This window comes from Pongo pygmaeus, chromosome 19, assembly GCF_028885625.2.
Source record: "Pongo pygmaeus isolate AG05252 chromosome 19, NHGRI_mPonPyg2-v2.0_pri, whole genome shotgun sequence".
NCBI lineage: Eukaryota > Metazoa > Chordata > Mammalia > Primates > Hominidae > Pongo > Pongo pygmaeus.
This window is the reverse complement of record NC_072392.2, coordinates 4,443,273-4,556,922: the sequence shown is the minus strand read 5'-3', so window position 1 is coordinate 4,556,922 and position 113,650 is coordinate 4,443,273. Positions and strand designations below refer to the sequence as shown.

General features: G+C 49.4%; 6 protein-coding genes across 13 annotated transcripts; 3 read left to right on the top strand and 3 right to left on the bottom strand.

Moving 5' to 3' along the window:
• Positions 1-10,045: 10,045 nt before the first annotated feature.
• Positions 10,046-16,649, bottom strand: ZMYND15 (zinc finger MYND-type containing 15). Of its 3 annotated transcripts, none has more exons than XM_054459342.2 (14): positions 16,554-16,649; positions 15,453-16,053; positions 14,773-15,007; positions 14,524-14,679; positions 14,100-14,260; positions 13,128-13,280; positions 12,737-12,817; positions 12,492-12,608; positions 12,321-12,409; positions 12,132-12,230; positions 11,823-11,976; positions 11,673-11,731; positions 11,226-11,386; positions 10,046-10,340 (listed from the first exon to the last, which is right to left on the bottom strand). In XM_054459342.2, the coding sequence occupies exons 2-14, from the start codon at positions 16,021-16,023 to the stop codon at positions 10,169-10,171; spliced, it is 2,208 nt and encodes a 735-aa protein (XP_054315317.2). In that variant the 5' UTR covers positions 16,024-16,053; positions 16,554-16,649; the 3' UTR covers positions 10,046-10,168. The 3 variants fall into 3 exon arrangements, with proteins under 3 accessions (XP_054315317.2, XP_054315316.2, XP_054315319.2); XM_054459341.2 differs by having other exon boundaries at positions 16,521-16,610; XM_054459344.2 differs by lacking the exon at positions 12,492-12,608 and having other exon boundaries at positions 16,521-16,604.
• CXCL16 (C-X-C motif chemokine ligand 16) lies at positions 16,631-23,008 on the top strand. The gene is made up of 5 exons (XM_054459345.2): positions 16,631-17,304; positions 17,645-17,783; positions 18,075-18,157; positions 21,047-21,463; positions 22,075-23,008. Exons 1-5 carry the CDS (start codon positions 17,232-17,234, stop codon positions 22,113-22,115), a joined length of 753 nt encoding a protein of 250 aa, XP_054315320.1. The 5' UTR covers positions 16,631-17,231; the 3' UTR covers positions 22,116-23,008.
• MED11 (mediator complex subunit 11) lies at positions 22,950-25,099 on the bottom strand. Of its 3 annotated transcripts, XM_054459346.2 has the most exons (4): positions 24,941-25,093; positions 24,609-24,739; positions 23,375-23,489; positions 22,950-23,153 (listed from the first exon to the last, which is right to left on the bottom strand). In XM_054459346.2, exons 1-4 carry the CDS (start codon positions 25,023-25,025, stop codon positions 23,029-23,031), a joined length of 456 nt encoding a protein of 151 aa, XP_054315321.1. In that variant the 5' UTR covers positions 25,026-25,093; the 3' UTR covers positions 22,950-23,028. The 3 variants fall into 3 exon arrangements, with proteins under 3 accessions (XP_054315321.1, XP_054315322.1, XP_054315323.1); XM_054459347.2 differs by having other exon boundaries at positions 22,950-23,489; positions 24,941-25,099; XM_054459348.2 differs by having other exon boundaries at positions 22,950-23,596; positions 24,941-25,092.
• A 9,917-nt stretch (positions 25,100-35,016) lies between these two features.
• Positions 35,017-45,796, bottom strand: ARRB2 (arrestin beta 2). Of its 4 annotated transcripts, none has more exons than XM_054459336.2 (15): positions 45,552-45,777; positions 41,492-41,522; positions 40,512-40,572; positions 40,354-40,398; positions 39,874-40,133; positions 39,253-39,312; positions 38,777-38,844; positions 38,505-38,640; positions 38,183-38,267; positions 37,844-37,916; positions 37,110-37,247; positions 36,215-36,298; positions 36,042-36,121; positions 35,874-35,928; positions 35,017-35,568 (listed from the first exon to the last, which is right to left on the bottom strand). In XM_054459336.2, exons 1-15 carry the CDS (start codon positions 45,572-45,574, stop codon positions 35,475-35,477), a joined length of 1,293 nt encoding a protein of 430 aa, XP_054315311.1. In that variant the 5' UTR covers positions 45,575-45,777; the 3' UTR covers positions 35,017-35,474. The 4 variants fall into 4 exon arrangements, with proteins under 4 accessions (XP_054315311.1, XP_054315312.1, XP_054315314.1 ...); XM_054459337.2 differs by having other exon boundaries at positions 39,937-40,133; positions 45,552-45,772; XM_054459340.2 differs by lacking the exon at positions 35,017-35,568 and having other exon boundaries at positions 35,886-35,928; positions 37,241-37,247; positions 39,937-40,133; positions 45,552-45,796.
• A 5,186-nt stretch (positions 45,797-50,982) lies between these two features.
• On the top strand, positions 50,983-51,453 carry LOC129018113 (small ribosomal subunit protein eS12-like). The gene has a single exon (XM_054459335.2). It carries the CDS (start codon positions 51,046-51,048, stop codon positions 51,442-51,444), a length of 399 nt encoding a protein of 132 aa, XP_054315310.1. The 5' UTR covers positions 50,983-51,045; the 3' UTR covers positions 51,445-51,453.
• A 513-nt stretch (positions 51,454-51,966) lies between these two features.
• On the top strand, positions 51,967-85,278 carry PELP1 (proline, glutamate and leucine rich protein 1). The gene is made up of 17 exons (XM_054459333.2): positions 51,967-52,431; positions 65,159-65,223; positions 65,612-65,717; positions 73,753-73,902; positions 74,132-74,203; positions 79,907-79,966; positions 80,211-80,361; positions 80,556-80,682; positions 80,836-80,923; positions 81,355-81,443; positions 81,521-81,637; positions 81,752-81,899; positions 82,039-82,198; positions 83,035-83,090; positions 83,252-83,458; positions 83,560-84,978; positions 85,139-85,278. The coding sequence occupies exons 1-17, from the start codon at positions 52,033-52,035 to the stop codon at positions 85,229-85,231; spliced, it is 3,507 nt and encodes a 1,168-aa protein (XP_054315308.2). The 5' UTR covers positions 51,967-52,032; the 3' UTR covers positions 85,232-85,278.
• Positions 85,279-113,650: the final 28,372 nt, after the last annotated feature.

The window sequence follows — 113,650 nt, the reverse complement described above, 5'->3', positions numbered from 1 at the left end:
GAGCTAATGATTTAAGATGGCTTTAACCAAAACCTTTTTTTTTTTTTTTTGAGACGGAGTTTCTCTCTTGTTGCCCAGGCTAGAGTGCAATGGTGCGAATTCGGTTCACTGCAGCCTCTGCCTCCCGGATTCAAGCGATTCTCCTGCCTCAGTCTCCTGAATAGCTAGGATTATAGGCACCACCATGCCTGGCTAATTTTGTATTTTTAGTGGAGACAGGGTTTCTCCATGTTGGTCAGGCTGGTCTCGAACTCCTGACCTCACGGGATCCTCCCGCCTCGGCCTCCCAAAGTGCTAGGATTACAGGCGTGAGCCACCTCATCTAGCCACCAAAACCATTTTTCTAAGGCTTTTTGCTTACTTACTTGTTACTTCTTTCTCTCTTCCCTGTCTTCTTTCTTTCACACCAGAAAGATGTATATGGAGTACTCACTTTATACCAGGCATTGTTCCACATGCTGGGGATTCAGGTGGGAGAGGTAGGTAATAAACAAGTAAACCAGCCGGGCACGGTGGCTCACGCCTGGAATCCCAGCACTTTGGGAGGCTGAGGTGGGTGGATCACCTTAGCTCAGGAGTTCAAGACCAGCTTGGACAACATGGTGAAACCTTGTCTCTACTAAAAATACAAAAATTAGCCAGGTGCAGTGGCGTGCGCCTGTAGTCTCAGCTGCTCGACCTTGTCTCAAAGAAACAAAACAAACAAAAAAACTGAGTAAGAGGAGATGTGACGACAAGAGGAAGGTGACAGACAGTGGAAATGTGGAATGGTACGTGGACTACAGAGCCTGAGGGGTGAAGGATTGTTGGTGTGAGGGTACCAGAGAAGGGGATGAAAACGTGGATAGTGGCGGGATGCCTGTCATCAGGAGGTTGAAATGGGGCAGTTACTGATCATCACAGGGTCTAGGGTTTGACTGTGGGAGTGCGTGGCTGAGGTGGGGTGGAGGAAAAAATTGTACCAAAGTGCAGAGGACAAGGAACTGAGGGGGGGTGGCAGTGTTGGTTGGATGGCCTCGGTGGATGTCTGAGTCCACACAAATGGAGACGTGATTAATGGTGGAGACGTAAATTTAAGGCAAATGCTTAAGCCTTTGATGAAGCTGGTGGATGTTGGAAGATGATTGCAACAAGGAGGGGTAATGGATGCTACAGTCTGTTGGCATGTGCTTTAAAGACGCTTTGGCACAGAAAGACAAATATCACACTGGTGTGGTGGCTCACGCCTGTAATCCCAGCACTTTGGCAGGTTGAGGCAGGCGGATCATTTGAGGTCAGGAGTTTGAGACCAGCCTGACCAGCATGGTGAAAGCCCATCTCTACTAAAATACAAAAATTAGCTGGGTGTGGTGGCAGGCACCTGTAATCTCAGCTATTCAAGAGGCTGAGGAAGGAGAATTGCTTGAACCCAGGAGGTGGAGGTTGCAGTGAGCCGAAGTCATGCCACTGCACTCCGGGCTGGGCAACAGAGTGAGACTCCCTCTGAAAAAATTAAATTAACAAAAATAGAAAGACAAGCATCACATGTTCTCACTTATTTGTGGGATCTAAAAATCAAAACAATTGAACCCACGGAGATAGGGAGTAGAAGGGTGGTTACCAGAGGCTGGGAAGGGTAGTGTGTGTGTGGGGTGGGGGCAGGGAGGAGAGGGGAGTTGTGGGGGCGGTAGGGATGGTTAATGGGTACAAAAAACAGTTTGAATAACGTCTAGTATTTGATAGCACAACAGTGACTATAGTCAATAATAATTTAATTGTATATTTAAAAATAACTAAAAGAGTATAATTGGATTGTTTGTAACACAAAGGATAAATGCTTAAGGGGGATAAATGCTTTTATGATGTGATTATTACACATTACATTCTTGTACCAAAACATCTCTTGTACCCCATAAATATATATGCCTACTATGAACCCAGAGAAATTAAAAAATAAAAAAATTTAAAACAACAGATGCCTTTGTTTTGTTTTAGAGAGAGGAGAAATGTTTTGGAAGGGACAGCTGCCTCACTGCAGGTATGTGGAGAGTGGGAGAAAAAGGCAATAGCTGCCTCCTTGGAGCGTTGCAAGGGAACGATGTCTTTGGGGGAAGAGACAGGTTCCTATGAGAGCAAGAAGGCAAACAAAACTGGGAGAAGAGCTTGATGATTTAGGGATTTTGTTTTGCGAACATACTTTAGGTTTCCAAGGGTGCAATGAAAGGATTTGGGGCGGGGTAGGGAGGAGAAAGGAGAGTGAACCCAAATGGAGGTGAACGGAGTCCTTTGGTGTAAGTCCAGGTGAAGATGCCTGCCCTGGCCGCTGTGGACTTCTGGGGTGCCTGCAACTAACAGGGAGGTAAAGCATGATGTTCTTTTTGCAGAAGGTGGGAAATAGTTGTAGTTGCAGTCCAGGGCTTAGGGTTGACCTCTTATTTTGCAATATAACAACACAACAACTTATACCATTTATTAAATACTTACCATGCTGAGAACTCTTCTAAGAATTTGCATTTATTAATTATTAATTATTTATTTGCATAATTAAAATGCAAATTATTTATCTGCATTTATTAATTTATTAATTGCCTTTGTCCTCACAAGTTCTGTGGAATAAGTACAATTAATACCCCATTTTACAGGTGAGGAGACAGACACGGAGAGGTTGAGTCACTTATCCAGTGTGTGAAGTTAACTTGGGAGCCTTGATTTAAACTCAGGTGATGTGGACCCCCAAGCCTCAAATTTTATCTTTTTTTTTTTTTTTGAGACGGAGTCTCACTCTGTCTCCCAGGCTGGAGTGCAGTGGCACGATCTCGGCTCACTGAAACCTCCGCCTCCCAGGTTCAAGTGATTCTCCTGCCTCATCAGCCTCATGAGTAGCTGGGATTACAGGTATGCACCACCATGTCCAGCTAATTTTTGTATTTTTAGTAGAGACAGGGTTTCACCATATTGGTCACGGTGGTCTCGAACTCCTGACCTCAGGCGATCCACCCACCTTGGCCTCCCAAAGTGCTGGGATTACAGGCGTAAGCCACCGTGCCCTGCAAACTTTATCATGTTCTATTCCATCTCCCATTATAGTGGTGAAGTGGGCAGTAGTGATCTTACCTGAAGCTCTTGGAGCCCTGTGGGTCTCCCTTAAGTTCCTTCATGTATTTCAAAGAAAGCTTGACAGAGTGTTTCTGATTCTTTGCATGGCCAGTCATCAATGCCTGGTATGAGAGACTGGCTCCAGCTGGGCGAGGCGGCTGGTGCCTATAATCCCGGCACATTGGGAGGCTGAGGCAGGAGGATTGCTTGAGGCCAGGAGTTTGAGACCAGCCTGAGCAACATAGCAAAACCCTGTCTCTACTAAAAATACAAAAAATTAGCTGGGTGTGGTGGTGTGCACCTGTAGTCCCAGCTACTCGAGAGGCTGAGGAGGAGAACTACCTGAGTCCGGGAGGTTGGGGTGGCAGTGAGCCAAGACCGCATCACTGCACTGCAGCCTGGGCAACAGAGTGAGACCCTGTCTCAAAGAGAGAGGGAGAGGCCGGGCGCAGTGGCTCACACCCGTAATCCTTCCACTTTGGGAGGCTGAAGCAGGCAGACCACGTGAGGTCAGGAGTTCGAGACCAGCCTGGACAACATGGTGAAGCCCCATCTCTACTAAAAATACAAAAATTAGCCTGGTGTGGTGGTGTGTGCCTGTAGTCCCAGTTACTTGGGAGGCTGAGGCACAAGAATCTCTTGAACCCGGGAGGTGGATGTGGCAATGAGCTGAGATCCCACCACTGCATTCCAGCCTGTGTGACAGAGCAAGAGTATGTCTCAAAAAAGAAAAAAAAAAAAAAAAAAAAGAGTGAGACAGAGACAGGCTTCTGGGAAGGAAGGGCTTCCATAGCAAACATTTCTTAACTATCCCAGGAAATTGCCTCATTTTCCCAGAAGCAGTATGGCGAAGGGGTTAAAAGTGCATATTCTGGAAACAGATTGCCTGTGTGTGTTCACAGCCTACTTGGTTACGTTGTTTTCACCTCCCTGTGCCTCAGTTTTCTCATCTGTAAAATGGGGGGTAATATAATAACACCTAACTTAAGTTTGTTGTGTGAGGAATACACTGATAAATGCCAAGTGATTAGAACACAGTCTGGCACAGAGTAAGCGCTATGTGAATGTTTGCTACTTGTAATTTCCATGTCAGACCAGTAAAGTTTGGATCTCAGAAGAGTTTCTCCAGAGTCTAATTCTAAATCTGCTTGTGACCACCTAGCTAGTAACCAGATGAGTCCAGGTTCAAACCAGGTTTGTAAATTCATAGTTCATGGTTCACCTGTCAGCAACTGATTGAACAACTAGACAAAAACCAGTAAGGAGACAGAAGAACTCAACAATGTCATAAACAAACAGGATGTAGTAAATACTTATAGATCATTCCACGAAATGACAGGAGAATACCTATTCAAGTACTCACGCAACAGATACCAAGATAGTGCATATATCCCGGGCCATCAAACCAACCCCAACACATTTAAAAAAATTGAAATTGGCCAGGCGCAGTGGCCCGCGCCTGTAATCTCAGCACTTTGGGAGGCCGCGGAGGGTGGATCCCTTGAGGACGGGAGTTCGAGACCAGCCTGGGCAACATGGTGAAACCCTATCTGTACTAAAAATACAAAGTTAGGCCGGGTGTGGTGGCTCAAGCCTGTAATCCCAGCACTTTGGGAGGCCGAGGCGGGCGGATCACGAGGTCAGGAGATCGAGACCATCCTGGCTAACACAGTGAAACCCTGTCTCTACTAAAAGTACAAAAAAAAAAAAATTAGCCAGGTGCGGTGGCGGGCGCTTGTAGTCTCAAAAAAGCAAAAACAAAAACAACAAACAAACAAACAAAAAACAAAACAAAACAAAAAAACCCCACAAAAACACAAAATTAGCCAGACGTGGTGATGCATGCCTGTAATCTCAACTACTAGGGAGGCTGAGGCAGAAGAATCGCTTGAACCCAGGAGGCGGAGGTTGCAGTGAGCCGAGATTGCACCATTGCACTCCAGCCTGGGTGACCAGAGCGAAACTCTCAAAAAAATAAAAGAAAAAAGAAAAGAGATTGAAGTCATACAGAGCCACACTTTTGGGTTCCTAGGGATTCCCAATGCCTCTCAAAACCACACTGTGTCCCCTGAGAAATGCAGGGACCCTCGCCCTCCGTGTGACACTGATTCGGGGGATTCAGGTGCTGTGCTGTGGTGTTTGTGCCCTGCTGACCTTCCAGAGGCTCTATACAGTGACTCTTCCTTCAGCCTCTGCCTGTGGTTCCTCTTGAAGGGCTCAGACACAGTCCATGAGGCTGGGTTGAGACTAGCATCCCAAACAGATCCGTGCTGCCCTTCCCATCTCACCACACTTCTTTTTTTTTTTTTTTTTTTCTCTTGAGATGGAGTCTTGTTCTATTGCCCAGGCTGGAGTACAGTGGTGCGATCTCGGCTCACTGCAACCTCTGCCTCCCGGGTTCAAGCAATTCTCTGCCTCAGCCTCCCAAGTAGCTGGGATTACAGGCGCCTGTTATCACGCCTGGCTAATTTTTGTATTTTTAGTAGAGACAGGGTTTCACCATCTTGGCCGAGCTGATCTTGAACTCCTGACCTTGAGATCCACCCACCTCAGCCTCCCAAAGTGCTGGGATTACAGGCGTGAGCCACCGCACCCAGCGGCTCTTCTCTTCTTTACCTAACTCTTATGTGTTCTTCAGGTCACTGTTTGGATGTCATTTCCTCCTGGTAGCCTTCACTGACAGCCCTGAGGCTGTCTTAAGTGCCTCTGATATACCCCTAAGGGTCTGTAACTCATCATTGCACCAATTACACTGTACTGTTATTTTCTGGTTACTTCTCTGTTTATTCCAGGATTCCCCCTAAGCCAGACACTTTCAGATTTTTTTTAAAAAAAAGTAGAGATGAAGTCTCAATATGTTGCCCAGGCTGGTCTTGAACTCCTGACCTCAAGTGGTCCTACAACGTCAGCCTCCCAAAGTGCTGGGTTTACAGGCCACTGCACCCAGCCTTTCAGATGTTTTGAACATGGTCCACAGTAAGAAATACATTTTACATCAGGATGCAGCACATACACATATAAGCATATATTGTATGTATAAGTAAAACAAATGTTTCACAAAATAGTTATTAATTGTACATGTGATACATATTTTTATCTATTCTATTTCATTAAAAAAGATGCTGCTTGAGGCTCACTAAATTGACTTCATGATCCACACAAAATTGTATAAACCTGCATTTTGGAAATCTTGTCCTGGATTAGGGGTTGGCAGACTTTCTGCAAAGGGCCTGTTCATAAATATTTCAGACTTTGTAGGTCATACAGTGTTTCTGCTGCAATTGAGGCACTCAAACCCTGCCATTTGCATCCTGAAAGTAACCACGGACAATACATAAAGAAATGGTTGTGGCTCTGCTTCAATATAAATTTATAGACACTGTAATTTGAATTTCGAATAATTTTCTTGTGAAACCTTCTTCTTCTTCTCCTTCTCCTTCTCCTTCTCCTTCTTCCTCTTCCTCTTCTTCTTCTCTTTTTTTTTTTTTTTGAGACTGAGTCTGGCTGGAGTCCAGTGGCACAATCTCACTCACCGCAAGTTCTGCCTCCCGGGTTCACACCATTCTCTCGCCTCAGCCTCCCAAGTAGCTGGGACTACAGGCGCCTGCCACCAAGCCTGGCTAATTTTTTGTTTTTGTATCTTTAGTAGAGACGGGGTTTCACCATGTTAGCCAGGATGGTCTCGATCTCCTGACCTCGTGATCCGCCTGCCTTGGCCACCCAAAGTGCTGGGATTACAGGCGTGATGGGATTACAGGCGTGAACCCGGCCATGAAATCTTCTTATTAGCTTACGAGCCATGCAAAAACAAAAAGTGGGCTACATTTGGCTGGAAGCCGTAGTTTACTGATCCCTGCCCTAAACTGTAAGCTTTATGGAGGCAGGGACCATTATGTGTCTTTTTCCCCCGTTGCATCGCTAAGGTTCGGCACAAAGCCTTGTGTATTCAATCAATAGTTGGTAAGTGAATTATTAAAGAGCAATTTGTATATTAAGCATTTTTACTACAAAAGTACTTGTGTTCATGGAAGAAAAATGAGCAGTTCAGTTAAACAAAATGAATAAACAAATCTTTAGTAACCCCACCACTGGGAGATAACCACATCCTTTCCTATTGTTATGTAATAGATGTCAGGAGTTAGGAAAAGCTTATTTTTTGGCCAAAGGAGTGGTGAAAAGTTCTATTTCTCCTCAGTCCACGAGAGACCCAGGCTTCCCCTTTCTGGCTACAGGAGGTGAAGCTGAGAGGAAAGATGAAGAGGGAGGGTTGAAAGCATCGGGGGAAAGCAATCTGATAAGCAGTTAACGAGCTCCTACTGTATGCTGCCATATGCCTGGCCAGGCTAGACCCTGGGGGATAGAGGTAGCACCCATCCCTTCTGGGTTGACCGTTGAAAGGGTGGACAAGAAATTGTGTGATAAAGGTCACCAAAGGGCATACGCAAGGTGCTATGAAGGCTTAATAGGGAGAGGGGTGTCTAACCTCATCTGGGGGTCAGGAAATGCTTTCTTTCCTAAGGAAGTGACATTTAGGCTGCCACCTAGGCTACGAATTAGTTGAGAAAGAACATGGGAAGTTCTGGCCAGGCGCCAGTGGCTCACGCCTGTAATCCCAGCACTTTGGGAGGCTGAGGCGGGTGGATCACCTGAGGTCAAGAGTTCAAGACCAGCCCGGCCAACATGGTGAAACCCCATCTCTACTAAAAATACAAAAATCAGCTGGGCATGGTGGCAGGCGCCTGTAGTCCTAGCTACTTGGGAGGCTGAGGCAGGAGAACCACTTGAACCCGGGAGGCGGAGGTTGCAGTGAGCCAAGATTGTACCACTGCACTCCACCCTGGGCAATAAGAGTGAAACTCCATCTCAAAAACAAAACAAAACAAAAAACACATGGGAAGTTCCACAGTGAGAGAGTGTGTCTTTATTTAGAAGCATCTGGCAGCAGAGTTGACAGGGGAAGGAAATGGCATGAGATCAGCCTGCAGAGGTTGGCAGGGACCACATCAGCAGAACCTTGTCATCTCGATCTAACTACTGGTTGACAGAAACTGAAGAAGATAAATGAACACATTAAAAACACCCTGAGGAAGTAATCAGCCAGCTCCTGAGTGAGGAACATTCTACGGGACAAATGATTCTCTGTCTTGTCAAATCAGTGTCATGAAATAAAAAATAAAAGCCAAGGAGGTATGTTACAAAATGAAAGAGACTTAAGAGTAACATCAACAGGGCCAGGTGCGGTGGCTCACGCCTATAATCCCAGCACTTTGGGATGCCGAGGCAGGCGGGTCACGAGGTCAAGAGATCGAGACCATCCTGGCCGACATGGTGAAACCCTGTCTCTACTAAAAACACAAAAATTAGCTGGGCGTGGTGGCGTGCGCCTGTAGTCTCAGCTACTCGGGAGGCTGAGGCAAGAGAATTGCGTGAACCCGGGAGGCGGAGGTTGCAGTGAGCTGTGATCGCACCACTGCACTCCAGCCTGGGCGACTGAGCAAGACTCCTTCTCAAAAAAAAGAAAAAGAGTAACATCAACAGGACTTAATTGTTCACCTTAATCCCTTGGTTAAGGTGGTATCTGCCAGGTTTCTCCTCTGTCTTTCCCTTTCTATACTCAGTGACTGAAGTCGTTAAGGGCAGCCCACACTGTTGAGAGCTAAGGGAAGTCACTGAAGGGACTGAAGCAAGGGAGAAATGAGGTCAGATGTCTTTTTTCTTTTGAGACAGAGTCTTACTCTGTCGCCCAGGCTGGAGTGCAGTGGCGCGATCTTGGCTGCCACCTCTGCCTCTCAGGTTCAAATGATTCTCCTGCCTCAACCACCTGAGTAGCTGGGATTACAGGCACATGCCACCACACCCAATTAAGTTCTTTTCTTTTCTTTTTTTTTTGAGACGGAGTTTCACTCTTGTTGCCCAGGCTGGAATGCAATGGCGCAATCTCGGCTCACTGCAACCTCCGCCTCCTAGGTTCAAACGATTCTCCTGCCTCAGCCTCCCAAGTAGCTGGGATTACAGGCATGTGCCACCCTGCCCGGCTAATTTTGTATTTTTAGTAGAGACAGTGTTTTCTCCATGTTGGCCAGGCTGGTCTCGAACTCCTGACTTCAGGTGATTCACTTGCCTCGGCCTCCCAAAGTGCTGGGATTCTAGGCGTGAGCCACCGTGCCCGGCCCTCAGATGTCTTTTTTTGAGGAGGAATACTCTGGGCTGCAATGTGGTGATGATAGATACGGTGGAGTTTGCAGCGGGAATGGACATACCTTGAGGGACTTGAGTGATTTCAGGAGAAGAGCTCAGCAGGAGTTGATTATTGGATATGAGGTGGTGAGAAAAGGTGGAGTTGGGTGGTTGGGGCCTTTCACTGAATCCAAACCAAGGGTCTATGTGATCCCCGGAGGTTGTTGATTGCTTCTCCTGCCCCCAGGAAGAAGCCACTTTCTGCTGCTCGGTCTTTCCTTGCCTGGGGGCCGGTCACTGAGGGTTACCGGGGCTGGAAAGCGACTGGCCAACACATAATTAGGAGAACCATGGGATAACCAAGGAGGGTCACAATCCCTGACTCTGAGTTAAAGAAATGACAGCTGTCGAGGGGACTAAAAGGGGCTGGGGGAAAGTAAGTCATCCCTAACTCCTTTTCCGATGCGGGAGGATCACCTGAGGTCAGGAGTTCGAGACCAGCCTGGCCAATATGGCGAAACCCTGTCTCTACTAAAAATACTAAAATAAGCCGGGTGTGGTTGTGCATGCCTGTCATCCCAGTTCCCGAGGCTGAGGCAGGAGAATCGCTTTAACCGGGGAGGCAGAGGTTGCAGTGAGCCGAGATCTTGTCCCCTGTACTCCAGCCTCGGTGACAAGAGGGAAACTCCGTCTCAAAAAACAAACAAACAAACAAACAAAAAAATCTTTCTCTTCCTTCCCAGTTTAATGGCCCAATTATGAGCGTGTAATCAAAAGGTCAATGACTCGGTGGTTTCAAACAAGTAATTTTATTTACCTTTTCGTGTTTTACCAACCTGTCCTCCCCCTAGGCCTTGAGTGTTTTCACGTTTTCCTTTCAGTGTTTGGGAGGGGGGGACTACTACGGTATCAGCATTCATTTCCGCCGGCGGGCCCCCCGCCCAGGTTTCTTTTCTCCTCGGCGCCTTCGGGTGAGGGCAGGAGGAGCAGAGGGAGTTGGGGACGGGGGTGGAGGGGCGGGCGCCGGGCGGGCCCCGCTCCCTTGCGCAGGCTTGTAAACCAGGTGGAAGATGAAGGCATTGCAGTACCTGCGGGGGCGAGGGTCGCAGTCAGGGACCAGGGGGCGGGACTCCCGGGGGCGGGACTCCCAGGGGACGGGACACCCAGGGGGCGGGACTCCCAGGGGACGGGACTCCCAGGGGCGCGGTCAGGGACCAGGGGGCAGGACACCCAGGGGGCGGGGCTCCAGGGGGCGCGGTCAGGGACCAGGGGGCGGGACTCCCAGGGGGCGGGACTCCCAGGGGCGCGGTCAGGGACCAGGGGGCAGGACACCCAGGGGGCGGGGCTCCAGGGGGCGCGGTCAGGGACCAGGGGGCGGGACTCCCAGGGGGCGGGACTCCCAGGGGCGCGGTCAGGGACCAGGGGGCAGGACACCCAGGGGGCGGGGCTCCAGGGGGCAAGGTCAGGGACCAGGGGGCGGGACTCCCAGGGGGCGGGACTCCCAGGGGCGCGGTCAGGGACCAGGGGGCAGGACACCCAGGGGGCGGGGCTCCAGGGGGCAAGGTCAGGGACCAGGGGGCGGGACTCCCAGGGGGCGTGACTCCCAGGAGGCGGGACTCCCAGGGGCGCGGTCAGGGACCAGGGGGCGGGACTCCCAGGGACCGGGGCTCCAGGGGGCGCGGTCAGGGACCAGGGGGCGGGGCTTGCCCCTCTGAGTTCCAGGGCGTGGGGTTAGACTTAGGGTTGGGTCTGTTGGAGGGTCGCGGGGTCTTTTGTGGGTTGGGGAGATTCCGTGAGCTAGATCTAAAGAGAGGTGTGCCAGGGGATGTCGAGACCTCCCATAGGGGCGACGAGTAGTGGGGGCAGAGAAGGCAGGTTGCTGGGCTGGGGGCAGGAGGGCCCCAGGACAGCAGGGACTAGGATAGAGGTGGGTCTCTGAGGATGTGGAGCCAGAGAGTAAGAGAAGTTATTACCAGGGCATGCAGTTGTCGGCCGCTCTGAGGCGAAAGGGGGAGCGGAAGGGGTTGGGCTGGGGAGGGCTGGTGCCCCCTCCAGTGGCCACCGCCATGGTCTGGTCGTCCATCACACAGCCGTACTCGCTGCTCTCGGTGAAGAAGGCTGGCACTCGGAGGGACTGGGGTGGAGTGAGAGTCGCTCTGAGAGGCCCTTCCCCAGGTCCATCCCAGCAGCCAGAATGACAGACAGGGCTGAAAGCCGAGGTCCCCGGACAGACCGGACGGAGGGGAGCAGGGGGAGGACGCAGACAGACACAGAGAGAGGCAGGGGGACCCGTGGGCACTCCCCAGGTTTGTGGAGCAGGTGATGGTGAAGAGGAGGAGAGCCCAGAGACTTTCAGAAAAGGAGATGGCAAGGGGCCAGGCAGGAGGGGAGAGAAGTTCCCTTTTGCTCCCATTGCCCACCTGTAACCGGGGCAGAGACCTCAGCCAGGTATCCTTGAGACCAAACCCGGAGTTAAATCCTGCAGACAGAGAGGAGGGAGAAGCTGGATCCCACGGTGGGCTTCTCTCCCACCTTCCCCACATGCCTAACCCTGAGACCCAGGCTTTTACCAATAACCAGGTCAGGCTTGGGCCCCTGGAGCAGGTGGTAGGGCTTTGCTGACACCTTGATCTGCAGGTCCCTGCGGCCCCCTTTCTCCTTAGTGCCAGAGCTGGGCCGTGCTGATATGCCGGAACCAGGCCGGACAGGCACCTCCAGGCTGTCCTGAGGGGCCAGGAGTGGGGTGGAAAAGCCACTGGAAGTCAGGGAACTGGAGGATGCACCAGGCAAGATGGGGAGTGGGGGGCAGAAGGGCAGGACCCAACCAGAAGGTCACTGGAGGGGTCAGAGCTGAAAAGCAGGGCCCCCTCAGCCCTCACCCTCTGTAGGGTAAAATGCTGCTGGTCGCTTTCGGGGGGCAGGCCATCACCTACAAACTGCAGCTCCAGGGCCACATGGGGGAGCAGGACCAAAAGCTCCTGAAGGACAGAAAGAAAGATAGATCTGGGTTCTACCCTGTGCCTACCCCCATACCAAAATGCCCAACCTTCAGGCCTGGGGTGACTTACCCAAAACACCATGACGAGCTCAAACTCCTTCTCGGCCTCCACCACGTGGATCTTCAGTGATCGTTTGTTTTGGATGTTGAGCTCAGGGACTGGGTGAAAAACCAGCGCTTTAAGTATGTGGTCTGCTGTCATTCCCCCATCCTGCTCCACCCCCCACTCCACTCTCCTTACAGGACTGGGGCACCAGGTGGGTGATGACGTAGTACACGGTCAGCGGGTAGGTGAGAAGCACCGCTGTGGGGGAGTCCAAGCTGAGGCCCCGCCATGTGTAGTAATCCTGCCATGAGCCTGGGAGGAGAGGGTTTCTAGAGGACCTGGCCCTGGACCCCCACCCCCTCTAGTCTAACAACCACCCAGGCTCTGGTTCTCCAGTCCCTGGCCCTACCCCTAGCTCCCACAGGGCCCCTCCAGCTCACCAAAAACACCCCGGGGTCGATCTGGGGGCACAGAAGGCATCAGGGCAGGCCCGTCCCCCTGGAGAAGCTGGTAGGGGTCTCCTGAGAGGAAGAAAGAAAGAGGGGCCTGGGGTCAGGGAGACCCCACCTGACCCATCTCCTTCTTCCTTCCAAAGGGACTGTATTCCCTGAGAGAGCTGCAGTAAGAGGAATGGGGGTTTGCATAGGGATGGGGTTTCTGGGTGGAGTTGGTAGCGGTGATTCCACTGAGGGCTGGGAAAGGCCGGAAATGGCCCTGGTGCTGTTGGTAAGGGTAAGTGTGTACATGGAGGGATTATCTGGGACTCAGACAACTTCTTCCCAGTCCTTCCCTCTAGGCCAAGGGGCCCATGCCTGGAGAGACCCCACGCACCACCGCGAAGAAGGCTGAGGGATGGCGTGTTGCCTCGGGGGTGTCTGGAAGAGCCCGGGCCTGGAATCAGCATGCTGAGCTGGGTCCAGTAGCCACGAGTGAGGCCCCGAGAGGCCAGGAAGGCCTCTTTGTTGAAGGTTTCACTGGTCACCTCTGGAGAAGGAGAAGGGGAGGAGTTGAGGTGCTGGGCTAGAACACCAGACATTTTTTTTTTTTTTTTTTTTTTGAGACAGAGTCTTGCTCTATTACCCAAGCTAGAGTGCAGTGGCATGATCACGGAACACTACAGCCTCGACCTCTTGGGCTCAAACGATTCTCCCACCTCAGTCTCCCGAGAACTGCGACCACAGCGAGTGCACCATGCCTGGCTAATTTTTTCTATTTTTTGTAGAGACAGAGTCTATGTTGCCCAGCCTGATCTCAAACTCCTGGGCTCAAGTTGGCCTCCCAAAGTGCTGGGATTACAGCTGTGAACCATTGCCCGGCCTAGAACCCCAGACTTGAACTCTCCCTAGCCTCCCGCGAGGACCCTAGTTCTAAGTCTGGTTCCAGTGAGGCCGGGAACCACCATTTCTGAGTGCCTCCAGTGTACCAGGCACCAAGCCAAGATAATCCTTGTAACAATTCCATGGGCCTTCTTCGTATCCCTCATGAGGACACGGAAGCTTCAAGAAGTAAAGTGGTTTGTTTAAGGTCACACTGCAGTTAGTGGTGGAGCTGGGAAGCAAGTAGGTGTTTGAATCCCTGTCCCCCAATCCCTGCACTCGCTCAGGGACCCAGACACTCAGGCCTCGGCTTCAGAGACCCTGTCTCCAGCCCCAAACACCCAGCCCCTGCCCTTGTTCCAGGGATCTAGGCTCTAGCCCCAGACACTTAGCCTTCAACTCCAGGACCCTGTTCCCAGACATCTAATTCCCAGTCTCAAAGACCTGGTCCCAGTTTCCCCCAACCATTTTGACCTCCTTATGGTACCTGCGGTGTAGGTAAAAGGCAGGGTTGCCAGTTCTCCTGCCCGCTCCATGAAGGCTGCAAGCCTTGGGCACCAAAATCGGTGGCTCACATCATCTGGGCACCGCCGCCAGTCAGCCCGGAGACAAGCCTCTCCACAGTACAAGACAGCACTACACTGGGGGCTGGGGACACAGAGGGTGGTGGGCACCTAGTGTTAACCTCTGTAGGTCCTGTCTGCTGTTCATCTGCCCAGCAGCTGCCCATATGTCACTCGGTCTGTTTGTCTTACACCCTCTAACTGCCTGTAACAGTCTGTATTGTTTCCTCTGCATCTTCTCATGTCCCTGCCTCTCCTTCTGTCTGCTAGGCCCCCCCACCACCCTGCTTTCTTTCTATTTGCCTGACTATTGGGGTCTTCCTCTCCCCCAGCTTTGGGGCTGCTCACCAAGGTGTCAGCTTCACTTCAAAGCTGTGCCTGTGACAAACATGGCAGGTTCGAGCACGAAGGGAAGCAAAGGTGAAGCCTGGCCGGGGACCCCATGTCCGCATTGGGGTCTTGGCTAACTTCACACCTAGCCTTGGGACCAAGCTCTCCAGCTCTCTAAATAGGGGGGGAGATGGCATCAGGCTGGAGGAGGTGCTTGGGAATCCAGGGCCCCAGCCCTCCCCAGCCTCAGATACCAGATTTCTATACCGATGCAGCCGGGCATCTCCCACAGTAAGCTGTTGTGGCTTTCGGGGATCCCCAGAGCCCATGGGACAGGCCATGCTGTGACAGAGGAGCGCATAGGCCCGAGCAGCCAGGTTCTCAGTCCCTGAGCCCCAGCTTGCGGTTCCCTGGGCTCCATCCACTAGCAGATCAATGCCCAAGATGGTGCCATGCTCATCCGTCACAAGTAAGAGACAGGAAAGGTGCAGGGGGGCAGCCTCTGGGGAAAGAGGGAAAAGTTGAGGTGGTAGGGGGCAGCGAGAGACAAATGTGGTCAGGGTCAGGAGTACCAAACTCAAATACCCACAGGGGCTAGGCAAGTAACCTCACTGAGTAAAGGGCTCTGGGTAGAGAGGGCAAGCTCCTTCTAAAGGGGACAGCTGCTACAGAGGACCAGGATGCGCTGCCATGCAGAAATGTAGGCCCACTGTCAGAGCTTGAGATTTTTCTTGGGAATGTGTAAATCCAGACTTCTGGATACTTTTTTTCTTGCAATGTTTAAACATTAAATTAAAAAAAAAAAAAAACCCACTGTGGGTCAATAAAAACACCTTTTCGGGCCAGACTGGCCTGAAGGCCAGCACTCAGAACTAGTGGCAGGGGAGGGCTTCCGAAGGGAGGATGGCTGGGCAAGGGGTAGGGCAGGGCCAGCCCTGGGTTCTTACCACTCCTCTGTCCCTTCCTCTTCTGGGGTCTTGTTTCCTTCTCCACCCTGTCCTCTCGGCAGCCATCCTTGCCACCTCCTGCCTCCCGGGCAGCCTCCTCTGACTTTCCTGGAGGGTTTGTTTCCTGGGGGGACTCCCTGCTGGTAGGGGCTAGCTCCCGGTCCTCCTCTGGTTCCACCTTCTCTGTGCTGCCTGCACCCCCGTCCTTTCTCTTCTCTTCTTCTTCATCTTCCTCCTCTTCCTCCTCCCCTTCCTCCCCATCCTCTAGACTGACAAAGCTGACGTAGGGGCTCAGGTCTCGCAGGTGGAGTGGAGGGTCATCTCCCAGGAGCCGGGCAGTCCCCAGGCCTGGTCCAGGACCTGGCTCTGCCCCTTGCCCCAGGCTGATGCCCACACTACGGTTGGGCAGGACATGGAGCACCCAAAGGGCAGGGTCCTGGGGCAGGCTTCTGATCTGGCCCTCAAGGCTAGTCCCTACAGCTCCACGCTCTGCCACAAACTTTCGGAACCAGCTGAAGAGAAGGGCAGCGAAATCAAGGAACTCATCCCGGTATCCAGACACAAACTCCATGTCTTCAGGGGCACAGGGCCCCGGCCCAGACTGAGCAAAAGAAGGGACATATGGTGAGGGACAGGAGAGCAATGATGGAGTTTGGGGCTGGGTCACAAATTGAGGGGGAGGGTAGGTTTGAGGGTCACTTAGGGTTGGATCCGCGGATATGCTAGGAGCCGAGAGGAGGATTTTCAGGGCTGAGGATGGGAGTTTAGGGAGGAAAATGGGGGCTGGACTTGAAAGTGGTTGACCAGGGTTGGAGAAGACTACTCAGGGATGAGATGGTATTTGGGGCTTAAAATTGGGGAGTTCAGACCCTCAAAAGCAGAGTTTAAATTAAGGCTAGAGAGGAGAGAGGGCTAATCCTATCGGGAACGGTCTGGTGGGGAGGGAAGCATTTTGGATGCGTCTGTGGGGTATGGGAGTGGGAGCGAGGGTGTTCCCTGGGCTCGGATCTGCGTGGCGGGCAGCCCCGGTAGACCTAGCCCCTCCCGGCCGCCCCACTCCTCCGGTACCTGCAGCCGCCACCACTTTTCGAAGGTAAATACCTCGGGGTGGAGGGTGCGCGGGTGCGGTCGTGACGTCAGGGCTGCCCGAGCCCTCGCCGGCTCAGCGGCGGCCACGCCCCCCGGGCTCGGTGCGTCCGCGGGTGGCTGCCCCGCAGGTGCGCGCGGCCGGGGCTGGCGGCGACTCCCTCCACCGGGCCGCCCGGGAGGCTCATGCAGCGCGGCTGGGTCCCGCGGCGCCCGGATCGGGGAAGTGAAAGTGCCTTGGAGGAGGAGGGCCGGTCCGGCAGTGCGGCCGCCTCACAGGTCCGCGGACGGGCCAGGCGGGCGGCCTCCTGAACCCAACCGAATCGGCTCCTCGGGCCGCGGTCCTCCCGCCCCTCCTCGCCCGCCGCCGGAGTTTTCTTTCGGTTTCTTCCAAGATTCCTGGCCTTCCCTCGACGGAGCTCGGGCCCAGTGCGGGGGCTCAGGGCGCGGGAGCTCCACCTCCTTGGCTTTCCCTGCGCGCAGAGGCTGGCACGGCGCGGGCCGAGTGCTGAGCGCACGGTCGGGGCACAGCAGGGCCAGGGGGTGCAGCCGGCTCGCGCCTCCTCTCCGGCCGCCGTCTCCTCCGGTCCCTGGCGAAAGCCATTGAGAAACCAGCTGGACGTCACGCGCCGGAGCCTGTCTGGGAGTCAGAGCGAGGTGGCTCCATCCCCGTAGAGTTCGCGGAGCCCCGAGATGGGACGGGACTTGCGGTTCGGGTCCCGCGTGCTCGTGTTCCTGCTCCTGCTGGTGTACCTGACTCAGCCAGGTTAGCCGGGGGCGGGGCAGGGGACCCAGATTCCCCAGTCATGGGAAGGGGGTGAGTTGGGGAGGGGACACGAGGCCCACGGAGTTGAGTTGATGAAGGCAGCGGGGACAAAAGGAAAGCCAGCCAGCCGCCTGGGGTTGGGGACAGAGGCCCGGGGACGCCTGGCTCCGGGCGGGATTATGGATGTTGTGGGGGGCGTGATGATGTGTGGGTTGAGCCTGGCGCTCTGACCCTGGGTCCACGGAGAGGCTGTCATGGGGCTGTGGATTGGAGGCCAGGGAACAGCGGAGTGGGGACCCCGGGCCTGGGAATGGGTGCTGACCACCTCCGTCCCGCTCAGGCAATGGCAACGAGGGCAGCGTCACTGGAAGTTGTTATTGTGGTAAAAGAATTTCTTCTGACTCCCCGCCATCGGTTCAGTTCATGAATCGTCTCCGGAAACACCTGAGAGCTTACCATCGCTGTCTATACTACACCAGGTAATTTCACCTGTCCCTGCGAGGGCAGCGCCTGCGCGGCCCCTCCTTGCAGGTGCCTCCAGGACCCTCTCTGGTCAAACCTGAACTCCTTCCCGGCGCACCTAGCCCCATCTCCGGGTTCTGTTTGCTCTCATTCCCCGAAACTTCATGACTCCGTCTCACCCACCGGGGAATTTCCCAGTCCCAGGAGAAAGGGCTCTTTCTTGGTGGCAACTTCACGCCTCTGGAATGAGGAAGGAGCCGGGGAAGGAAAGAAGGAGCCGCAGCTGAGCCCAGGTCTCTCCTCCGCAGGTTCCAGTTCCTTTCCTGGAGCGTGTGTGGGGGCAACAAGGACCCATGGGTTCAGGAACTGATGAGCTGTCTTGATCTCAAAGGTGAGACTTTCCCACTGCTCTTCAGGCTCTGCCTCCAGGGCTTAGCGGCTTCCACCTGACAGTTTTCTTTACCTGAGCCTTTTCCCCTGGGGCCGCACATTCCTAGCACCTTCTTCTGATCCTGTCCAAAGTACTTAGACTGTTTGCCAAACGGGGTGATCATTCACCATCACCTTCATGATTTTTGCCAATTCATTCTACCACGTGTGCTATTGTCTACTTATTAATATTTTTCTTGAAATCAAAGTACTATTTTATTTTATTTTTTTGAGATGGAGTCTCGCTCTGTCACCCAGGCTGGAGTGCAGTGGCACGATCTTGGCTCACTGCAACCTCTGCCTCCTGGGTTCAGGAGATTCTCCCGCCTCAGCCTCCTGAGTAGCTGGGATTACAGGTGCCCACCACCAAGCCTGGCTAATTATTGTATTTTTAGTAGAGACGGGGTTTCACCATGTTGGCCAGGCTGGTCTCGAACTCCTGGCCTTGTGATCCGCCTGCCTCGGCCTCCAAAAGTGCTAGGATTACAGGCGTGAGCCACCACACCTGGCCTATTTTTCTTTTCCAATATTTTATTGTGAAAATTTACACATATACAAAAGTTGAAAGAATGGCACACTGAATATCCAATGCCTCCACCTAGATTCTACAATTTTATTTATATATGTATATTTTACATATTTACATAAACATATTTTACACTATCAATTTTACAGCAATTACATGATATTTGCTTTAAGTATCCATCTATTCATCCTTCTATCCATCATCCATCACCTTATTTCTTGATGCATTTCCTTTTTTTTTTTTTTTTATGGAGTCTTGTTCTGTCGCCCAGGCTGGAGTGCAATGGTGCGCTCAGCTCACTGCAGCCTCTGCCTTCCAGGTTCAAGCCATTCTCCTGCCTCAGCGTCCCAAGTAGCTGGGATTACAGGTGCCTGCCACCACGCCCAACTAATTTTTGTATTTTTTTAGTAGAGATGGGGTTTCACCGTGTTGGTCAGGCTGGTCTCAAACTCCTGACCTCAGGTGATCCACCCGCCTCAGCCTCCCAAAGTGCTGGGATTACAGGCGTGAGCTGCCGCTCCCGGCCTCCTGATGCATTTCAAGGCAGGTTGCAGACATCATTGCACTTCATCCCAAGACATTTCAGCATGTATATTAAGTAGAGTTCAATATTTTAATGCTTTTTTTTCTTTTGAGTTCAAATTTACATACAATGAAATGAATTACTTTTAAGTGTGCACAAACTAGTTTTGAAAACTTAAATAGAGGCCAGGCACGGTGGCTCACCCCTGTAATCCCAGCACTTTGGGAAGTTGAGGCGGGTGGATCACTGGAGGTCAGGAGTTTGAGACCAGCCTGACCAACATGGTAAAACCCCATCTCTACTAAAAATACAAAATTAGCCAGGCATGGTGGCATGTGCCTGTAATTCCAGCTACTCAGGAGATTGAGGCAGGAGAATGGCTTGAACCTGGAGGCGGCGGTTGCAGTGAGCTGAGATCAGGCCATTGCACCCCAGCCTGGGCAACAAAAAGAAAGAAAGAAAACTTAAATAGTAAATTATCCTAAGCAATAATATCTGTGAAGTCACAAGTTTGATGCACTGGTTGTATTTTTCTCTTAAAATAAATATACAACCATTAAAATACAAAAGGTTCTTCCATGTCCTAGCTAAAGTTCTGTAGGATCTGTGTCATGCATACTGCCTTTAAGTCTGCCTAGACCTCTATGATTTCCTTTCATCCTCCCAGCTACCCTGGCCCTTGGTACTACAATTATCCTCATTCTACAGCTGGAAGATATCACTTCCGGAGAGGTTAGGGACAAGGGGCAAGGTTACACAGCTACTTTACAGCAGAGCTTGGATTCCAACCCTGCTCTTCTGATTTCCCAGTTCATGACACCCACTTGTCTCGTGGTTCGCTCACTTCCTTGTCCCCTACCTTTTCCGTCTGTCACTGCCTTCCTCTTCTGGCCTTCAGCGTGATATGCTCCCTGACTCACTCTTCCCTCTGTTGGAGCTCAGAACACGACACTCCAAAACATGGCACCTTGGTAATTAAGAAAACAGCAGAAGTAAGTAGCTCACTCTGCTCTTTCTGTTTTTCTGTGAGAGCTGGCCATAAAGGAATTCTCTAACTTCATGTGGAAGTAGGTCATAGGCCCTCATTTCAGAGGGGTCCTGCCCTATACTTGGAGGCCAAGAAGAATCTGGACAGGCCTTGCTGGTCCCCCACCCCCCATTTATTACCATTAGATCATACCCTTTTTGTCCAATCATACTTCTTTTTTTTTTTTTTTTTTTTTTTTTTTTTGAGATGGAGTTTCGCTCTTGTTGCCCAGGCTGGAGTGCAATTGTGCAATCTCCGCTCACTGCAACCTCCACCTCCTGGGTTCAAGCGATTCTGCTTCAGCCTCCCATGTAGCTGGGATTACAGGTGCATGCCACCATGCCTGGCTAATTTTGTATTTTTGGTAGAGACTGGGTTTCTCCATGTTGGTCAGGCTGGTCTCGAACTCCCGACCTCAGGTGATCCACCCACCTTGCCCTCCCAAAGTGCTGGGATTACAGGCATGAACCACCGCGCCCGGCCAATCCAATCATACTTCTATACAACTGTCCATTCTTCACAGCAAGCCTAAGCATAAAAATGTACTTTTCCTTGGGTCTTTGGGTCTTTGTTTCTGAAGGTTCCTATGTCATGTAAAACTGTGATTAAATAAATGTTAGGCTTTTCTCTTGTTAATGTTTTTTATTTATAGGGGTATCAGCCTTGACCCTTGCTATGGGTGAGGAAAAGATATTACTTTTTCTCCCCTACACCTCTATCTACTTTTTCACCTTGTCTCCTGATAGTCCTGATTCCTCATTTCTTTCCTTTCCAGAATGTGGACATGCTTACTCGGGGATTGTGGCCCACCAGAAGCATTTACTTCCTACCAGCCCCCCAATTTCTCAGGCCTCACAGGGGGCATCTTCAGGCATCCACACCCCTGCCCAGATGCTCCTGTCCACCTTGCAGTCCACCCAGCGCCCCACCCTCCCAGTAGGATCACTGTCCTTGGACAAAGAGTTCACTCGTCCCAATGAAACCACCATTCACACTGCGGGCCACAGTCTGGCAGTTGGGCCTGAGGCTGGGGAGAACCAGAAGCAGTCGGAAAAAAATGCTGGTCCCACAGCCAGGACATCAGCCACAGTGCCGGTCCTGTGCCTCCTGGCCATCGTCTTCATCCTCACTGCAGCCCTTTCCTATGTGCTGTGCAAGAGGAGGAGGGGGCAGTCACCGCAGTCCTCTCCAGGTAAACTGGACCTTTGAACCCTTTCCCCAGGGACCCAGAGCCTTCCTGACAGGCATCCTGACCCAGTGGCTCTCAGGTGGATGGAAACCTGGCCTTGGCACACAAGCATCAAGGTTGTCTGCACAGGGTTGACTTTGGGCCCTCTGAGGACAGTCAGCCGGGGACTGTAGAGAGGTGGAGAGGGAAGGAAGCCACCATGGGTACAAGGACTAGTGCTTGGAGCAACATCATGGAGAAGATGGCTAGAGCAAGCTAGTGGGGGATGAAGCTGTGGAGGGAGGTGAGGGCCAGTCATTCAATTCACAAATTTTCACTGAGCACCTACTATGGGCCAGGTCATAGTGTTGATGTCTTGATGTGATTCCCTAGTTCAAGCTATCATCCCCCCATCACTCTCCTTGATCTCAGAGCTCATCTCTCAATTTCTTTATCCTTTCCAGATTTGCAGGTTCATTATATACCTGTGGCACCTGACTCTAATACCTGAGCCAAGAATGGAAGCTTGTGAGGATAAACTGTGGTTTATTCTTACAAAAAGTGTAATAAAAGAGACTGACCCTGACATGGTAGGCACTGTATATATACTTGTTTTTTTTTTGTTTGTTTTTTAGAGACGGACTCTATGTTGCCCAGGCTGTTATGGAACTCCTGAGTCAAGTGATGCTCCCACCTTGGCCTCTGAAGGTGTGAGGATTATAGGCGTGACCCACCACATCCAGCCTACACGTATCTGTTAATATCTAACATAGGACTAACCAGCCACTGCCCTCTCTTAGGCCCCTCATTTAAAAATGGTTATATTTTAAAATCTGCTTTTCACACTGGGTGATAATAACTTGGACAAATTCTATGTGTATTTTGTTTTGTTTTGCTTTGCTTTGTTTTGAGACGGAGTCTCGCTCTGTCATCCAGGCTGGAGTGCAGTGGCATGATCTCGGCTCACTGCAACCCCCACCTCCCAGGTTCAAGCAATTCTCCTGCCTCCTCCTGAGTAGCTGGGATTACAGGTGCTCACCACCACACCCAGCTATTTTTTTGTATTTTTAGTAGAGACGGGGTTTCGCCATGTTGGCCAGGCTGGTCTCGAACCCCTGACCTGGTGATCTCCCCACCTAGGCCTCCCAAAGTGCTCGGATTAAATGTGTGAGCCACCATGCCTGGCCCTATGTGTGTTTTTTAACTACTAAAAATTATTTTTGTAATGATTGAGTCTTTTTTATGGAAACAACTGGCCTCAGCCCTTGCGCCCTTACCATGATTCCTGGCTTCAGCTTTTTTTGCTGATGGTTCCCCCTCGTCCCAAATCTCTCTCCCAGTACACCAGTTGTTCCTCCCCCACCTCAGCCCTCTCCTGCATCCTCCTGTCCCTGCAACGAAGGCCTGGGCTTTCCCACCCTCCCTCCTTAGCAGGCGCTGTGCTGGGACACCATATGGGCTGGTTTCACTTCCTCAGTCCCTTGCCTACCCCAGTGAGAGTCTGATCTTGTTTTTATTGTTATTGCTTTTATTATAATTAAAACTCTATTCTTGTTTTGTCTCTCTGAATGAAGAAGTATGTATCTTCGTTAGGCCGTCTGCGGGAAGCCTGGGGCAGCAGCATGAAGTGTTTGAGGAAGTGGGTTGGGTATGTCAGTTTCCATCTCCTCTCTGAGCCTGTCAGGGTGTTTCTGGAGTGCAGAGCAGGAGCACCCTGCAGGAGAGGCCAGGGCATAGCTGTGGGCAGGCTCGGGCTTCAGTTTTTCCATGCCCACCATTTGCCCATTTGTCCTAGGGTACTTTGACCAGCAGGGTATGTTGGTGCTCATACTCCCCACCCTACATGTTCCCAGGTTCTGTCCCATGGCACAGGCGATGGTCTCCCTCTGAGCTCTGGGTCCATCTCCCTGGCCTAGTTCTCCAGCATCTGCTCACAGGTTCGAGCCACATCACTGAGCTTGAGGCGGGCATAGTCCACTCGCTTCAGAGCCATCTGACAGTCCTTCCTCGAAGAGTAGCTGGAGCCCTCATGGGGCTGCCCTGTGGCCACCTACAAGACAATCAATGGAGCACCATCTCCTTTACCCTTACTCCAACCAGGCATCAGGTCTCGTCTCATTTCTTCCCTGAGTTTGAATTTGTTAGGCCACCTGGTAGCTGGATAAATAAATCATTTAACTTATGTTAATCTTGTCTGTAAAATGGGGGTGACAATAACTACTTCCTAGAGTTGTTGAGGATTAAATAAAGTAATGCAGAGTATCTGGCACACCGTAAAAATTAGTAATGGTAGTGGTCCCTGCGATGATTTCAGAACCTTCTCAATCCTGTCCCTCTTCTCAGGATATAAGGATCTGGGACCTCGTGGCCTTGAGGTCAGGCCAAGTTTCCAGTGACAAAGTTCTGTAGTTCTAGCATTATTTACACATCTTCTGCCAGACACATGTGATGTTACCCAGTGAAGTATGAAGGGCCACCTTTAATTCCTTCATTTTATTATTTATTATTTTTTGAGACAGAGTTTTTGCCTGTTACCCAGGCTGGAGTGCAATGGCATGATCTCGGCTAAGTACAACGTCCGCCGCCTCAGCCTTCCAAGTAGCTGGGATTACCGGTACTCACCACCAAGCCCGGCTTTTTTTTTTTTTTTTTTGAGACAGAGTCTTGCTTTGTCACCCAGGCTGGAGTACAGTGCTGCAATCTTGGTTCACTGCAACCTCCACCTCCTGGGTTCAAGTGATTCTCCTGCCTCACCCTTCCAAGTAGCTGGGATTACAGGTGCCCGCTACCAGCCCAGCTAATTTTTGTATTTTTAGTAGAGATGGAGTTTCACCATGTTGGCCAGGCTGGTCTCGAACTCCTGACCTCAGATGATCTACCCGCCTCAGCCTCCCAAAGTGCTGGGATTACAGGAGTGAGCCACCGCGCCTGGCCTAATTTTTATATTTTTAGTGGGGACGAGGTTTCACCGTGTTGGCCAGGCTGGTCTCCAACTCTGTGAGGCCACTGCGCCCGGCCCATTCTTTCCTTTTAGAGGAAGAAACCCGCTCTGGATAGCCGGCTGGGGAGGTCTGGTCCTGCCCAGTTAATGCTCCACCCGGGATCACCCAAGCCTGAGGCTTTGACCCAGAGCTGGGGTTCACTCGCAGAACCCCCCAGACACACCGACCTGGGTGAGGTAGCGGATCTGAGCTGACAGCTCCGCCTCCACGTGTTGCACTGAAGCGGTGAAGGCCGCCGCCTGCCGGTCTAGGAGCCGCTCGTTAGTTTTTTCCTTGGACAATTCTAGGATCACAGTACCTGCCAGGGCGGAGAGAGGGCGGGGACACACGGAGACTGCCAGTGTAGCCTCGCCCTAGGCCAGCCCCTCTCACTCCCGCCCTTTCGCTGCGCACGCACATAGGATTCCCTCCCCAACCCTGCTCCAAGTCCCAGGTCAGCCTGTCGGTGCAGCCCAGCCACGCTTTCGCTCCCCGCCGTCGGGGTTGTCGCATCCCGAACCTGCATTCTGAAGGATGGCGCCGATTTCCCGTTCAATGTCTTCCAGAGCGCGTAGTCTCTCGTTCGCCAGGCTGTAGGTAGCCATTATCACTCTGGGAATTCTCACCAGGAGTTTCTCCTGAGAAACGCGACGCTTGTTCCGGAAGTGGCTCTCGATATGCGCCTGCGCAGAGGACACCGTGTAGCGAGCACTACAATTCCCAGGATGCTCAGCGCAGTCTCGCCTGCTCGGTCCGCTTGATGAACTACAACTCCCAGGGCCCGCTGCGCCTTAGTCACAGGACCACCCGTAGTCAGAGACGACAGTGGAATATCCCCTCGCCCGAGGCCATTCAGACCTGTCCGTTTTCTTGACACTGTCTGTGGCCTCTAGTTTATTCTACACAAGTTTATTTATTTATGAGACAGTCTTACTCTGTCGCCCAGGTTGGAGTGCAGTCTCAAGATCTCCCTCCCTGCAACCTCCACCTCCCAGGTTCAAGCGATTCTCCTGCTTCAGCTTTCCGAGTGCCTGGGATTATAGGCGCCCGCCACCACGCCCGGCTAATTTTTGTATTTTTAGTAGAGACGGGGTTTCACCATGTTGGCCAGGCTGGTCTCGAACTCCTGACCTCAAGCGATCCACCCGCTTCGGCCTCCCAGAGTGCTGGGATTACAGGCGGGAGCTGAGTCTTAAAGGTGAACTACGTGGATGAGAGCTTGTAGTGGAAAAGGGAGACGGCATAGGCAAGAGCATGGTGCTGTGCCGGGCCCAGCGCATGTGGAGTCCAGCAACGGATTCTGTGTGCCTGGAGTGAACGGAGGGTGGTGGGGGTTAGGTATGCCAATGGTGAGGCCGGAGAGAGGAGCGGAATCAGGAAAAGGCTTGCAAGCTAAGTACTTTGGACTTGAGTCTGAAGACATTTGAGCCTTTAAAGGGTTTTTAAGAAGTGTGTTATGACCAGAATTACCTTTTTTGGAAAGATCGCTTGTAACAGTTTATAGTAGATTATCAAGAATGAAACTAGTTTGCCCAAGGTTAGCAAATGAAGGTTAGACTCAGTTAAACTGAATGGTCTAGCCTGGGGAACATAGTGAGGTACTGTCTTTATAAAAAAATTTGGGGGCTGGGCATGGTGGCTCACTCCTGTAATTTCAGCTCTTTGGGAGGCTGAGGTGGGAGGATCAGTTGAAGTAAGGACTTTGAGACCAGCCTGAGCAATATAGTGAGACCCCGTCTACTATATTTAAAAAATAAAGGCTGGGTGTGGTGGCTCACACCTGTAATCCCAGCACTTTGGGAGACTGAGGCGGGTGGATCACCTGAGGTCAGGGGTTCGAGACCAGCCTGACCAACATGGAGAAACCCCGTCTCTACTAAAAATACAGAATTAGCTGGGCATGGTGGCGCATGCCTGTAATCCCAGCTACCCAGGAGACTAAGGCCGGAGAATCACTTGAACCTGGGAGGCGGAGGTTGCAGTGAGCTGAGATTGCGCCATTGCACTCCATCCTGGGCTACAAGAGTGAAACTCCGTCTCAAATAAATAAATAAATACAAATAATAACAAAAGTATAAAGATATTTAAAAATTAAAAAAAAAATAGCCAGTCTTGGTGGCTGATGCCTGTATTCCCAGCTTCTTGGGAGGCTGAGATAGGAGGATTTCTTGAGCCTGAGAGGTCGAGCCTGCAGTGAGCCACGGATTGTGCCACTGCACTCCAGCCTGGGTGACAGAACGAGACCCTGTCTCAAAAAACAAAAAACTTGATGGGTCTGGCATTTGACTTAATCCTTCCCTAAATGCTAATAAAATAACAGTAAAGTTGCTTTTTAAAAAAAATTTTATTTTTTGAGACAAGGTCTCTCTCTGCTGCCCAGGCTGGAATGCAGTGGCTCAATCGTGGCTCGCTGCAGCCTTAAACTCCCATGCTCAAGTGATCCTCTCACTTCAGCCTTCTGAAGAGTTAGGACCATAGATGTGTGCTACCACATCTGGCTAATTTTTAATTTATTTTGTAGAGACAGGGTCTCATTGTGTTGCCTATGCTGGTCTTGAACTCCTGGACTCAAAGGATTCTCCTGCCTTGGCCTCCCAAAGTGCCAGGATTTCAGGTGTGAGCGTACTGTGCCTGGCCTAAAGTTGTTTTAAAAAGGAGTCAAAGGGAGAGGAGTTAATAGCAAAACTTTAGACAGATGCTGGAAAACAGACTCATTTTGCAGTGAGGTGGTAACTAAGCCAGCAGCAAAGAAAGCTTACAAGCAACCTGATTTACCACGAAATTAGTAGCTTCGTTTACAGCTGGGGTGAAAGTGTACTAAAATTAGGATTATTTGAAGTTAGACCTCCAGATCTCTTTATTGACTCTATGTATCTTGGCAACTGATCTCCCCCAACCCATCAGAATACTGGAGGTTTCTTTGTTGGAAATAGAAAACAGATTTTTAGCTTAGAGAGCACCTGAGTACAGTTGAGGGCAAGGGCACTGCATTGAAAACAGAGATTAAGCCGGGCGCGGTGGCTCACGCTTTTAATCCCAGCACTTTGGGAGGCCGAGGAGGGTGGATCACCTGAGGTCAGAAGTTTGAGACCAGCCTGGGCAACATGGTGAAACCCCGTCTCTACTGAAAATACAAAAAATGAGCCAGGCGTGGTAGTGGGTGCCTGTAATCCCAGCTACTTGGGAGGCTGAGGAGGTTGCAGTGAGCCGAGGTTGTGCCACTGTACTCCAGCCTGGGCGACAGAGCGAGACTCAGTCTCCAAAAAAGAAAAACAGAGATTAAGTGAAAGTTTAGGGCCAGGTGAGTTGGCTCACGCCTGTAATTCTAGCACTTTTGGAGGCCAAGGCAAGAGGATCACTTGAGCCCATGAGTTTGAGACCAGCCTGGGCAACATAGTGGGACCCTAACTCCACAAAAAATATAAAAATAGTCCCAGCTACTTGGAGGGGTCCGAGGTGGGAGGATTGCTTGAGCCTGGGAGTTCAGACTGTAGGGAGTCCTGATCGTGCCACTGCTCTCCAGCCTGGGTGACAGAGTGAGACCCTGTATCAAAAAACGAAAAACAAAAAACAAAAAAAAACCAAGTTTATTAGTCAGTGGTACTTTCCAGAACTCCAGCAACAAGGCTTATACTTTCCAGGTAAGAGACTGGAAGACTTTTCTCTGGGGAATTTGGTAAGTGAGAAAAGACCTCAGGATATGAATGTCAGGGGTTCTCCAACCAGTCAGTTGGCCAGATCACCTCATAGTGAAACTCACAGTTGGCAAGTCCCAACTGTGTACATGGAAATTCTAGTCAACTTCTTAGCACCTCACTCTTTTTTTTTTTTTTTTTTTTTTTAATTTCTTGAGATAGGGCCTCTCTGTGTCACCCAGGCTAGAGTGCAGTGGCGCAATCATAGTTCATTGTAGTCCTGAACTCCTGGGCTCAAGTGATCTTCCTGTCTCAGCCTCCTGAGTAGCTGGGACTACCGATGTGAACCACCGTGTCACGCTAAGCACCTGCTCTTAAATGTGAGCAGAAAGCAAAAATTTCTAGGTATGTAAAGAAACTTTCTAACATGAAAGACAGAAACCAAATAAAAAGGGGGAGATGGGGACAACTGTTGAAGCTCTTAGGTAAGAGATAGTATAAAACATGATTGAATCTGAAAAAGCATCCTTGGCTGGGCGTGGTGGCTTATGCCTGTAATCCCAGCACTTTTGGAGGCTGAGGCGGGAGGATCACTTGAGGTCAGGAGTTCGAGGCCAGGGTTGGTATAGAGCTTTTCATTCCTGAGTCAGGCTCTCAAGGTAATTGGCAGAGAGCAATACCAACATTTTATTGAAAGTAGATGTTGTTGCTATTGTTTATGTGTCCAGTAGAGTTGGTCCTGAGGGAATTTAAATGATGGTGCTACATTTCTTGATCCCTTCCTCCACAAACATTATTTTCAGAAGAGTAGAAGGTATCAGTAACACTGCAATTTGGAGCAAGACTCCTTCTCGAAAACAAAACAAACAAACAAACAAACAAAACACCCTTGAAAAATCAAACCTTGAGGGAAGTAATGAAAAAAATCTATCACATGAGCCAGGTGTGGTGGCTCATGCCTGTAATCCCAGCACTTTGGGAGGCCGGGGCTGGCGGATCACCTGAGGTTGGGAATTGGAAAACATCCTGGCCAACATGATGAAACCCCATCTCTACTAAAAATACAAAAATTAGCTGGGCATGGTGGCACGCGTCTGTAGTCCCAGCTACTCAGGAGGCTGAGACAGGAGAATCGCTTGAACCTGGGAGGCGGAGGTTGCAGTGAGCCGAGATTGCGCCATTGCACTCCAGCCTGGGCGACAGAGCGTGACCCTCTCTCAAAACAAAAAACAAACAAAAACAAAAATCATGAAGTTGCCAAATAAGCATGTTTAGAGATAGGGAGGTAAATGCCAAAATAAACATCTAAAGGTGGTGAAAGTAGGCCGGGCGTAGCCTGAGCAACATGAGGAGACCCCATCTCTACAAAAAATAAAAAAACTGTCTGGGTGCGGTGACTCACGCCTATAATCCCAGCACTTTGGGAGGCCAAGGTGGGCGGATCACCTGAGGTCAGGAGTTCAAGACCAACCTGGCCAACATGGTAAAACCCCGTCTCTACTAAAAATATAAAAACTAGCTGAGCGTGGTAGTGGACACCTGTAATCCCAGCTACTTGGGAGGCTGAGGCAGGAGAATTGCTTGAACCTAGGAGACGGAGGTTGCAGTGAGCCGACACAGTGCCACTGCCCTCCAGCCTTGGTGATAGAGTGAGACTCTGTCTCAAATAAATAAATAAATAAATAAAATTAAAATAATAAAAAAATTAAAAAAACTAGCTGGGCATGGTGGCTTGCACCTGTAGTCCCAGTTACTTGGGAGGCTGAGGTGGGAGGATCTCTTCAGCCTGGGGCATTGAGGAGGCTGCAGTAAGCCGTGATCATGCCAAGGGTAACAGAGCAAGACCCTGTCTCAAAAAAAAGGTGGTGAAAGTAGTTGCCTCTGAGGAGGAGGAAATTAGAGTGGGAAGGGTCTGCTTTTTATTGTAATAGGTCTTGTAGTACTATCTGATTCTTTATGTGTATATATAACTTTGAAAACAAAAAGTAAAGAAAGAATGAAGCGTAAGAGAGGGCTGGGTGTGGTAGCTCATGCCTGTAATCCCAGCACTTTGGGAGGCCAAGGCGGGCGGATCATGAGGTCAGTTGTTCGAGACCAGCCTGGCCAACATGGTGAAACCCCATCTCTACTAAAAATACAAAAATTAGCTGGGTATGGTGGTGGGTGCCTGTAATCCAAGCTACTCAGGAGGCTGAAGCTGGAGAATCACTTGAACCCGGGAGGCGGAGGTTATAGTGAGCCAAGGTCTCACCATTGCACTCCAGCCTGGGTGACAAGAGCGAAACTCTGTCTCAAAAAACAAAACAAAACCAAAGAAGAGAAGAAATAAGAGACACAAGTGTAGAGGAGAGTGTTTTGTTTGGTTTCTCCTTTCCTTCTTCCTCTTTTTTTCTTCCTCCCTCCTCGTTCCTTAAATGGAATAGACTTATGTGGGCTTATTTATCACGGAGGAAGAACCACAGACACAGGTAGGAGAGGGGTGTGGTTTGGTGAATCAAGGTCTCAGTGGAAGTGGGAGGACAGCGATCTGAGCACAGGTGGAGGGATTAGCTTTGAACTGGAGAAGGCATCTTAACCTTGGTTGTGTAGGAGAATTGGTGTAGATGTCACTGTTTGTCAGTAGGAGGTGGGAAATTGAAATTATTCATCCTTCATTGCCTAATCTCTGTGAAAAACAGAAGTCACTTTGAGCATGAGGAAGGTAGAAAATTAGTGCGTAGGTAGCCGGGCGCGGTGGCTCACGCCTGTAATCCTACCACTTTGGGAGGCTGAGGCGGGCAGATCACCCGAGGTCAGGAGTTCGAGACCAGCCTGGCCAACATGGTGAAACCTCGTCTCTACTAAAAATACAAAAATTAGCCAGGCATGGTGGCGGGCGCCTGTAATCCCAGCTACTTGGGAGGCCGAGGAGGGAGAATCGCTTGAACCGGGGAGGCAGAGATTGCAGTGAGCCGAGATCGTGCCATTGCACTCCAGCCTGGACAACAAAAGTGAAACTCCACCTTAAAAAAAAAAAAAAAGAATTAGTGCATAGGATGGGAGCAGGAGAGGGAGGTAACCAGGGACATGGAGAGAGACAAAAGCTTATCGGGTGTTGGGGGCCCACCTTGGGTTAGAGACCATATATTTTTAGCAGCCCCAGATTCATACCTAGTGTCCAGTACCTAGAATGTGTTCAAAAAAGTTTGTTGGCCAGGCGCAGTGGCTGACGCCTGTAATCCCAGCACTTTGGGAGGCTGAAGCAGGTGGATCACATGAGGCCAGGAGTTCGAGACCAGCCTGGCAAGCGTGGTGAAACCCCATCTCTACTAAAAAATACAAAAATTAGCCAGGCAGGGTGGCGGGCACCTGTAATCCCAGCTACTCGGGAGGCTGAGGCAGGAGAATCGCTTGAACCCGGGAGGCGGGGGTTGTGGTGAGTCGAGATTGGGCCACTGCATTCTAGCGTGGGTGACACAGCGAGAACTCTGTCTCAAAAAAAAAAAAATTGTTGAATGAACAAGCAAGTGGTTGTATGAGCACCAACCCCTGTGCTCAGAGCAGAGAAGGGAGATAGCTGGATGGATCCAGGCTGTGGATTGAGAACACGATTGTGAATGGAGGGTGGAGTGTGCTGATGAGATAGGGGTTGATATGACGACCTTGAAGTATAGGCTGGAAAGAAAAGGAAGTGTCAAGTAGTGAGAAACAGAAGGGCCAAAAGCTTTGTGACAAAAAACCCAATAAGCTGTTTTGTTTTTTTTGAGACAGAGTCTCGCTCTGTCGCCCAGGCTGGAGTGCAGTGGCACGATCTTGGCTCACTGCAAGCTCCGCCTCCCAGGTTCATGCCATTCTCCTGCCTCAGCCTCCTGAGTAGCTGGGACTACAGGCGCCCACCACCACGCCCGGCTAATTTTTTTTTTGTATTTTTAGTAGATACGAGGTTTCTACTAAACGTGTTAGCAGGATGGCCTCGATCTCCTGACCTCCTGATCCGCCCACTTCGGCCTCCCAAAGTGCTGAGATTACAGGCGTGAGCCACCGCGCCTGGCCATAAGCTGTCTTTTTTTTGTGGCTATTATAACTGACTACATGAAAATAAATAAAAAATTTTCCTAGTGTATGAACCTAAGAAGCAAAAATAATTTTATTTTATTTTTTTTGAGTTGGAGTTTTGTTCTTGTTGTCCAGGCTGGAGTGCAGTGGCACAATCTCAGCTCACTGCAACCTCCACCTCCAGGGTTCAAGTGATTCTCCTGCCTCAGCCTCCTGAGTAGCTGGGATTACTGGCGCCCGCCACCATGCTCAGCTAATTTTTTGTATTTTTAGTAGAGATGGGGTTTCACTATGTTGGCCAGGCTGTTCTCGAACTCCTGACCTCAGGCGATCTACCCGCCTCGGCCTCCCAAAGTGCTGGGATTACAAATTACATGTGCGAGCCACTGCACCCGGCCTTAAGAAACACAATTTTAAAAAATTTATGTGTTATTAAAAATACAGGAAGCCAAATGTTTGGAAGTAGACAGAGGTGATTGTTGTACAACATTGTGAATATACTAAATGCCATTGAATTAGGCTATTTATTTATTTATTGAGACAGAATTTTTGCTCTTGTCGCCCAGGCTGGAGTGCAATGGCAAGATCTTGGCTCTATAAAAATACAAAAATTAGCTGGGCATGGTGGCACGCGCCTGTAATCCCAGCTACTCGGGAGGCTGAGGCAGGAGAATGGCTTGAACCCGGGAGGCGGAGGTTGCAGTGAGCTGAGATTGAGCCATTGCACTCCAGCCTGGGTGACAAAATGAGACTCCATCTCAAAAAAAGATAATAATAAATAAATTAATTAATAAAAAGGGCAGTTACTCAAAGTGTGTACTAATTAAAAATCCGGATTTTTGGATACTTCTTGGGACCTTGTGACTCAGAATCTGGAAAGGTGGAGCCCGACTCTGGATTTTTACCATGGCACCCGGAGGGTTCTGATTCTCCTGAAAAAAATTTGAGATCGGCCAGGCACGGTGGCTCACGTCTGTAATCCCAGCACTTTAGGGGGCCAAGGTGGGCGGATCAGGAGGTCAGGAGTTCGAGACCAGCCTGGCCAATATGGTGAAACCTTGTCTTTACTAAAAATACAAAAATTAGCCGGGCGTGGTGGTGTGTGCCTGTAGTCCCAGTTACTCAGGAAGCTGAGGCAGAATTGCTTAATCCTGGGAGGCAGAGGTTGCAGGGAACCAAGATAGCACCATTGCATTCCAGCCTGGGTGAGAAAGCAAGACTCCATCTCAAAAAAAAAAAAAAAAAAAAAAAAAAAAAATTGAGATCCCTGGGCTTAGAGGTCAAGGAGCAGGTGCACGGGAGTCAGAGGGATGCTGGAGATGGTATTAGGGGGGATGGTTCTTCCACATGAGAAAGTCCAGGGTCTGCAGGGGAGGCTGCCGCCATGGCGGGGTAAGCAAGGTCACGGGCCTTTTGGCAGCACTTAAAGCTTGTGGGTAAATGGCGATTTAACTAGAAGTCACGAGTCATAACATAGACTAAAGGCCTGTGCGAGCCGTCCCCATCTGGCTCAGCAGCCAGAAGGAACTACTTTGCCTCTGGCTGTCTCTGTCCCAGTCTCTCTGGCCTCTTTAGGTCCCAGATGTGCTGTTTCCTCTTGCCTTCACACGACAGTGCCATTGCCCAGAATGCTCATCCCTGCATGGTCCCCGAACTCCCCTCATCTTTCACTTCTCTGCTTAAAGGTCACTGTCTCAGGGAAATCTTCCCCAAACCCAACCTAGCTCAGAACTCCCTGTCACGCATTCTCCTAGCTCCAGTACTTCTCCTCTGAAGCATAGATATTGTAGTTAAATAACCAGGGAGGCCTGGCGCGGTGTCTCACACCTGTAATCCCAGCACTTCGGGAGGCCAAGGTGGGTGGACCACTTGAGGTGAGGAGTTTGAGAACAGCCTGACCAACATGGAGAAACCCTGTCTCCACTAAAAATACAAAAATTAGCCGGGAGTTGTGGCAGGCGCCTGTAATCCCAGCTACTCGGAAGGCTGAGGCAGGAGAATCACTTGTACCTGGGAGGTGGAGGTTACAGTGAGCCGAGATGGCGCCATTGCACTCCAGCCTGGACGACGGAGCGAGACTCTGTCTCAAAAAAAAAAAGAAGAAAAAAAAGGGAATGAATTAATGTTTTTTTTTGTTGTTGTTGTTGTTGTTCTACTGCTATACTATGCCTGGTACCTTGCAGGGACTCAAATCCAGATTGTGGAATGAATGAAGGAGCTTTAGGAGAAAGGTTGGGCTTCAGGAGTGGAAGCAGATGATGGAGGTGAGAAATGTTCGTGGAGTGATGCTAACTCCCTCCAGCCCAGCCTGGGGCTTTGGTCAAGCCTCAGGGAGTCCCTGATGAACATCCCATAAGCAGCACTAGGATGTGGTTCCTAGGACAGGGGCCCATGGCAGCATGACGTTCTTGCTGCCCAAGCCTCAGCTTCTGTGTTAAGAGTGTAGGTACCAGGCTCCAGAGACGTCATGTGGCTTGTCTGGTGAGGCCTGTGGTTGTGGCCCCACCGAGCCACAGGGGCAGATTGCTTGAGCAACCTTAAGGAGCAGTGGAAATGAACACGACTCGGTCACAACAGGTCACAGGTGGTCATGTGCGTCAGCCGCAACAGGGAAGAGCCTGTCCTGGCTAGCTCCTGTGAGCGTCTGTCTGCAGGCAGTTAGTTTAGTTATTATGACCTCCATAAATGACTAAGTTTACTTTGTGGCCTTATCAAGCCTCACCCTTGAGTTTGGACTAAGTCAAGTTTTGATGTTTACCTTGGAACACAGCCACAGCACAGTCATCCAATAAACATTTACTGATAGCCTTCGTGTCAGGTGCTTTTTGGGTGCAGAAGAGAGACTGGGTCCTCCCCCACAAGCTAACAGAATCATGGATAAGCACACTATACACTCTCTAAACACTACAGAGAAAACACACACTCATGCTTAGTAAAAGATTTATTTTCTTCTTTATGCTCAGAAACAAAGAAATGGCCTTGTCCCCAAAGGGTCTCCTCTTGAAGGAACGGGGGCAGAGACAGTGATAATGGGAGGTGTTGGTGTGAGGTTGAGAGTGGGAGTTTTGTCTCCCCCTTTCCCTCCTGTCACTCCTCTTTTCACTGTCCCCTTCCAGAAAATTTAGGTATGAACACAGCTTGCCACCCACTGCGGGGTTGGAGAAGCAGAGCTGCAATCAAAAAATTAATGCCCACATTCAGCAAGAGAGGGTCCAGTGCGTATCTTGGGGGGACGGGGGAGAGAGTGTGAAGGGATTGGTTGAAGAAGCTTCCAGGTGAGGGGAAGGGAAGAGGGGCTGGGACAATCCCCCACTGACAGTGGGGATCTTGATCCTGCCCTCACCTCTCCCAACCCCATCCCCTCCCTTCTTCCCGCCCCGCTTCCTAGCAGAGTTGATCATCATAGTCGTCATCCTTCATCCCCTTCAGCCGAAGCCGGGCAAAGTCCTCAAACACAATGTCATCATCTGTGGCATAGCTTGGTGGTGGGAAAGAGGGTTGTGAGGTGAGGGCTTCTGACTCTTGTCCCAGCCTCACACTCCCTGCCCTCCCGAAAGCTAGGCCTCTGGGACAGAGGCGTTCGAACAGCAGTGGGACCAGAGGTATTTACAGGAAGGGACAAAGAAAAGGCAGCAAGAGGCAGCCTCACAAGGCTAAGGCATCTTGATTTGATGCTACAATCCCCTTCTCCCCCCAGAAAGCAAGGAAGAGGTATGAGGGCAGATTTGAATGTTACAGGAATCTTTGTCCCGAGAGGGTCAAGTAGGGGAATGAGTTTCTTACTTGGTATCAAATTCAATGAGGTTGGTGTCTACAGGGACGTCTGTCTCCGGAGCGGCTGGGGGGACGGGAAGAGGGGGTGTGGGGGTGAGTGCTGGAAGGGCCGGTTTTCCTCCACTGGCCCTGCTTCAGGCCCTCCCTCTGAGGGCTTGGGGTGGGTAGTGTGCTCACCTGACTGGGGTCTGGGGAGGGGGATGTGGTCGTGGGGCTTGGGGTGCATAAGAACAAAAGGCAGCTCCACAGAGACATCCCTGGGGAAGGGGAGAGGCATCGTGAAGAGGACGATGACACGGGACTAGGGAGAGCCAGTGTGACCCCCACCCAGGCTCCCCCGTGACACTCACCCGCCTCGAGACACCACCAGCTTCACCTTGACCCTGTAGGACACCAGGATTCCCAGCACCTCCTTGTTGGCGCCCTCCTTCACACTGCAATTGAGGGTGGTGGAGTCAGACCAGGGCCTATCACCCTGTCACCTGGCCCACCGTGGGGTTCCCATGGGGACTCTGGGAAGGACCACAAACTCGCACAGGCCCCCAGGGCCCCAGCAGCCCAGGCCGTGCGGTTATGGTACAGTGCGCACTGCACTCCCTGCTCAGGGCCTCCTGTAGCTCCTCTCCAGTAAAAGCTGACGGTCCTTCTCCGCTAACAGCCCTGCACCGTCTGGCTCTCCATTAGCCCGTGACCTCACCTCCTCCTCCTCTCCTGATACTTAGTTCTTCTCGCTAAGTTGCCCTCTGGGCCTGCTGTGTGCGCTGTGCAGTGGGAACCCTGAACAAAGGCACCGGGAGAGGTGAAATCCAGCCCTTTGTGAAGCTGGGGACCTCCAGGGCTGCTCCTGCCTGAGGGCACGATGGCACCTCCCCATTCCTCCAACACCCCAGGTTGCCCCACCTCTGAGTCTTTGTTTTCTCTCTGCCCAGAACCCTCCTTTCCTGCTCACCCACCTTGCTTACTTCCGCTGGGTCCTTACTCCGAATTCACCTTCGCACCTCACTGCCCCCCATCCCTCCCTTCTCTGCCTGGCTTTTTCTCCTTCATACTTGTCACTAAACCTGCCGTACAGTGACCACTGATCGGATTTGTCTATCCTCCCTCCCCTAGGATGTAAGAGTTCTTTTTGTCTCTTCTGTTCACTGATACATCCCTGGCACCTAGGATAGAGCCTGGCACACAGTTAGCACTGAACCGACGTCTGGCCCCTGGCCTGCAGGGGACCCACCCCAGCCCCACCCTCACATGGTGCTGGAAGCCAGGTTGGTGTCCTCGTGCTTGAGTTTCCCATCCAGGGCGAGACCCCGCTTCTCCCGGTTGTCGCTGAGCAGCGGGGTTATGGTGTACACCTTACAGAACGTGGAGCTGGGAGATACCTGGTCACTGGGGGTGGGGACAAGAGAATAAGACGCTTAGGGGCGCTGGGCTGGGCAAGGGGCGGCCTATCACCTCCAAGCAGCATCTCCCCCTCACTAGTCCCTTGTTTCTTTGGGCACAGGTCACAAGGGAGTAGGTTTTGGCTCAACGTGCTCAAGAAAATTAACAGCCCGGAGCCTGGCTGTGGAGGGAATACCCTTTTAAGTGAAGATGGTGGCCGGTCGCGGTGGCTCACGCCTGTAATCCCAGCACTTTGAGAGGCTGCGATGGGTGGGTCACTTGAGGTCAGGGGTTCGCGACTAGCCTGGCCAACATGGTGAAACCTCGTCTCTATTAAAAATAAGCCGGGTATGGTGGCGCATGCCTGTAGTCCCAGCTACTTGGGAGGCTGAGGCAGGAGAATCGCTTGAACCCGGGAGGTGGAGGTTGCAGTGAGCAGAGGTTGCCCCATTGCACTCCAGGCTGGGCAACAAGAGCAAAACTCCATCTCAAAAAAAAAAAAAGAGGTGGAGATGGCTCAGGAAGAATTCTTTCTCCACCTCACATTCTCCTGATCCTGCTCTTCTCCCTAGATTGGAACATGGGTCTCTCCCGATACTCACTCTTGTTCGAGTTGAGCCACAGGACACTTGTACTGGGCGGTGCTGAAGAGGCAGATGTCGGCGTACTGTCTCACTGTGGGGTGGGATGGGGTCAGGCAGCTCTGGATGGAGCACAAGCCGCCACCACACCACAACTCCAGACCCCGTGGCGCGGCCCCCCCACGCTCCCCACTGAAGCGGTAAACACCGAGGCTCCCCGTATCATTCTGGAACAACCTAAATTCTTTGAGCCCTGGTGGGTCTCCCGCACTGGGAAGTGGCCTGGGCTGAGATCACACCAGGAGCCACCTGTGCAGTAACGCCCTCCCCGAAGACCCCCTTCCAAACCCCACCTCCTACCAGAGACTTTGATCTTCTTGACGGTCTTGGTGGAGTTGTTGGTGACGTGGACATTTACATTGAGGGGCTCCCCATGGTAGTACAGCTTTTGGGGGGAGGGGGTCATATGAATTGGATCTGGTTTTCACTGTTCCCATCATCAGTGTGTCCCCAAACACAGACACATTGTTCTGGCCCCCTCCCCTCAAACCCAAGCCCAGGGCAACTCTCCACACCCAGCCAAGGCAACCTCCTTTACAAATGTCATCTTGACGTGTGGCTTCGCCCCTCCCCCAGGGTCTAAACTGCACCGTGGCATCCGTGTCACCCTCTCACACCCCACCTCCTTGTCCAGGGAAGCCTCGAGGTGCAGGGACCGGTCAGACATGAGGAAGTGGCGTGTGGTTTCGGCTGAAGGCTGGGGGCCGGGTTTCTCTGGGGCAAACTGTACCTTTCGGATCACCAGCCGCACAGAGTTCCTGGGATGGGGGTATGGGCAGGAGGGGTCATTCCTCAGACACCCCAACCCCTACTCCTCCCCCGCATGGGGCCTGGGCTCCTGGAAGCGGGGAGGAAAGCCTCCTCTTACACCACAGAGGAGGTCGCTTCCCTTACCTTTTGTGGCTTTTCTCTTCTAGGGATTTAGCACAGAAGGCTCGAATCTCAAAGTCTACGCCGCAGGCCTCGGGAAGGGGAGAAAAGGCCACATCTTACCGGAGGCTCCCGCCACCATCACTCCCCTTTCTTCCTCCCCCTTCCCTCCTCTCGGGCAGGGACTCTTGCCTCATTGTGGTCTCACGACCCTGGGGACTAAGTCTTCTTCCTCTCCAAAGCCCAGAACCTGGCAGAGGCTTGGTCATGGTAGTGCAAGGGGAGCCCCCATCCCCAGATCCATGCGGGTCCAGAGAGCAGGAGGCAGTGTCACACGTGCACAATGACCACCATATACACCCCACTTCCACGAGGGACACTGGCCTACCCTCGGCCCCACCCTGGCATCTTGACAGTTCACCCTCTGGCTCAGCTGTGCCTCCAGGCTCCTGCTGGTCCCTGTCCTGCCCTAGGAGCCCTCAGAGCTGTTCCTCCCATACCTTCCCTGTGTCCTCTGGGCCTGGCTGCAGTGTGACGGAGCATGGAAGATTCTGGGGTATCTGTGGCGGAGGAAAGAGAAGACTTCAGTTCTTCCAGAAAGCCCCCAGATCTTCCTCCAAATCTCAACCTAAGAGGCTGGAGAGGCTGGGTGTGGTGGCTCACGCCTGTAATCCCAACACTCTGGAAGGCCGAGGTGAGCGGATCACCTGAGGTCAGGGGTTCCAGACCAGCCTGACCAATGTGGCAAAACCCCATCACTACTAAAAATACAAAATTAGTTGTGTGTGGTGGTGCATGCTTGTAATCCTAGCTACTCAGGAGGCTGAGGCATGAGAATCACTTGAACCTGGGAGGCGGAGGTTGCAGTGAACCAAGATTGTGCCACTGCACTCCAGCCTGGGTGACAGAGCGAGACTTTGTCTCAACAACAACAACAACAACAACAACAAAAAAGAGGCTGGAGAAAGGACTCCTGGGGATGAGAAAGGAAGAAGGAAGGGGCCCCAGAGAGGAGGCAGATAATCAAGGGCTTCCTGAATGCGCTGGGACCCTGAAGGGAAGTGGATCTAGGGTCCCCGCGTCACTGTTTCTTCCAGATCTGCCCATAGCAGGTGCCTTACCCCCACCCCAGACGCAGTCCCAGCCCCAGCCCCCTGGCCCTCAGAGGGCAGGGGCATCCTCACTGTGAAGAAGAAGGGGTGGGCATGCTGGCCCAGCTTCCTCAGCAGCCGGTCCTGCAGGCGGGTGGGGGGCCGGGGCGGGTTGGGCACTGGGGGGAAGGCCTGGTAGGTGGCGATGAACAGGTCTTTACGGAAGGACAAGCCCAGCACATCCAGGTCTTCACGGCCATAGCGGAAGGCGCAGGTGAGGGTCACAAACACTGGCAAGGGAGGGTAAGATGAGTGGTCAGGCGCCCCACTTCCCCAGTCCCCCAGCACCTAGCAGCCGCTGCTCCTCCCTCAGCAGCATAAGACTTGCCTGAACCCTACTCCTGGCTTCCACCTCCAGCCTCCATCTCTCTGGGGCGCCCTTCCAAGGCCAGCCCATTTCACTTCCCTAGCCCCCACTTTCCCTGGGCCCCCTGGACTTGGGGCCAGTACCTTTGCGATCCTTCAGGTAGTCAGGGTCCACAAGCACCACGCCATCTAGGAGGGGGACACACCAGCTCACTTCCTGCAAGGGCCGCTCCCCCCTTTCCTGGGCCCGGGAACTTCTTCCCCTCTTGGGGAACGAGCTGTCCCTTTCTGGGAAAACTTACCTACAGGGTCCACTTTGTCCAGGTGATCTACGAAGTCCCTTTTGCCCAAGTACACGGTGAGCTGAGGATGTCAAGGGGTCATAGGGGAGATTGGGGAGGATGGTGACAGGGCATTGGAGCCCTCAAAACTGGCTGCCCTGCCCAGGGATCTCCAGGCTGGGCTATCAGGAAGGAGTTTTTCCAGGCTTCCTCCCAATAGTGTTGGAAAGTGAGGGTGGTGGCGTTTCTCAGACTAGTGGACCTTTAGGCTTTTGAACTGCTCCCTTATCTCTGCACACCTCTGCCCACCAGCCTGGTGTGTGTGTGTGTGTGTGTGTCCTCAGCCAACCAGTCAGGTGTGTGTGTGAACATGTATGTGCATGTGTGTCCGTGTGTGTGTGTCCTCGGGGAGGACTCAGCCCAACCAGCGAGGTGTGTTTGTGTGTGTCCGTGTGTGTGTTTGCATCCTCAGGGAGGACTCAGCCCAACCAGCCAGGGGTGTGTGTGTGTGTGTGTGTGTGTGTGTGTGTGTGTGTGTGTGTGTGTGTGTGTGTGTGTGTGTGTGTGTGTGTGTTTGGATCCTCGGGGAGAACTCAGCCCAACCAGCCAGCTAGAGAGCAGCTGCCACCCTCACTAGGTCCCCTCAAGGGGCTCTAGGATAAATAGGCCATAGCCCGGGGGCTGTTAACCTTTCCCAGCCCCACGCACCTTGGGTTGGCTCCTAGGAGGGCTACAGGCACATGGCTTGCTTTTGGCCTCCTCCTCTGTGGTCTTGCTTGGGGACCCAAGCCTGCCCCACCCAGCCCTGTGGCTGGCTCAGGCTGAGCAGCCTCTGCGGCAAGGGGCTTCAGGAGGGAAGGAAGTCGGCGCTTAGCTGTCACAGGAAGTGGGGAGCTAGGGGTTGGGGATCATCTTTGGGTAGGTTGGGGATCGTCTAGGGGAAGGCTGGGCTTTGTTGGGGCCCAGGGAGGGTCAAAAGGGTAAGTGCTGTGGAGACTCACCTTGCAGTTAGGGCTCGACTTCTTGAAGACCCTAACAAAACAGAAAGGGAAACCCCACTGCCTCCCTCAGACTCAGCAGGGACCCCACACCAGGACCCTCTCCCTCCCAGGCCTGAGAAGCAGTGCTCACCCAGGCCTCCTGCCTGAGGCTTCGGGGCTTTGCCCAGCTCTGCCCCTTTCCCCTTCTTCCTGGAAGGTCCTTCCTATTTCTAATGTGGTAGCAAGGGGAAATGCCCCTCATCTTGTCCACCGTCCTTCGTCCCCTTCCGTCCCTAGTAATGGCCACTGGTTGGCCTAGGAACCACCCAGGCTCTTCCCAGAGGACCCGAATGGGCAGGTAGCCGCAGTGTCTGGATAAGACCTAACCATCTTTCCATCTGGTCTCCAGCTCTGACAGCTGGAGCATATAGGAGAGCAATGACCCCGGCCTTTGGCCCTCAGATAGTTTCTACCACAGGCCCTACCCAAGTTCGACTCTACTCACCTCCAACCGTCCCCAACTCCGACCTCAACAGCTTAAAAGCCTATTGGTTTTTAAGGCCCAGCCTTTAGGAAGCTGACCCAGCCCAGACCCTGGTCACTCCTTGTTTTGGGTTCCTGTCACACCTTGTTTATGTTTTACTTGTGGTGTGGTAGCACACAAGGACAGTTAGCTCCCTCCCTCCTCAGACTGTGAGCCTCAGAGGCCTTATTAATTCAGGCATCTCCAGCACGATGCCAGCCATGTCGTGAAGATGATAATGCTGCTAACATTTCAGAGTGACTCCTCCATGCCCAGCACTGCTCCAAGTGTTTCAAATGTGTCATCTCTTGTAATACTCTGTTTTTTGAGATGGAGTCTCACTCTGTTGCCCAGGCTGGAATGCAGTGGTGCAATCTCAGCTCACTGCAACCTCCGCCTCCCGGGTTTAAGCGATTCTCCTGCTTCAGCCTCCCGAGTAGCTGGGGAATTACAGGCGTGAGCCACCACGCCCGGCTATGTTTTGTATTTTTTTTTTTTGGAGATGGAGTCTCACTCTATCACCAAGGCTGGAGTAGAGTGGCACGCTGTCAGCTCACTGCAACCTCCACCTCCTGGGTTCAAGCGATTCTCATGCCTCAGCCTCCTGAGTAGCTGGGATTAGAGGTGCCCGCCATCATGCCTGGCTAATTTTTTTTTTTTGAGACGGAGTCTCACTCTGTCGCCCAGGCTAGAGTGCAGTGGTACGATCTCGGCTCACTGCGAACTCTGCCTGCCGGGTTCACGCCATTCTCCTGCCTCAGCCTCCCGAGTAGCTGGGACTACAGGCATCTGCCACCATGCCTGGCTAATTTTTTGTATTTTTAGTAGAGACGGGGTTTCACCGTGTTAGTCAGGATGGTCTCAATCTCCTGACCTTGTGATCCACCTGTCTCAGCCTCCCAAAGTGCTGGGATTACAGGCGTGAGCCACTGCGCCCGGCTGCTAATTTTTATATTTTTTAGTACAGATGGGGTTTCCCCATATTGGCCAAGCTGATCTCAAACTCCTGACCTCAAGTGATCTGCCCGCCTCAGCCTCCCAAAGGGCTGGGATTACAGGCTTGAGCCACTGTGTCTGGCCTGTATTTTGTATTTTTTTAGTAGAGACAAGGTTTCCCCATGTTAGCCAGGCTGATCTCCAACTCCTGACCTCAGGTGATCCACCCGCCTCAGCCTCCCAAAGTGCTGGGATTACAGGCGTGAGCCACCGTGCCCGGCCTTAGGTTGCAGTGAGCTGAGATTGAGCCACTGCACTCCAGCCTGGGTGACAGAGCAAGACTCTGTCTCAAAAAAAAAATAAAAATAAAAATAAATAAATAAATAAAATAAAAAAATAAAATAAAACCACCCAGTGCTGGAGGTCCTAATATCTCTATTTTACAGGTGAGGAAACTGAGGCAGAGAGCGGTCAAGTGTTTTAAGGTCACAGAGAGAGTAAATGGTGGGAATTAATAGAAACCAAGGCAGTCTGGCTCTGAGTCCATCCTCTCAATCAATATTACATTATCGGTCTCTGCAGTCGGCATAAATAGTTTGTTGAATTGAAGGTTATTTGCTTTCCAGTTGCTGAAACAATTTAAGCCTGGACTCCACCCATTGCTGGGAGGGTAAGGAAGTGTTTGGCAACCCCAGTGATCTGGCCAATTGTGGGCCTGTTCTTTGAAGCACCACCTTACTCCTTCCAATCCACTCTGCCTCAGCAGTGATCCCTGGAAAGGATCCTCAGATAGATAGCAGAATGTGAAATCCTGCCAACTAGCCCATCCCTCCTCCAACTCCACCACCCCATTCCCAGAGGACCCCAATGGGCAGGTTACCACAGTGTCTGGGTAAGACCTAACCATCTTTCCATCTGGTCTCCAGCTCTGACAGCTGGAGCACACAGGAGAGCAATGACCCTGGCCTTTGGCCCTACATGGTTTCTACCATAGGCCCAGTTTCCGCTACAACTTCACTTGCTCCTTCTTCCCAGAAAGCCAAGCTGTCCAAAGGTTGTAAGGCAAAGGGTATGGAGGCCCCCAGGTATTCCTAACCAATAAGAGCATACGCATCGATATGGTGCCGCTAGAATAAACACCCTATCTTTCATCCCAACTTGGGGGCTGAGTGCCGTGGCATCATCCAGGCTCTCCCTCCCCTTTGCTTCTGGTTTTCCTCTTTGTCCCAGGGTGTCCTCCCATTAGGAGCCCTGGCACAGGGCTGTGACAGCCACAATCAGTGGGCCAACTGGAGTGTGGTTCTGGGGCAATTGCCCTGGAGCAGCTGCAAGGCACCTGCCCTTTGGATCCTAACCCAGCCACCTCCTGCCAGGCTGGGGAGGAGCAGCGTGCATATACTAGGCTGGCCAAGGAGGCAGAGTGTGGGGATGACCAGGGAGGTGCCCAGTGTGAGCAGGGGTAGCTGAAGCAGATGTCCTTTCATACTTCCTGCTATTCGCTCCATTTCCTGTGGCCCAGAATTTGATGGGGGTGAGGGAAATTGTGCCAAGTTAGCAGTCCCCTTTGGTCCATCTGTCCCACTCCCTGAACCACATGACGGAAATCAGGGGCCTCCCACAAGTCAGCAACTTCCCCTTTCTCTGGGATGTTTAAACCCTGATCCAGGACACCGATCACCTCTCTGATGATCTCTTTCTGATGCTCATCTACTTGATGCTCAGAAACCCGGGTTCTCATACTCTATAGGTTGGAAGTGGGGTTGATATGATGTTTTGCAGAGCAAGCCAGAGCTCAGGACCAATTCCCTATTCCTGATACCCTCTGGGTTGAGGCCTACAGCCCCAACCTTTTCGTCTTTTGCTCCTGCTCCCCTGGGACTCAGGCATTCACCCCTTGCCCCTTGGGGGTGTTGAGTCACAACAGGAAGTGGATTTTGCTAGAGACCAAAAAAGAGAACTCGGGGTATCAGTGGAAGGAAAGAGCCTCGATTGCACAGAAAACATCCGGGGAGTGGACGCGCGCCCAGGGTGAATACTGCCTCCCCCACCCCCAGGGAGAGGGATACGATCTAGTTTCAGGGAGGGTCGCCACACACTCGGCTCCCCCAAGATGAAGCTGTTGCTCCTGGCAACCCAAAGGAAGGTAGAAGTTTGGGTGAGGAACCACCCGGCCCTCGGGACAGGTGTGGGCAGCGCGACTACCTGGGGGATATTGGACAGGAGGCTTTCCATTGGCTTGGCGCGAGTCTGGAGTGGATCCCCCCCTCCCTCCATCCAGCCTCCCCGTATACGACCCCTCGGGGCCAGCCACCTGCTCCTCCTTCCTCCGTCCCCGCATCGCAGGCTGCACGGGAGAGCCCAGTAGTCTGGCCCCACATCCCTGCGAGAACCCCGACACTGGTTTTTCTGATCCCCCTCAGGCCTCGCTTTCTGCAGGGGCCCGGGCATTCCCCCCCACCCTCATTATCCTCGAGGACCTGCGCGTGCGGCCCCGGATGGCTGTCCCTAGGGACCCAGGCGTCCGGCCCCCAGATTCTCTCCGCTGCGCCCTCGTCTGGGACCGTCCCAGCCCCCGCCCCGAGCCGCCGCCCATGCCCCGCCGCGTGGCCCCACCTCCCTTACCTGGTCCCGGGTTTCTCCCCCATGGTGCGCGCGCCCGCCGCCCGCTCGGTTCGCGGCTCGCTCGCAGCCTCCTCGCCCGCTGCCAAGATCCCTGCTCCTCCCCGCGCCAATGCGCACGCGCGCCCTCCGCGCTCTCGCCTCTTCCCCCTCCCTCCCGGCCCCGCTCTGGTCTGGGGGAACCGGGGCCCGATGCGTCAGCCAGATCGCGCGCGCCGCGGCGCTGCCCGCCCTCTCCTAGCAGACACGCGGGGCCATTGGCTCCGCCCCCATCCCTTCGCGCTCCGTCCCAGCCTGGTAGCCCTCCCCCGCGCGCGGGACCCGCTCCCGCTCCTCCCGCCCGTCTCCCCGCCCCGCCGCAACCCCTTGAAACCGATTGGACCCCCCTAAAGCAAGGCGCCCGCCTTCCAGGGGATCTAAGTCTTTCGATTGGCCCTCGGCATCCAGAACCTGCAGAGGTCTCCTCCCTTTTGTTTGCTTTCTCAGTGGCGGTGGGGGCGACCGGGCTGTTGGGGGCGATGGAATGAGCTGAAGCGCCGTCTGGGAAGGAGGATGGTGGGGGAGAACACGTGGGTGAGCGGTTCAATTGCGTGATGCTTGCTTCAGTGCGCGCCGCTCACCTGCTCCACTCGGAGCGTGCCGCCTTCTGTGGCCAGCCCTCCCGCTTCTTCACTGCAGCGTGTCAGCTCCTCCTGGTGTCTGCATTTGATCTTCGCAGGGTTCCCTTTTCCAATGTCTCTGACTATCCATCTCCTTCACCCACCCATCCCAGCTAATATCCACTCACTCACCCGCTCCCATCCATCGGTCCATCTGTCGACCCATCCATCCGTGCCTATGTTATGCTATTCACTATGCCAATCGATGGGGACACATATGAATTACCATGGCCCCTGCCTTCCCAGAATAGTTGAGGAGACACATACACAGGTATTACCCAGGAATGCTATTACAGAGGTCTGAGTCAGAAGACACAGCCGCTAACAGCGCTTGGCCCGGGCGGGGGTGGAGGGAGTGCAGGCCGTCCACCTGCACTGGGAACAGATGAGGACAGTCTTTCTGAAGGATGTGCAGAAGTTTTTTTTCTTTTCTTGTTTTTTTTTTTTTTTTTGAGACAGAGTCTCACTCTGTCGCCGAGGCTGGAGTGCAGTGGTGAGAGGTGACAGTGTGCTGGCAGCCCTCACAGCCCTCGCTCGTTCTGGCGCCTCCTCGGCCTTGGCTCCCACTCTGGCCGCGTTTGAGGAGCCCTTCAGCCCACCGCTGCACTGTGGGAGCTCCTTTCTGGGCTGGCCAAGGCCTGAGCCAGTTCCCTCAGCTTGCAGGGAGGTGTGGAGGGAGAGGCACAGGTGGGAACCGGAGCTGCGCGCGGTGCTTGCGGGCCAGCGCGAGTTCCGGGTGGGCGTGGGCTCGGCGGGCCCCGCCTACCCCGGGCAGTGAGGGGCTTAGCACCCGGGCCAGCAGCTGCTGTGTTCAATTTCTCGCCGGGCCTTAGCTGCCTTCCTGCCAGGCAGGGCTCGAGACCTGCAGCCCACCATGCCTGAGCCTCCTCCGCTCTCCGTGGGCTCCTGTGTGGCCCAAGCCTCCTCGAGGAGCGCTGCCCCCTGCTCCACCGCACCCAGTCCCATCGACCACCCAAGGGCTGAGGAGTGCGGGTGCACAGAGCAGGACTGGCAGGCAGCTCCACCTGCGGCCCCCGTGCGGGATCCACTGGGTGAAGCCAGATGGCCTCCTGAGTCTGGTGGGTACTTGGAGAACCTTTCTGTCTAGCTAAGGGATTGTAAAAACACCAATCGGCCGTCTGTATCTAGGTCAAGGTTTGTAAACACACCAATCAGCACCCTGTGTCTAGCTCAGGGTTTGTGAATGCACCCATTGACACTCTGTATCTAGCTACTCTGGTGGGGACTCCGAGAACCTTTGTGTCTATACTCTTGTATCTAGCTAATCTAGTGGGGACTGGAGAACTTTTGTGTCTAGCTCAGGGATTGTAAATGCACCAATCAGCACCCTGCCAAAATAGACCAATCAGCAGGATGTGGGTGTGGCCAGATAAGCAAATAAAAGCAGGCTGCCTGAACCAACAGCGGCAACCTGCTCATATCCCCTTCCACAATGTGGAAACTTTGTACTTTTGCTTTTTGCAATAAATCTTGCTGCTGCTCACTCTTTGGGTCCACACTGCCTTTAAGAGCTGTAACACTCACTGTGAAGGTCTGTAGGTTCACTCCTGAAGCCACCGAGACCACAAACCCACCAGGAGGAACAAACAACTCCAGACCTTGAGGCCTTAAGAGCTATAACACTGTGAAGGTCTGCAGCTTCACTCCTGACCCAGCGAGACCACGAACCCACCAGATGGAAGAAACTCCGAACACATCTGAACATCAGAAGGAAAAAACTCCGGACACGCCGCTTTTAAGAGCTGTAACACTCGCTGCAAGGGTCCACGGCTTCAGTCTTAAAGTCAGTGAGACCAAAAACCCCACCAATTCCGGACACAGTGATGCTGTGTCGGCTCACTGCAACTTCCATCTCCTGGGTTCAAGCAGTTCTCCTGCCTCAGCCTCCTGGGTAGCTGGGATTAACAGGCGTCCACTACCATGCCTGGCTAGTTTATATATATATATTTTTAGTAGAGATGGGGTTTCACTATGTTGGCCATGCTGGTCTTGAACTCCTGACCTCAGATGATCTGCCTGCTTGGGCCTCCCAAAGTGCTGGGATTACAGGCGTGAGCCACTGCGCCCGGCCTCTTTTTTTTCTTTTTTTTGAGATGGAGTCTCACTCTGTCACCTTGGCTGGAGTGCAGTGGCGTGATCTCGGCTCACTGCAACCTCCGCCTCCTGGGTTCAAGCAATTCTCTGCCTCAGCCTCGCGAGTAGCTGGGATTACAGGAGCCTGCAATGCCTGGCTACTTTTTGTATTTTTAATGGAGACCGGGTTTCACCATGTTGGCCAAGCTGGTCTCGAACGCCTGACCTTGTGTTCCACCTGCCTCAGCCTCCCAAAGTGCTGGGATTACAGGCGTGAGCCACTGCGCCCAGCCGGGCAGAAGTTGAGAAAGGGCATTTCAAAGAGAAAGACAAGGCACACCCTGTTGCGTAGTGTTGGTGGGGAAGCCTGGAACAGGCTGTGGAGGATTTTGTATAGCAGATGGAGTGAGATTGAGGGCCCCACAGAAGGACACGTGGAACCAGTAGTGGTTTTTAAAGCAGAGGGGGTTGGGTGCAGTGGCTCACGCCTGTAATCCCAGTACTTTGGGAGGCCGAGGTGGGGGCGGATCACCTGAGGACAGGAGTTCGAGACCAGTCTGGCCGACATGGTGAAATTTAGCCTATAATCCCAGCTACTCGTGAGGTTGAGGCAGGAGAATCGCTTGAACCTGGGAGACGGAGGTTGCAGTGAGCTGAGATCGCACCGTTACACTCCAGCCTGAGTGACAATAGTGAAACTTCGTCTCAAAAACAAACGGGCCAGGCGTGGTGGCTCATGCCTGTAATCTCAGCACTTTGGGAGGCTGAGGCGGGCAGATCATGAGGTCAGGAGATCGAGACCATCCTGGCTAACATGATGAAACCGTCTCTACTAAAAAAATACTAAATTAGCCGGGCATGGTGGCAGGCGCCTGTAGTCCCAGCTACTTGGGAGGCTGAGGCAGGAGAATGGCCTGAACCCAGGAGGCAGAGCTTGCAGTGAGCCATGATCGTGCCACTGCACTCCAGCCTGGGTGACAGTGCGAAACTCCGTCTTGAGGGGGAAAAAAAAGAAAAAAACAAAAAACCTCCAAAAAACCAAAAATGAGCCAAGTATAGTGGCTAGTGCCTAGAGTCCCACATGCTAGGGAGGCTGAGGTGGGAGGATCGCTTGAACTGGGAGGTCAAGGCTGCAGTGAGCTGTGATCATGCCACTGCACTCCAGCCTGGGGAAATATTTTTTCAGCACCTTTTATGTGCCAGGCACCATTCTAGGTGATGAGAATAGCATAGTGTAGGAGACAAGAGCCCTTTCATGGAGTTTGTATTTTAGACAAGAGATAGTTAATAAATAAGAAAGCAAATAAATTCCTGGTAATGACATGAATTATAAGCAGGCAAATGTGATGGAGGCTGATGGGGGTTGGAATGGGAGCTACCAAAAAAGAAGTCCTCTCAGGATGGCAAGATGGTGTCAGTTACACAGAATCAAATGAGAGTTTCTCCAGCAGAATCAGCAACATGCGCAAAGGTTCGGATGTGAGAATGGGCTTTGCTGGAGAATAGAAAGAAGGCTAGTGTGGCTCAAGAATAGGAAGAGAGAAGGAAAGTGGTACTTGTGGTATGTGTTGAGGTCAGGGAGGTGGGTATGAGTCAGATTGGATGGATTCTTGTAGGCCTCTGAATGGGATTTCATTCTCATCACATTTGGAAGCCACAGAGGGGTTGAAGCTAGGAGTGACAAGAACTAGTTTACATTTGAAAAGACCACTTTGGTTGCTGCGTGAAGGGACTACAGGGTGCCAAGACGGAAGCAGAGAGCAATGAAGGCTTTGTAAGAGACTAGGTGAGAGTGAATGGTAATTTGGACCGGAGCGGCAGTGGAGATGGAGAAAAATTAACGCTATTGGGTTAATGTATTTTGGAGGCAGAATGCCAGGACTTGAAGGATGAGATAGGAGGCAATAAGAGGAAAAATGGGCCAGGCAGGGTGGCTCACACCTGTAATCCCAGGACTTTGGGAGGCTGAGGCCGGCAGATCACTTGAGGTCAGGAGTTTGAGACCAGCCTGGCCAACATGGTGAAGCCCCGTCTCTACTAAAAATACAAAAATTAGCTGGGCATGGTGGCAGGTGCCTGTACTTCCAGCTACCTGGGAGGCTGAGGCAGGAGAATCACTTGAACTTGGGAGGCGGAGGTTGCTGTGAGCCGAGATCGTGCCATTGCACTCTAGCCTGGGAGACAGAGAGAGACTCCTCAAAAAAAAAAAAAGGAAAAATGATGACTCTTGGATTTGAAGCTAACAATCACAAAAGTACACAAACGTAGAGGTATTAGCGTGTTCACTACAGTGTATGCATTAGCAAAAAGCTGGAGCAGCCTTTAGGTATTAATTCAGCAATAGAATTATTAACTCATGGTGCACCCATTTCATTCATACCACAGTTTAAAAAACAGCATAAAGAAGGCCATGAGTGAAGAAAGCCCCACGCAGACCCCAATCTTGTAAAATATTCATTTATGTGCTTGTGCATAGACTAATATTAGGAAAGTATACCCGTTACTGGGGCAGGGCTTTGCGGGGAGGGGCAGTTTTTACTTTATGCCCTTCTATACTGTTTGAATTGGCTTTTGCAAGGCGCACATCTTGTATCATTTCTGAAGTTGCAAATGTAGTTAAAAATGTCTGTGATTTCAAGTCACCTAGAGTTCTTGATTCCTTCTCTTTCCCTGCCGCCGCCGAGTTGCGCAGAGGCGGAGACTTGGGTACGTTCAAGATTCAGCTTCACCCGTAACCCACCGCCATGGCCGAGGAAGGCATTGCTGCTGGAGGTGTAATGGACGTTAATACTGCTTTACAAGAGGTGCTGAAGACCGCCATCATCCACCATGACCTAGCACGTGGAATTCACGAAGCTGCCAAAGCCTTAGACAAACGCCAAGCCCATCTTTGTGTGCTTGCATCCAACTGTGATGAGCCTACTATGTATGTCAAGTTGGTGGAGGCCCTTTGTGCTGAACACCAAATCAACCCAATTAAGGTTGATGACGAGAAACTAGGAGAATGGGTAGGGCTCTGTAAAATTGACAGAGAGGGGAAACCCCGTAAAGTGGTTGGTTGCAGTTGTGTAGTAGTTAAGGACTATGGCAAGGAGTCTCAGGCCAAGGATGTCTTCGAAGAGTACTTCAAATGCAAGAAATGAAGAAATAAATCTTTGGCGCGCGCGCACACACACACACACACACACACACACACACACACACACACACACAAGTTATTGATTCCTGGGCCGGGCGCGGTGGTTCATGCCTGTAATCCCAGCACTTTGGGAGGCCGAGGCGGGCGGATCACCTGAGGTCAGGAGTTCAAGACCAGCCTGGCCAACATGGTGAAACCCCATCTCTACAAAAATACAAAAAAATTAGCCGGGCGTGGTGGCGCGCGACAGTAATCCCAGCTACTCGGGAGGCTGAGGCAGGGAAATCGCTTGAACCCGGGAGGTGGAGGTTGCGGTGAGCCGAGATCGCGCCACTGCACTCCAGCCTGGGCCACAGAGCGAGACTCCGTCTCAAAAAAAAAATAAAAATAAAAAAGATACTGATTCCTACAGCGAAGATGTACCGAGACTCCGTCCGCTAAATGGAAATCGTTCCGACTTTGGCGCCTTTTGTCCGGACCACGTGTACCTTAAACATTACAGGACCGCCTCGGACACGCTCACAGGAAGCCTCATCCGCCATCACTCCGGGAACCGAGCACTGCCTCGGCGCCCAGGCTGCTCTCCCCGCGCATGCTCCTTCCCAGCCTGAGCCCGCGAGTCCAGCCTGCCTTCATCCAGTGCGCAGGACCGCAGCCCCCTCCCCACGCCCCCTCCCCAGTAGGCGGCCGTCGCGGTGTGTTTGCGTCATCGCGCCACGCCACCACTGAAGCCCAGAGGAAGATGGCGGCAGCCGTTCTGAGTGGGCCCTCTGCGGGCTCCGCGGCTGGGGTTCCTGGCGGGACCGGGGGTCTCTCGGCAGTGAGCTCGGGCCCGCGGCTCCGCCTGCTGCTGCTGGAGAGTGTTTCTGGTTTGCTGCAACCTCGAACGGGGTCTGCCGTTGCTCCGGTGCATCCCCCAAACCGCTCGGCCCCACATTTGCCCGGGCTCATGTGCCTATTGCGGCTGCATGGGTCGGTGGGCGGGGCCCAGGTGAGTCCGTGGCCCGCGTGCCCGCGGCCCTGTGGGAGGTTGGCGCGGCACCTGTGCGCCGGGATTACGGTGCAGTGCAAGTGCGATAGGGAGGTTGAGGGAAGGAGAGCTGCGGGCAGAAAGGGGATCCAAGTATCAGTCCGGACGGGATGCACGTATTTCTCCTTTATCGGCCATGGGAGTTTCTCCAGGGGAAAAATGGGCCTTATTTTTCTGTTGTTAGGCTATTGGTCGGCACACAGGAATCGATTAGGTTCCAGGCCCGGTCACTCACTCGTTGTATAATCTAAAAGCCTCTTTTTCCTCTGGCAGTATCTGTTTCGAGGATTGTTTCGACTGACTTAATGACGCATTCAACAATAAACATTTACTGAGCTCTTATTGAGGGTCAGCTACTGTACTAGGCGCTCCGGTTACAGACGTGGTGGCGGTACACAAAATGCTGCAAAACAAGATGAGAATTGAATATCGGGGTCTCTAACCTTATCTGAAGACTGGCAGAGATTTTCCAAAGAAACTGGCGTTTAAGCTGAGACCCTAAAGATGAATAGGGGTTAGGTAGGGAAAAAATATGGGAGGGGCTGTTCAGTCAGAGGAGAGCTCATGTGGGAAGGCCCTGTGGTAGGAAGGAACTGGAAAGAAGGGCATCGTTCCTGGGGCTCAGATGTGGAGGGGAAGAGAGTGGGTACAGATGAGACTGGTGAGATGGGTAGGCAGTGGTGGGGTCATGCAGAGCGTTTTAGGCCGGGTTAGGAGCCTTTGGACTTCTATGAGAATGGAATCTAATAACCATTCAGTTCTGCAAGCTAGACACTCAAGTAATTCTAAACTCTTTTTCATACACCTCCATAAGCAATCTATCAAGTCCTGTTGATTTTATCCTTTGAGTAGTTTTCAGATCTGTCCACTCTTTTCCATCTTTCTCATTGCCCCCATTCTAGCTTGAACCCCCACCATCTTGTCCAGGTGAAGGCACTGATTCTAAGAAGGCGTATTTCTAGCCCGTAATAGCTGCTCCTTTAACAATCTCCTATCCTCCCTCCTCTCCCACTAAACCTCCCCCAAATTCTACCCATCCTTTAAGACCCATGTACACGAGATCTTCTGTGTCCACCCTTCATTCCCGGGACCTTCCCAGCTCTATGCTACCTTCCAGGAAGATGGTTGTCACAATCTGCTGGGTGGTTCAATAACCTTAGCCCCAGATTTATCGCAGATAACCCTATCTGTTTGTCTTTAACATTACTCTGCATAATTGAGGGTGACAAAACTATATCTGCTATCTTAGCCCAGTATCAGAGGCTGGAGCTGATTATGTATTTTCTCTTCTCTCTAAATTCCCCTCTTCTAATTTATGTGGTTTTCATCAGTCAGTTATATTACAGTGGGGTTTTTTTCTGTTTTCTTTATCTCACAATAGTCCGAGAATTATTATTATTATTATTTTTGAGACAAGGTCTTACTCTGGAGTGCAGTGGCGTGATCTTGGCTCAGTGCAACCTCCATTTCCCAGCCTCAAGGGATCCTCCCTCCTCAGCCTCCAGAGTAGCTGGGACCACAGGCACGCACCACCATGCCCGGCTAATTTTTGTATTTTTGGTAGAGACGGGGTTTTGCCATGTTGCCCAGGCTGGTCTCAAACTCCTGAGCTCAGGCGATTCACTTGCCTTGGCTTCCCAAAGTGCTGGGATTACAGGCACGCGCCACGGTGCCTAGCCCACCAGAAATTTTTTTTTATAAGTATTTGTGAAATGTTCCCTATCCTGCCTATAAATGTGTGATTTATTTCATCATCTCTTTCAGGACTTCCTCTCCTCCCTCAAAGTCAACTACATGAACTTAACGTCCTGCTTATTTTTCTTAAGTGTCTGAAGTCTAGTAGAATTTTGAGTAAAGAAGCTAAAAGCGATGTGGGAAACTAGGGCCGCCCTTTAATATTTCCTGTGCTACATTTTTAGATACATCCTACCTTGAATTTTTTTTCTACTTGTGTCCTTTGAATTGGATCCTCAATACATGGGATTATGTGGAGGGTTTCCTTTCCTTCCCCCAAAGGTTTCATTCAACAAACATTTATTGAGTATCTGTTATGTTTTAGGTACTGTCCCTCGTCTCTAGGTAGATAAATAAGACATGGTCCTTTCCCTCAGAGAATTTCTAGTCTAGTTAAGATGAGAAATGAAAGTCAGCGATAGACCTGGAGCTTGCAAGCAAGGGGGATCCACTGTTTGATCACCTACCTACCAACATGGCCTTTCTGCAGGTACTGCAAGCTCAGTAGTTCCAAAATGGAACGATCCTACCATAGTGCTCCATATCTAGCTTGGAGTATATTATAGCAACAATCTTCTAACGGGTCTCCTTGCCTTCAGTCTTGCCCTCTTTAATCCGTTCCCCACACAGTAGCTGGAGTGAGCTTTCTAAGGTAAAATTCTGATCCTGTTTGCAGCTTTTAAAAATCCTTCAGCCTCTGGGTGTTCTTTCCTCAGAGCCTTTGTACTTACTGTTCTCTTGGAATCCCTCCCTGTGCAGCGCCCCCACCCCGCCCCCAACTCTCATCCTCCTTCCCAGTCTTCTCAATTCTTTGCTTATTTGTCACTGCCTTTGGGATATATTTCTTGGCCACTTATGATTGACTGCTCTTTATCCTACTGTCTGTTTATTTATTTCACATATACTTACAACCTCTCTCCCCTACGCCCAACAAGTCTTTGATTTGTTCTTGTATGTAATTAATAAAACTTATGTAAAATTTCAGACATAAATAATATTTTCACCACCCCACCCTATGCTGCCCCCATCACTCAAATTTAACAGTGAACGTTTGCCAGTGTTATTTCATTCCTCCCATAGCCTGGCTTTTTTTTTTTTTTTAAGTGGAACTTTGCTTTTTCTTTCTTTCTTTTTCTTTTTCTTTTTTTTTTTTTGAGATAGGGTCTTACTCTAACTCAGGCTGGAGTCCAGTGGCCAGATTATGGCTCACTGCAGCCTTGGCCTCAACCTCCCAGGTTCAAGTAATCCTCCCACCTCAGCCTCCCGGGTAGCTGGGACTACAGGTGTGCCACCACCCCTGGCTAATTTAAAAAATTTTTTTGTAGACATGAGGGCTCTATATGTTGTCCAGGCTGGTCTTGAACTCCTGAACTCAAGTGATCCTCCTGCCTTGGCCCCCCAAAATCCTGGGATTACAGAGGTAAACCACCGTGCTCAGCTTGATGGACCATTTTAAAGCAAATCCCAAATGTCATTTATCCTGTATATTCTTTTGAAGGACGGAGACAGCATCTTGTTCTGTTTTCTACGTACGCCTCAGCCTCCTGAGTAACTGGGATTACAGGCGCCTGCCACCATACCCCGCTAATTTTGTATTTTTAGTAGAGACGGAGTTTCACCATGTTGGTCAGGCTGGTCTCGAACTTCCGACCTCAAGTGATCCTCCCCCCTCGACCTCCCAAAGTGCTGAGAATATAGGCGTGAGCCACCACACCCGGCCACTTTTTGTCATATTTTAGAGTGTACTCCTACTTAAATAAAAAAATCTTCTTGCCTCAGCCTCCCAAAATGTTGGGATTACAAGGATGAGCCACTGCACCTGGCCTCTCTTTTTGTTGGATCATTTTCATCAGCATACAGCTCAAAACTTCACCCTCGGCCAGGTGTGGTGGCTCACGCCTGTAATCCCAGCACTTTGGGAGGCCAAGGCGGGTGGATCACAAGGTCAGGAGTTCAAGACCAGCCTGGCCAAGATGGTGAAACCCCGTCTCTATTAAAAAATACAAAAATTAGCCGGGCGCAGTGGCAGGCATCTGTAATCCTGTAATCCCAGCTATTCAGGAGGCTGAGGCAGGAGAATCGCTTGAACTCAGGGGGCAGAGGTTGCAGTGAGCCGAGATTGCGCCTCTGCACTCTAGCCTGGGCGACAGAGTGAAACTCCTTCTCAAAAAAAAAAAAAAAAAAAAAAAAAAAAATCACCCTCTGAGGGCTGGGTGCAGTGACTCACATCTGTAATCCCAGCACTTTGGGAGGCTGAGATGGGTAGATCATTTGAGGCCAGGAGTTCGAGGCCAGCCTGACCAACATGGCAAAACTTCATCTTTACTAAAAATGCAAAAATTAGCTGGGCGTGGTGGTGCATGCCTGTAATCCCAGCTAATCAGGAGGCTGAGGCAGGAGAATTGCTTGAGCCTGGGAGGCAGACATTGCAGTGAGCCGAGATTGCGCCTGTGAACTCTGGCCTGGGCAACAGAGGGAGACTTTGTCTCAAAAAACAAACAAATCACCCTCTAGCTACTGCCTCATTTGCCATTTGTGTACTTCCTTTTATGGCAAAAACTCCTTAAAAGTGTTATCTGTACTTTTTGTCTCTCAATCTTCTTCTTTTAGCATTACTTTGAAATAACTGAAAATTTACAGAAAAGTTGGGACAATATTTGAAAGAATTTCAATATATACCCTTCTCCTAGATTCTCCATTTTTTTTTTTTTTCTTTTTGAGACGGAGTCTCGCTTTGTCACCCAGGCTGGAGTGCAGTGGTGTGATTTTGGCTTACTGCAAGCTCTGCCTCCCGGGTTCACGTCATTCTCCTGCCTCAGCCTCCCAAAGTAGCTGGGACTACAGGTGCCCACCACCATGCCCGGCTATTTTTTTTGTATTTTTGGTGGAGATGGGGTTTCACCGTGTTAGCCAGGACGGTCTCGATCTCCTGACCTCGTGATCTGCCCGCCTCGGCCTCCCAAAGTGCTGGGATTACAGGCGTGAGCCACCGCGCCCAGCCTTTTTTTTTTTTTTTTTTTTTTGAGAAGGAGTCTCAGCTCACTGCAACTTCTGCCTCCCGGATTCAAACGATTCTCCTGCCTCAGCCTCCCAAGTAGCTGGGATTACAGGCCTGCACCACACACCCGGCTAATTTTTATATTTTTAGTAGAGGCGGGATTATGCCATGTTGGCCAGGCTGGTCTTGAACTCTTGACCTCAAGTGATCCACCTGCCTCGGCCTCTCAAAGTGCTGGGATTACAGGCCTGAGCCACCGCACCTGGCTGGATTCTTCAGTTTTTAAATGCATATTTATGTTATTCTGATAATGACAGATCTCCTAAACGATCATTCTGAGAATAACATAAATGCACATTGAAAATTGGAGAATTCTGGGTGAAGAGGATACAGGAATTCTTTCAGATATTTTTTCTGGGTCCATTTAGGAGTAAGTTGCAGATATGATGTCCTTTTACTTTGACATATTTTAGTGTGTATTTTCTTAAAAACAAGGACATTCTCTTACATAACCATACTCTATCATCATGATCAGAGAATTAATATTGGTACAATAAATTATTTAACCTACAGATCTTTTTTAAGTTTTGCCATCAGTTCACCTAAAGGCATCCGTTATAACAACAACAACAACAACAAAATTTCTAGTCCGGGATTTAATGCAGGATCACACGTTGTATTTAGTTGTTTTTGTTGTTTGTTTTGCTTTTTTTTTTTTTTTTTTTTGAGAAAGAATCTCACTCTGTCGCCTAGGCTGGAGTGCAGTGGCCTCATCTTGGCTCGCTGGAACCTCCGCCCCCTGGGTTTAAGTGATTCTCCTGCCTCAGCCTCCCAAGTTGCTGGGATTACAAGCGCCTGCTACCACGCCTGGCTAATTTTTTTTTTTTTTTTAGTAGCGATGGGGTTTCGCCATGTTGGCCAGGCTGGTCTCGAACTCCTGACCTCAGATGATCCACCCGCATTGTCCTCCCGAAGTGCTGGCGTGAGCCACCGCGCCCAGCTTGCTTTTAGTTATAATGTCTCTTTAGTCTTCTTTAATCTGAAATAGTTCTTCAGCCTTTGTCTTATGATCTTGATATTTTTAAAGAGTACAGGATAGTTATTTTGTAGGATGCCCCTCAGATTAGAATCTAATCGTGAGGAAACAGCAGACAAATTAAACTGGAGATTTGTGCGTTTTCAGCAAGAATACTGCAGAAGTCGTCCAGGTGCAGTGGCTCATGCCTGTTATCCCAGCATGAGATTCACAGGCTTAGTGGGAGGCCGAAGTGGGAGGATCACTGAGCGCAGGAGTTCAAGACTAGCTTGGGCAACATGGCAAGACCCCGTCTCTACAAAAAAAAAAAAAAATCCCTGCAGAAATGATGTGTCATTCTTGGTGCATCATATCAGGAGCAAGTATTCTAGGTTAAGCAGGTCTCTGCCAGGTTTCTTCACTGTTATAAAGGTATGATTTTTTTTTTCATTTGTAATTAAATGTCTTGGGGGGAGATAATGTGAATGTCTTAGGTCTTGTCAACCTTTCACCCACTCATTTTAACATCTATGAAAGGTTCTTCCCTGAATGAATTATTACTATGATGTGTGTTCCATTGAACTCATTACATTCAGGCTTTTAGCCTAAATGCTGCCGAAACAACCCTTTGCTGGGTGAAATGGTAACTCTTGAAGATCACTGGTGTCCATCAAGACATTAAGTTCAAAGGTCAATTTGGGTCATCATATTTGACTTATCGGTACCATTTGATACAGTTAATTATACCTTCCTTTTAAAAAACTGTCTTCACTTGACTTCTGGGATATCTCTCCCCTGTCTTTTTGTTTTTGTTTGTTTATTTCACTGAGACAGGGTCTTGCTGTGTTGCCCAGGCTGGAGTGCAGTGGCGCGATCATAGCTCACTGCAGCCTTGATCTTCCAGGCTGAGGCAGTCCTCCCTCCTCAGCCTTCTGGGTAGCTGGGACCACAGGTGTGTGCCCCCACACCCAGCTAATTTGTTTGATTTTTAGTAGAAACAAGGTCTTGCTATATTGCTCAGGCTGGTCTTGAACTCTTGAGCTCAAGCAGTCTTCCCACTTTAGCCTCCTAAAGTACTGGGATTATAGGCGTGAGTCACCCTCCCAGCCCCTCTCCTCTCCTCTCCTCTCCTCTCGATTCTCCTGTTACCACACTGGTTACTCCTTTCCAGTAAAGACTGATCCCTCCTCACCTCTGTGACCTCTGAAGGTTTGAGTGCCTACAACCCAGGCCTTGCACTGTTTCTCTTCTCTCTTTACTCTTATTCCCTTGGTGAACTGATCCAGTCTCAAGGCCAACAACTCCTGAGTTTACATCTCCAGCCAGAAGTTCTCATCACACTTGTCTATCCAGTGCCTATTTGGCATCTCCATTTTCATGTTAAATACACATCACAGATTGAACAGATCTGAAACTGAACTCCCGATTGTCACCCCAAAACCTGCTCCTCCTGCATTAGTTCCCTTCTCGGTGAGTGGCAGCTTCATCTTTCCAGTTGTTCAGCAAAAAACCTTGGCGTTATCTTGGACCCTTCTTTTTATTTTCCACCCATATCCAATTTGATGGCACATCCCGTTGGCTCTACCTTCACAATACTTCCTGATTTTGACTGGTTTGTATCTCCACAGTTACCACATTCTTCAAGCTGCATCATCATTTGTCTGGAATGTTACAGTAACCTTCTACCTCATCTGCTTGCTTCTGCCTTCTCAACAAGACAACACAAATGCTGTTGATTAAAAAAAAACAAAAAACAAAAAGCAAACCAGAAGTCAGATATTGTCACTCCTCTGTGCAATTTCTCTCTCCCCCTAGTGGCTTTTATCTTATTCGGGGTGAAAGTCGGTAATCACCTATATGGCTCTGCACAGTCTGGCCCCACTCCCTTAACCTTCATCATTGATTACTCCTCTCCACCTTGCTCACTTTTCTCCATCAACAGTTGTCTCCTTGTTGTTCTTTGGAAATACGAAGTATTCTCTCATCTCACAGTCTTCGCTCTTTTTATTTTTCTTTTTTGGGACAGGATCTTGCTTTGCCGTTCAGGCTGGAGTGTAGTGGTGGCGATCGTGGCTCACTGCAGTCTTGACTTCCCAGGGTCAAGCAGCCCTCCCACCTTAGCCTCCCAAGTAGCTGTGACCACAGGTGCCCTCCACCATGTTCAGCTAATTTTTAAAAATTCTTTGTGGAGATGGGGGTCTCCCTCGGTTGCACAGGCTGATCTTGACCTCCTGGGCTCAAGCAATCCTCCTGCCTTGGCCTCCCAGTGTTAGGATTACAGTCATGAGCCCCTTGCCCAGCCTCTTTTTTTTTCTTTTCCTGGAACACTCTTTTTTTATGGTTATCAGTATGCCTTTTTATAAAAACAGCTTCATGGGGGGCGGTCACGGTGGTTCACTCCTGTAATCCCAGCGCTTTCGGAGGCCAAGGCAGGCAGATCACCTGAGGTCAGGAGTTGGAGACCAGCCTGACCAATATGGCAAAACCACACCACCACGTCTGGCTAATTTTTGTATTTTTAGTAGATTTTTAGATTTTTAGTTTCACCGCATTGGCCAGGCTGTTCTCAAACTCCTAACCTCAAGTGATCCGCCCACCTTGGCCTCCCCAAGTGCTGGGATTACAGGTGTGAATCACTGCCCCCAGCCAGATTTTTTTTTTTTTTTTTTTTTTTTAAGAGAGAGAGTCTCACTCTTTTGCCCAGGCTGGAGTATAGTAGTGTGTTCATAGCTCACTGCAGCCTTGAACGCCTGGATTCAAGCGATCCTTCTGCCTCAGCCTCCCAAGTAGCTGGGACTGCAGGTGCATGCCATTGCACCTGCCTAATTTTTAAAAAATTTTTGTAGAGGTGGGGTCTCTCTGTTGCCCAGGCTGGTCTGGAACTCCTGGCCTCAAGTGATTTGCCTGCCTTGGTTTCCCAGAATTTTGGGGTTACAGGCCACCATGCCTGGCCAAAACAGCTTTATTGAGATATAATTCACAACCCATACAATTTAGCCATTTTATTTATTTATTTATTTATTTTTTCCAGACAGAGTCTCACTCTGTTGCCCAGGCTGGAGTGCGGTAGTGTGATCTTGGCTCACCGCAACCTCTGCCTCCCGGGTTCAAGCGATACTCCTGCCTCAGCCTCCCTAGTAGTTGGGATTATGGGCGCCTGCCACCATGTCCGGCTAATTTTTGTATTTTTTAGTAGAGACGGGTTTTCATCATGTTGGCCAGGCTGGTCTCAAACTCCTGACCTCGTGATCCACCTGCCTCGGCTCCCCAAAGTGCTGGGATTACAAGCGTGAGCCACGGTGCCTGGCCTTTTATTTTTTTCGAAATGGAGTCTCGCATTATCGCCCAGGCTGGAGTACAGTGGCGCAATCTTGGCAAACTGCAATTTCTGCATCCTGGGTTCAAGCGATTCTCCCGGGTTCAAGTGATTCTCCTGGGTTCAAGCGATTCTCCCGAGTTCAAGCGATTCTCCTGCCTTAGCCTTCTGAGTAGCTGGGATTACAGGCACCCACCACCAAACAAAATTAGGCCTGGCTAATTTTGTATTTTTAGTAGAGCCGGGGTTTCACCATGTTGGCCAGGCTGGTCTTGAACTCCTGACCTCATGAGTCATGAGTCATGTAATGCCCGCAAAGTGCTGGCATTACAGGCGTAAGCCACCGTGCCCGGCCCATTTTATTTTTATTTTATTTTATTTTATTTTTTTGAGGTGGAGTCTCATTCTGTCACCCAGGCTGGAGTGCAGTGGCACGATCTTGGCTCACTGCGACCTCTGCCTCCCGTTCTCAAGTGGTTCTCCTGCCTCAACCTTTGGAGTAGCTGGGATTACAGGCACCTGCCACCACGCCTGGCTGATTTTTTTTTTTTTTTTTTTTTTGTATTTTTGATAGAGATGGCATTTCACCATGTTGGCCAGGCTGGTCTCAAACCCCTGACCTCAGGTGGTCTGCCCACCTTGGCCTCCCAAAGTACTGGGATTATAGATATGAGCCACTGTTCCTGGCCACAGTTCACTCACTTAGAGTATGCAATTCCGTGGATTTAGTATATTTGCAGAGTTGTGCAGTCATTGCTGTGCTCAGTTTTGGAACATTTTCATCACTCCATAAAGGAATTCTGTACCCACTTACAGTCATTCCCATTGCCCACCAAGCCCTCCCTGGCTGCCTCCAGCTTTAGGCAAACACTAATCTACTTTTTTTCTTTAGAGATTTCCCTATTCTGGCCATTTGATAGAAATGAATTGTATAATATGTAGCATTTGGGTTTGGCTTCTTTCACTTAGCAGTCAGTTTTCAAGGTTCATCCACGTATCAAGACTTTATTACTCTTTTCTGTTTTGCTATGTTGGGTCTGGCTGTGTTGCCTAGGCTGGATTCAAACTCTTAGGATTAGTCAAGTGATTCTTATGCCTCAGCCTCCCAAGTAGCTGGGACTACAGGCGGGTGCCATTGTGCCCGGCTAAAACTTCATTCCTATTTATGGCCTTTTATCCAATAGTCCCCTCTTATCTGTGCTTTCCCTTTCCATGGTTTTACTTACCTGTGGTCAACCATGGTCTGAAAGTATTAGCTGGAAAATTCCAGAAATAAGTAATTCGTAAGTTTTAAATTACCTGCCATTCTGAGCAGCGTGATGGACTCTCGAGCAGTTCTGCTTCATCTTACCTGGGATGTGAATCGGACATGAATCATCCTTTTGTCCAGTGTATCCATGTTGCACACGCTCCCTGCCTGAGGGTCACTTCGTAACCATCTCGGTGATCAGATCCACTGTGGCGGTATTTGCAGTGCTCGTGTTCAAGTCACCTTTATTTTACTTCATAGTGGCCCAAAGCATAAGAGTAGAGATGCTGGTATGTTATTACAGTTGCTGTACTTTATTATTAGTGGTGGTTAATCTCTTACTGTGCCTAACTGATGAAATCTTTCATAGGCTCATATGTATAGGAAAAAAAATAGTTTATGTAGGGTTTGGTAGTATCCGAAGTTTCTGAGGTTTCAGGCACCTGCCTGGGGTTTTGGAAGCACCCCCTGCAGATAAGGGGGAGCTGCTGCACTACATTTGATCTGTTCACCAATGGGTGGACGTTTGGGTTGTTTTCCCTTTTTGGTTATTATGAATGATGCTGCTGTGAATGTCCATGTACAAGTTATTGTGAGGATGTAGGTTTTCATTTCTGTTGGGTATATACGTTAGGGTGGAAGGGCTGGGTCATGTGTTCACTCTATGTATAACTTTTTGAGGAACTGCCAGATTGCTTTCCAAAGTGGCTGCACCATTTTATATTTGTGGTAAATGTATGAGAGTGTCAATACATCTTATTCTCACTTTCCTTTAGGTCTCTGCTAAATGGCTTTTTTTTTTTTTTTTGAGGTGGAGTTTTGCTCTTGTTGCCCAGGCTGGAGTGCAATGGTGTGATCTCAGCTCACTGCAACCTCTGCCTCCCGGGTTCAAGCGAGTCTCCTGCTTCAGCCTCCCGAGTAGCTGGGATGACAGGCGCGTGTCACCATAACTAGCTAATTTTTGTATTTTTAGTAGAGACGGGGTTTCACCATGTTGGCCAGGCTGGTCTCGAACTCCTGACCTCAGGTGACCCACCTGCCTTGGCATCCCAAAGTGCTGGGATTACAGGCGTGAGCTACCACGCCTGGTCTAAATGGCTTTTTGGAGATGCTTTTTGTACCTACTCTCCTACATAAAATCCTGTCTCCTTTGCCTACTCTGGGCACTTCTTTGCTTCCTTACTCTGCTTTATTTTTCCTTGGAGTTCTTAGCACCCTCTGATATACTATGTATTTACTTTGTCAGTTGTTTATTTTCTGTCTTCTCTAACTAGAAAATAAGCACCTGGCACCTAAAACAAGGTCTCACATGAAGTATATATCAAGTAAATATTTTCTTTTTTTTTTTTTTGAGACAGAGTCTCTCTGTTGCCCAGGCTGGAGTGCAGTGGTGCGATCTCGGCTCACTGCAAACTCCGTCTCCTGGGTTCACGTCATTCTCCTGCCTCAGCCTCCCAAGTAGCTGGGACTACAGGCGCCCGTCACCACGCCCAGCTAATTTTTTGTATTTTAGTAGAGAAGAGGTTTCACCATGTTAGCCAGGATGGTCTCGATCTCCTGACCTCGTGATCCGCCCGCCTTGGCCTCCCAAAGTGCTGGGATTCCAGGCGTGAGCCACCGCTCCCGGCCATGTCAAGTAAATATTTATTGAACAAATGAATAAACATTTCCCTCCACAAAAGGGAGAGACCTTATTAATTTTATTCAGCTCTGTATTCCTTCATCTAACCTCATGCATAGTGTGTGTGTTGGAAGAAGGAGTGATGCACGCCGTTAGGGAGACGCGGGTGCTGTGAGAGGAGGCTGGCCATTTGGGGCATGGAGAGGTTACCTGGGGGGCTGATGAGGAAACATCTTTCGTGGGCTTCCAGAATGTGAGAGAAGGGGAGAACTGGAAGGAGGATTCTGGTTGACTCGGTCTATGTTGGCATTTTTACAGCTGTAAGGAAGCCAGGAATAGGAGAAGGAGGATTTGTTTGAGGGTGAAGGAAGGATAATGGATGAGTTCAGTGTCCATTCAGCAAGCATTTATGGATGTCTCCTATTAGGTGCTGTCCAGACATATAGAGGTGAAGCAGACCCATCTTTGAAGTCTGGTAGTGGGATTGGTTGGGCTGTCCTCTGTTTGGCACTACTTGGGTGGGGCATGGGGGGAAGGATCAGGCAAAATATAATTCGAGGAAAGGCCGGGAAACAGCCTTTCCCACTGGAAAAAAGGGGAAAAGCTCAAGGCTTCTAGTGGGATGGCCTTTTGTCCTCAGAGGAGGTGCGACTTCAGAAAGGCTTCATAGGTGCTGGGACAGAGAAGGGCTTGAAGAATCTTCTGCATTTTTAACATCCCGTTTGTGACTCGTTTCCCTGTTTTCTTTCTTCTAGAACCTTTCAGCTCTTGGGGCATTGGTGAGTCTCAGTAATGCACGTCTCAGTTCCATCAAAACTCGGTAAGTCTTTGGCCCTTTTTTTTCTCCAGGGGCATGTTCCCTTAGGAAGTGGGCATATGTACATCTTGCCTTTCATTGTTACCATCCCCAGGATTCAAGACCTCTCTCTATTCCCAAGAGTGTGGAGAGTTACATTCCTTTTGTGAGCTCACTTGATTTCAACCCTACCTTTTCCAGCTCCCAGTTGTCCTATTCCCCCCTGGGATTACCTCTGCTCCCTTCTTTCTTTGCTTCTTCCACCTTATTCCAAGTATTTCAGGAGCTGGAAACCACAGGGGATCTGGGGGTGAAGTCTTGCTATAGCCTAGTGAGAATAAAAGAGCAGTCAGTCACTTTCTCTGAAGTCTAGCCTCCGCCCACTTATCATGACTCTCTTCTTTCTTTGAAGGTTCGAGGGCCTGTGTCTGCTGTCCCTGCTGGTAGGGGAGAGCCCCACAGAGCTATTCCAGCAGCACTGTGTGTCTTGGCTTCGGAGCATTCAGCAGGTGTTACAGGTGAGGATTCAGCTGCTGCCCTACTTCCTCCTCCTCCCCCACCTTATTCCCCATCTTGGATGTGGCATGTTCTTTTCAACTTGGACATGTAGTTCTGAGGACAGAATAATTGGAAACAATTCCCTGATAGTGGGAGGATAAGCTTCAAATAGAAACTTTTTTTTTTTGAGATGGAGTCTCGCTTTGTCACCCAGGCTGGAGGGCAGTGGCATGATCTTGGCTCACTGCAACCTCTGCCTCCTGGGTTCAAATGATTCTCCTGCCTCAACCTCCTGAGTAGCTGGGATTACAGGCCTCTGCCACCACGCCTGGCTAATTTTTGTATTTTTAGTAGAGACGAGGTTTTAACATGTTGGCCAGGCTGGTCTCAAATGCCTGACTTCAAGTGATCCGCCTGCCTCAGCCTCCCAAAGTGCTGGGATTACAGGTGTGAGCCACTGCGCCCAGCCTATATATATATTTTTATTTTAGTAGTTTTGGGGAATAGGTGGTGTTTGGTTACATGGATAATTTCTTTAGTGGTGATTTCTGAGATTTTGGTGCACCCATCAACCGAGCAGTGTACATTGTACTCAATATGTAGTTTTTTATCCCTCACCCATCTGTCACCCTTCCGCCCAAGTCCTCAGAGTTCATTATATCATTTTTATGCCTTTGCGTCCTCATAGCTTAACTCCCAGTTGTAAGTGAGAACATACGATGTTTGGTTTTTCATTCTCGAGTTACTTCACTTAGATTAATGGTCACCAACGCCATCCAGGTTGCTGCGAATGCCATTATTTTGTTCCTTTTTATGGCTGAGTAGTATTCCATGGTATATATACACCACATTTTCTGTCTATCTATTTATCTATCTATCTATCTACCCACCTACCTACCTACCTACCTACCTACCTACCTACCTACCTCTGAGACCGAATTTTGCTCTGTTGCCCAGGCTAGAGTGCAGTGGCACGATCTCAGCTCACTGCAACCTCTGCCTCCCGGGTTCAAACAATTCTCTTGCCTCAGCCTCCTGAGTAGCTAGGATTACAAGCGTGCGCCACCACGCCTGGCTAATTTTTTAAATTTTAGTAGAGACGGGGTTTCACCATGTTGGCTAGGCTGGTCTCGAACTCCTGACCTTGTGATCTGCCTGCCTTGGCCTCCCAAAGTGCTGGGATTACAGGCATGAGCTGCCACTCCTGGCCTACACCACATTTTCTTTATCCACTTGTTGGTTGATAGGTGTTTAGGCTGGTTCCCTATTTTTGCAGTTGTGAATTGTGCTGCTATAAAATATTGTGCGCAAGGGTCTTTTTCATATAATGGCATCTTTTCCTCTGTGTAGATGTCCAGTAGTGGGATTGCTGGATCAAATGGTAGTGATGTTTCATGTTTGCTGGCCATTTGTGTATCTTCTTTTGAGAATTGACTATTCATGTCCTTAGCTTACTTTTTGATGTGATTATTTGTTTTTTTCTGGCTGATTTGTTTGAATTCTTTGTAAATTCTGGTTGTTAGTTCTTTGTCAGATGCATAGTTTGTGAAGATTTTCTCCCGCTTTGTGGGTTGTTTACTGATTATTTGTTTTGCTGTGCAGAGGCTTTTTAGTTAAGTCCCATCTATTTATCTTTGTTTTTGTTGCTTTTGGGTTCTTGGTCATGAACTCTTTGCCTGAGCCAGTGTCTAGAAGGATTTTTCTGATGTTATCTTCTAGAATTGTTATGGTTTCAGGTCTTAGATTTAAATCCTTGATCCGTCTTGAGCTGATTTTTGTGTAAGGTGAGAGAAGAGGATCCAGTTTCATTCTTCTACATGTGGCTTGCCAATTATCCCAGAACCATTTGTTGAAAAGGGTGTCCTTTCCCCACTTGTTTTTGTTTGCTTTGTTGAAGATCAGTTGGGTGTAAGTATTTGGCTTTATATCTGGGTTCTCGCTTCTGTTCCATTGGTCTATGTGCCTATTTTTATATCAGTATCATGCTGTTTTGGTAACTGTAGCCTTGTAGTATATTTTGAAGTCAGGTAATGTGATGCGTCCAGATTTGTTCTTTTTGCTTAGCCTTGCTTTGGCTTTGTGGGATCTTTTTTGGTTCCATATGAATTTTTGCATTGTTTTTTCTAGTTCTATGAAGAATGATGGTGGTATTTTGGTGGGAATTGCATTGAATTTGTAGATTGCTTTTGGCAGTATGGCCATTTTCACAATATTGATTCTACCTATCCATGAGCATGGATGTGTTTCCATTTGTTTGTGTCGTCTGTGATTTCTTTCAGCAGTGTTTTGTAGTTTTTCCTTATAGAGGTCTTTCATCTTTCATCTCCTTGGTTAGGTGTATTCCTAAGTATTTTATTTTATTTTTTGCTACTGTTGTAAAAGTGGCTGAGTTCTTGATTTTATTCTCAGCTTGGTTGCTGATGGTGTATAGCAGTGCTGCTGATGTGTATACATTGATTTTGTATCCTGCAACTTTACTGGCTTCATTTATTAGATCTAGGAGCTTTCTGGATGAGTCTTTAGGGTTTTCTACGTATATGATCATATCACTGGTGAATAGCGACAGTTTGACTTCCCCTTACCGATTTAGATGTCCTTTATTTCTTCCTTTCTTCCTTTTTTTTTTTTTTTTTTCTTTTAGATGGAGCCTCTCATTCTGTTGCCCAGGCTGTAGTGCAGTGGCGCAGTCTTGGCTCACTGCAACCTCTGCCTCCTGGGTTCAAGCAATTCTTCTGCCTCAGCCTCCCAGGTAGCCGGGATTACAGGTGCCTGCCACCCCGCCCGGCTAATTTTTGTATTTTTAGTAAAGATAGGGTTTCGCCATGTTGGCCAGGCTGGTCTCGAACTCCTGACCTCAAGTGATCTGACTGCCTCGGCCTCCCTGAGTGCTAGGGTTACAGGTGTGAGCCACTGTGCCTGGCCTAGATGCCCTTTATTTCTTTCTCTTGTCTGATTGCTCTGGCTAGGACTTCCAGTGCTATGTTGAATAGAAGTGGTGAAAGTGGGCATCCTTGTCTTGTTCCAGTTCTCAAGGGGAATGCTTTCAACTTTTTCCTGTTCAGTATAAGGTTGGTTGTGCGTTTGTCATACTTTGTTGCTCTTTTAACGTTTTAATTTTTTCCCCTACTTTTACATCCTTTGATAACATCTCCACTTAGTTATTTAACAAGCATTTTCTGAGCACATATAGCAGGCAGTGTACCAAGCTCTTGGGAGACAGTGAGATGTACATGGGCCCTGCTTTCTTGGTGCTCAGAGTCTAGCACTTTTTCTATGAAGTAAATGTTTACAAATAGGAAATGTTTATGCTTTGTGAAGCACATATAGTTTCTATTGTATATTGTTTATTTTCCAATCCTTTAAAATGTAAAAGCCATTCTTAGTTTGTGGGCCATGCAAAAACAGGCACCCATAGACCATCATTTACTGATTCCTGTTCTAGTTGAAGATACTTTTTTTTTTGAGATGGAGTCTTGTGTCGCCTAGGCTGGAGTGCAGTGGCATGATCTTGGCTCACTGCAACCTCCGCCTCCCAGGTTCCAGTGATTCTCCTGCCTCAGCCTCCCAAGTAGCTAGGACTACAGGCTCCCACCACCACACTTGGCTAATTTTTTGTAGTTTTAGTAGAGATGGGGTTTCACTGTGTTAGTCAGGATGATCTCGATCTCCTGACCTCGTGATCCGCCCGCCTCGGCCTCCCAAAGTGCTTGGATTACAGGCGTGAGCCACCACGCCCAGCGAAGATACTTCAATTGAATAATTATATAAATGAATGTGAAGTGATAAACCGAGGTAGGTGCTGTGGAGGTAAAGACTATAGTTCTCAGAAAACATGTAACAGGAGAATCTGACTTCAGCTGGGGTGGTATGGGTAGTTGTGATCAGGGCCAGCAGTCCAGGGAGAGCTTTTCTGAACTGATCAATAGGAGTTAATTGGGTTAAGAGAGTGTTCTAATGTGCCAAAGCTGTGAGAGAAGAGGAGCGTGGCCTGCTTGAAGAATTCCAGCATGTGGCTAGAATTGATGAGATGTGGCTGGGGAGATAGGGAGACTGGGGACCAAGTTGTGTATGGCCTTATAGACCATGCTAAGGATTTTGGCTTTTATTCTTGGAGTAGTGGCAACTCATGGAAGGTTTTAAGCAGCGATGAGGAGGTGGTGGTGGTGATTGAAAGTATCTCTCTGAGGCCAGGCGTGGTGGCTCACGCTTGTAATCCCAGCACTTTGGGAGGCTGAGGTGGGCGGATCACCTGAGGTCAGGAGTTCGAGACCAGCCTGGGCAACATGGTGAAACCCTGTTTCTACTAAAAATACAAAAATTAGCCAGGCATGGTGGCGGGCGCCTGTAATCCCTGCTACTTGCGAGGCCGAGGAGGGAGAATTGCTTTAACCCGGGAGGTGGAGGTTGCAGTGAGCCGAGATCGCGCCACTGCACTCCAGCCTGGGTGACAGAGCAAGACTCCATCTCAAAAAAGAAAGAAAAAGAAAGAAAATATATCTCCGGCTGCCTGTGGAAAATGGATTAGAAAGGAACAGATTGGAAGCAGAAAGACTAGGTAGATGGCTGCTAAAGTAATCTAGGAGAACATTCATAGTAGCTTGGACTAGGGTTGTGGCAGTAGAACTGATGAGAACGATATAGATTTGAGAGAGATTTAGTGTCAGAGTGGCAGATGCTGAGGACAGATTAGCATCAAGTAGAACACATGTCCAGGGTGACTTCTGGATTCCTGAACATTGGAAGACAGGTTTGGATGTGTGGGAAGAAAATACCATGACTGCGGCCTTGAGCATTCAGTAGAAGCACCGTTAGTAACTATCCCCCTGATCTGGCATCAGTGGAAGTGGCCAGGCATCTCAGTGTAGCTCTGATGGTTCAGTGGGTGGAGGCTTTAGCTGGCTTTTTTTTTTTTTTTTGAGGTGGAGTCTCGCTCTGTGGCCCAGGCTGGAGTGCAGTGGCGCGGTCTCGGCTCACTGCAACCTCCGCCTCCCGGGTTCAAACGATTTTTCTGCCTCAGCCTCCTGAGTAGCTGGGATTACAGGTGCCCATCACCACACCTGGCTAATTTTTGTATTTTTAGTAGAGACAGGGTTTCACCATGTTGGCCAGCAGGCTGGTCTTGAACTCCTGACCTCAAGTGATCCACCCACCTTAGCCTTCCAAAGTGCTGGGATTACAGGTGTGAGCCACCAAGCCCAGCCCTTTTTATGTTCTTTTTTTTTTTAAAGACATGGTTTCATTTTGTCACCTGGGCTAGAATATAGTGGTGTGATCATGGCTCACTGCAGCCTTGACCTCTGGTGCTCACATCAGTACCCCCCACCGCCCCCAGCAATAGCTGGGACTACAGGCGTGTACCACCACCCCCCGCTAATTAAAAAAAATTTTTTGTACAGATGGGTTCTTGCTATATTGTCCAGGCTGGTCTCGAACTTCTGGGCTCAAGCAGTCCTCCCACCTTGGCCTCCCAAAGTGTTGGGATTACAGGCATGTGCTACCGTGCCCGGCCTGGCATCTTACTAGGGGGAAGAGTCTTCAGTGTTTAGATGGCAGTTGAAGCTGAGGATGAGATTATCAAAATGAGCCCTTTTATAGACTGGATTTTAAAGCACACCACACTTAATGGTCAGGCAGAGGAAGACGAACTGACCAAGGAGACTGAGACAGGCCAACAGAAAGAAGAAGATAACCAGGATTGCGGGCTGGAGGGGGCCAAGCGAAGACTACTTGAAGGATGAGGGAGGAGTTATTTCTGTGTGTGCCTCCTGAGGTGGGACAGACGCAGACTGAGAATTGTTGATCAGATTAGCAGCATGGGTGGTAAGACCATAGTGAGAGTGGTTTTGCTGGAGCAGTGGACGCTGAAGCCAGACTGGCATGGAATAAGAAGCAAATGGGAGAAGGGAAATGGAAGGAGGGAAGATGGGAAATCTTTTGGAGATGCTGGGCTCTAACAATGATGGAGAGAAATTGGGTGATTACTGGGATTTGGCAAGTGAAGTATGGGCTAAAGAAAAGACTTTTTCGGTGGCTCACACCTGTAATCCCAGCACTTTGGGAGGCTGAGGCAGGCAGATAACGAGGTCAGGAGTTCAAGACCAGTCTGGCCAACATGGTGAAACCCCGTCTCTACTAAAAATACAAAAATTAACTGGGCATGGTGGCATGTGCCTGTAATCCCAGCTATGAGGGAGGCTGAGGCAGGAGAATCAATTGAACCAGGACCCAGGAGGCGGAGGTTGCAGTGAGCCAAGATCACACCACTGCACTCCAGCCTGGGCTACAGAAGGAAACTCCGTCTCAAAATAAATAAGTAAAATAAAAAAGACAAGATTTTTTTAAGATGGGAGAGACTTGAGCTGTATAAATGTCAGTGGGAAGAGTCCATGTGATGGGGACTGGTTAGAAATTCAAGAGAGATAAAGCGAGTGACAGTGTAAGGTTCTGAGAGGAAGGGAGGGGATAGTATTGAGAGGAAGATGGTATTGAAAGCACAGCGGAGGCACTGTCTTTGGGTAGGAAGAGGGCAGGAGAGGGTGGGTAGGATGAAGATGAAATTTCGAGGTTTGGGAGTGGGAAGCGAAGGCTGTTTTATTAGGTTGGTGCAAAACTAATTGCTGTTTTTATAGTTACTTGTAATTATCTCTGGGCTTCAGTTTTTTCTGTGAAGTTATGGGCAAGGTCAAACAGAGGTGCCAGTGGTGGGAGAAGCAGCGATTTGGAAGTTGGAGGAGGAAACTTAATTAGGAGAGTTAACCAGAGAGATGTGGTAGGGTGACTGGACAGTGATGAGGGCCTGTGTGTCGTTGGTAGGCCTGCCTGTTTTTGCTTCATAACTATTCTCTTTTTTTGACGCATGGCCTCCTCTCTTCTAGCAGGAGATATATGCTGGATGTTTTTTCCTTAGATACATATTAATTTTCTAAGGAAGTCCTTTTAAATTCAAATTGTTTTTTCTCCATGGGTTCCAGGGTGGGTTTGAGCCAGCTAGCAGCAACCTCGAAGAGATGGCGCAGTTTTGTTATGGCTGAGGCTTATTTTTCAGTCTGAAAAGTGCTCTTCTCCCTTTCTAGCAGGGAACATTAGTATGAGATCATCGGAAAATCTTTCCAGGGCTGCGGTGAGCCGAGATTGCTGCACCAGTGCACTCCAGCCTGGATGACAGAGTGAGACCCTGTCTCAAAAAAAAGAAAGGCTGGGCACCGTGGCTCACGCCTGTAATCCTAGCACTTTGGGAGTCTGAGGTGGGTGGATCACTTGACTCCCAGGGTTCAAGACCAGCCTGGCCAATGTGGCAAAACCCCATCTCTACTAAAAATACAAAAATTAGCCAGGCGTGATGGTCCATGCCTATAATCCCAGCTACTCAGGAGGCTAAGGTATGAGAATTGCTTGAACCCAGGAGTCAGAGGTTGCAGTGAGCTGAGATTGCCCCAGTGCATTCCACCCTGGGGGACAGAGCAAGACTCTGTCTCAAAAAAAAAAAGAAAACTCGGCCGGGCACAGTGGCTCACACCTGTAATCCCAGCACTTTGGGAGGCCAAGGCGGGCAAATCACGAGGTCAGGAGATCGAGACCATCCTGGCTAACGTGGTGAAACCCCGTCTCTACTAAAAATACAAAAAATTAGCCGGGCGTGGTGGCAGGCACTTGTAGTCTTAGCTACTCGGGAGGCTGAAGCAGGAGAATGGCGTGAACCTGGGAGGCGGAGCTTGGAGTGAGCCGAGATCGCGCCACTGCGCTCCAGCCTGGGCGACAGAGCAAGACTCCGTCTCAAAAAAAAAAAAAAAGAAAACTCTTCAGTTAATCAGGTCTTTAAGGTATAGCTTTGTTACTCTTTTTTTCACCCACACAAATTCCTAGGACCCCAGATACCCTTAATAGTAAAATGTAAACACAGTATCCATGTCTCCATACCCTCTTTTCTGCCAGGTAGTGGCTTGGATGGTCATACTGACATTAACCGTGGCATTTCTCAGAATGCTTGTATTTTCTCCTGCTGCTCTTTGGTGATTAAGGTGAGGCTGGAAGCATGAGAGATTATTTTTTCTTTAGACCCAGGACCCGCCTGCCACAATGGAGCTGGCCGTGGCTGTCCTGAGGGACCTCCTCCGATATGCAGCCCAACTGCCTGCACTGTTCCGGGACATCTCCATGAACCACCTCCCTGGCCTTCTCACCTCCCTGCTGGGCCTCAGGCCAGAGGTGAGATGTCTCCCTGGGCCCTTCCCCATGGCACCTCGCAGTCCTCACCTTCACACACTGTTTAATTGTTTGATGGAAGTGACTGGGGAATAGGATTGAAGAAGCGAGAAGAGGGAGGGGCCAAGAAAAAGTGATTTCTGGAGAAGGGCCCTTGTGGGGTGCTGGGGGAGATGGAATATGGTGACATGGTGCTCTCAGCCTCTCGTTTCTCCCTTTGTTTTTCCTACAGTGTGAGCAGTCAGCATTGGAAGGAATGAAGGCTTGTATGACCTATTTCCCTCGGGCTTGTGGTTCTCTCAAAGTAAGTATTTATGCACTCTTCTCCCCACCAGTGTAAGCCTTGAGAGCTCTTACCTCAGATTCCTGTCCTGAGATTCCTAAGCACCTATCTTCTGATTATCCTTTAAAGTTACCTATCTCCACAAGTACACTTCTACCACTTTGTAGCACTTACCTCATTTAATCCTCGTTTTTCCAAAGAAATTGGAATCGAGAACTTGCTAAGATCAGCAGGCACTGGAACCTGTATCTGTTTGACGCCTAAGCCAGACTCTGAACCATGGGCTCCTTCCTTTTTCTGCCTTGCCTTTTCTGTATCTCTTAAAATGCCCTGCCCACTTTTCTACCACTTTGTCTTTTTTTTGAGACAGGGTCTTACTCTGTTGTCCAGGCTGGGGTGCAGTGGCACACACTTGGCTCACTGTAGCCTTGACCTCCTGGGCTCAAGCAATTCTCCCACCTCAGCTTCCCAAGTAGCTGGGACTAAGGCATGTACCACCACGCCCAGCTGATTATTAAATTTTTTGTAGGGGGTCTTGCCATGTTACCCAGGCTGGTCTTGAACTCCTGACCTCAAGTGATCCTCCTGCCTCAGCTTCTCAAAGTGCTGGGATTACAGGTGTGAGCCACTGTGCCTGGCCCCCTTTCTATCTTACTTTATTCTTTTATTTTATTTTTTTTAATTTTTAATGTTCAACCAATTCACATCATATCTTATTTTATTAATTTTTTTTGAGATGGAGTCTCACTCTGTTGCCAGGCTGGAGTGCAGTGGCGTGATCTTGGCTCATTGCAACCTCCGCCTCCTGGGTTCAAGCAATTGTCCTGCCTCAGCCTCCTGAGTAGCTGGGACTGCGGGTGCATACTACCACGCCCAGCTAATTTTTGTATTTTTAGTAGAGATGGGGTTTCACCATGTTGGCCAGGATGGTCTCGATCTCTTGACCTCGTGATCGCCCGCCTTGACCTCCCAAAGTTCTGGGATTACAGGCATTAGCTACTGCGCTTGGCCATTTTATTTTTTTTGAGAGAGTCTCTGTCGCCCAGACTGGAGTGCAGTGGCGTGATATCGGCTCACTGCAAGCTCCACCTCCCAGGTTCCAAGTGATTCTCAAGCCTTAGCCTCCGAGTAGCTGAGATTACCGACATATGCCACCACGCCCAGCTAACTTTTATATTTTTAGTAGAGACAAGGTATCACCATGTTGGCCAGGCTGGTCTTGAACTCCTGGCCCCATGTGATCCTCCCGTCTCAGCCTCCCAAAGTGTTGGGATTACAGGCATGAGCCACCTGCGCACCCAGCCCTTACTTTATTCTTGAAGGTCTTGTAATTTTCTCTGGGAATGCTTCCTGACACATCACTTCCCTAGGACAATTGCCCCAACACTTCTTTCTGCGTATATTCCTGTTTAAACTCCCTCTGTCGCTTCCTGACCCCTTCCTACCAGTTGTCATGGCACATACAAGGTGACTACAAAAGAGCTTTAGTAGGTCAGACAGGCGGGTCAGGGTGTGTGTGGGTCAGATGATGGAGGAGGTCAGGAGAAGAATTACAGTTTTGTTTTTAAGGAGATACAATAGCAAACATGAATGGTTTACAAATTCTACCTAAGCAGTCACAGTTAAAGGGCCATTTGTAATTGGCACATTTGTTGTTTGCAGTTTAATTGGATGCCAACTATATCTAAGAACAAGTAGGTGTTCCCCTGTAGATTAAATGTTCTCTTATTTTGTTATATTCACCATTGGTTTGACAAACGATTGGACACCTGCTTACTCAGATGGAAACACAAATCTCTAGAGAGCTGGAATTTGTGGCAAATTAGTAATTTTTTTTGTTTAACTGGTGGAGTTAACTGTATTTGCCATTAGTATTGTTAGTCAGGGGGGAGTTTGCTATTCAGGTTGTCTTGAAAGTGAGATTATGAGGCCAGGCGTGGTGGCTCATGCCTGTAATCCCAGCACTTTGGGAGGCCAAGGTGGGCGGATTGCATTAGCTCAGGAGTTTGAGACCAGCCTGGGTAACACAGTGAAAGCTCGCCTCTACTAAAATACAAAAGATTAGCCGGGCGTGGCGGTGTGTGCCTGTAGTCCCAGCTACTTGGGAGGCTGAGGCAGGAGAATTGCTTGGACCCAGGAGGTGGAGGTTGCGGTGAGCCAAGATCGCGCCACTGTACTCCAGCCTGGGTGACAGAGTGAGACTCCGTCTCCAAAAAAAAAAAAGAGAAAGTGAGATTAATGTGGTTCTGTGACCAAAGCAAGAAAGTAAAACCTCTTGGGGGGAAAGGGAACTGGTCTTTAGTGGGTGCCCACTGTGCCATTCACTCTCCTGAGTGTCTAAGATGTGTTGTCTCATTTTATCATTGTAATTATTCTGTGGAATTTGTATCATTGCATTTTACAGAGGAGAAAACCAGCTGAGAGGGACTTAAGTGACGTAACCAAAGGTTATATTATCTGGTAATTGTAAAACCAGGGCAGATAGCAGCTCTAGTCAATTGTTAGTGGCTGTGTAGCTCACTGGCCTGGGAAGGACTGTGAGTCAGAGTTCCATCGGCCTGAGCGCAGTGATCAGGGAGTGGTGCCTGCAGTGATCGGGGAGTGGTGCCTGCAGTCATCGGGGAGTGGTGCCTGCAGTGTCGTTAGTAACTGGTTACTCGCAGTATCTGAAAAATGCCTGAGCAGATGCTCGTTCTGAGTGAGCGTGGGGTTGTGTCCTTGCTGGTTCCTTCTTTTCATGCGAATGCCTCTAATCACAGCTAATAGAATCTTTGGGTAGGCAGGGCAGGACTTTTTGTCAAGAAGGTATTTGGAGTGATTCATCGATTTTATTAAAGATTAGCAGAGGTTATTTACTGAGGTTTTACTAAGTTTAGTAAAAACTGGTTATCTTGTCAAATGTTCTGTAAGTTAACTTCTCAAATGACACAGGCCAGCAGTTTGTCCCCGAGCAAAGGTTTGGTTTTACTGCAAAAGTGTATTTTGATTCAGCTCTGTTAGGTATTTTTATCTACCTGCATCCCCCATGAAAGTGGAGGGGAAATTGAGTGTTAATTAACAGGGTAGAAGTGTGAATAGTAAGAGTTAAGGAGACTAGAATGCTAAGCGTTCTTCTGCTGTTGCTTTTTTATTTTCAGTGTGAGTAGTCAGGAGAATTTATCTATAATTCACAACCTTTTGTCAGACAGTTGAACTTAAGCCCTGCATTTCGAGTACCCTTTCCAAACTAACAAATGTTCCTGTGTCCTTCCAGGGAGTGTCTTACCTTTATTTCCCTAAGAATCAAGTGTCATCTGCCAGGAGTTTGAGATCAGCCTGGCCAACATGGTGAAACCCTACCTCTACCAAAAATACAAAAAAATTAGCTGGGTGTGGTGGTGTGTGCCTGTGGTTCCAGCTGCTTGGAACATTGAGGCAGGAGATCCCCTGAAGCTGTGAGGCAGAGGTTGCAGTGAGCTGAGATCGTGTCACTGCACTCTAGCCTGGGTAACAGAGTGAGACCCTGTCTCAAAAAAAAAAAAAAAAGGTCGTCTGGAGAACTTCCCTCTGTTGAGAGTATTGAGGGTTTTGGCTTTGTCGGCTGCCAGCACTTCAGATAAGAATCTGTTATGCAGAGGCTCCAGGGGCAATTTGCACTTGGAAAGTCTCGCAGACTAGTACTTAGGAAAACTGGTAACTGCCGTTTTGAAGTGTCTGTGTTTTCTGTTACATTCCCCGGATACTCTCAGGGTAATTGTAGACTCCAAGCTCAGGATCCCTGCTCCCAAGTGATGTGAATCAAGCATTCTGAGTCCATGGGGTCAATTCCTGCAGAGACTTGAACTCACTTCCTCTTTGCCACATTGATGAGCAGTTCCTCGGAATGGGTGGGAAGACTGACGCACTCTTGAAAGAGCCCCAGGACATGCTGTATGTGTGCGCGTTTTGAGTGAACTGTTCCAAGGGATTCATTGCTTTGGTTTGCTTTATGGGTCAGCCAGGGTAACCTGTGGTTAGAGCCGTGTCGCTTCAACATACACTGCTTTATTGCAGTCACATAAGCAGGCTTCTGTTGGCCTCAGTCCAGCTTTTTGAGCCGTTTTTGGAGATAGGGTCTCGCCTAGTGACCCAGGAGTGCAGTGTTAAGATTGTAGTTCACTGTAACCTTGAACTCCTGGGCTCGAGTGATCCTCCCACATCAGTCTCCCAAGTAGCTAGGACTACAGGTGTGCACCACTAGGATGTCTCAGGGAAAACAGGAGCCTGCTCTTTCCCCTTCTCTGTATGTTGCCAGTGTTGGCTCCAGATTATTGTTTTTCCATATGCTTGTCTTGTTGTCCTTACTAATTCTTTTTTTTTTCTGAGACGGAGTCTTGCTCTGTCACCCAGGCTAGAGTGCAGTGGCATGATCTCGGCTCACTGCAACCTCCGCCTCCTGGGTTCAAGCAATTCTCCTGCCTCAGCCTCCCAAGTAGCTGGGATTACAGGTGCCCACCACTGTGCCCAGCTAATTTTTGTATTTTTAGTAGAGACGAGGTTTCACCATGTTGGCCAGGCTGGTCTTGAACTTCTGACCTCGTGATCTGCTCACCTCAGCCTCCCAAAGTGCTGGGATTACAGGTATGAGCCACCGTGCCTGGCCTTTTTTTTTTTCTTTCTGAGACAGGGTCTCACTCTCGTCACCCAAGCTGGAGTACACTGACTGGCGTGATCTCGGTTCTGGGCTCGGGTGGTCCTCCCACCTCAGCCTCCCAAGTAGCTGGGACTACAGGCATGTGCCGCCACACCCGGCTAAGTTTTTGTATTTTTAGTAGAGATAGGGTTTCTCCATGTTGCCCAGACTGGTCTCAAACTCCTTGGCTCAAGTGATCCGCCTGGCTTGACCTCCCAAAGTGCCCGGATTACAGGCGTGAGCTACTGCACCCAGCTTGTGCTTTTTTATTGACATGTTAAGTAATAAGATCTAGAAGCAGGTCTTACAACGACTATGATTGCAAATTAGTGATGCATGTGAATGGTATTTCAGGATGTGTTACAGTTATAATGTGACATGAAAATGATTCTATTAGTGACAGTCACAGGTACTGCTGATACTATTGTGGCTATTTGTCTGCATTTATAAGTGAAGGAAACACTACATTTTACAAATAGGCTAGTGGGAGTAATTTTTTCTCCCATCCATGTTCACAGGCCCCCTATGATTATATATCCAACTAAATTGTGGTTCTCAGGTTAAACACTCCTGCCCTAGCACCTTCACACAGCAGGCAGAGAAAGTGCTGAATGACAGATTGCTACTCCGAGACTTGCTGCCTTACTTCTGCTCTAGCAGCCTTCTTTTTTGACCTTGTCCTGCCCTCATACCTCTGGTTAGTGTCTTAACTTCCAGCTTGGACCCTCGTTTTTGTGTGTGAGCTGGTAGAAAGTTGGAGTGTGGAGATTGTTTTTTAGTACTATGTCCTTTTGGCTTGAGGGAAAAATTTTGCAAAAACTGTCAAGGAGGAAGCCCAGCTTTCTGTGGGACAGGGCCAGGCCCTTTTTGCCCCCAAGCAGGAAGCCGAGGACCAGAGCTGGTGTTGAGGAGTCTTTTACCATGAAAGCGTGCCCCTTAGAGGACTTTGCTTCTTGTGTCTACAGGAAAAAAAAGACCTGGGCTTAGAGTTTGCTGCTGGGAATGGATGGGGTGTACATCTCTGGCTCTCAGAGCTGGCTCACCAGCCTCTTCCTTTTTTCCTCCACATCCAGGGCAAGCTGGCCTCATTTTTTCTGTCTAGGGTGGATGCCTTGAGCCCTCAGCTCCAACAGGTAAAGGGCAGGGAGGGAGAGGGAGAGCCTGGGGATCTGAGCCTGGAGTGTCTCTTGCTGCTCCTCCTCAGCTTTTCTGTCCTGCCTTCATATGCCCATCTGGGTCCTTCGGCCTCATTGTCCCATCTCAGGTTTCCCTCAGAGCTCTCTCTGATCTCCATCTCTTTTGGGCGTTAGTGGGGCTGGGGGTTCTGTGGCTGGGCTGGATTCCCATCTGACCAGGTTTCTGTCCTTTCTCCTGCAGTTGGCCTGTGAGTGTTATTCCCGGCTGCCCTCTTTAGGGGCTGGCTTTTCCCAAGGCCTGAAGCACACCGAGAGCTGGGAGCAGGAGCTACACAGTCTGCTGGCCTCACTGCACACCCTGCTGGGGGCCCTGTACGAGGGAGCAGAGACCGGTAGGGACCAGGGCTGCTAGTTAGTGGAACAATGGTGAGGAAGCGTGGCAGAAAGGAACAGGAGGGGAGCCCAGAGACATGGGGCAGTTGGTTTTTGGGGAAAATGGGTTAGAATACAGGCAGGTCGTCCACCAGAAATGACAGAGGAGGGGATGGAAGAAAGACAGTGTACAGGGTAGTTGTGCTTCTGCTAGCTCCTGTGCAGAATGAAGGCCCTGGGGTGGAGATGCTGCTGTCCTCAGAAGATGGTGATGCCCATGTCCTTCTCCAGCTTCGGCAGAGGTTTTCGGGACTGGCCCGCTGCCTAGGGCTCATGCTCAGGTGTGTGTGTGGGTATTGGAGGGAGCGGAGGCGTGGAGCAGGAGGGATTGATGAGGGAGTGTCGCCTTCATCAGGAGAAAGGAGATGAAGGTGGGTGTGGGAGTTATGCCAGGGAGCCTGCTCTGAGGGTCTCCCTGCTCTGATTCTCTTTAGCTCTGAGTTTGGAGCTCCCGTGTCCGTCCCTGTGCAGGAAATCCTGGATTTCATCTGCCGGACCCTCAGCGTCAGTAGCAAGAATATTGTAAGTGGGATTTGTCATCTCTTCATAGCCCTTGCTCAGGATACCAGGCAACCAGGAAAGTACTGGGGACCTGAGTCTCCCCAAACAGTGTCATCCTGGAGTCGTCCCAGACAGCTTCCTACTTTTGTCCAAATACCATTACTTTCTGTGTGTCCCGACACAGGAGCACACTGTCAGAGTGTAGCAAGTGCTTCCTTGGGGGAGGGTGAATTTGGGGATCAGCTGAGTCATTGCTGAGAGGCCCAGCCATCCTTCTTACCTTCCATCCAGGGTCTATTTTAGAGGATAGGGATTTGATTTTGTTGGGAGAGCTGAGATCAGGGGTTGGGTTTCTTACCTATGTGTACATATGTAAATAGTCTGTCCCTGTCTCTGTCTCTCTGACTCTCACTCTCTTCCCCCACTCTTTATCTCTGCCACTTTTTTTCCAGAGCTTGCATGGAGATGGTCCCCTGCGGCTGCTGCTGCTGCCCTCTATCCACCTTGAGGCCTTGGACCTGCTGTCTGCACTCATCCTTGCGTGAGTGGGATTGGGCTGGCTGTGGTGAAGGGATAGGGCGTGCCAGAAACGAGGGTCACATTCCTTCTCTGCCTCAGGTGTGGAAGCCGGCTCTTGCGCTTTGGGATCCTGATCAGCCGCCTGCTTCCCCAGGTCCTCAATTCCTGGAGCATCGGTAGAGATTCCCTCTCTCCAGGCCAGGAGAGGCCTTACAGGTGACCATCCAGGAAGGGAATAAAGAGGAGAGGGGGGTGAGGGGGTGCAGGTGGGCTGGGGCTTCTGGCATGTTGACCCCCCATTCATAACTGCCATCTTTGCTCATGACACAGCACGGTTCGGACCAAGGTGTATGCGATATTAGAGCTGTGGGTGCAGGTTTGTGGGGCCTCGGCGGGAATGCTTCAGGGAGGAGCCTCTGGAGAGGCCCTGCTCACCCACCTGCTCAGTGACATCTCCCCGCCAGCTGATGCCCTTAAGGTGAGGAAGCCTCGGCTCCATCTTAGGACTCATCCTGTGCCCTTTGACCAAGTGTGCCTGCTCAGGAAACACTGTCTGCTGTGGCTGTCCTGCCTTCTTGTTTGCCTGTGGATGTGATTTATGTTTCCTCTGCCACCAGCTGCGTAGCCCACGGGGGAGCCCTGATGGGAGTTTGCAAACTGGGAAGCCCAGCGCCCCCAAGAAGCTAAAGCTGGATGTGGGGGAAGCTATGGCCCCGCCAAGCCACCGGAAAGGAGATAGCAATGCCAACAGCGACGTGTGTGCGGCTGCACTCAGAGGTGGGTGAGGCCTGTGCCCTGGACCACTGGAGCTCAAATGGGACCCCATTCTTTCCCCTAGTGGGACTCCCCTACCTACTGTACCCTTAGATGAAACTTTTGTGGGGAGAGTGCCCAGACCAGCCTTTGTCCACTGTGATAAGTGGTCCCCCAAACAGCGGGTGAAGGGGAAGGTGCCTGTGAAATGCAGAGCCAGGCGGAAGCCCGCAGAGAGGCCAGGAGGAGGCGCCCAAGCAGCCACCCTGTTGCCAGGGCTGCAGGCGGCCTCGGGTCCTGTGGTTAGACCGGGAACTCTGGTAGCTGACACTGCCCCTCCAAGGCCTCCGCTTCCTCCTGCGTTCAGCACATCCTTGGCATATCTGCTTTCTATCAGGCAGAGTTCTAGCACGCGGGGAAGGCTTCTCCCTGTAAAGTTGACATTCTCCCCAGGGCAGGCTGCCTGGGGGAGCTCCCTGCTCTCATCATAACCACTGACGTGTCCACAGGTTGCTAGTGGGATGCTGTGCAGTTAATGGATGCCTTTCCTCTGGGTCCCATATATTTCACTGTCTGCCACCCCATCCCATGGGAAGGGGAGAGCCGATTGTCCCCAAATATATAAATGCAAAATTATAAAATTTATAATTTTTTACTTACATTGTCTCAATTAAATACTGTCGGTGGCCCTATACAGTAGAGGTACTTTTATGATCCCCATTTTCTAGTTGAGAAGTTAAATGACTTGGCCAAGATAGGCAGTGGCAGAGTTGATGCCCGTTTTGGGCTGTGTGCTTCAGAAGCCCTTGCTGTCAGTCCTGTTGGGAGCCTACCCTTTACACACCATTCTTCTTCCCCAGGCCTCAGCCGGACCATCCTCATGTGTGGGCCTCTCATCAAGGAGGAGACTCACAGGGTTAGTGGAGCCTCGTCTCCGTGGAGATAGGGGAAGAGGCCCCTGCTCTGTACACATTGGGGGGTGTGGTCCAGAGGTGGGTCCATTCAGACCTGGGAGTAGGCTCTGGAGAAGGGTTGGGTGGTCTTGGGATGTTTCCAGGTGTGCTCTATCCTTTTCAGAGACTGCATGACCTGGTCCTCCCCCTGGTCATGGGTGTACAGCAGGGTGAGGTCCTAGGCAGCTCCCCGTACACGAGCTCCCGCTGCCGCCGTGAACTCTACTGCCTGCTGCTGGCACTGCTGCTGGCCCCTTCTCCTCGCTGCCCACCTCCTCTTGCCTGTGCCCTGCAAGCCTTCTCCCTCGGCCAGCGAGAAGATAGCCTTGAGGTAACTGTGACGGGCCAAGCCCCTCTTTGGTTCCTGGAGTCTCTTGTTTCCAAGACCTAGTATTTCTGGTGCTCACACTTGCCGTTTCTTCTTTCCCTCAGGTCTCCTCTTTCTGCTCAGAAGCACTGGTGACCTGTGCTGCTCTGACCCACCCCCGGGTTCCTCCCCTGCAGCCCATGGGCCCCACCGGCCCCACACCTGCCCCAGCTCCCCCTCCTGAGGCCCCATCGCCCTTCAGGGCCCCACCCTTCCATCCTCCGGGCCCCATGCCCTCAGCAGGCCCCATGCCCTCAGCAGGCCCTGTGCCCTCGGCACGCCCTGGACCTCCCACCACAGCCAACCACCTAGGCCTTTCTGTCCCAGGCCTAGTGTCTGTCCCTCCCCGGCTTCTTCCTGGCCCTGAGAACCACCGGGCAGGCTCAAATGAGGACCCCATCCTTGCACCTAGTGGGACTCCCCCACCTACTATACCCCCAGATGAAACTTTTGGGGGGAGAGTGCCCAGACCAGCCTTTGTCCACTATGACAAGGAGGAGGCATCTGATGTGGAGATCTCCTTGGAAAGTGACTCTGATGACAGCGTGGTGATCGTGCCCGAGGGGCTTCCCCCCCTGCCACCCCCACCACCCTCAGGTGCCACACCACCCCCTATAGCCCCCACTGGGCCACCGACAGCCTCCCCTCCTGTGCCAGCCAAGGAGGAGCCTGAAGAACTTCCTGCAGCCCCAGGGCCTCTCCCGCCACCCCCACCTCCGCCCCCGCCTGTTCCTGGTCCTGTGACGCTCCCTCCACCCCAGTTGGTCCCTGAAGGGACTCCTGGTGGGGGAGGACCCCCAGCCCTGGAAGAGGATTTGACAGTTATTAATATCAACAGCAGTGATGAAGAGGAGGAGGAAGAGGAAGAAGAAGAAGAAGAAGAAGAGGAAGAAGAGGAAGAGGAAGAAGACTTTGAGGAAGAGGAAGAGGATGAAGAGGAGTATTTTGAAGAGGAAGAAGAGGAGGAAGAAGAGTTTGAGGAAGAATTTGAGGAAGAAGAAGGTGAGTTAGAGGAAGAAGAAGAAGAGGAGGATGAGGAGGAGGAAGAAGAATTGGAAGAGGTGGAAGACCTGGAGTTTGGCACAGCAGGAGGGGAGGTAGAAGAAGGTGGACCTCCACCCCCAACCCTGCCTCCAACTCTGCCTCCCCCTGAGTCTCCCCCAAAGGTGCAGTCTGAGCCAGAACCAGAACCCGGGCTGCTTTTGGAAGTGGAGGAGCCAGGGACAGAGGAGGAGCATGGGGCTGACACAGCTCCCACCCTGGCCCCTGAAGTGCTCCCCTCCCAGGGAGAGGTGGAGAGGGAAGGGGAAAGCCCTGCGGCAGGGCCCCCTCCCCAGGAGCTTGTTGAAGAAGAGCCCTCTGCTCCCCCAACCCTGTTGGAAGAGGAGACTGAGGATGGGAGTGACAAGGTACAGCCCCCACCAGAGACACCTGCAGAAGAAGAGATGGAGACAGAGACAGAGGCCGAAGCTCACCAGGAAAAGGTGAGAGGGCCAGGCAGGGAAGGCTCCTTGGGTGAGAAAGTGGGGCTGGCGGGAGAAGGGGTGGCAGCTGCTTATCTTAGGAGAGGTTTGCCCAGTCTGAACCATTCTTCTGTGTATGTGTGTGTGACTATTCTGAATCTTGTATCTTTGTGCCTAAAAGGAGCAGGATGACACAGCTGCCATGCTGGCCGACTTCATCGATTGTCCCCCTGATGATGAGAAGCCACTGCCTCCCACAGAGCCTGACTCCTAGCCATCTTCTGCACCCCACTCTTTGTTTCCAATAAAGTTATGTCCTTAGATAGCGACTGCTGCTTCTGCCTTTTGCCACACCTGGGTCCCCAGCCAGAAGCTCAAGTGTCTGCTGGGCTTTTCAGGGTGTCCATAGTATTCCCCAGATGTCTCCATAGCTGTCCTCTTGTTGACGATCCAGAGAGGAACCATTGACCTACGGGGGTAATGGACTGTCCCATCACTCAGCACGATGGTGTCAGAATTGTAGGATTCTGGCTGGATGCTAAACGTGCAGAATTGTGTGTAGGGTTAAGAACGAGGAGTTACAGAGACACAGCCCTGCTTTCATGTTTGTATTCGGGGTGGGAAATGTGTGGAGAATGTATCCTAGTGAGTGGACCTGTGTCAACATGCACATGCCCACACGCATGCGTGCTCAAACATACGCCCCCTTGGTCTGAAAGGGCAGGCTGAGTGATTGCTCAGTCTATGGAAGTTTAGAAAATTAGGAAAAGGTGTGGAGCAGTTTAGTCATTGAATTCTGGGAAATTTGAACCTTACCCCAAGATAAAAGGGCATCCGTAGTGGGTACGTTGGGAATAAGCTCTGTTTTGGGGCTGGTCCTCCTAATGAGGGTTCCCCTCACAGCTCCCTGGCAGGAGTTTAATAAGCTCACCTCAGGCCTTCCTGCTCACTCTTGAGGTGTGGACATTTCCCACCCAGTGTGTTTTCTTTTCTTTTTTTTTTTTTTGAGATAGACTCCTGCTCTGTCGCCCAGGCTGGAGTGCAGTGGCACAGTCTCGGCTCAGTGCAACCTCTGCCTCCCGGGTTCAAGCAATTCTCTGCCTCAGCCTCCTGAGTAGCTGGGATTACAGGCGTCCGCCACTACCTGGCTAATTTTTGTATTTTTAGTAGAGATGGGGTTTCACCATGTTGGCCAGGCTGGTCTTGAACTCCTGAGCTCATGATCCACCTGCCTCGGACTCCCAAAGTGCTGGGATTACAGGCATGAGCCACTGCACCTGGCCGTCCCAGTGTCTGTTTTCTTTAAGTACTAATCCTATTCTAGGCCTTGCTGGGAGGGACGTGTGAGGATGAACCGAGAGATGTGTCTGTGAGAGGGTACCAAGATTTGTGGGCTTGAACTCGGGGCCCCATGGTTTTTTTTGCTCAGTCAATTGAATCATGAACCTAAGTAAAGTGCCTTCGCAATGCAGAAGAGGGAGTCATTTCTCCCAACATGTATCCTGAAGAGCCCTTTGAGGAGGTGGCATTTGAGCTAATTTTTGGAAACTTCAGTAGGATTTTAAAAAGTTACCCCTCAACTTGTTTTCGAAATAAACAGAAAAGTGAGAACAGTACAATAGATAACCTTTGCCTAGATTTGCCAATTAACATTTAGTCATGTTAACTCTTATCCCTATAAACTGCATATCTACATGTAGACATGTATCTATATTACACCCATATATCTGTCTAATCTATACATCTGTATTTATACACATTTCTTTTTTCATGGGACCATGTGAATGTAAGTTGTAGACATCGTGGCCCTTCCCATCCCAGATTCTTTAACATCAATTATCTTCTAAGATTAAGAATGTTTTTCTGCACAATCATGATACCATTATCAAACCTAAGAAAAATAACAGTAATCCAGTGATAATTGTGATATTAAAATTTTCCTATTCTTAAAATGTCTTAATAGCTTTTTTTTTTTTTTTTGGCTCCTCTGAGTTCAAGAGGAATTTCTTCTAGGTGGAGAAGGCCCTGGAAGGTTTAAGGATCACTGCAAGGACAAGGGTGTAGAGTGTGAAAAGTGCAATAGTGGTTTTTCAGAAAGGGAAAGAACCTGATTTCTGGAAACTGTAGAGAGGCGAAGTTGACATTGATTCTGGGGAAGAGGCTAGAACAGAATTTTTTCTAATTTGAATTGTATTCTGGATAGGTAAAACATCCACATGGTTCAAAATTCAAGAGGTACAAAAGATCTGTTGAAAAGTCCTCTTTAGCCATGAGATTTTCTGCCAGAGCAGCCAGTATGATCAGTTTTTACATGTTCATCCAGAGATATTGTATGCACGTACAAATATATATATAATTTTTAAATGCAAATGGTAGTATATTGTCACGTAATATAAATCAGAGGCTGTCTCTACTAAAAAATACAAAAAATTAGCTGGGCGTGGTGGCAGGCACCTGTAGTCCCAGCTGCTCAGGAGGCTGAGGCGAGAGAATGGCATGAACCTGGGAGGTGGAACTTGCAGTGAGCCATCGCGCCACTGCACTCCAGCCTGGGCGACACAGTGAGACTCCATCTCAAAAAAACAACAAAAATTAGCTGGATGTGGTGGAGTGCACCTGTAATCTCAGCTGCTCGGGAGGCTGAGAGGAGAATCGCTTGAACCCAGGAGGTGGAAATTGCAGTGAGCCGAGATTGTGCTGCTGCACTCCAGCCTGGGCAACAGAGTGAGATTTCATCTCAAAAAAAAAGAAAAATACACACACATGTATATATATATATACACACACACACACATATATACGTATATATGTATATATACGTATATATATAAGTATATGTATATATACTATATACTATATATACATATATAGTATATATATATGTGTGTATATATATAATGTATGTAACTATAGGTCCACAGGAGGTTGCAGAGATGCTACTGAGAGGGTAGGGATGACAAGCTGTCTTTCAGCCAGTTTCCTCCAGTGGTTGTATCTTACATTATTACAGTAAAACCAGAAATTTGATGTTGGTAGTGATTGATAGGCACATTTTTACAAAGCTGGAGATACAGCAGTGAACAAAATGCAGAAATCTCTGCCCTGCCCTTGTGGGATCTATATTCTAGATATTTTGGGGGTGGGGGGTAGACAAATAAGTAAGATGTATATTTGATGGTGAGCACAGTGGGAAAATAAAGCAACGAAAGGGATAGGTTCGTGTGGGTGTATTGTTTTCAGTATTTTGAATTTTTAAATTTTAATTTATTTATTTTTCAAGATGGAGTCTTGCCCCAGGCTGGAGTGCAGTGGCATGATCTCGGCTCACTGCACCTCTGCCTCCCGGGTTCAAGCACTTCTCCTGCCTCAGCCTCCTGAGTAGCTGAGTAGCCGGGCGTGCACCACCATGCCCTGCTAATGTTTGTATTTTTAGTAGAAATGAGGTTTCATCATGTTGGCCAGGCTGGTCTTGAACTCCTGACCTTGCGATCCGCCCACCTCAGCCTCCCAAAGTGCTGGGATTATAGGCATGAGCCACCGCGCCCAGCCTGTTTTCAATATTTTATAATGAAAAATTTTGAACATTCAGAGAAGTTGAAAGGATTACACCTAGAACACCCATGTCCACCATGTTACTACATTTATGTGTGTGTGTGTTTGTGCAATTTTAATTACAATGGTCAAGGAAGCTCTTGCTGAGAAGGTGATGTTGAATAAAGAAAGACTCTAAAGACCCTAAAGAGTTGAGAGAGAGCTATGTGGAGTTCTGGGGCCCAGGCACAGCAAGTACAAAGATCCTGAAGCAGGAGCATTCTTGGTGTGTTCAAGGAAAGCAAGGAGGCCAGTGAGGTTGGAAAAGGGAATGAGGTCAGAGTAATAATAGGGTGAAAGAGGATGGCTGGGGGATGGGGGGGCAGTGAGGTAGGGCCTATGGTTTCTACTCGGTGAGGTGGGAAGCCACTGGAGGGGTTTAAGCTGATAATTGATGTCACATAATTTATGTTTTAATAGTACCCATGTGACTGCTCCTGGGGAATAGACAAAAGAAAGGGTAGTAGAGGCACCAGCTAGGAAGCAGATTCAGCTAGAAGAGATGATAGCTTCCACTAAGGTGTTGGAGAAGTGGTTGGATTCTAGATAATTTTTGAAGGTGGAGTTGGCAGAATTTGAAGATCATTCCATATCTGTTCATACAGAGCTTCCCCATTCTCTTTTGACAGCTGCCTAGAATCTCATTATATCATAATGTTTTAAACTAGTCCCTGATGATGAATATTTAGGTTGATGCTCTATCTCTTGCTGCCACGAAACAGACATATATTTGTATCACATGCCACGTGGACATGTCATTCTTCACATAAGTATTTGTAGAATAAATTCCAAGAAACAGAAATGCTGAGTTCTTTCGTGGATGTTGTATCAATTTTTGCTCCCACCAGGAGTACGGGTGTTTCCCTGAACCTTTGCCAAAGTGTGTTCACAGTTAACTTTGTGATCTTTGCCAATATGTTGAATGGAAATTGGCACATCAATGTGTTTTAATTTACATTTTTCTCGTGAGAGAGTTTGAGCCTCTTTTTATATGTTTAAGATCTCTTTGCCAGCCTGGCCAACATGGTGAAACCTTGTCTCTACAAAAATTAGCCAGGCATGATGGTGGGTGACTGTAATCCTAGCTACTGGGGAGGCTGAGGCAGGAGAATTGCTTGAACCCGGGAGGCAGATGTTGCAGTGAGCTGAGATCGCGCCACTGCACTCCAGCCTGGGTGACAGAGCAAGACTCTGTAAAAAACAAAAAAACAAAAAACAACTCTTTGAATTTCCTTTTTTTGTGAAATGTTCATATCCTTTGCCTATTAAGTTGATTTTGTTTTCTCAGTTCATAGCTCTGTATATTAGGAACATTAGCCCTTTGTAATAAGAGTTGCATTTTTAAGGAGTTTGTTTTTCTCTCTTGACTTTTAGTGGGTTTGTTTTTTTGCCATGCTGAAAATTTAATTTTCATTAGTTGAATTTATTCTGTAAAAGCTCCTGGATTTTGGACAATATTTTTTTAAAGGGCTTTGAAGATTATTGGAATATTCTCACATTTTTTCCTGACGTCTTATTGATGCTAATAAGCATTTACAATGCATGAATGCTTTCACAATCCTAATACTTTTATGGTTTTAGTATTCCCATGCAAAGCTTTCATCCATTTGGGATTTGTTTATCTTAGCGTAAGGCATGAGGTACAAATCTAACTTTACAGTTTTGTGCTAATGTCATTTAGTAAACAAAACACCCTTTCATGATTTGAAACACCTCTCATTATATTCTAAATTCCTATGTGTATTTGGATTTATTTTCGGCCTTGTGTTTTATTCCATCGATCTGCCTGTGCGCACATATTTATTGTGGTTTCATGATATGTTCCAATATCTGGGAGGAAGAGCAGGTTATTAAGATGTGTTTTGGCTTGATCTAGGGAAGAAAACAATTGGTAGGGGCCAGAATGGGTCTGCAGTTCCAAACAGGGGCTGTCAGACTAGTCCTGGGTTTTGGAATTGCTAGTTGGGGAAATATGGGCAGGATATTGACTTCCACAGGCTCTTCAAGAGTCTATCACAAGCACAGCCCTGTGCTTGAGGACAGGGCTGGCTGAATGTTAGGACAGTTAACTAAATTCTTCAAACAGTTAATAATCACACTCAAAGGATAATAGATCAGGGTTATCCTGGAGAAGGTTTCTTGGGTGCAGCGGTGCACGCCTGAAGTCCCAGATCCTTGGAAGGCTGAGCCAAGAGGATCGCTTGAGCCCAGGAATTTGAGACCAACATGGGCAACACCGGGAGACCCATTCTCAAAACCAAAAACCACTGCAACCACTGTAAGTAGCTTGGGTGTAGATCTGTTTATTAAATTTGCATGGGTGCATGGGACACAATTGGATGGCTAGCGTCTATTTGGAATTGTCTGACAAGGATTTTCAAAAAGTTGCATGGTGAAATTTCACAGGGTTTAGACTACGGCTCTGTCTTTGAGCCCCTCAGTTGTGTAAGTGCAGGAGAAAGATAATGGCTTAGCAGAAATAGGGAGGTTCAGACATGGGCGGAGACCTTCAGGGCACCGTGCTGCTTTAGTTCGCTGGAGCAGGTGATGAAGGAAAGGAGGCATGAGGATGTGGCTGGACAGGTTTATGGGGGTCAGGTGGTGAGGGCCTCGAAAGCTGTGCTCAGGAACTTGGGCTGTGTTCTAAGTAGCAGGCATTCCCTTACAGTTCATCCTTGAGGGAAGTGACTCCTATTTTTGACCAGCTTTGGCAGGCTGTGGAGGAGAGTTGGACCTGGGAGAGCAGAGAGGTGTACACGGGTCCACGTGGAGGCTGGTGAAGTCTGGCTTTGGTTAGGACCCAGGGGCAGGGATGGGGAAGTGGCGCTGCCCTGTCAGAGCGCCCTTTGGCCTGTCATCCTGGGCTTGGCTGCCACATAGGAGTGCTTCGGTTTCTGGTACTCTTGCCAAAGGCTGGCAGGACTGAACAGTCTCTCAGTCTTCATGCTTTTCCCCTGAAAGAACCGGCTGCCTAGCCCCAGCCTTTAGCCTTCTCTCGTCACACTCAGTATCCTTGTTGCTTCTGCTTCCCTAGAGACGGGGCTTTGGGAGAGTAGGTAGCTGGAAACTAAAGATCATCCCCCAAATGAAGGGCCTGTAGCCAAGATAGTAGTTTGGGGTTGGGAAAGGGAAAGGAAGAAAGATTTAAACAAGCATTTATTGAATACTTATGGTGCACAAGCCAGGGCACCAGGCATTGGGGAAATGTATATTATCCAAGATGCCGCTCCAAAGGAATTCACAGTCTGACCATAATGTAGAACATTTGAATGAGCAGTACCTCTGGGGTAAGAAGCAGCTGGATATGTGAGGTGTGTAGTTGAGGAGAGGGTTCAGGGCTGGAGAAGATTTGGGAGGGGGCAGGTCACCCAGGGAGGATGATTGGAGTGGAAACAGACTTGGGCTTAAATGGAACCACATCACACCACATTTTAGGGGCAAGAGGAGCCCCTTTAAGGAGCGTGAAGAGGAGTTGGAGAGGGCCATGTCCCAGAAAAGAACTTCAAACAGGAGGCAGAAAACATAGAAAACATCGTGCTGTTGAGAAATGTCCACTGGATCTGGGGAAGAGTAAGACCGCGTGAAGGAAGGAGAGAAGATGGTGCGGTGAGGTGCTGGCCCTGCTCCGCTGCCACTCGCACCTCAGCACAGGGACTGTGGCGACCCAGGTGCCTGCCCTACTTGGTTCCTGAATGGTATATTCTTTGAATGGTTTCTGTCTGCCAGGGAGCAGCCGCTCCTCAGCCTCTCTATGGTTTCTTCTCAGTCTGCAGGGACAGAGAGGCAGAGCTCCAAGATCTCAGGCTTCTGGGTCCTGGCCACCCCAACAGAGGCAGAGGTTTGATGCTTTCTCTTCAGAAGCCTTAACTGGCCATCCTGTCTAAAACACCCCTCTTGCCTCCATCTCCCCTCATTAGCTCCTGCTTCCCCCACCTCCCACCTGATATATATGATATATATTTTTGAATATTTAGTTTGTCTCCTCACAATAGAATGTAAGCGCCATTAGAGCAGAGACATTCTTGGTTTGTCTGTTGCTGCATCCCCAGTTCCAAATTCCTGTTATGTAGTAGGGGCTCAGTAACTAATGAATGAATGAACCAATGAACAAACGAATGTCTAATTGTGGTTCCTCCTCAGTTCCTTGAGCTGAACGTGGGAGATAAGCAAACCATCACCTGCAGTAGGATAAGCTCTGCAAGAACCCTGGGAGGCTCCCTCTCCATCGGGGTGGATGTGCATTGCTGGAGCAGATTGAGAAACTGAGTTCTGATGGGAGCTTAGCTGCTAAGGTTCCTCTCACACAGTCTGTTGCAGCCTGCTCCCTCTTGACTGAATGCAATGACACAAAAGAATGGGCTGGGGTGGTAGGGCACCCCTAGCATGGCACACCCTCCCCCCACCTCACCCCTTGCAAGCCAAGGAGACTTTGAGGGGCAGCTGTCAGGGCACAGATCCTAGGGAGCCCACAGGGTGCCATTCTTAGGCCTTTGTCGCTGTGGGGTCTCATGGATCCGCAGTCCCGGGGCCTGGGTCACTTCTACTTCTAGTCTTGACCTGTCTGGATCCAGTGCAAATCTGTTTTCAAATACTGGATGAGTGACCTCCCTACAAACTGCCCCGTGGATTTCCCTAAATAGCAACTCATGTGTAGACCCTCTGGACAAGGGTTGTGTGTTAGGCCTTCTTTTCTCCATGTGGTTCCTGGAAAAAGACTTGGCATAAAGACATATTTGTGCACATGAAGTCAGTGAAATGCTCCCGCATGAGATCCAGAGCTCAAGAGGTTTCTTCTCGTTTTCAGTCCTTTGCAAAGACGCTTCGTCTGCCTTATCTCATGCTGTTCTAATGTTTCCCAACACTTGAACTCAGTGTTGCCCCAGATTTCTTCACCTTTCAGACCCCTAACTCCCTGAAGTCTCCCATGTCTTCTGTTTCTCAGCCTCTCCTGTGAAATATGGTGCTGAAGGCACACTTTTGGGTCTCAAACACTAAGAACCTGCACTCATTTACACTCTGACCAGTTCAGTTCTTGCCAACAAGCCCTGCTTTCATTTGTTTGTTTGTTTGTTTGTTTGTTTTAGACAGAGTTTCGCTCTTGTTGCCCAGGGTAGAGTACAGTGGTGCGATCTCAGCTCACCGCAACCTCCGCCTCCCGGGTTCAAATGATTCTCCTGCCTCAGCCTCCCGAGTAGCTGGAATAACAGGCGTGAGCCACCATGCCCAGCTAATTTTGTATTTTTAGTAGAGATGGGGTTTCTTCATGTTGGTCAGGCTGGTCTCAAACTCTTGACCTCAGTTGATCCACCCTCCTTGGCCTCCCAAAGTGTGGGGATTACAGACGTGAGCCACCGCACCCGGCCTCATTTGTCATACTGCAACTACACTCTCTGCTTTTCCACCCAGCAAGCCTTTCATTCACTTGTTCCTTCCGCAACATGCATATAATACTTCCTGTAGGCCACATGTTGTGCTAGATGTTGGAGATAAAAATGAAAACTACACAGTCACTGTCTCCAGGGGTCTCTCAGTCTCCCGAGAAAGAGAAAGGTAAATGGATAAATACAATGAAGGGAAATTGTTAGGTAATAGAGTACTAATGGGAGCCCCAGGAGAGAGCTGCCAGGTCCATAAAGGGGTTGAGGGTGATGGGAAGATATAAAGATATCAGAAGGGCTTTGGAGAGTAGTGCCTGTGTTTTGGACAGTCTGAGGGGCAGGTATTCTGGCTAGAAGAAGGTTGGGGAGCTCTACCAATCCTACGTGGCTGGAGCCAAAAAGCAGGACATTTTGAACTTTATGCTATAGCAAACTGATATTTCAGCTGACAAACACCTAGAACTTCATTTATTCCCCATTTTCAGATCTGTAGAAAAGATAACAATAGCAGTTCAACAGCTACCCTGAACTCAGACTTAACCAAATATTAAAGTTTGCCACATTCACTTTATTGATATCTGAGTTTTCTTTTTCTTTTTTTTTTTTTTTGAGACGGAGTCTCGCTCTGTCACCCAGGCTGGAGTGCAGTGGCGCGATCTCGGCTCACTGCAAGCTCTGCCTCCCAGGTTCACACCATTCTCCTGCCTCAGCCTCCTGAGCAGCTGGGACCACAGGCGCCCGCCACCACTCCCGGCTAATTTTTTTTTTTGTATTTCTAGTAGAGACGGGGTTTCACTGTGTTAGCCAGGATGGTCTCAATCTCCTGACCTTGTGATCCACCCGCCTCGGCCTCCCAAAATGCTGGGATTACAGGCGTGAGCCACCGCGCCTGGCCTTGCATCTTATTATAATTTATATTTAGTCAAACTAAGATTCATTCGTTCATTTGGTCATTTATTCTTGGAGATATACTTCCTGCTGCACTCTGGACTGACTGTTCCTGCTGTTTTATTCTGAACTTCTCTTCCTCATCTTTTGGGAATTCTCTTTTGCCTTTTTCTGTTTCCTGGATCCCATACCTTCCGCTTTCTTGGCTTATTTCTTTATTTCAGTGGACCACATCCTCCAACAGCTTCTTAAGAACGGGTGTGTAGGAGGTAAAATGGTTTACTTCTTGCATTTCTGAAAATAACTTTATCATCACGTTTATTTGACAATTTGGCCAGGTACAGGGATCAGAAATTCTTTTCCCTCAAAATCCTGTAGACATTTTGTCATTTCTTCTGTTTTCCAATGTTGCCATTAAGAAGTTTGATGGGCCCGGTGGCTCACACCTATAATCCCAGCGCCTTGGGAGGCAGAGGCCTGAGGATTGCCTGAGCACAGGAGTTCAAGACCAGTCTGGGCAACATGGCAAGATTCTATCTCTACAAAAATTAAAAAAATTATCTGACCATGGTGGGGCACGTCTGTGGTCCCAGTTACTCGGGAGGCTGAGGCAGGAGGATTGCTTGAGCCCAGGAGGTTGAGGTTGCAGTGAGCCGTGTGTGTGCCACTGCACTGAAGCCTGGGTGACAGAGTGAGACTTTCTCTCTCTCTCAAAAAAAAAAAAAAAAAAAAAGTTTGATGTCGTTTTGGCTTGTTTTGTCATTTTGTTTGTAAGCTATGCTTTTTTTTGTTTTTTGTTTTCCCTCTCTGGGAGCTTTTAGGATTTTGCTCTTTGTCCCCAGCTTTCTGAAACTGCGCAGTGCTATGCCTGGGTCTAGGTCTGTTTATGTTCATTTTGTTGGCACTTGGTGGGTTGTATCAACCTGGAACTAATAATACGTCCTCAGGTCTAGAAAATTTTCTTGTTTATGTTAAATGTTTTCCTCACATTTTTTTCTTATTCAGGAAATTCTATTGTTTGGATGTTGAATTTTGGACTTACTTACTAATTTTACTTACTTTTTCTTTCTTGATTTCTATGTCTTTGTCTTTTTTTCTGGGATGTTTCATTAACTTTTCCTCTAATCCTTCTTTTGAAATTTTAATTTCTGCTATCAAGTTTTGATTTCCAAGTGTTTAGTATTTAGATTCCTTATAATCTGAATGTTCTTTTTGTTGCTGTAGTAAATAGGTTCCTGTTCTTGCTTCATGGTTGCAATATCTTCTCTTATCTCTCTTTGTATGTTACGATAATATTTTAAAAAAGGTTTCCTCTGCACGCTCTTATCTGTCTTTTCTCCAAGTTGCCTTTCTGTTTGGTCTCTTTATTTCACAGTGGGAGCTTTCTTTAAATATCTGGTGGTGCTTGGCTGTCATAGTTAAAGTAAGGCCCTGTGAGCTCACTGGAAACTGTGTGCATTAGTGGAACTTTTCAACTAGAGGACTTTGCTGGGGGTGATGGCGATGCCATGCCAGCATCTCTAGGCCATGTCTCTTGGTTATGCTCAGTCTCCCCAGATCTCTTATCTCTGACTTATAGGGTGTAAGCCAGGCTGCTGGTGTCCAGGAAGCTTGGGTGTGTTGGGGCGGGGAATCCCCCTGTCCAGTATGTTGTTTTCAGCATAGAACTGCAACCTGACACTCAGCTGTGCCTGGTTTCCCCAGAAAATAATCTTTATTTCATTTTATTTTTTTTGAGACGGAGTCTGGCTCTGTCGCCCAGGCTGGAGTGCAGTGGCGCGATCTTGGCTCACTGCAACCTCTGCCTCCCAGGTTCAAGTGATTCTCCTGCCTCAGCCTCCCGAGTTGCTGGGACTATAGGCGCCTGCCACCACGCCTGGCTAATTTTTGTATTTTTAGTAGAGACAGGGTTTCACCATATTGGCCAGGCTGGTCTTGAACTCCTGACCTTGCGATCAGCCCACCTGTACCTCCCAAAGTGCTGGGATTACAGGTGTGAGCCACCGTGCCCAGCCAAAAATAATCTTATATTTCCCCTAGGATTAGGCAGAGGTAATTTCCTGGCTGTGCAGATTGGGGAAAGAGATCTGGGGGTCTAACTGCTGCCTTTAGCTATTTTCAGCTGATTTTCTGTGTCCAATCTTACTCTATGTCTGTGCCTTCAGAGGTAATTGGTGCCTTCAATTTTTGAGCTTTTTCAGGACTCTGTTGAAACTATGCCCCAAAGAGAAAGAAACCAATGACTAACAGAAATTCTTAAGTTTGCAAGATGGCAGATAAGAAACCTCTTGCTGAAATGCTGAAACTTCCTCTGCTTATGAGATTAAAAAAACTGGCTGAAATCAGTTGGAATCCATATGGCCAGCTGGAATCTATGCAGAATGAGCCCGCTGACCTCACAGCCTTTCCACTGCACCTTTCACACTAGCGCCCCCCAAATTTGCACCTATGACCCATGAGGAGGCATGAAGATACCACTGTGGAGGCCCGAGGACTTTCCAGACCTTTCCTTCCCTTCCACCAATCACCTACTCATCTCAGAATCCACCCGCTAAACATTTTCTTTTTTTTTTTTTTTTGAGACGGAGTCTTGCTCTGTCGCCCAGGCTGGAGTGCAGTGGTGCGATCTCGGTTCACTGCAAGCTCCGCCTCCCGGGTTCACGCCATTCTCCTGCGTCACCCTCCCGAGTAGCTGGGAATACAGGCGCCTGCCGCCACTAATTTTTTTTGTATTTTTTAGTAGAGATGGGGTTTCACCGTGTTAGGCAGGATGGTCTCGATCTCCTGACCTCGTGATCCGCCCGCCTTGGCGTCCCAAATTGCTGGGATTACAGGCGTGAGCCACCGCGCCCGGCCTAAACATTTTCTAATGAAGACACTGCCTTAAAGCTGGCACAGAAAGATTTGAGCTGGACTTCTGTCTCCTTGTTGGTCGACCTGTGATAAAAAGCTTTCGTTTTCTCAAAAACCTGGTGCCATAGTATCGGCTTCTAGTGCACGGGGCAGCGAGCCCTTTCACTCGGTAACACTGTGTCAGGAACTGGCATGCACTTTGGTGGTCTCACAACCCCAGCTCTGCCCCCCAACACATCTCGTTGAGAGGTGACAGCGTGCTGGCAGCTCTCGGCGCCTCCTCGGCCTTGGCGCCCACTCTGGCAGCGCTTGAGGAGCCCTTCCGCCCGCCGCTGCACTGCGGGAGCTCCTTTCTGGGCTGGCCAAGGCCGGAGCCGGCTCCCTCAGCTTGCGGGGAGGTGTGGAGGGAGAGGCGCGAGCGGGAACCGGGGCTGCGCGCGGTGTTTGCCGGCCAGCGCGAGTTCCGGGTGGGCGTGGGCTCGGCGGGCCCCGCACTCGGAGCGGCTGGCCGGCCGGGCCCCGCCCCGGCCCGGGCAGTGAGGGGCTTAGCACCTGGGCCAGCAGCTGCTGTGCTCAATTTCTCGCCAGGCCTCAGCTGCCTTCCCGTGGGGCAGGGCTTGGGACCTGCAGCCCGCCGTGCCTGAGCCTCCCCACCCCCGCTCTGTGGGCTCCTGTGCGGCCCGAGCCTCCCCGACGAGCGCGGCTCCCTGCTCCACGGCGCCCACTCCTGTCGACCACCCAAGGGCTGAGGAGTGTGGGCGCATGGCGCGGGACTGGCAGGCAGCTCCACCTGCGGCCCGGTGCGGGATCCACCTACCGGGTGGGTGAAGCCAGCTAGGCTCCTGAGTCTGGTGGGGACTTGGAGAAACTTTATGTCTAGCTAAGGGATTGTAAATACACCAATCGGCACTCTGTATCTAGCTCAAGGGTTGTAAACACACCAATCAGCACCCTGTGTCTAGCTCAGGGTTTGTGAATGCACCAATCGACACTGTATCTAGCTACTCTGGTGGGGACGTGGAGAATCTTTGTGTCTATACTCTGTATCTAGCTAATCTAGTGGGGACGTGGAGAACTTGTGTGTCTAGCTCAGGGATTGTAAATGCACCAATCAGCACCCTGTGAAAACGGACCAATTAGCTCTCTGTAAGATGGACCAATCAGCAGGATGTGGGTGGGGCCAGATAAGAGAATAAAAGCAGGCTGCCGCGCTCGCAGACGCAGCCTGCTGGAATCCTGATTTATACCGTGTTTGGTTGCTGTTTGTAATAAGTCTGTTCACTGTTTGAGTCCACATTGCCATCATGAGCTGTAACACTCACTGCGAAGGTCTGCGGGTTCACTCCTGAAGCCAGCGAAACCAGGAACCCACCAGGAGGAACAAACAACTCCAGACACGCCGCCTTGAAAGCTGTAACACCCACCGCGAAGGTCTGCAGCTTCACTCCTGAGCCAGCCAGACCATGAACCTACCAGAAGGAAAAAACTCTGAACACATCCAAACATTAGTAAGGCACGAACTCCGGACACGCCGCCTTTAATTGCTACACTCACCGTGAGGGCCCGCGGCTTCGTGCTTGAAGTCAGTGAGCCCAAGAACCCACCAATTCCGGACACAATGTTTTCATCATTTTCTAATTTGTTAAGTCAGTTATCACCTGGCTGCTTCCAGGTGACAAAATCTGTTAAATCTCTCACCTGCAGTTGTAATCTCTCCTGCTGTCTTTTTTCTTATGAGTTTATATATTTAAAACAATCTTTTTTTTTTGAGGTGAAGTTATTCTGTTGCCCAGGCTGGAGTGCAGTGGCGCAATCTCGGCTCACTGCAACCTCCACCTCCCAGGTTCAAGCAATTCTCCTGCCTCAGCCTTTCCAGTAGCTGGGATTACAGGTGCGTGGCAGTACGCCCAGCCAATTTTTGTATTTTTAGTAGAGACGGGGTTTCACCACGTTGAGCAGGCTGGTCTGGAACTTCTGACCTCGGGTGATCCGCCCGCCTTGGCCTCCTAAAGTGCTGGGGTTACAGGCATAAGCTACCGCGTCTGGCTTTTTTTTTTTTTTTTTTTTGGAGACGGAGTTTTGCTCTTGTTGCCTAGGCTGGAGTGCAATGTTGTGATCTCGGCTCACCACAACCTCCGCCTCCCAGCTTCAAGCGATTCTCCTGCCTCAGCCTCCTGAGTAGCTGGGATTACAGGCATGCACCACCATGCCCAGCTAATTTTGTACTTTTAGTAGATATGGGGTTTCTCCATGTTGGTGAGGCTGGTCTCGAACCCTCGACTTCAGGTGATCCTCTTGCCTCGGCCTCCCAGGGTGCTGAGATTACAGGTGTGAGCCACTGTGCCCCCTCCCCTCCCCCCCCTTTTTTTTTTAAATCAGGACCATCTGCAGTATCTCTTTGGACTGAGAGGTAGTGTTCTCACCCTGGTTACTGAGGCCAGCTTTCTCAGGCATAGTGTGGAATGGATGGATGTATCACCTTGGGAATAAAAAATGGCAGATGCCAATCTTCCGTGTGTTTATTTTATGTACTGTGCGTTCTGTGCTTGAGGCAGCCTGTAGGGACTTCCACACAACCCTATTCCTTGACTCATCTTTGAGCCACAGCCTACCGTTTGCCACGAGGAGAGAGTTGCAAAGGCTCTTTCCCATCTCTCTCCTCACAGGCATTTCAGGTAGCGACATTTGTCAGATATCCTGGTGACTGTTTGACCTGGCACACTCTTGCTCTTTAGCCTCCTCTTTATGTTAACATACTCTGTCTTCAGTTCAACATTTCAGTCAGAACATTTACAAGTATTTTGCTTTTCTTAATCTTACTTTGGTATCTATGGCCCAGTTTACCTTATATTGAATCTGAGGTGTTTCCAAAATTGCACATACATGCACAAGTCATGGGTGGGTTTGGGTGGTCAAAGCTTCTTACTACATCCTTTTTTTTTTTTGAGACAGTCTCCTTCCGTAGTCCAGGCTGGAGTGCAATGGCACGATCTCGGCTCATGCAACCTCCGTCGCCCAGGTTCAAGCAATTCTCTCACCTCTGTCTCCTGAGTAGCTGTGACTACAGGTATGTGCCACCACGTCCAGTTAATTTTCGTATTTTTAGTAGAGACGGGGGTTTCACCATGCTGGCCAGGCTGGTGTCGAACTCCTGACCTCAGGTGAGCTACCCGCTTCAGCCTTCCAAAGTGCTGGGATTACAGGCGTGAGCCACCACGCCTGGCCTATCTTTCATTTTTAAGTTCAAAGTGAACCAACTGAACTGAAAACAACTAATTCCATGTAAATTGTTTGCAGGATTAAGTATCATTTTCAAATGACACCATATCACTTGGAATTTCACTAGAAAATCTTCCAGTTGCCAACTCTTTTCTCAGGTTCTGAAGTTTCCAAAAAACCTTATTTCTTTCCAAGTCTCTCAGCAATGCTTTTAATACATTATAGCCAAGTATTACCTTATTACTTCCAAATGACCAAAATCCTAATAACTTCATTTTGAAAACAGGCACAGTTTGAGCCAATATTGTAAATATTTGTTTTTAATAGCTTGAGTTATGTCCTGAATAGAACTGAAAACACACACACACATTATATACACATTACACATACATACATAACACACATGGGTTTTATTCTTTAGATAGAGTCAGACAGAAAAGAAATCTAATTCATTGAATTTTCCATGTTTAATAACTTATTTCAAGACAAAGGAAGATAAAATTTGTCCTACTTGCTGCATTCTTTGTCTTTGTGGTATTTCATATTTTAGTCAATCTTTATTTCTGTAAACATAAAGGTACTCATACCTGTTGATTTACCTAGTTCAACCACTGTTCCTCTTAATTTAAAATTATTCAGAAGTTTTCTACAAGGCATTGTTCTTTCATAACCATTTCCTAGACTTTATTTCCACATCAGAGACTTGGGATTTAATAAGAATTCTGGAGTTCTTGAATTCACGTCGTCTTCCTCAGCTTCACCCAGATGATGGATAGTGTATTTAGACCAAGGCTGGAGTTATCGTCATCTTACAGCCAATGATTAAGCCCAGTACTCCTCTCATTTCCTCCAAAAGGGTTGGTTGGACAGGATCCTTCCGTAAGGCCCTTTTTTGGGGGATTATTTCCTGGTTCCTTCTGGTTGTTTAGCAACTGGATAAATTTTCTCACTCTTTTCTCTGTGATGTCTCTTGTGCTCAACCTACATGACATCCATCAGTACATATGGCTAATTGATGTTGAGTGGGGCTGGAAAATAATCAGTTGAAGGATGACCTGGAGAGCTATTGGTATATTCTGCCTGTTTTTTGTTTGTTTGTTTTTTCACACTAGATTCAGCTAGTGGGCTCCACACATCTCCTTTTTTTTTTCCCTGCAATCTCAGCTCACTGCAAGCTCTGCCTCCTGGGTTCACGCCATTGTCCTGCCTCAGCCTCTGGAGTAGCTGGGACTGCAGGTGCCTGCCACCCCGCCTGGCTAATTTTTTTGTAATTTTAGTAGAGACGGTGTTTCACCGTGTTAACCAGGATGGTCTTGATCTCCTGACCTCGTGATCCACCCGCCTTGGCCTCCTAAGTGTTGGGATTACAGGCTTGAGCCACTATGCCCAGCCACCACACATCTCTTGACACCCACAAAGTGGAGTGCCACTGGGTGGATGTCTGCCCTGTTTGCAGCTGGTATGCCTTATCCCCTAGGCTTCTGTCTCCTGTAAGGCAAGGGGGCCTGTGGTTTCCGCCAACACTTTGTTTTGTTTTGTTTTGTTTTTTCAGATGGAGTCTCGCTCTTTCGCCCAGGCTGGAGCGCAGTGGTGTGATCTGGGCTCACTGCAACCTCCACCTCCTGGGTTCAAGCAATTCTCCTGTCTCAGCCTCCCCAGTAGGTGGGACTACAGGTGTGCACCACCACTCCCAGCTAATTTTTGTATTTTTAGTTTTTTCATAGAGACAGGGTTTCACCATGTTGTCCAGGCTGGTCTCAAACTCGTGACCTCAGGTGATCTGCCCGCCTCAGCTTCCCAAACTGCTGGGATTATAGACATGAGCCACTGCGCCTGGCCAACACTTCTTGAGACAAGGAATGACTTAGTTCCTCTCTCCAGGCCTTCTTCTACTTTCTGTCTTTGGCTTCTGCATGTCTGTTCTGGTTATTGTATAATGAATCACTCCAAAATGATGACTGAAGACATTAATCATCATTTGACTATTAACATTTAGAGTTTTGACAGTTGACAAGGGCTCAGCTAAATTATTCTTACTTGGAGACTTTCATGTGGTCGTAGTTAGGCAGTGGCTGAGGCTGGAGTCATCTGGAAGACTTCCTAAGTCATACTGGTGGTCAGTACTGGCTTTTTACCCGGATCTTGAGTTAGGGCCATCAGCTGGGACATCCACACAGGGTCTCTCCATGCCACCTGGGTTTCCTCACAGCACGGTGACCGTTCCAAGGGTGAGCAAAGGCTCACTCACAGAGTTAGCAAGAGTGATCCCAAGGCAGCAAAGTGAAAGGAATTGCATGGCATTTGACCTAGTCTCAGAAGTCATGGCCGGGCACAGTGGCTCAAGCCTGTAATCCCAGCACTTTGGGAGGCCGAGGTGGGCGGATCACAAGGTCAAGAGATCGAGACCATCCTGGCCAACATGGTGAAACCCCGTCTCTACTAAAAATACAAAAATCAGCCAGGCATGGTGGTGCATGCCTGTAATCCCAGCTACTTGGGAGGCTGAGGCAGGAGAATCACTTGAACTTGGGAGATGGAGGTTGCAGTGAGCCAAGATTGCGCCACTGCACTCCAGCCTGGGCAACGAGCAAAACTCTCTCAAAAAATATATATATATATATTCAATGCAATCTCAATTAAAAAAAAAGTAGGATTTTAATTAATTTATTTTGAGACAGGGTCTCACTCTGTTGCCCAGGCTGGAGTACAATGGCATGATCTTGGCTCACTGCAACCTCTGCCTTCTGGGTTCAAGCAATCCTCCTGCTTCAGCTCCCGAGTAGCTCGGATTACAGGTGCCTGCCACCACGCCTGGCTAATTTTTATATTTTTAGTAGAGACGGAGTCTCACCATGTTGGCCAGGCTGGTCTCGAACTCCTGGGCTTAAGTCACCTTCCTGCCTCAGCCTCCCAAAGTACTGGGATTACAGGCGTGAGCCACTGCACCCGGCCAAAAATACAGTAGGAATTTTTGCTAATAATTTTTATCAATATCAATAAGCTGATTGCAAAATTTATAGCAAAAGGCTAAGGTAATGGAATATCTAAAATAGTTTTGGAAATGAAGAACGATGTTTCAAGACTAGTACTACCTGATTTCGATACTTCTAAAGCTATAGTAATCAACTCAGTGTAGTATTGGTGGAATGATAAGCACATAGATCATGGAGAAAAATAGCCCAAACATAGGCATAGATATGGTGAAGTGATTTCTGGCAAGATGCAAACAAAGGCAATTCAATGGAGGAATCAAGAAATGGTGCTGGAACAATATTTGCATATGAATACTCATATGCAAAAAATGAACTTGACCCATTCTTCACACCTCATACAAAATTTAACTCAGATCACAGACTTAAATACAAAGTATGAAATCATAAACCTAGAGAAAACAGGAGAGAATCTTTATGGTCTTTTGTTAGGCACAGACAAGACACAATCCTTAACGGAAAAAAATTGATGAATTGTACTTCATCATAATTCAAAACTTCTCCTCTGCTAAAGACACTGCTAAGAGATAAAAAGGCATCTTCACTCTGAGATGCTGCTTGTGGGGAGAAAATGCTTGTAAATCACATATCTCAAAGCACATAATATCTGGCGGGACGCAGTGGCTCACATCTGTAATCCCAGCACTTTGGGAGGCCGAGGAGGGCGCATCACCTGAGGTCAAAGAGTTCAAGACCACCAGTCTGGCTAACATGGCAAAACCCTGCCTGTACTAAAAATGCAAAAATTAGCCGGGGCATGGTGGCGCATGCCTGTAATTCCAGCTACTTGGGAGGCTAAGGCAAGAGAATCGCTTGAACCCGGCAGGTGGAGGTTGCGGTGAGCCGAGATTGTGTCACTGCACTCCAGCCTGGGTGAAAGAGTGAGACTCTGTCTCAAAAAAAAAAAAAAAAAAAGAAAAAAAATAGGCCGGGTGCGGTGGCTCACACCTGTAATCCCAGCACTTTGGGAGGCTGATGTGGGCGGATCACGAGGTCAGGAGATCGAGACCATCCTGGCTAGCACAGTGAAACCCCGTCTCTACTAAAAATACAAAAAATTAGCCGGGCGTAGTGGCAGGCGCCTGTAGTCCCAGCTACTCGGGAGGCTGAGGCAGGAGAATGGCATGAACCCGGGAGATGGAGCTTGCAGTGAGCTGAGATCGTGCCACTGCGCTCCAGCCTGGGTGACAGAGCGAGACTCTGTCTCAAAAAAATAAATAAATAAAACTAAATAATAAATAAGGACTTAATATCTAAAATATTGCTCCACGCTGGGCAGACTTATGCAAACCTATCTGCAAAAGTCTGAGGAAGCTGAGAGGCCGAAGAAAGAGGCTGACATATCTAGTTTCTCAGAAAGAAACATTTAATAGAAACTTAGGAACAGAAGACACATCTGTGTCTCAGGTGGTGGTGAGACAAGATTGTGGATCCCCTCTCTGCTACTCCCTAGACCCGGGCCTTATATATCATAGGGAAAAGGTGCATGCTTCAGAAGGGATGTATAGGACAATTGCTGAAGGCCAGGCTTTATGGTAAGTACATACGCTTGCACAAGGAACAGCAGATAAAATGGAAATCTTACAGGCTCCTTGAACTGTGGTTAATCAAAAGTCTACATGAGGCCGGGTGCGGTAGCTCACGCCTGGAATCCTAGCACTTTGGGAGGCCAAGGCGGGTGGATCACTTGACGTCAGGAGTTCTAGACCAGTCTGGCCAACATAGTGAAACCGTGTCTCTACTAAAAATACAAAAATTAGCCGGGCGTGATGGTGCATCCCTGTAATCCCAGCTACTTGGGAGGCTGAGGCAGGAGAATCGCTTGAACCCAGGAGGCAGAGGTTGTGGTGAGCCGAGATCGCACCACTGCACTCCAGGCTGGGTGACAAAATGAGACTCTGTCTCAAAAAAAAAAAAAAAAAAGTCAACATGGCTTCTTAACATCCAAGCTGGAGTTGCTCCACAAACAAAGAACTCTCAAAACTCAACAACGAGAAAAAAAAAGAATCCACGGAAGTTCGAATAGATACTTCACCAAAGTAGATATACAAATGTCAAACACTTGAAAAGATGCTCAGTATAGTTAGTCATTAGAAAAATGTAAATTAAAACCATAATGGCATACCACTGTATACCTATTAGAATGGCTAATCACTCCCCACTCCCCCACAAACCATCCCTTGCTTCCATAAACAAACAGTACCAAGTACTGGTGAGAATACAGAGCAGCTGGAACTGTCATACATCGCTAGTGAGAGACTGACTATACAAAAGGACAATGGACAGAATCAAATATAAAAACAGACCTTTGTCCCATAACCTCTGTAGCAACCAGCCCCGGAAGGAAGCCAGACAACATCCTCTACAGCAATTGGCCTCAAACAGTCAGGACTTGGTCAATAACTGCCAGACTTCTTCATTTCTGTCTCCACCTCCATTTAGGACCAACTGAGAAAGGCAAATATGCACCCCTAATCAATCATATAGCCTGCTCTGCTTCTAGTTCTGATTATAATTTTTCCGTGCCAACAGCCTCCAATCAGCTTGTTCTTAGGAAATCAAAAGTGGGAGGACCACTGAACCCCACCCCCTGACATCTTGATTGTTGAGAATTTGCCCTTAGAGGCTGAGCCAGATTCACATCAATTTCTGCTCCAAAATCTAAGGTGGTTCCTCCAGGACCAACTCTGTTGTTTTATTTTATTTTCTAAGGTAGAAGATACCCTCTCCCTCTCTCGTGTGAATTCAGGAAGATCTTCAGGTTATTTTGAAGTCTGAATTTTCCCAATGAAGCTCCTCTATAAATTACCATCTTCCTCTAACCGATCCTGTTTTCCAGACTGCATTTCATATAATTTGGTGCTTTTGTTCATCTAAGGCTCCTCTAGCCTTAACCTACACAGGCAGAGTGGTTTTTCCTCCTGCTTGTGGGAGTATGTTTATCTGAAGTCTGATGTCCAAACCCTGTATCTTTTTGAGAATTGTTGGGCAATGGTAGAGTTGAAGGCATTGACAGCTTGGAGGTCAATTTTAATTTTTAACACTGGGCAGAAAAAAATTCCACTGATCGTTTGCTTCTTTCCCTCAGCCCTACACTTCAGTGACATGTTCTTTTTCTTTGTTTGTTTTGAGACAGAGTTTCGCTCTGTCGCCCAGGCTGGAGTGCAATGGCGCAATCTCGGCTCACTGCAGGCTCCACCTCCCAGGTTCAAGCCATTCTCCTGCCTCAGCCTCCCAAGTAGCTGGGATCACAGGCACGCACCATCATGACTGGCTAATTTTTGTATTTTTAGTAGAGACGGGGTTTCACCGTATTGGCCAGGCTGGTCTCAAACTCCTGACCTCAGGTGATCCACCTGCCTTGGCCTCCCAAAGTGTTGGGATTACAGGCGTGAGCCACCACGTCCAGCCTTCAGTGACATGTTCTGACCACAATTCCAAATCCTTTTGTTCAGTCCCAGTCCTGTACCCCCTAGGAATGTCAATATCTCTAGTTTCTGGTAGCAGGTGATCTTAACCAAAGGTTTCAGAGCGCGCCTTTGTGCACATAAATCGGCCTTCGGGGAATCTTACCTCAGCCGAAGGAATGGAGTGGAGGCTGGTTAATTTCAAGCACATCACAAGCACTTCCTGAGATTCTAAAAGTCTTATGAAATGGGATGTTTATAGACCCTGGTAAGCACCAGATATTGAGGTCTTCTGCCACCAGTGATTTCACCAGGGAACAGCTCAGGCTCAGTGGCCCTGTGACGTTCATGGAATGATGTGTGCGTGGCTTGCTTATTGCTTATTGAATGTCTAAACACCCAATTTGAGATTGTGCACCCATTCATTCCTTGAAGGCTGGAAGGCTGATTTCAGTGTAGTTACGCAACTTCCCTTTGTCTTTGAAGTGGATTTCCTAGGACCATAGAGCCATGTGTGGAATTCATATTAATATCCTTGCAACAATTATCCAAAGTTTGGCAGTAGTGGGAGTACACTTCTGGCTCAGGACCAACACATAGCTGGCTACACCACCTTATCTCAAACTACCCTGGATGGGACCTAAAAATAGCATAATGGTCAATTAGGGACATCCCTGTGCCTTGCATTCTAGGAGAAATTTCCTTATCCACCCCTCACATTTTAATGGCCTGGAGAAATCTAAAGGGTTCCCCCAAATTTCTGTGGAAGCATTCAGACTTAGGGCCTTAGTTTGTCTTTTGCTTCTAATCCCAGACCCCAATATGATGTCTCTGGACGGCTCTTGTGGACATTTAGATACAAAATTCAGTTACTTCATTCCAAATCACTTCACATTACATCAAGCATTTTACAAATTGTATGGAAGTTCCCGAAATTTATTGGAGGAACCACATCATGCAACATAGAGTATTCCACAATGTCTTTTCCCTCCCATATCCTGCTACCTTTCTTCTAGGACTGTGAGAAGCAATACTTTTTTTTTTTTTTTTTTTGAGATGGATCTTGCTCTTATTGCCCAGGCTGGAGTGCAACGGCGTGATCTCAGCTCACTGCAACCTCCGCCTCCAAGGTTTAAGTGATTCTCCTGCCTCAGCCTCCCGAGTAGCTGGGACTACAGACGCCCACCACCATATCTGGCTAATTTTTTGTATTTTTAGTAGAGACGGGGTTTCACCATGTTGGCCAGGCTGGTCTCGAACTCCTGACCTGATCAGGTGATCTACACGCCTCAGCCTCCCAAAGCGTTGGGATTCCAGGCGTGAACCACCGCGGCCAGCTGAGAAGCAATATTTGACATTCTCGACACCACTTTGACAAAATAATACTTGTAAAGTACAATATTAACATTTTTTTTTGATTTTGTTTTTTTAGAGGCAGGGTCTCACTCTGTTGTCCAGGCTGAAGTGCACAGGCACAATCATACCTCACTGCAGCCTTGAACTCCTGGGCTGAAGTGATCCTTGCATCTCAGCCTCCCACACAGCTGGGATTACAGGCAAACACCATCATGCCCAGCTAATATTTTTTATTTTTGTTTTATTTTTTGAGATGGAGTCTCGCTCTGTCACCTAGGCTGGAGTGCAGTGGCCACGATCTCGGATCATTGCGAGCTCTGCCTCCTGGGTTCAAGCGATTCTCATGCCTCAGCCTCCCGAGTAGCTAGGACTATAGTTGCCCACCACCACGCTCGGCTAATTTTTGTATTTTTAGTAGAGACGGGGGTTTCGTTATGTTGGCCAGGCTGGTCTCGAACTCCCAACCTCAGGTGATCCACCCGCCTTGGCCTCCCAAAGTGCTGGGATTACAGGCGTGAGCCACCGCACCCAGCCTATTTTTATTTTTGTAGAGACAGAATCTCACGATGTTGCCCAGGCTGGTCTCCTGGGCTCAAGTGATCCTCTCGCCTGAGACTCCCAAAGTGCTGGGATTCCAGGTATGAGCCACTGCACCCAGCGGACGCATGTATTTTTATGATCCTGGTACTTTCATAATCTCAGCTGGGGCTTACTGCACTTGAGCTCAGTTTTGGATTTTTGAGTTTCAAAAACCCAGGCATTAGGAGGCCCAGGGAGAAGCAAAGTCCACATCCAGGGTCTTCTGTGCACTTATCTTGGAAATATCATCTGATGTCAGTGTCCTGGAGCCACATGGGGACAGAGAGGGTACACATAAGTGACCAGTGGACATCACCTGCATAGAAAAGCTTTGCTTGTTGTCCAAGCCTGTCCCTTTGACTGCAGCCAATGTGTCACCTATTGACTGTCCCTCTCCTGAAGCCCTGCTCAGCTCATCTGAACCACTTCAGGTGGATGCCTCTTCTTTCAACAGCAACATTATTTGTCAGTTGCTTTGCTGACTGATCGGTTTTCTAACAGTACTTCTATGGACTTTACAAAGTCTTCTAATGTTTCAAGACTTGAAATTTCACTCTGTAGCCAGTCAGATGGACAAAGGTTGTAGCTGGCATCAATAAAGGAGGAAGAGCCGGGTGCAGTGGCTCACGCCTGTAATCCCAGCACTTTGGGAGGCCGAGGCAGGCCGATCGCCTAAGCTCAGGAGTTTGACATCAGCCTGGGCAACACGGTGAAACTCCATCTCTACTAAAAATACGAAAAATCAGCCAGGCGTAGCTGCAAGTACCTGTTGTCCCAGCTACTTGGGAGACCGAGGCTTGAACCTGGGAGGCAGAGGTTGCAGTGAGCCGAAATCGCGCCACTGCACTCCAGCCTGGGTGACAGAGCGAGACTCCAGGTCAAAAACAAACAAACAAAAAAACACAAAAAAACAAACACACAAAAAAATAAAGGAGGAAGAGGTGGTGAGTGAACTAATTTTGAAAGTGGTCAGTTCATTGAATGTTTTTTGGCTTTACATAAGCTTGGGAGTTTGAGGATTCAGAAAATAAGCATGCAGACCATGTTAGTTATCTATTTCTGCTTTACAATGACCTCAAAACTCAGTGGTGTGATGGCACGTGTCTGTGGTCCCAGCTACTTGGGAGGCTGAGGTGGGAAGATCACTTGAGCCTGGGAGGTGGAGGCTACAATCAGCTGTGACCATGCCACTGCACTCCAGCCTGAGTGACAGAGCAAGACCCTGTCTCAAAACAAAACAAAACAAAAACACTCATTACCTTACACAGTTTTGGGAGGCAGTTGGTTCTAGTTCAAGAGTCTTATGAGGTTTCAGTCAAGAGGTTGGCTGTAGTCATCTGAAGTCTTAACCGGGGCAGGAGGATCTGTTTCCAAGATGGCTGTCCCACATGGCTGTTAGTTGGAGGGTTCAGTTCCTCGCTGGCTCGTAGTAGAAGGGCTCAGTTCCTTGCCATGTGGACCTCTCCATAGAGTTTCTTGAGTGACCTCATGACATAGTAGTTCATTTCTCTCAGAGAAAGCAGAACGAGATAGAGGGAGAGTGGGGAAGGAGGAGAAGGAAAACCCCAATATCTTTTAGGACCTAGCTTTGGAAGTCACACATCATTTCATACTGCATTGGCTTTGCAGACCAACCCAGATACAATGAAGGAGACTATGCAAAGGCATATCAGGAGGTCGGAATCACTGGGGGACGTTTTAAAAAATGGCTGCCACCAGCGTGCCCTCTGACCTCCGCTGATTTACATTCCTTCCACATGCAAAATACACTTGCCCCCTCAAGCTACCCCAAAGTCGAATCCCATTATAGCATCAGCTCAAAGTCTAGAATTTCATCATCTAAATCAGGTCCATGTATAGATGAGATTTCTCAACTGTATTACCTTAAGTATACTTCCAGAGTACAATTCCTTTTCTTTTTTTTTCTTTTTTAAAGAAGTTTCACTCTGTTGCCCAGGCTGGAGTACAGTGGCACGATCTCGGTCACTGCAACCTCTGCCTCTGGGGTTCGAGCGATTCTCCTGCCTCAGCCTCCTGAGTAGCTGGGATTATAGGTGTCCATCACCATGCCTGGCTACTTTTTGTATTTTTAGTGGAGATGAGGTTTCACCATGTTGGTCAGGCTGGTCTTGAACTCCTGAACTCAGCTGATTCTCCCACTTCGACCTCCCAAAGTGCTGGGATTACAGGCCTGAGCCACCATGCCTAGTCTCTTCTTCTTCTGAAGACCTGTAAACTAAAGAGAAAGTCATCTGACCCCACCCCCAACATACAATGCTGGAACAGGCATAGGCTAACCACCATAGATATCCCTATTCAAGATGGGAAGAAATGGCCTGGGTCTTTCCTCTCCCATCACAAATGCATCATAATCTAACCTCACTCAGTCTACCCACAAGTTACTGTGAATTACTTTTGGAGGGCTTCCCAACTCTTCAATCACACTTTTAATCTGCAAGAAAATTACTGGGTTTGTGCCATTTCTATGGAAGATGAATTTTACCCACGACATTTTGATTTTTCTGAATTTCATTTATTAAAAAAACCTTTTGGTCGGGCACGGTGGCTCACGCCTGTAATCCCAGCACTTTGGGAGGCTGAGGCCGGCTGATCAAATGAGGCCAGGAGTTCGAGACTAGCCTAGCCAACATGGCGAAAACCCATCTCTACTAAAAATACGAAAATTAGCCGGGCATGGTGGCAGGCATCTGTAATACCAGCTACTCGAGAGACTGAGGCAGGAGAATTGCTTGAACCTGGGAGGCGGAGGTTTCAGTGAGCCGAGATCGTGCCACTGCACTCCAGCCTGGGCGACAAGAGCAAAACTCCTTAAAGAAAAAAAAAAAAGCTCAACTTTACTCATAATAAAGGAAGTGCAAATTAAAATTAAAACTAGGGTACCATTTTTCACCTATCTGATTGGCTAAGGTAAGGTTATGAACACACCATTGACAAGAGTGAGGAAGAATGGGCATTCTCATACATAGTCCACCGGTGGGAGTGTAAATCAGTACAACTTTCTACGGAGGGCAACTGAGCAGTTTCTGCCTAAATTCGATATGCTTTTGGTCCAGAAATTCTATCTCCAGGGTTTTGTTCTATAGATATACTTTCATACGAGAAATGCTGTCTATGCAAGGTTTATTTTTTTCAGCACTTTTTCATAGTTACAAAAGATTACTAACAACCCGTGTCCACCACAAGAGACTAGTAGAATTTATGACGTTACAGCAAATGGCAGCCTTAGCAAAGAACAAGGAAGCTCTTTATGCACGGATATGGAATGACCTCCTGTTGCACTGTGGAAAAACAAGACACAGAATAAGGCGTGCTACGATGTGCAGGAAAAAGACAAAAAGGATAGGTGTGTATTTGCTCAGTAATATTAGTGCACAGAAAAGACTGGTAACAGTGATTGCTGGGAGTGGAGCAACTGGGTGGCTTGGGGCCAAGAGGAGGGAGAAACTAGTGAATATCACTTTGTACCTTTTGAATTTTGAATCACATGAATGTACTTCCCACTAAACAATTAAGCAGGGCCGGACATGGTGGCTCACAGCTGTAATCCCAGCACTTTGGGAGGCCGAGGCAGGTGGATCACTTGAGTTCAGGAGTTCAAGACCAGCCTGGCCAACATGGCGAAACCCTGTCTCGACTGAAAATACAAAAAGTAGCCGGGCATGGTGTTGGGCGCCTGTAATCCCAGCTACTCAGGAGGCTGAGGCAGGAGAATCGCTTGAACCCGGGAGGCGGAGGTTGCATTGAGCCAAGATCACACCACTGTACTCTAGCCTGGGCGACAGAGCAAGACTCCATCTCATTAAAAAAACAAACACAAAAAAAACCAAAAACAAAAAACAAGCAAACCAGAAAATATGCGTCACAGACATATTTTCCTGGACTTCATTTGTGTTACCAGGCTGATTGTAATCCATGCCATGGAGTTTATGTTACTATTCCCCTTTTGTTTACATTGCCTGATAGTTATTTCCCTTTGTCTCCCCCAAGGGAAGGATTCATTTATAATGAATTTTTCAGCTCAGTGTGTTTCAGCAAACACTTATTGACACCCACAAGTCCTGACACTGTGCTGTCTCCAGGGGAAACAAAAGTGAGAGTCCTGCTGGGTGTGTAGTCCCTGCCTAGGACGGGCTCACATTAGTGGGGGATACACACATACAAACAAATGCTCACACTGCAGTATTAACTGTGCAACAATAGAAGTGTGCACAAGGAGAAAAGTGTTAGAAAGGAAAGCTGGGCCGGGCACGGTGGCTCACGCCTGTAATTCCAGCACTTTGGGAGACTGAGGCAGGTGGATCACGAGGTCAGGAGTTCAGGACCAGCCTGGCCAACATGGAGAAACCCCGTCTCTACTAAAAATACAAAAATTATCCAGGCGTGGTGGCGGGCGCCTGTAATCCCAGCTTCT

Bases quoted from the DNA above. Each gene is read 5' to 3' on its own strand.
- ZMYND15 (XM_054459342.2), bottom strand. From the start codon at position 16,023: ATGGAGTTTGTGTCTGGATACCGGGATGAGTTCCTTGATTTCGCTGCC. The intron at 12,818-13,127 runs GTGCGTGGGGTC...TCTTCCTCTCAG, and splicing joins CCTCAGCCTTCTTCGCGGTG to GAGACCCCTACCAGCTTCTC. The intron at 11,977-12,131 runs GTGAGGGCTGAG...CTGGCCCCTCAG, and splicing joins AGCATTTTACCCTACAGAGG to GACAGCCTGGAGGTGCCTGT.
- CXCL16 (XM_054459345.2), top strand. From the start codon at position 17,232: ATGGGACGGGACTTGCGGTTCGGGTCCCGCGTGCTCGTGTTCCTGCTC. The intron at 17,305-17,644 runs GTTAGCCGGGGG...CGTCCCGCTCAG, and splicing joins GGTGTACCTGACTCAGCCAG to GCAATGGCAACGAGGGCAGC. The intron at 21,464-22,074 runs GTAAACTGGACC...TTTGTTTTTTAG, and splicing joins GTCACCGCAGTCCTCTCCAG to AGACGGACTCTATGTTGCCC.
- MED11 (XM_054459346.2), bottom strand. From the start codon at position 25,025: ATGGCTACCTACAGCCTGGCGAACGAGAGACTACGCGCTCTGGAAGAC. The intron at 24,740-24,940 runs GTTCGGGATGCG...CCGCCCTGGCAG, and splicing joins CGCCATCCTTCAGAATGCAG to GTACTGTGATCCTAGAATTG. The intron at 23,154-23,374 runs GTGAGCAGATGC...CCTCTCCTGCAG, and splicing joins CAGTGATGTGGCTCGAACCT to GGTGCTCCTGCTCTGCACTC.
- ARRB2 (XM_054459336.2), bottom strand. From the start codon at position 45,574: ATGGGGGAGAAACCCGGGACCAG. The intron at 38,268-38,504 runs GTGGGGTGTGAG...TCCCCCCAAAAG, and splicing joins AGGCTTCCCTGGACAAGGAG to CTGTACTACCATGGGGAGCC. The intron at 37,917-38,182 runs GTAGGAGGTGGG...CCCACCCCACAG, and splicing joins CAAGAAGATCAAAGTCTCTG to TGAGACAGTACGCCGACATC.
- LOC129018113 (XM_054459335.2), top strand. From the start codon at position 51,046: ATGGCCGAGGAAGGCATTGCTGCTGGAGGTGTAATGGACGTTAATACT.
- PELP1 (XM_054459333.2), top strand. From the start codon at position 52,033: ATGCTCCTTCCCAGCCTGAGCCCGCGAGTCCAGCCTGCCTTCATCCAG. The intron at 74,204-79,906 runs GTAAGTATTTAT...CTCCACATCCAG, and splicing joins GGGCTTGTGGTTCTCTCAAA to GGCAAGCTGGCCTCATTTTT. The intron at 80,924-81,354 runs GTAAGTGGGATT...CTTTTTTTCCAG, and splicing joins GCGTCAGTAGCAAGAATATT to AGCTTGCATGGAGATGGTCC.